The 144,179-nt window shown below is 44.0% G+C and overlaps 1 protein-coding gene, 1 long non-coding RNA gene and 1 pseudogene across 9 annotated transcripts; 2 read left to right on the plus strand and 1 right to left on the minus strand.

The window, feature by feature from the left end:
- The first annotated feature begins 19,021 nt into the window (after positions 1–19,021).
- LOC309664615 (alpha/beta hydrolase domain-containing protein 17B pseudogene) lies at positions 19,022–28,697 on the plus strand (annotated as a pseudogene). Its single transcript has one exon. The product of its transcript is annotated as an alpha/beta hydrolase domain-containing protein 17B pseudogene (transcript).
- Positions 28,698–36,861: 8,164 nt separating this feature from the next.
- Positions 36,862–53,031, minus strand: LOC309664616. The gene is made up of 2 exons (XR_014265963.1): positions 45,072–53,031; positions 36,862–38,799 (listed from the first exon to the last, which is right to left on the minus strand). It is a non-coding gene; the product is annotated as an uncharacterized lncRNA (long non-coding RNA).
- Positions 44,311–87,019, plus strand: SLC25A37 (solute carrier family 25 member 37). Of its 7 annotated transcripts, none has more exons than XM_082470125.1 (4): positions 44,311–44,662; positions 79,089–79,317; positions 81,338–81,394; positions 83,287–87,019. In XM_082470125.1, exons 1-4 carry the CDS (start codon positions 44,450–44,452, stop codon positions 83,805–83,807), a joined length of 1,020 nt encoding a protein of 339 aa, XP_082326251.1. In that variant the 5' UTR covers positions 44,311–44,449; the 3' UTR covers positions 83,808–87,019. The 7 variants fall into 7 exon arrangements, with proteins under 7 accessions (XP_082326251.1, XP_082326252.1, XP_082326253.1 ...); XM_082470126.1 differs by lacking the exon at positions 44,311–44,662 and adding an exon at positions 77,638–78,333; XM_082470127.1 differs by lacking the exons at positions 44,311–44,662; positions 79,089–79,317 and adding an exon at positions 79,390–80,516.
- Positions 87,020–144,179: the final 57,160 nt, after the last annotated feature.

Below are 144,179 nucleotides of genomic sequence, written 5' to 3' on the forward strand. Positions count from 1 at the left end.
ATTCACTCCTTGATCTAATTCTATTCTGGCTCCTCTGAACCCTCTTCTCAACCAGGCCCTGACTTTTGGGCTTCCGTGTTCATCTCTGCTTAGTCTAGTTTTAGCAAGAACTCTGCTGTGTCAGTTTAGCGACAATCCCCCATCCTTGATTTCTGAGCAAATTCCTTATCCCCCCCACACTCAATATCTTACCACCCTGGCCTGCCTTTAGCAAAAATTTTGTCGAGTTGGTTTAGCCAGAATCCCCCTTACCCCTGATGTTCCTTCTTAGTAATTTTCCATCCTCTGACCCTGCTCCTTGGCTATAAATCGCCACTTATTGTATTCAGAGTTGAGCCCAATCTCTCTCCCCCTCACTACAAAACCCCATTGTATTAGTCCCCCTTACATAAAGTCTGCCTTATCGCCTTTAACACGTATCATGAAAAAAAAATTAACAACCCTACAGTTCTATTAACACAGCCAGAAATCACTGCAGGTCTTGGGCAGCCATATTCAAGGCTGTCTCATTGAAGTACATGTAAATAGTGCCCCCTGGAGTTGTGCAACTTGATGGTTCCCTATATTATCACATTGTTGACCAGCACTAAGTGGGGGGAGTTAACTGCATTTTCAATTTTTTTTTTTCATAGACATGCTATTAGGTCATTTTTCCTCCTTTCTGTGTACAGTTTTTTCTTTCCTTTTTTTTTTTTTTTTTTTAATTTCTTGGATAGAAAGGAAATCTTCACACTTCTTCCTAGTAGGAGGAGTTTTAGTCCATCCTTGAGATCCATTGAATTTGGAATCTTGCTTTTGTCATTCAGCATATTAATTATACGTTACCTGAAATGTTTATAAGTCTGCTTTATCCACCGTCATCAAAACGTTGGGCAGGATAGAGTCAAGGGTAGAGACCTGTGACACACCAATAGAGACCTTCCCTCAGGCTGATATGAATAAAAGATCAATCCTCTTTAGGCATTCCTTAGCATTTTACCATCTCTTGTACACTTAGTTCTCAAATGTGCAAAAAACAAGAATGTTTCAGAATAAAAAACAATCCAGTTGATTCACATGTGGAAGCAGCATTGGACCCGAGGCTTTTAGGTTTTTAGGTTTTAGTTCTTATCTTTGGTACTTACTAGATCTATGAACTTGTATAACCCAGTCAAATTCTCTTGAATGCAGTGTACCTCATCTGTAAAATGGGGATTAAGTGATTTTGAATCTAGTTACAGGGTGCTGGATGAGTGACTCTCTTGAGGTACAATAGATCTCTCGAGTCTATACTTCTGTGACTCCCACTGGTATGGGGTCCTTCTCATGAATGTAGTGGCCTTTTAGCATCTGCTTTATTGTCATTTATAACAGTGAAGCATTGGGGGGAAATTCCCAATAGCCACCAATAAAGTATAGACTATGATATAGACACAATAGTCTGTTTAGAAAAATGGGCCATTTTGCAGTAATTAAAAATTATGTTTTAGAAGGATTCTTAAAGATGTGACGAAATAAGTGACAATAAGTGAAAAATATTATTTATATGTATAAAATGATCCCAGAACAATGTGGAAGGAAGCATAGGAAATTGTCAAAAGAGGTTATTTTGGATGTTAGGATTATTAATTATTTTTTCCATTCACTTTACTTAGCTCTACATTTTAACATTTTTATATGAGTATACATTACATATTTTGGAAGAATAAAACTAGAAAGCGTTTTGAGATACCTAATATATGTATAAAAAATCATAAATGTTTATGCCCTTTAACAATATGAATTCCATTTTGGGTATTCAGTCTAAGGAAATAATTTAAATTACAGAATATACTGCATACAAAGATGTTAATGTGATGTTTTTTATAATAGCGTAAAATTGGAAACAGTCTAACAATATAGGAATGATTAGTTAAGAACACATCATCTAACTGAAATCAAAGGCAGACTTTTTAAATTGTGTGTATAAAGTCTATAATAACAAAAGATTATGAAGTAATGTTCAGCGAGACAGTAGAATAAAATTATACTCTTATTACAACTATATTATTTTTTACAAGGCCAAAAATAATGCACTAATTATCTAGAATACAGGAGGTGATTGTTGCCAGCGGTGAGACTCAGGGTAATTGTAAATGTTATTCTGACTTTTATACGCTTTCCAAATATAAGCATTTATTATTTGTGTAAATAGTAAAAAAAAAAAAAAAAAAAGTATAATTATTTTAAAGTAAAAAGTAGCTGCTCTAGGGCAGGGAGACTGATGAGCTGAGCTTATCTCTTTCCGGGAGGCTCCCAGGGTTGGGTGGAGACAAGAATGATAATCTGCTGTCCTTATTCAGAGGGCCCCAGGCCTCCACCCCCAGGGCAGGGGCTCCCTGGCCCCAGTCGCTCGTTGTCAGATGGGACACATTCCCTCCCAGACAGGCGCAGCCTGGGCCCTGAAGGTCTCACCCTGGACGTGGGTCTCTCCTGTGGCTGCTTGAAATCCTCAGGGACATATGGAGGGGGCCTTCTATCACTGATTACCCGGCCTGCTCCAACCAGAAAAACCCTCACTTCCATCCCTGTCACCCTCTCCTCCTCCTACTCCATGGGGCACTTTTGGTAACGATGGTGATGCTGGTGGATGATAACATCTTACCAAGTCCCTCGGACACACCAGTCCTGTTATGCAGAGCCTTTCCGTGGAGCCTCACAATGAGGTCTGTACCACCTTGAGAGATACATTCAGTCATCCTCACTTTACAGATCAGGAGGTGTGGAGAGATTAAGCCATTTTCTCAAGCTCACACAGCTACTAAATGGCAGATCCATTTAGTGTTGACTATTCCCAGTTCGTGCTCTTACCTGCCATCTTGATGTAGGTTGAATGCCCAGCCTCTGCTCTAAGCCATACTGTCACCCCTCCTCCTGCAGGGGCCACCTCACTATTTCAGCTGGCGATGGCTTTCTTTTTGTGTTTGTGTTTGTTTTGTCTGACGCTCAATTCTTTTTAATTTTGGAGTTTCAAAGCAGAACCAAATTGTACTTATTAAAAACCAAGTTTCCCAAACCACATAAACAAGTGATTCTAAAAAGAAATTTTTCAATCAGCCATTTATGACATTTGCCTTTACTCTGTTTTTTATTTTTTGGCTTTCTTTTCTTATGTCCTTCTCCAAGCATCCTTCTTCCCCCAACTTCCTGAGATGTGAGGCAGCAATTTCAGTAACCTGTGTGTGTGTGTGTATCATAGGTTCCCATTACTGCCCTCCCCCAATGGCATTTATATGATGAAACTGAAGCTATATAGATAAAAGTCATAAGGCTCCAGTGCACAACCAAAATATAAACTCCTGAAGTTGCATAGATTTGTGGTTGCCTATGTAGGTGTCACATCATGGGTAAGAATGTGCCTGACTTTTCTCTGTATCAGCCTACAGTGCCCAGTACAGGGCCTGGCACCTCATGTGACTCAATAAAAGCTGTCTGGATAAATGAATGAAGGAAAGAACAAATGAATGTTTCCTATTGTTTTTCCAGCCACGCCACACGGCTTGAGGGATCGTAGTTCCCCCACCAGGGATAAAACCCGTGCCCCCTACAGTGGAAGTGATGAATCCTAGCCACTGGACCTCCAAGGAATTCCCAACAAATGGATGTTTTAATGACAGCACATATGGCTTCAGTTTCTTCATCTGCAAAACAATTATGATTTTATTCTCGTCTATGAGAATGAGAGCTCTGAAGCATGGGGAATAGATTGTATTCTAGCACCCAACAAACACACTGCCTGGCAGACAGGATATACGCAATAAAGGTGAGTTGGCTAAAGTGAATTCCCCCAGACTCCTAGTAGGGGTCTGAGAATGGCCGAAGCAAGGCCTAAACATGCCCTGCATATTTCTTAGAGAAGGACATTTTGCTGTTAAATGACGGAAATGGATTGTGTTATCTGCCACTTTTGCAGAGTCTGTGTGCAAATTATACGCCTGAGGCTATAGGAAGTGGTCCCCAAGAGTTGGAAGCATTCGGTGTCCTAGGGTGGCCCCAGGCCAGGCCCTCAGGGAGCTATAAGGGAAACCCGGCTCCTCCACTCCCCCTGGGCTTCAAGACTATAAAACTTGGTCAGACCCAGACCCAGCTTCCTTTGGAGAACTGAGGCTGGGACCACCCTGGGATTCTGCTACTCTTTACTGAGCACCTACTAAGGGTGAGGAACTGGGATGGGTTGCTGCTGCTTTTCAGGCAAAAGCCCCTTTAATTGCTTTAAGGAATCCAGGAGGGTAAAAGGACTGGAGGGGTTCCGACAGGGTTTCTCATTTCTCTGGGGGGGAGACTCGCCTGCCTTCCCGCCTGCCTGGAATCTACAGCTCTGAATATTCTTTCAAACAGCCTCCCTTTCCAGCTCCTTTTCCTCCTTCCCCTTCTCGTTTTCCCTCTTCCTTCCTCTCTCCGCAGCCTCCTTATCCACCGCAGGACCTACACAGAGTCACCCCTCAAACAGCATCTTTGAATCAAAAACTGCATGAGCCTCCTCCTTGCCCTCCCCTCCCCTCCCCTCCCCGTCCTCTTCCTGCCCCAAAGTCTCTCTCCCTCTCTCCCCTCCACACACACATTTCCCTTCTGCCACCTTCACCACCATCCAACACAGCAGCTTCCAGGAGCTGGTAGAGTCGTTATCTTATTTTGCTCCCATATCTGGGGATTCCTGAATGCTGCGGGCCACCAGGTGGGAGGAGGGCCCCCGGAAAGAGGACGGGTCCTCGGAATGGCTGGGTGGCCTGATGGCCAGCACACGGCCAAACCGTCAGAAGCTCCAACCACCCCCACCCCCGCCTTCTCTGAGGGGCAGTTTCCAGCAGGACTGCACTGATTCAATGGAAGGGCTTGATTTCCATCAGTCGGAGGATACACCCGTTTAATTTTAACCAAGCATACACCTGTTTAATTAAGAAGGGCTGCAGGGACTTCCCTGGTGGTCCAGGGGGTAAGACTCCACGCTCCCAGCGCAGGGGGCCCAGTTTCGATCCCTGGTCGGGGAACTAAGATCCCACACGCATGCCGCAACTAAGAAGCCCGCGTGCTGCAACTAAAAAAAAAGATCCCGCATGCCGCAACGAAGATCCTGTGTGCCGCAACTAAGACCCAGCGCAGTCTAAAGAAATAAATAAAAATAATTTTTAAAAAAAAAGAAAAAAGAAGGGCTGCACTGGCTGGAGATTGGAGGGCACACATTGGCGGGGGAGGTCCAGAGCTCTATTACCTGAGGCACAGCCGAGAACTCCCCTCCCAACTTCAGAACTCCCTGAAAGAAACTTTGAGGAGGGACAGCTGGCCATAACCACCTCCTGCAAGCGTACAGCATTGTACAGTTTACCAAGGCATCTTTGCAGACAGATACCTCACCTGACATTCACTGCAGCCACAGGGGAGAAGAAAGGTTGTTATTCCCATTTCACAGATGAGGAAACTGAGTCCCAGAAAAGAATCGAAGCTTGTATAAGACAGTGGTACAGTTGGAACTCAAACCCAAGTCTTCCGGATTCCAGAGCCAATTTCCTTACTCTTACTCGTTTCCCTCTTTAGTCTGTCTCCAATAAAATGGCAGATCTCTCTGGTTGGATAATTGTGTCACTGCTTAATTACCAGGTGACGCTTTTTCAGGGATAAGCAGGGGTTCACTGAGAACAGAATCACACTGTGATTACTCATAGGGTTGCCACATGGGAGAGGGCCCCATTTCAGGAATTGGAAGAAACACACGCACACCAACCTCACATGTCATCAGGGCCACGCTGCCGGAAACCATTCTCTGAGCTAACTTAGGCATTAGTCCCTACATTTTGACCCAAGAGATGAGATTTCCTCAAAAGTGCCTTGCAACCAACCCATCTCTCTGCCACCGATTTTCCAGAGTGAGAGAGGAATTCCGCCCCCGGCTTTGTCAGCATCCCTTCCATGTCCACCTAGTAGAGTGGCCCACACAGCTGTACGCTCGGCCTGTCTTGTTTCCATGGAGCCCAGCTGGGCCTCCGTGTGGCTCCCATTCTCCCAAGCATTTTGGTGGAGTTGGCAGCGAGTGACAGGCTGGGGTGCTGGAGGACCCGGCTGCCAGGGGAACGTCCATTTCTAGGAGGGGAAATCCCGTTGAGTGGGACCCCTGCCCTGGGTTGCACCCCTCTGTTTGCAGGCGAAGCCAGGTCAACACAGGTCAAGAGTTGTCTAGGAGGGTCATGGGCCGCTAAGGATGTGGGTGGAAGCAAGGAGGGGTGGCCCCACCCATTTTAGTGCAGGGGCTGGGATGCTCACAGATTAATTATAGGTGTATGAGCCTAAGGTCTTCCGAGCACTGGGACCTGGAGTTCTCTGTCTCTCCCCACTCCCCTCCCTTCTCTATCAGACTCACCGGAGCTTTCTACAGTCCTGTCAGGCTCCCCAGTCTCAGGAGCTGCAGCAAGGGACTGCTTTCCCTGTGCTTTGCCACGTCTTTCTATTACATTTGCATTGTTTCTGCACCTCCCCCGAGTGACCCTGCCTTTGCCCCTACCTAATTACGATGATAAGAACTGCAACAAAAATAAGCTAGTATCTATGGAGTGTATCAAACTTGTGAAACCTTATTAACTCTTCCAAGCACGTGGAGTAAGAATTATCATCTGCGTCTTCTGGTTGGAGAAATGGAGGCTTAGAAAAGTCAAGAAACTTGTCCACACCTTCACCCAGCTGGTGAGCGGCTCCCCAGAGCTCGTGCCTCAGCCACTCCTACCCACGAGGCCCAGCTTCGCAGTCTGGCTCACTCTTGACAACTTCTCCCCAACCAGCCCTGTGTTCCATCCGTCAGTCCTCCCAATCAGCAAGTGTCTACAAACCCCAATCCGGGCCTGGACCCCTGGAGGGACTCAAAAGGCAGGAAAGCCATAGCCCCTGCCCTGGAGTTACTGAGGAGACAGGACAAAAACACAGAGAAATTCACACACAACCCCTGGCTGACCCCTGCCAAGCCACTTCCCTTCTCTGAGCCTCGGTCTCCTTATCTGCAAAATGAGCGTGTTGCACCGGAAGGCTGCAGGTACACAATCCTACTCATCTCTGATCATCTGAGTGCACCCCACTTAATTAGAAGGTGGGGACACTGAGGCCCAGGGATTAGGGCCATCCCAGAAAAGAGCTGGAGCAAAGCCAGAAAAGAAAATCACAAGATTTGACCCTTAGAAGAAAATGGCTTTGTTATTAAGAATAGGACTAACACTCAAGAATGGTCCCAGTGGGGGCCAAGAGAGGGGAGATGGGGGCGCGCATTTACTGCTCCATCCTTTTGTATCTAACAAAGCCCGAGAGAGCGTCAGCCTGGTGTGGATTTCCCCTTAGTTCTTGGGCGCTCAAGGAAAAGTAAGCTGGTTGCTTCTGAGCCTTTCATTTCCAGGGTACCGCAGGGTGCCCGGAGAGCAGAAAGGCTCCAAATGAGGCATTTCTAAGCCTTTTTCTTAGGAGCAAGAAATGGTGTTTGAGTGTGGAGGAGTGACCGGGATGAGGCACCTCCAGGTTTGGAGATGAGGGGACTGACCCGAACCGGAGGAGGCTGCCTTTCCTTCAGGGCATCTGGGTTAGGATCACACACGGCTCGCAGCGTGGCTGCTTCCCCGGCCATCCTACAGCAGCGGTGGCAGAGCGAGAGTCAAACTCGTCTTTTCACTGCCCATCCAGCCCCGTCTTCAATGCCAGGGCATGACGCTCAGACTGCAATTATGGCTCCACAATCAGAAGTCCATCTTTGCTCCACCTCTGAAAGAAGGTCCCTATAAATCACAGTATAGACAAGGTGAGATAAGGACTGTAGTAGGCTGAATAATGGCTCCCCAAAGAGACCCATGCCCTAATCCCCGGAACCTATGGATGCTACTTTATAGGGGACTAGGGACTTGCAGGTGTGATCAGTGAAGGACCTTGAGATGGGGAGATTAGCCTGGATTATCCAGGTGGCCCTAAATATAATCACAAGGGTCCTTAAAGACAGAGGCAAGAAGGTAAAAGAGGAAGCAGGAGATATGAGGATGGGAGCAAGAGGGTGTGTGTGTAGGGGGGGAAGGGGTCAGGAGACGAACACAGGTAGCCTCCAGAAGCTCACCTGGAGGAAACATTCCGAAGCCTCCAGGACTCCTCCAGGTGAACATTTTGATTTTGGTCCAGTGAAACTGACTTCAGACTCCTGGTCTCCAGAACTCCAGTAAGAGAATCAATTTGGGTTGTTTTAAGCCACCAATATGTGGTGATTTGTTATAGCAGCCACAGGAAGCTTATACAAATGCTATTTACCCACTTTTGAGAATAAACTAAAGCATTGAAAATGTATCTTTTCAGATGTAAATAATTTATGGTAATTCATTGTAAACAGAAACCATGATTGCTTCTCTTGGCTGGTTCTTGGATATTTAGATTAAAAATCATTTTAAGTTAGTGGTTAAAGCCAAAACTATATCCAACCAGACTTGGCAATGCCTAACTTTATATTGGTGATATGGAACTTTTGTTTACGTATTTGAAAGTAAGTTTTAAAATCTCTGTATCAGACTTCTACTAATGTCTCCCCTCAAGGCATCTAGGAAGGAAGTATACTTTAGTATATAGGACACAAAGACTAATATACTAAGCAAGGAGGAAAGAATTAGCAAGTTAATTGCTCTTACTTGTGTGTTCACTTCCATCCTGGTGAAAATTACTTGTTCAGTTCTGTCTGGAATGGAGGTGTCTACTTAGAAATACGTATCTTTTTGGCAGTAATTTATCATATGCATGTTATAACTAGCTGATAATTCTAGATCTTATAACAAGGCAAACACACAAACCATTAGCTTTGGGACCAGGTGTGTAACTAAAAAGAAAATTCATGGTTTGCTAATATTATTCTCCGAGAAGGAGGTAGCATGTGGATTTCAGCTTTTCAGTATGTCTTGGATGTGTTTGTGCTTTTTGTGTAATTGTTATTCACAAAGATGATGTTTATCACACATATTATCCGACTGGAATTATCACCGACTGTACAAATTACTATCTGGAATAATGACTGTGTTGATTGTAATCCTTTTGCTGATGAACGTGGGCTTGAATAATATAATACAAAAATCTAATCAGCACAGGCTAAGGTGAAAGTCATGCCATAATAGGGAAGAAATTTTGTATCCTATTACAAGTTAATCAGTAAAGGAATGTTGCCTATAAGCTTACATTATACATAATGGCCCATCTCTGGGAACTCTGTCTCCCAGGTAATGAACATTAAGCTAAAATACCTTTGTTTAGCTCACAGGAAACATCCTGACCAGACCCACCAGCGAATGACTACAAGAAAGAAGAAACTAGCACATTCCCACCAAAGTCTGGCTGGAACCAGGACTTCCCCCCCCCCCCTTTTAGTATAGAAGAAGCCTGAATTCTAATTCGGAGAAGATGGTTCTTTGGGACACTCGTCCACCATCTTCTCCGTCTACTGGCTTTCCGAGTAAAGTCGCTATTCCTTGCCTCAACAACTTGTCTCTCAGTTTATTGTCCTATCCTGGGGTGCGCAGTACGAGCTTGGACTCAGTAACAATGCTATCATTAGGTATTAACCCGCTTGCTTTCCAAAGCAGCTAGTAAGTATTCACTGGTGCTCGCTGAATAGTGAGTTAAGGACATGGACCGTCACTGGATACTTAGAATGGTCTTTACCATTATTTCCTGGTGACAGGATTGTCAGCTTTGTGGACGCACCATGGTGGGGCTCAAAGAAGTATCATCTGCTCTACCCTCCAGAACAACCATAGCAACCTAAATATAAAACATAGAATATAAATCAACTACTTCTGTTCTAATAATTCTGACATGGAATTGGAAAAGCAGTTGGAGACGTCACTGAAGAGTAGATGTGAGGCTTGAACCAGACCTTAAAAGAGAGAAAGAAATGATCAAATGAGAGGTGGACATGTGGGGTGTATCTGAGGCCTGCAGTTGGATCCTGCCATAAACAGCTTGCATGCTGTTGAAGTAAATTTGGGGTCCCATTAAATATCTTCTTTTTTTTTATAAATTTATTTTTATTTCATTTATTTTTGGCTGCGTTGGGTCTTTGTTGCTGCGTGCAGGCTTTCTCCTGTTGCGGTGTGCGGGCTTCTCATTGCGGTGGCTTCTCTTGTCGCGGAGCACGGGCTCTAGAGTGCAGGCTCAGTAGTTGTGGCGCATGGGCTCAGTAGTTGTGGCGCACAGGCTCAGTTGCTCCACAGCATGTGGGATCTTCCCGGATCAGGGCTCGAACCCGTGTCCATTGCATTGGCAGGCGGATTCTTAACCACTGCGCCACCAGGGAAGCCCTAAATATCTTCTTTATGTTATCCTCAGGGTAGAATATATATAAACACTGCCAGATACTTTTTTTTAAAGGCCCAGCTGCTATCGCTTGCAGGTGGGCATAGATGTGCACACAGAATGCCCAGGTGTGGTGCTGAGCTGTCATCCTGCAACTCCTGCTTTCCAAGGCAGAGAAGCGCCACTACGGTGTGTTCTTTTACAGCCCAGACTGGTACTAACATACAGGGGGTACATTTTAGGATTTGGTCTCTGTGTTTTGTTTGGGGTTCGTGGTAATTTGGGATGAGTGTCCTCGTGGACTGTTTCACATGATATGGTTCAGAACCTGTTGTCTGACCTATCCTGGTCAGTTTCAGTCCAGGATGTGACTTCTGTCTCCCCCTCTGGATTGTGGCCCCCAGGACCACATCTCACTCTTCTGTTGCGTCCTCTTCCACACCTTGCCTGGTGCCAGGCCCAGAGGGATGCACCCTAAACCTGAATCAAATTGCCAAGCCAAACAGATGCCAGTGGAAGGATTTGGTGGGATTTAATAGCAACCTATGAACTTGGGACGCTAAGGAGTAAGGGAGAATGAGTCTTTCCTATTATTCACATTGTCAGAGTTGCTTTCCTTCCATATTCTTGCCTTGAAATCACTGCTAGAAACCTTTCTTGACTAAAACAGGTAAGTAACCACCTCCAAACAAGACAGGGGTTCTCTCTAAAGCTGCCAGAACCATATGTAGAGTTTTAATGGCAATAGGCCACTGAGACTTTTTTCTTCCATTCCACCTGGGGAAAAATCCCCCAAGCCCACTTTACTCTGAGGCCGATGGACAGATATGCGAAGGTCCACCTGGCAGTGTGGGCTGCTGGAGGGCGGACATGGCTACAGAGTGTCTCAGCTGACTGCACGGAAGACAGCCCAGGCCTGGCTCTCTCACCACACATAGGACCAGGACAGGTCTGCCCACCCAGCCTGAGCCTCCCTGTGTGGCATCGCCAAGCTGGGGGCTATTTCCTCCCCTGCAGACCTGGAAGCAGTGAGTCTGACAGTGACAGCAATCTGCCCTGACAATCGGGTCCGAACACAGGTGGGAAGACCGAATCCCCTGCCCCTTCCCGTGAGTACTGGGGCAGATGTGCAGCAGTGAGGCCCCTTCCAGAAGCAAGGACGCCTTCTTACCCCTTTGGTGACATTTGCCTCTTGTAGAAGGGGCACTGCCCTGGGAAGGGCACATGCCTTAGATCATATAGTCACAGGCAGTGGGGGACTCTTGGTCTGTGGCTCTAACCCACAGCTTTGCCCATTGGGCCACACCACCCCCCTACAGCCTGTCACCTGTGCTATCATCAGCTCCAACCGCTCTATCGAGAAAGTACTTCTCTCTCATTCTCCCTTTTCTTTTTTTGTTCCCTGTGTCTATTTGTTTTTGTTTGTTTCTTGTTTATTTTGTTCCAGGCACACTTGTTGGGGAAGTAGACCAGGGAGGCCCCAGATACCTGGGCTGGGTGGGCTGCTATCTCTGGTTGACACATCTGCCTGCAGGGCTCTCTCCTCCCTCACAGCTGGCAGCTGCCGCCACCGGGAGATGGCTGCGGCTTGGAATCTGCAGCGGCCCAGCTGAGGTCTGGCTCCCCGCCCCTGCAGATGGTGGAGATGACGCCTCTGGAGTGCCAAGCATCCCCCACGTCACCCCAACACACGCAGGGCCCTGCAGCCCATTTCTTCTCTCCTCCTGTGGTTTCCTCTTGCTGCTCTTTGGTCAAGAATGAGAGGAAAGACTCCGAGGCTGTACCCTGTTATTATGTGACAGTCATTCACATCCTCGAGCTCTAAGTCAGGGGTCAGGAATGAACCCGAACGTAGGCACCACTGGGGAGAACTGAGCACACCTGCTCTGGTTTGGGCAGGGCAGGTGGAGGTGGACGTGGAGCCCGAGAGCCTTCCCTTCCTCCTCCCGTGCCTCAGTTTCCCCATCTGAACCATCGTCTCCAAAACAACTTACTGCTCTCAGAGCAGAAAATTTGGAAGAACCTGAAACATTTAAAGAAAAAAATCACCCACAATTCTGCCATTAGTATCTTGCTGTTTTCATCTATCTTTTTTATATAACTGAATCACCCTGCCTATGCAATTATGGATCCTGTTTTTAAACAATAACCTTTCCATAATGAACAAGTCATACATGTTCATTATGGAACATTCGGAAAATTCAAACACAAAGAAGGAAAATGACTTTTTGTTGCTCCCTTGAGACATAACAAACAGTAATGTTTTGATGTTGTCTTTCTGGTCTTTTTAATAAGCATGATATACCAAAAGGAAAAATAACGCACAGTATTCATACTTTCCATACTTTTGGGCAACTTTTCCTTTTTCCCTTAACTCAGCATGAATAATTTTTATATTATTATATGTTCTTTTGCCTCATTTATGATGACAGAACATACAGATGTGCTATATTTTATTTAACCAATCTCTATTGTTAGTCCTTTGGTTTGGTTCCAATTTCTCCCCATCAATAACAGGGCTAATTGTAGCTAACTGTTTCCCCCAGTTCTGTATTAACACCTATGAACACCCCAGACCTGGCACCCTCATAGATTATGGGGAGATCGTGCCTGATAACATGTCTGAAACTACTTTGAGAAATATGTACATTGCTGCACATCTGTGAAGGGTTATTGTTTGTCAGTTAATTCAGGGAGTAGGTGGTGTTGGTGGAAATGGTACATGTATTAAACAAAGAATAATATTAAAATCAGACACTTAACATGGTACTTTCCATGTGTCAGGCACTGTTCCAAGAGCTTCACATTATTTTTAACGTGTTTAATTCTTAAAACAACCCTATGAGGTGAGTACTATTAATTAACCTAAATTTATTTTTTAACTTATTTTACTGAAGTATAGTTGATTTACAATGCTGTGTTAATTTCTGCTGTACAGCAAAGTGATTCAGATATATATAGATACAGATATTCTTTTCCATATTCTTCTCCATTATGGTTTATCAGAGGATAGTGAGTATAGTTCCCTGTGTAATACAGTAGGACCTTGTTGTTTCTCCATCCTATATATATAATAGTTTGCTAATCCCAAACTCCTACGCCATCCCTCCCCAACCCCACCCCCCCTTGGCAACCACAAGTCTGTTCTCTATGTCTGTGAGTCTGTTTCTGTTTCATAGATAAGTTCATTTGTGCCATATTTTAGATTCCACATATAAGTGATATCATATGATATTTGTCTTTCTCTTTCTGACTTACGTTACTTAGTACGATAATCTCTAGGTCCATCCATGTTGCTGCAAATGGCATTGTTTCATTCTTTTTATGGCTGAGTAGTATTCCATTGTATATATGGGCCACATCTTCTTTATTCACTCGTTGTCGATGGACATTTAGGCTGTTTCCACGTCTTGGCTATTGTAAACAGTGCTGCTATGAACATAGACGCTCATGTATCTTTTTGAATTATAGTTTTGTCTGGATATATGCCCAGGAGTGATGTTGTTGGATCATATGGCAACTCTATTTTTAGGTTTTTGTGGAAACTCCATGCTGTTCTCCATGGTGGCTGCATGAATTTACATTCCCACCAACAATGTAGGAAGATTCCTTTTTCTCCACACTCTCCCTAGCATTTGTTATTCGTGTTTTTTCATGATGGCCATTCTGACCAGTGTGCGGTGATCCCTCATTATAGTTTTGATTTTCAAAATCAAAATCTCTAATAATTAGAGACGTTGAGTATCTTTTCACGTGCCTGTTGTCCCTCTGAATGTCTTCTTTGGAGAAATATCTATTTAGGCCTTCTGCCCATTTTTCAATTGGGTTGTTTGTTTCTTTGTTGTTGAGTTGTATGAGCTTAATTAACTTGGCTTTTAGATGAGGACATTGAGGCACAGAGAGGTTGAGTGTCTTGCCCAAGGTCACAGAACTAGGAAGTGGTGGAGCTGGGATTCTAAGCCAGTCTGGCTTCCAAGTCTCTGCATGTAACCCTCTCTTAAGAAGCCAGTCCCCCTGAGTGTGGGCAACTGGGAAATGGGGGGTAGTGGTAGGGTAGGTATGAACTGTGATTTTAGTGCACCCATGGAGTCCCCCGTGATGGTAATAGGCACCTGACCCAGCATACCTTAAGGGAGCTCATCAGCCTTCAGGCTCTGCCTCAAAGATCAGAGCACTTGGATAACAGCACAGAAGTGATTATTCAAAACGAGATGTTATCTTTTAAGGGCCACTCTATATTTAGGAATAAAATGACGTGATGTGTTTTGTTTGCTTCGAAATAACGGCTGGCTGGGGGCAGGGTGGGAGGGGTGCATAATGAACAGATGGGGTGTAAGTAATGCAAAATCAGCTGTGAGTTGAATTTGTTGAAGCTGAGTGGTCTGACTGGTGGATCTATGGGGGCTCTCTCTTCTCTTGCATTTGCCGGAAATTTGCCATGCTAAAACATTTTTAAAACATCTCAAGTCATTAGATAGTTCATGAATGATCTTTGAGGGGATATTCCAACCCAGAGTGTAAAGGTTCAGAGTAGAACATAAAGACAAACACACCTCTTTACTGGGTTTCTTATTTATTATTATTTAAAAATAATTTCCTTCCTTCCTTCCTTCCTTCCTTCCTTCCTTCCTTCCTTCCTTCCTTCTTTCCTTCCTTCCTTCCTTCCTTCCTTCCTTCCTTCCTTCCTTCCTTCCTTCCTCCCTCCCTTACTTCCTTCTTTCCTTCCTTCCTTCCTGCTAAGGGGGTAAGGGAGGAGGGTGTGGGTTGTGTCCCCCTGCCCAGGGCTTAGAGTTCCTGAGGGAGAGACAGTTGAGCCCGGAGCCTGGAGAGCTCTCTTTTTCCTCACTCCCATCCTTCCCATCTGAGTGCCCTAGGACTCAGGACTGTACAAGGAGTCAGGACTCTACGTTTTGCAAAGGGAGACTTACTTTTCAGCTGGCTGAACCAAAGCAAGAAAGCACCTCTCTTTCAACACCATCTCTCATCCTTATATGGTGGCAACTTTTCCGACAAATCTGGCTGCTGTGTATTTTTTCAGTGACTTAATTTGCCAGGAAGGCTAGCAGTGTATGGTATGTACGTAATCTACTCCCAAATGGATTTTACATTATAAGAGATAGATTAATAGAAAACAAAGCCCCCCAAAGGTGAGGTGGGCAGGGCCTACGGACAATGAACCAGTGGAAGAAACATCTGTGCGCTCGGGAAGATCCTAGATCTCTTAGGATCACATGCTCATCTTCTACCAATGAAAGCTCAATGAGGTTCCACCCTCCCCCACTCCCTCGTCCTGCCTTCTCCCTCCCTTGAAAGAGAGTGTTTAGTTTCCGACTTAACTCACTATGGTCTATGCCAGGATTTAGGGCAAAACAGAAAACTGAGATCCGGAGCTCTGTAATTAGGCCTCCGCGTGGATTTCAAGCAGGGCCGATCTGTGAATATGCCTGAATTTTCCCGTCTGGAGGCAGCAGGAGAGGGCTGATCAGACGCGGCTAGTGAGGCCCCCAGTTTTCCTGATCTGCCCCCGCTGTTGTGGCATATGACCACAGCTCAAGAGCTGGGTCACCGCAGCCTCCTGCCCACGCCTGCGCAGTTGGCCTGGGGGTGCTGACAGCACTTCTCCGTAAGGGAGGGAAAGGGAAAGGTGAGCCGGGAGGAGGGCATGCCAGGAGTCAGGCTCTCTGTGGATTAGAGGAGCTGCCAGGAGGGCCCGATTGAGGCAGAGCCCAAGGGTACTAGGCGCAGAGTAATTGGGGTCCTGAGGTCCTGAGTTAATTTCCACTTTTCACAGACGGGCACACACGTTGGCATAGACAAGACAGAAATTTCAGCTGTCACTGTTCCCAACCAATCCTAAGAAGCAAGACTGAGAGGGGGCAAAAGCTCAATTTCTCAAAAGCTGTCTACTGCAGCAGAGACCTATGCCTGGAACAAGGCACCCCCCAAAGTGATGCATCTTGGGGTTTCTTCACTGATGGGCAGGCACTCACTTTTCCTGGGCACAGAAGTTTTCGTGGCACCCATAATTCCACAACCTGGATTCTTCCAGTTTTTACATGGAAAGGCCTTTTTTCCCCCTTATTCTTGGCTTTAAAGACTCCTCCCAAATTTCACCAGTCTGCTAGGAGTTCATTTTTACCGGTGAGATATGTCCTCTTGCTTATGTGAAAAGGACCAAAACTATTTCCTGATGACAAGGCCAAATAGCTGTAGCTTGAGTCTGTTATCTCAAACCTGAATGTAACCTGAGGTGCATTCATTTAAAAAAAAATGCCAAGTAAGGAATGAGGTTCTCCCAACTTACTGCACTGGTCAGATGCAACCTGGGGAATTATGTTAACTTCTGCATTTTACCTTTAAGAGAAATGTTGGCTATTTTATAATACTTCCAGAGGAGAGATCAAGAACTATGTCCCCAAAAGGACTGATCAGGAATGACAAGTCTGTGGAAGATAAAACTGAAGGGGACAGGAGAACCAGCTCCAAAGCAGTGAAGGCCAATGTTGGCTCAGAAGAGCAGAACCAGGGCAAAGGGTGGCGGAGGGGAATGCTGGGAGACAGATTTTGACTTTATAGCAGCCAGAGCCTTCTAATAATTAGGCTATTTAAACATGGGAAGGGCTCAGTGAGTTAGTGAGTCAAGGCCTAGTCAGGCAGTAGCCAAGCAGAGGCTGGCCAGCCACTCTTAGGAGAAGTGCTACAGGGGGATTCCTGCATTGGGCAGGAGATGAGCTCTAAGATTCTGTTATTTTGTAACTGTCTGAAATGTAGGTCCTATACATCATAAATTAGATTAGGGGATAGACTAAAAAATTTCAGCGGCTTCTTAAAAACATTTAGAGTTTTGTTTATAGAAATGAAAAATGAAAGTAAAAAAATGAAAACCATGGGTCATTTTTTTAGGCTCCTTTCAGCATTTTGATTTCATGTGTCTTTGTGTTCCTCTTAATTTCAGATCCTGTTTTCTTTCTTTTACTTCACCTATATGTCCTGATATTCTCTCTATCTCTCCTTTTACACAGAAGATTTTCATTTATTCCATGGGTGGTAGGTCTTTGGATCATACTGGAGGAATTTAAGGTCTGGTTATTTGGAAATGATTAGAGTAAAAAATCTATAATATCTCACCTAGCCTGGTGAGTGTTTCTTTGTATTTTTTTTCTCTTCTCCAACCACATCTTTTAGTCAAGACCACGTTTGGGTTTAAGAAAAATCATTAATGCTCATAATATTACGAATAAAGGAAAAGAAAGTAGAATTGTCAGAATGATTCCAGAGGAATACACATGCAAGTACAACCAAACTAATCTTGAAAAAAAAAAAAAAGAAAAGAAAGAAATAATGAGGACTTTCCATAAAACTAGAATTGCATACACCATAATTACAATAATTGACATAATACTGGGAAAATGACACTCATTGATTAAAACTGAAAAGTCCAGAAAGAGACTCAAATCAATATATAATGAAAGTCCCATTTAAAATCTGTAAGGAAAAAGGTGACTTTCATGAAATGATTAACTCTTTGGAAAAGAAGAGGGTCTCCCCAAATTTCATAAATAAAACCATGGAAGACACCTGAAACATTGTAAATCAACTATACTTCAATAAAAAAATAATAAAAAATAATAAAACCATGGAAGTACTGGGGAAAAGTATAGGTGAACATTTATATATTCTTTGGGGAAAAGACTCTTAAAAATAAAAAACACCCAAGAAAGTATCTGAAATAAAAAATATTGATACATCTAATTTTAAAATGTCTGTGCATCAAAACCACAATAAACCGTATAGGCAAATAGCAAAACAAAAAGGAAAGTATTAACAACATACATGAAAAAAAGTTAATGTCATAATATATAAAAAGCTCTTACTAATCAATAAGATTAGGAGGACTGTCTCAATGGAGGACAGAGCAAAGCACAAGAATAGTAAATCAACTCAGAAGAAACAAGTGTCCAATGAACATGTGGCAATTGAATCTTGGACTGATGGCAAATTAAAGCTATGAAATGCTATTTTTTTTTTTTTTTGTCTATCCATTGGACAACATACTTTTGTTTAATGTAAACATTTAACATTGACTTCAGTTTGGGAAGCAAGACATTCTCATATACTGATGTGTGTGAATTGATGCAACCTTTGGGACAGCATACTTGGCAATATATCTCAGAAACCTTGAAAATATTCAGTCCTCTTTGACAAAGGAAGTCCACTTAGAAGAATTTTTTTCTAAAGAAATCACTAGGGCTGTATGCTAAGGGTCAGCTGTAGGAATGTTTGTATCGAGCAGAAACTAGAACCAATCTAAATGTCTAATGGTCCAATAGTGATCATTTAATCAATGTTGACATGTCCTATGTAGCCATTAAAAATGTTGTAGAAGACAATAAATGCTGGAGAGGGTGTGGAGAAAAGGGGACCCTCCTACGCTGTTGGTGGGAATGTAAATTGGTGCAGCCACTATGGAGAATGGTATGGAGATTCCTCAAAAAACTGAAAGTAGAGTTGCCCTATGATCCAGCAATCCCACTCCTGGGCATATATCCGGACAAAGCTATAATTCAAAAAGATACATGCACCCTTATGTTCATAGTAGCACTATTCACAATAGCCAAGACATGGAAACAGCCTAAATGTCCAACGACAGATGAATGGATAAAGAAGACATGGTATATATATATATATATATATATATATATATATATATATATATATATATATATATATATACATATACACAATGGAATACTACTCAGCCATAAAAAAGAATGAAATAATGCCATTCGCAGCAACATGGATGGACCTAGAGATTATCATACTAAGTGAAGAAAGTCAGAAAGAGAAAGGCAAATATCATATGATATCAGTTATCTGCGGAATCTAAAATACAACACAAATGAACTTATCTATGAAACAGAAACACACAGACAACAAACTTGTGGTGGTCAAGGGGGAGGGGGGTGGGGGAGGGATGGAGTGGGAGTTTGGGATTAGCAGATGCAAGCTATTATATATAGGATGATAAATAACAAGGTTCTACTGTATAGCACAGGGAACTATATTCCACATACTATGGTAAGTCATAATGGAAAATAATATGAAAAAGAATGTATATATATATGCGTATAACTGAATCACTTTGCCATAGAGCAGAAATTAATACAACATTGTAAATTAACTATACTTCAATAAAATTTTTTTAAAGTGCTGTAAAAGAACATGGAAAGATGTTCATAGTGTATGTTTCTGTATATTTCTGTTGCTGTTGTTGAAATAACTGTCATTTATTTATTTTGTTCAAGTTGGTTTGTTTTTTAAAAAATGGTGTACACTTTGAGTAAAAGAAGCGAGATTTAGTCTGGAAGCTTAAAGGGCTGGAGCACAATTGTGGCTGCAGGGTGTCTTGGGTCTCAATCCATCCTCCTAGACACAACCGCAAAGCACTCAGCCTCTGGCCTGGAGAACTTCTGGCCACGCTCTGCGTTTTGCAAGCTCTGTGTTGGTGTTACTTGGTGCACCAGGGCTGGAAGAATGGACTAAGGGTGAAGTGGAGCCGCTGGCAGCCCTCTTGGGAACTCCTCCCTCTCAGGTGGCTTCTGTTCCATGCCCTCCAAGCCTGGAGCTGTGCAAGGCCCTGGATGGTTAATCAAGTCAAATCCAAGAGCTGTCTCACCCTCTAGTTTACAGTAAACATGCCTTCAGGCACAAGTGCCCAAGAGCTGGACAGTGATGCCAGAGCAGGCACTGGGGAGCCAGCATCTTTTAGGAGAGACTCTTTGTTTTCCCCTCTCTTCCCCTTCCCTCCTCACCCCTCCCCTCCTCAGCCCTTTCCTCTTCTCCCCCTCTTCCCCCTTCCTTCCCATCCCCCTCTATATCCTCCTTTAGGGATAGGCCTGAGGCTAGTACAATTTGGGAGAGGAGAATCTCTTTAAGAAAACAAGTACACAGTTATGAAATCAAATTCAAGTGCAGGAGGACCTTGAAAGGGTTCCTTCCAAGTGAGAGGCCTGAACTTAATCTTCATAGGCTTCATGGTAAATCTACCTTTAATCCTGAATCTGGTTTTTATTGTTTGCATGAATTTCCTTTTAGCTTGTATTATGTATGTTTTCCTAAACTACGTTAAATATTGTTTTACATATTTTAAGCTTTATGTAAATGGTATTCTCCATGAAATTTTTATACAGATTGTTTTTCTTTTTTTTTTTTTAAATTAATTAATTTATTTATTTTTGGCTGTGTTGGGTCTTCGTTCTGTGCGAGGGCTTTCTCTAGTTGTGGCAAGCAGGAGCCACTCTTCATCGCGGTGCGTGGGTCTCTCACTATCGCGGCCTCTCTTGTTGCGGAGCACAAGCTCCAGACGCTCAGGCTCAGTAGTTGTGGCTCACGGGCCCAGTTGCTCCGCGGCATGTGGGATCCTCCCAGACCAGGGCTCGAACCCGTGTCCCCTGCATTGGCAGGCAGATTCTCAACCACTGCGCCACCAGGGAAGCCCAGATTGTTTTTCTTACTCAACATTACATTTGGGAAATTTATCCATATTGATAAGCATAACTTTAGTTTCTTTTAATTGCTATATTCCATCACGTGACTCAGAATGTATCTACTCTCCTGCTGCAGTTTTTCAGTAAAAACAGCAGGTTATAAAACAAAAGCAGGTTGTAAACGCACGCACGCGCACACACACACATACACACACATACTGCAGAGCAAGTAAATCAGTGTCATTTTGTTGTAAGACTAGAATAGAACTAGGTCAAAAAAACATGATTTAAAAAAGAATCCAGAAATAATCCTAGAAAATTGGTATATGATACAGACAGCATTTCAATTCAGCAGGCAAAAATGGACTATTTAATAAATGGTATTGAGAGAATCGGCTATATGTAGACAAAATAAATAAAAACAAATCTCTACCTTACATGATACACAAAATTATAATTTAGATGAATTAAAAACCTGAAGCCTCAAAATACAAATTTTAAAGTATTAGGAAAAAAAGTATATGGAAATATCATTATGATCCCATGGAAAGGGGAACCCTAAATAAGTCATGGAAAGCAAAACTCATATAGTAAAACACTGAACAATTTAAATTAAATTAATGAATAAATATCATCTAAATTGTAAAATAAGGAACTGTATAATAAAAGATACCCTAACATAGAAAACAAACTTATGGTTACCAAAGGGGAAAGGCAGGGGAAGGGATAAATTAGGAGTTTGGGATTAAAATGTACATGCTACTATATATAAAATAGATAACCAACAAGGACCTACTGTACAGCGCAGGGAACTATATTCAATATCTTGTAATAACCTCTAATGGAAAAGAATCTGGAAAAATATATATATGTATAACTGAATCATTCTGCTGTACGTCTGAAACTAACACAACATTGTAAATCAACTATATTTCAATAAAAGTTTTTTAAAAAATACGAAAAAATTAAAAAAAAGATACCCCAAACAGCATGAAAGACAAGCTGAAGACTGGGAGAAAAATTTGCAACTTATGTAACAAAGAATGAGTATAACAGATATATGTGGGGAAAACAAACAAACAATCTCCCTTTAGAAAAATGAGCAAGGGATATGAATAGGCAATTCATAAAAGAGGAAAAACATGTAAGAAGACGCTCAAACACAGTTTTTATCAGGCAACTACTAATGAAAAAGTTGAAGAGATGCTGTTTTACACCTAATGTACTGGCCCCTTGGAAATGTCTGGTAGGTGAAGGGTCACTGAGACTGCTGGGAAGTGGGAACTTCTTGATTCCATTTTCATACTCCAAGATGATGCAGCCCCTTGAGAGGCAACGTGGGCATAACCCTGGATCCACAATTTCTTCTTGTAGGAATTTAGAATCTTGAAATATGGAAAAGACACATAAGACATTTACTGCAACATTGTTGGAGTTAGAGAAAAATTGTTAACAATCCTAAGTATCCACTAAAAGGAGAGGATAATAAGTAAAATATGGTATAGCCATACAATGGAATACTATTCAGCAGTTAAAACAAATTCACTTGATCAATATATTAACACGATTAGATTTCCAAAACACTGTTAAATCGCAAAATCATACTTATAGTATGATGCCTTACATGTAAACACAACACACAAATACATCAACATATTGTACGATTATAAGATTCTGGAAGGAAGCACACCAAACTCCCAAGAGTGGCTGGTCACTTGGACAGAAGGAAGGGTCTGGGATTTATGAGAGGTGGTCAATGAGAAATTTAGTTTTATATCTGATGCTCTAATTTTGTTTAAAAGGTGCATGTATTTATGTAGTTCTTGTTCAATTAAAATAATTTAAAAGATAAAAGATTAGAAGGATGTATGTTCACAGTGATAACACTTGGAATGAAATTATAAATTTTACTTTATTCTTTTTTCTTATCTGTGTTTCCTAAAATGTCCACAATGTTTGCCCATCACATTTGTAGTAAGAAACCAGATATTGGGAGAAGCCACTCCCGATCGCGTCTGGGTTTTTGAGAAGATTCTCTGTTGGTTCGGTGAAGGGGAGAGAAGATGAATAATCTTTCATTTAGTGAGCTATGTTGCCTCTTCTGCTGTCTACCTTGTCCAGGGAAAATTGCTTCAAAATTAGCATTTTTGCCACCTGATCCAACTTACATGCTGATGTGTGATGAAAGTGGAAGCCGCTGGACGTTACACCCATCAGAACGAGCAGACTGGCAATATTCTTCTAGAGAAAAAGATGCTATTGAGTGTTTCATGACTAGAACCAGTAAAGGCAACAGAATTGCCTGCATGTTTGTGCGTTGCTCACCCAATGCCAAGTACACTTTACCCTTTTCACACGGAAATGCTGTTGATCTTGGTCAGGTGAGCAGCTTTTACATAGGACTGGGATCACGGATTAAGTGTAATATATTCTCATATGATTATTCTGGATATGATGCAAGTTCTGGGAAACCAACAGAGAAGAACCTTTGTGCAGACATAAAAGCTGCTTGGCTTGCTCTTAGAACAAGACATGGCATTCACCCTGAAAATGTGATTATATATGGCCAAAGTATAGGGACAGTACCATCTGTGGGTCTCGCTGCTGGGTATTAGAGTGCTGCTATTATTCTTCATTCTCATTTGACCTCAGGAATGCGAGTCGCTTTTCCTGATACCAAGAAGATCTACTGTTTGGATGCATTCCCAAACATTGACAAAATCTCTAAGATTACCTCTCCAGTATTAATAATTCATGGGACTGGAGATGAAGTCATTGACTTTTCACATGACCTCGCATTGTTTGCGCGTTGCCAAAGACCTGTGGAGCCTCTGTGGGTTGAAGGGGCAGGTCACAATGATGTGGAACTTTATGGACAGTATCTTGAAAGATTGAAACAGTTTGTGTCACAGGAACTGGTAAATTTGTAAAATATTCTGAATATTTGCATACTGGGTTTTCTTTCTTGCTGAACTGCCCTCTTTGGTAAATAACATAAAACCTGAAGGTTTTGTTTGCAAATCATGTCAATTGCCTTCATAAATGTACAGGTAATGATTTGTTAACAGACTTAATGAAGGTTTTAATTACCAAACTAGAAACTGAAAATAACAGTTATCATGCAGTCAGGCCGTGTAATTTATATTTTTTCTGTGAATTTTTTTTTAAACATCAAGATGAGTACTGTATGAAATTTTAATTCTATAAGATCAAATGCTATGAAAGTATTGCCAAATGTTTTTGCATATCAGAAACAAATTTATAAATATTTTTAAAACATCTCAATGTACTAAATCTTATCCTGGTATACAAATGTAATATTCTTTCAATAAAAAGCTGTATATCTAAAACAATTCAAGTACTCAGAATAAACTGTATGAAAACATGCAAGTTCACTAAAGATGACCTAAACCCTGTTGTACAGGGATAGAGATTTAAAGGTTATTTTATTGTAAAATAAGTGAATTTTCTGTATTCCCTGGTTATCATACATTTTCTCCTTTAAAAAAAATGATGTAAGTCTTAATTTTTACGCCATTTGTTAATTTACCCACTAGTTACCTTGTAAATGAGAAGTCACAATAGCACTGAATTTTAACTAGTTTTGATTTATAAGTTTGGTACTGTGAGGCAACTACTTAAATTTTTCATTTTAGTAATTTAAAAGGCATTTAGAGATTCAAGAATAATTTTGTACGCAATGTTGTTTTAAATTTTGACTAATCTCGTAGAAATGCAATACTGTCACTATTAGAAAACCTGAAAGTCCATTACATGTTCTTTAAGACCACAAACAGACTGGCTATTTGATCCCTTTTCACTTTGACTATTTTTAAGAATAGGACCTCTTGTTTTGGATTACTATCTGAGAATTTCCTGGATCTACTCCTGGATGCAGGAGATAAGAAAACGTTTAATTCATAACTTTTATATTAACGAATGTAGTGAAAAAAATAAAGCTCACACAAAAACTAAGTTGCCTTTCCTTGAATGAATCCTGCTTGAATAAAACAACGAAAGAAAAATAAAAATAAAATTAACGGTATGCAGTCTAATTTGTAAATGAGTGAATATTACACACTGTGGAAATAATACACACTGTGGATATGTTTTAAGGCCTTATGTAGTTTTAATTGTTCTGCTTGTTCTGTGGTTATGTCTAAGACTATAGAGTATGATTCTCTTCAAAGTATATCAAGTATTGCGAATGCTTTGGTTCAGATGTGTCAAATTAACAGTAAAACAAAAATATGTCACTCAAAAAAAAAAAAACCAGTTATTCGTCAAGGATTGCTGGAAGTTCAAAAATTCTTTAAAAATTAAGAATATACCCTTATATTCTTTAAATATACACCTTTAAATATACCCTCCCTGTCCCACCCCCCAGCTTAAATACATAGCAATGTGTTTGGGAAGAGTGGCAGGTTTTATTGCAAAATTAGGCAATTCCCCAAAGTCTGGCAGTGTAGAAAAAGGTTCTGGGAATCGTTTAGCTTGGTTCAGGGGGTTCTAGGGAAAGGGCTCTTGTTTTTTACTCACCGATGTTCCATTAACCAGGACACTCCAGGGACCTGACTTAAGATTTACTGACAGTAAATATTTAACTACAGTTAAACTTAGCTACTGTCTGGGAATGAGTCTTCTCAGATAGCTGAGAGTTTTCATCTCTTTTACATTTTTACATTGTAATGATTTGGAGTAGAAGAATTTCTAGAATGTTTTACGTACTTTTCTGCCTTCTTAGACAGAACACAGAGTATCTAGTTTCAGCTTTCCCAACTTTGCTATTTCTAAAGGTTGCCACATGGCACATTCTCAGGAGCTGTCTATAGCAACACCCTCTTTCCTGCTAATGGCTTTAGAAGTTAACTTCTTGGAATTGTTTGTAAAATAATCAGTGTGCGGTGCTTGTGCTAAGAGGATTCCCTAAGATAAAAGAACACACAAACTTTGTGGCATCTATTTTGGCTGTTTCACACCCCCCCTTTTTTCCCCCCGCTTTCTGGTTTTCAGTAATGTTCTAAATTGCTGGCCTCAAGTCTGGAAGGTGGTACAGGTAGAAAAGAAAGAACAGCATTATTTATTGCAAAACTGTGATCTCTATCAATGTCAAAGCTTTTGCTAATGGCACAGAGCTCTTGCCACAGAACTGAGCTGCCAATGGATGAAATGTGTGAATGACCCTAAATTAAGACAGAAACCGTAACCTTATAGCAGTTATACAGTATCTACTAGAAGATTTTGTGGTTTTACACAAGAATTTCCCAAGATACAGCAGGTGATGATTAATGAAGCCTTTGTAAGTAACAGCCTTATACATGTGAGAAAAATGGGGGTCCAGGAGGGTTTGTATAGAGCTGGGTCTATAATCTCAGGCCTACTCTTTGCAAAACCAGAAGGGGGAAGGGAAGGGAGGGTATAAAACGTAGCCACGAAGCTCAAGTATCACAGATAAGGACTTTTCTTATGCATGTATCGCATTCTTCATTTTTCTTCCTATTGCAATAACCAGGCAGCAACGCAGAGGGGTGATGATTCACAACTACATTCCAAGGCTCTGAGTGCAGGAAGTTATGGCTCATTTGATGTTATCAGTTAGCTGGGGTGGGGGGTGACCAGATCTAATAAAAACACATAGGACAAAAGTTCTAAATTCCTTTCAGAAGGAGCGCTTTCACTCTAAGCATCGCAGGACCTGTGTAAATTGCCCCTGCAATGTGTCTACGTGAGATAAACTCACAGAAATACTGTAGAAGAGAGAGGGCCTGTTCATAAGTCTCAGCCAGGGCTACAATGTTCATCTCTAGCAGATGCAGAGCAGATGAGGGCTCCTAGTGAGTTGATATTGCAATGAAGATGTGAAGAGGATGGAGCCAAAAGCATAGGAGTCAGAGATAGACGGGTTGTCTCTTCGCTTCCCCATCTCTGTGTGCCTCAGTCTGTCTTCAATAAATGGGGAGGCTCACCCTTTCCCCTGCCTTACAAAAGTCCAGCCTTATAAAAGTCTAGCCTTAGAAGAGGCAAAAAATAAATGATGCCCATGGAAATGCTTAGAGTTATTTGGGGAGGAAGGAAGTTGTGTTAGATTGAAGTATAGTACTGTCTCTCCTGAGAGGCCTAATCCTCGTAAGGGAACAGGACAAAGCTCTGTGGTTTGTCAACTGATCCTCTTTAGGGTAAAGCTCAGTCTGAGGGTTGGTTCCCATTCTAGGAGATATGGAACACCCACAGCCTTGGGAGGGCATTGTGAATGTGCCTGAACTCCTAGAATATTGGTCCTGGAAAGGATCCGGAGATCACTTCCCTCATTCTATAGACACAGAAATGAAGGCCCAGAGAGGTGAAGGGGCTTCTCCGAGGTCACACAGCTACTCCCAAATCCAGGGCTTCAGTTAACAAGCCCAGAGTCCTTTTCACAGACCTTCTCAAAGTGGGGTCCTCTGAGATTGCATGTAGCAAAAGAGGACTGCAGAATCACCTGATGTGTATACTGGGGCGCCAGGGAGGTGGCGGTAGTGGTGAGGCGAGTTGTTCAAATGCAGATTCCTGGGTCCTACCCCAGACCTACTGAATCAGAATCTTTGGGATCAGTACCTGAGAATCTGTATTTTAGCATGAAGCTATTCTTATGCAGCCCTGCTTTATTTCAGCAACACCTTAAAGTGTTGCTTCTAAATGACCTATGTAGAGTGGCGACCCTTTATAAAGTCTCCTAGAGAATATGGAAAGAACACATGCTATTAGTTGCCACCAGACAATGCCATGCCCTCAATTAGCTACAAAGTATGACAGTCAGCCGCATGTCCTGTAGGCCACAGTCATACCCTTGAATGTTCTGAACGATCAAATCACATTTGGGAAACAAACGCAACTCATGTGGTCCGGTCCCTTTAAGAGCCTCTCTTCCCCTGGGCTCTGGAAAGGGTGTGCTCTCCTCGGCAGGTCACTCCCACTTTATCTTACTGTCCCCGCCACCTCTCTGAGACATCTCCCTTCATTCACGTGTCTCTGGCCTGAAAGCAGATGTTTTCTGATACAGGGCTGAACCCACCCCTCCCTTAATCAACCAAAAGTGCTCTGGCAAGTCCATAGGAGATAAATATAGCTGAGATCTTCCCTGTAGGAGCCTCTTGGGAGGTTAAATATGGTATGTGAACAAGTGATGGAATTGCTAGCAACTTCCACTTAATGCCCATAAAGGGCCCTTTGCACAAAGTCATCAACTGTGCCGGGCACTTCCAAGCAGAGTTAGTCTGAAAGGGAAAACCTCTGAACCCAGCTGGGTCCCTGGTTATTCCATAATGGCTTGAAGCTTAGGGAGGATTTGTCTCTTGGGTGCCCATGCACCCGATTGCTCCCTGTCTGCCTCCCAACAGGTCCTCACCTGGCTCCAGACGGCCCTGCTGGGGTTAGAGCCTTTGCAGCTTCCTCCTCTGCCCAGGCAGCACCAGCAAAGATGGAGCCAGATTTCAAGAGGGGCCCCATCAGGGAGAACCACTCACTAAAAGACAACCTTCACGGCAGCAAAAACCCAAGGTGGAGCAAAAGAGGACTGCAGAGCTTTCCTTCGGTCTGCATTTATTTTTTAAAAAAGGTAGTTTGGGGACTTCCCTGGTGGCGCAGTGGTTAAGAATCCGCCTGCCAATGCAGGGGACACGGGTTCGAGCCCTGGTCCAGGAAGATCCCACATGCCGCGGAGCAACTAAGCCCATGTGCCAAAACTACTGAGCCCGCGTGCCACAACTACTGAAGCCTGCACACCTAGAACCTGTGCTCCGCAACAAGAGAAGCCACTGCAATGAGAAGCACGCGCACCGCAACGAAGAGTAGCCTCTGCTCAACGCAACTAGAGAAAGCCCGCGCACAGCAACAAAGACCCGACACAGCCAAAAATAAATAAATAAATAAATAAATAAATAAATAAATTTATTTTTTTAAAAAGGTAGTTTTTAGGCTTAAAAGGAGAGGTAGGAAAGGACTGTTATTTGAATTTCTCTGCAATTTGCTTGAGAAAACAAAACCAGAGGTTCCAAGGAAGCAGGGGCCAGGTGTCCCCCAAACTCAGCTCAGCATCTAGCAGCTAAGACAGTGCTCAAAAATGATGTGTTAAATGAATAAGCCACTATCTGGGTGTGACCACTGGTGGTACGGCCACTTCTTGTTGAGTGTCATTCATTGACACCGTGGTGACTGAATCATGGTCCAGGGTAGACTTCTAGACTCAGAAACCCGCTTTTGTTGGCTCCTTGAGAGTATTTTGATTTCTCAGGGGCTGATTCGTATTTATCAGACTCCCAAGATTAATATGTGGAACTGGAATGTCAAGTTACCCAGGAATCACAGAGAGAAATAAATGTGCTGGGGCCTCACATGTCCCCTCTCTGTGTGGCAACCCTCCTGGAAACCAAAGGTGACCAGATGGTGACCTGGTGGGCAGAGAGCCAGAACCAGGGGAACTAGGAGAATCAGACGTTTCATGGTATCAAGATAAGTAACAGGGCTTTATACAGCCATCCAGCCAAAGGCACGGAAATACAGCCCTGCCATCAACACTCACGGCCCCTGTGTGTCCTGGCATCAGGCAGGCTGTCATAGGAGGGGCCATTGAGGCTTTGCAGAGGCTGCATCTTTCTTCATCTCTACACAGACAGGTGTCGCTGAGGTTTCCATCTGTGACTCTCCTTTTACTTCCAGATTTCAAGACCATTTCTGACCAGCCCATTCTTTTCCCCCCATCCTCCAGTTTTATGGAGATATAATTGACATAAACACTGTATGAGTGTAAGGTGTATGCATAATGACGTACATATGTTGTGAGAAGGTTACCACAATAAGTTTAGTTAACATTCATCACCTCATATGGTTACAAAACATTTTTTCCTCGTGATGAGGACTTTTAGGATCTATCTCTTAGCAACTTTCAAATATACCATACAGCAGTGTTAACTGTCGTCGTCATGTTGTACATCACATACCCAGGACTTATTTATCTCCTAACTGGAAGTTTGTACCTTTTGACCCCCTTCCTCCAATTCCCCCTCCCCCACCTCCAGGAACCACAAATCCGTTCTCTTTTTCTATGAGTTAGGTTTTTTTAGATTCCACATCTAAATGAGATCATACCGTATTTGTCTTTTTCTGTCTGTCTATTTCACTTAGCAGAATGCCTTCGATGTCCATTCTTTTTTTTTCTTTAATTGAAATATTGTGACTTTCAATCCATTATCAGTCAGATTTTAGGAACCTGGACATCCCCTTCTCTCTTTCAGGTGACAGCCCACCTCTGATGTACTGTGTGCAGACTTTCAACTTTAACACTCAGAAGAAAGCTAAATTTCCCTCATTGCCAAAGTGGTGAGGGTTATCGTTCTGTAGGCCCCCAAGTACTAACTGACAGCAATTATAAATCAGATTTCTAGACAGAAGATCAGTTTAGGGATTTTTGTTTTACCTTTTAACCCCTACCCTCCAGTGCCATGGGTATATTACAAAGAGCTTAGATGGATGATGGTGGAAACCTCCAATGTCAGCTAAGGAGGCCATCACTACTGAGGAATTCACTAGTGGGGACTCTCTGTACTGCCTGAGGAGCCTCTGGTATCATTTAGGAACAGAAATTTTCAGCCTGTGAGATCCAGCACGTGGCAACAGACAAAGCACCACCCAGAAGTCAAGAGGAACAGAAAACAGTAGAATCAGAAGGAAGTGACGATCAGAGAGCACATAGGACCATGGTCAGTGCTTGCAGGCACTTGATGTTCGTTGACTGACGGCCTGACAGACTGAATGAATACCTAAATAATCCCACCGCCTCATTACACAGAGGAGGAACCTGAAGCCACAGGGGAAGTTAATTTGCTGAGTCATACAGCTGAGCAATGGCACCTGGGCTTATAGGGGACCTGAGTCTCAGCTCTGTGCTCGTGTTATCACAATGATGGCAACTGGATAAATCAAGGAGAGCTGGGGTGGAGAGAAGGAAATAGGGAACCATAAAAGAGTAAAACGATTTAAAATACAGGCATACCTCGCTTTACTGAACTTTGCTTTATTATGTTTCTCAGATAACTGCGTTTTTTACGAATCGAACGTTTGTGGCAACCCTGCATTGTCAGATGATGGTTAGCATTTTTTAGTAATAAAGTATTTTTAAATGAAAGTGTGTACTTTTTTTTTGACCTAATGCTATTACATACTTAAAAGACTACAGCATAGTGTAAACATAACTTTTATTTTTATTTTTGTTAAATTTTTATTGGAGTATAGTTGATTTACAGTGTGTTAGTTTCAGGTGTACAGCAAAGTGAATCAGTTCTACATATACATATATCCACTCTTTTTTAGATTCTTTTCCCAAATAGGCCATTACAGAGTATTGAGTAGAGTTCCCTGTGCTATACAGTAGGTCCTTCTTGGTTATCTATCTTATATATAGTAGTGTGTATATGTTAATCCCAATCTCCCAATTTATCCCTCCCCCTGTAAACATAACTTTTATACGCACTAGGAAACCAAAAAAATTCATGTGACTCACTTTATTGCAATACTTGCTTTATTGCGGTAATCTGGAACGAAATCTGCAGTATGTCCAAAGTATTCTTGTAATTATGGAAGAGGAACCCACAGCATCAACCTCAAAGTTTGTCCCTGTCCTGCCTTCACACTCTTTCCTCCTTCCTCCCTTCCATCCAGCCCCTTCCTGGATGAGGCAGCATTTTTAACTTCCTCTTGCTTCCACCTTTAGGCTCTCCCCTCTATATCCCCTGGAGTCGACATGTATGCATCCCGTACTAAATAAAACCCTCACTAGATCCAGCTCCCTTCAAAACATGGCCTTGTTTCTCTTTACTTTTTACCATCCAGCTCCTTAAACAAAAGAAACTAGACGTGCATCGCCCAGTACGGTAGTCACTAAGCTTCATGAAGCACTTGAAGCGTGGCTGGTCGAAACTGAGATGTGCCATAAGTGTGAAGCATACACCAATTTCAAAGACAGTATGAAAGAAGAATGTAAAATATCTCATCATAATTATTTTGAATAAGTTGGAATAAACAAAATATATTATTAACATTAATTTTCCTCGTTTCTTTCAACATTTTTAATGTGGCAACCAGAAAATTTAAAATTACATTTGAGGCATGCTTTGTATTTCTATTGGGCAGTGCTGGTCTAGACTCTGCTTCAAAGCATTTAAAGACCATCTCGAACACAAAGTGCAATGTTCATAAAATTAAAATGGGTGTTGAGTCTATGGAAGAGGTTGTGTTCTCAAACCATCATTTTCAATAACCTTTTAAGTGAGGAAAAGCAGAGGTTGCGTGTGACATGGGAAATCATGATGGAATTAACGTGGTGACCCGCTTGTTAATCAGGGAAATTGACCCTGAAAGGATAGTAATGATACAGCTAATGTTGGTTCAGGCTTTATGCCTCTCATAGGACATCCTGGCCTTCTTAACATCCTCAGAAGCTGTTTGAGGATGTGCCTTCCTGAGGACAGCTTAGCACCTTCTGGGACCTAACAGGAATGCCCATGGGGGGCATTTGATGCCCCATGGTGGAGAAGGAAGAGTGCGGAGGCACTATGGAGTTGGTGGAAGACCTGGGCCCAGATGCTAGCTCAGTATGACCTCATATAAGTCACCAACCCTCTAGGTTTCCTCCTTGGTGCAATCTTTGTGCTGTAGCATAGTGCTTTCTCTGGAGTTCCCATCTTTCTGTTTTACACTTAGAACTGGGGAGGCCTTGAGGAAATGACTGGAGATCTTTAACCCTCCATTTACTGTTTGTAAGATGGAGACTAGGACAGTGCTGTCTTACAGAGTGATGGAGAGTCAACGAGATAATCCATGCCTAGTGGATGCCCAATAAACATTAAAAACAAATAAAAGCTTACAAACTGAAAGGGATCTTAAAGGTCACCCAGTCCAACTCCCACCCAAACTCAAGGATGCCCTTATATTTCCCCTGATATCTGGCCTCTCCTTGTTCACTGCCAATGGAGGGAACCTCACTGTCTCACAGGGCAGACCTTGTTTGTTTGTTTTTAAATTTTATTTTATTGTGATAAAATATACATAGCATAAATGTGACCATTTTAACCATTTTTAAGTGTACAGTTCTGTGGCATTAAGTACATTCACTTGTTGTTGTATAAACTTCCCACCATCCAGCTCCAGAACTTTTTCATTATTCCAAACAAAAACTGTACCTATTAAACAATAACCCCCCATTCCCCTGTCTCCCCAGACGCTGGTAACCACTGTTCTTTCTGTCTCTATGAATTTGACTACTCTAGGTATCTCAAGTAAGTGGAATCCTACAGGATTTGTCCTTTTGTGTCTGGTTTATTTCATTGAGCATGATGTCTTCAGGAGTCATCCACATGGTAGCATGTGTCAGAGCTTCTTTCCTTTTAAAGGCTGTATAATATTCTATTGTACGTGCACACAACCTTTTGTTTATCCATTCATCCGCTGATGGATGGTTTTGAAAGTCTCTACCATCAGTTCCTCCACCAAGTGAGCTGAATCATGCCTTCCTGTGACTTAAACCCATCTGCCCAGCTCTGCCCTTGGGCCAGAGCATCAGACTGGCCTCTTTCCCACAAGAATCCCTGGATGTGAACCACCAACTCCTCAAAGGCTAAGCAGTATTTCATAATTTCCAGACCCTTTGCCATTGTGGTTTAAATCTTTAGACCCACTTCAACTTGCTGATCTCCTGTTCAAAAGGAACCATCCTAAACTGAGTTGATTTGTATTGTACCCTGGGACTAACCTCCCTTATCTTGACCCTACTCACACAGCCTAAGAATGCATTGCCTTTTTTTTTGGCAGCCATATTTCACTGATACCTCTATTGAACACGTTTTATTGGGTGCCTCGTAAAGGTGAGGCAATTCAGTTAGCAGTTTAGAGCTTGAGCTCGGGGGCCAGACCTCCTAGGTCAGAATCTGAGATCCATCCCTTACTATGTGCCATTGGGCCTCAACTTCTCAGGGCCTTGTTTCCTTATCTATAAAATAATAATAATGGTAGAACCTGCCTCATTGGATGGCTGCGGAGGTTACATGAATTAGTGCCTGTCAAACATGAGAAGAAGGCGTGGCAATCAATAAATGTGCTATTTCTCTGCGCAGGGCACTGTGCCAGATGCTGGGGGCAGGCAGTCAGCCAGGCAGACCAGCTATGGGCTCTTTGTGGTTCCCAGTCTAGCGAAATGGTTGGACAAGCAAACCATTACATGACAACCAGAATTTATTCATGGGCAAACATGTAATTAAAAGATATGTTTTTAAGTAGAAAGAAACCCCAATTACACTACAGTGTATAAAGTCTTATGAGGAGAGGATTGCAGAGTGAGATGGGGGCACAGCAGGGGGGCACCTAACTCACCCTCACTTATTCGCTCAGTCATTCATTAAAAATAAATTTGTATTGGTGCAGCCACTATAGAGAACAGTATGGAGGTTCCTCAAAAAACTAAAAATAGAGTTGCCATATGATCCAGCAATCCCATTCCTGGGCATTTATCTGGACAAAACTATAATTTGGAAAGATACATGCACCTCTCTGTTCATAGCAGCACTATTTACAATAGCCAAGACATGGAAGCAACCTAAATGTCCATTGACAGAGGAATGGATAAAGAAGATGTAGTACGTATGTACAACGGAATACTACTCAGCCATAGAAAAAGAATGAGATAACGCCATTTGCAGCAACATGGATGGAACTAGAGATTATCATACTAAGTGAAGTAAGTCAGAAAGAGAAAGGCAAATACGGTATGATATCACTTATATGTGGAATCTAAAATATGACACAAATGAATTTATTTACGAAACAGAAACAGACTCACAGACATAGAGAACAGACTGGTGGCTGTTCAGGGGGAGGGAGAGTGGGGGAGGGATGGATTGGGAGTTTGGGATTAGCAGATGCAAACTATTATATATATGTATACCAGGAACTAACACAGCATTGTAAATCAACTATACATCAATAAAATAAATTGTTTTTAAAAAGTAAAAATAAATACTTACTGGGTCCCTACCAGTGTTAGGTACTATTGTTGATTCTGGGAAGTAGCTGTGAACAAAACAAAGATCTCTCTCCTGGGAAGCTTACATTCTACTGGTGGGAGATGGACAAAAGCATAATAAATACAAATACATAATAAAAATTAGATTGTACATTAATAACTACAACTCTACTGTCTATTAGAGGCAGAGCTGGCATGGTTCTTGATAGATCATATGTTCTATGTGAGCAACAATTAGGACTTTGGGATGAATCCAGGGGTTTTGGCTTGAACAACTAGAAGCAAACCTGTGAAGTCAGGATGGTTCCCAGAGGAAGTGGCATGTAACTGGGGACTGGAAGGACAAACAGCGGCCGTCCAAGTGAAGAGAGCCAGGAGAAACGTCCTGGGAGCTGGAGCTTGTCCCAAGCTGATGGGCAACTACAGCATCATGTGAAGTCTTACCAGTTTAGGAGGGCCTGTCCTGCCTTGCTTGTTCGTGAGGTTCAGGATTTAAGGGTACAATTTTATCAATATGTTTTTAGAGATTTAAAAAAACAACCTTGACTTGTAGCCTTCTGAAAAGCTACTCCTCCTAGTATTGCGTCTTCTAAGAGGTTGGTAAGTTTGCATTCCATGACTTTTTCCAGTAGTTGATTAAAAAAAATAGTTGAATTGAACTTGGTCAAGGACAGGGTACTATGTGACACCTCCCTTGCTGATATTCGCCCCATTAATCAACTTCCTTGGGTAGTACAGCTTACAAATCAATCCAACCATAAAATAATATTACATGGCCTGCATTTCTCCATCTAACTCTGTAATAACAGCCCTAATAATCAAATGAGATAAGATATGAGAAAGTGCTCGAAAACTTTCCAGAGTTCTACAAGTTGCCACTATTTAGTATGACTTGGCCACCAAACTTCTGGGAATGAAGAGACATGGAGATTAAGTTAGGACTCTGCTGTCACAGGACAGGTGATTAAAGGACAGAACAGCCTCTCTGTATTTCCACCTGTATAAATGTGCTACATTGTAATAACCTCACACCTGGGCAAGTGCACAGCCTTTTAAAAGAAACATGCTTTACTTGCACCAAACTGATCAGTTTTGAGAGATGGCTATAGCTCTTGAAGTGACTTTTGTGAATGTGAAGCAAATGGTGAGAATGTGAATTGGTCCTTTTTATGATAATATGGAAAGGAAATCTATTAACTGTAGCAAGTAGTGTTCATGTCCTGATTTTATATACTTGCATTTATCAAAACATTTTGATAAAAATGTTACAGACTTGCATTTTTGAAAAAGAAAAAAAAGAACACTTAAAAAGCAGAATTAACTGCTGTTTAAGAGACAGAAAATCTTTGGTGAACATCAGCATGCTATGAAAAATGTCCATGGCTACTGTAAGAGCAAACAAACATTTGCCAAACACTAACGGGGAAATGACATTTCTGAATACATAAACACATATACATATATAGAGTGCTATATATATTTTCTTTTTTAATCCTGTAATGTAGGAATTAATGTGCCCGTTTTATAATTGAGAAACTAGACTCAGAGATGCTAAGTAATTTTTCAAAGGACACACAGCTAGGTAGTGAGTAGTAATTCAGAACGTCTGAGTTCAAAGTTCACCTTTTCTGCTATGCTCTGCTTCCTCCTCAATCGATTAAACACATGCCTGTTGCTCTCCTGTTATGTGCAGGAATCTGTGCTAGGTTCTGGGCCTACAAAGGAGCATAAACCAGAGATTCTGCTCTCCAGGGCTTAAGGTCTAGATGGGGGACCAAGGTATGTTCTGAAACAAACTACAATACAAGGAAGTAAATTATAAATGTCAGGTGGGTGAGGTAGTACACACATCCTAGAGAAGTTCAGTGGAGAAAGATGTGTGTGGGCTGTCTGGGTCAGGGAAGGCTTCCTGGAGGAGGGGACATTTTATTTATTCATTTGCATTTATTCAGTTGTAGCCTACTCTGTGCCAGGCATGGTTCTAGCACGGGGACAGAGCTGTGAAGATGTGACACTCAGTGCCTGTTTCCTTGAAACTTACTCTGTGTGTGTGTGTGATAGAGACACACACAGAGAGAGAGAGTGCAAGAGGGAGAATAAACAAACAAACAAAGATAAATTAAGAAAGTAATGGGTGCTATACATTTTTTTAAAAAGTGATTGTGGTACTGGTTTAAATTGTTCTCTCTGAGGAAGTGACATTAGAGCTGGTACTTGCAAGACAAGAATCTATCCATGGACTTACATACACTACCAAATGTAAAACAGATAGCTCGTGGGAAGCAGCCGCATAGCACAGGGAGATCAGCTCGGTGCTGTGTGACCACCTAGAGGGGTGGGACAGGGAGGGCGGGAGGGAGATGCAAGAGGGAGGAGATATGGGGATATATGTATACGTATAGCTGATTCACTTTGTTATAAAGCAGAAACTAACACACCATTGTAAAGCAATTATACTCCAATAAAGATGTTAAAAAAAAAAAAAAAGAATCTATCCATGGAAGAGCGGGCACTGGACATTCCAGGCAGGGGGAATATCATCTCCATTCTCCTAAAGAGCTCCTCTTCTATGCTCAGCAGTCTATTGAGTTGTTGGAAATATGGCAGCTATGCTGCCTAGAGGATCACGATCAACACATTCTTTTTTTTTTTTTTTTTAAATTATTTATTTATTTTTGGCTGTGTTGGGTCTTCGTTTCTGTGCGAGGGCTTTCTCTAGTTGCGGCAAGCGGGGGCCACTCTTCATCGCGGTGCGCGGGCCTCTCACTATTGTGGCCTCTCTTGTTGCGGAGCACAGGCTCCAGACGCGCAGGCTCAGTAGTTGTGGCTCACGGGCCTAGTTGCTCCGTGGCATGTGGGATCCTCCCAGGCCAGGGCTCGAACCCGTGTCCCCTGCATTAGCAGGCAGATTCTCAACCACTGCACCACCAGGGAAGCCCTCAACACATTCTTAATGATGGTAAGGCTCAGGGTGAAACTCACCTGTGGCATCTGGCAAATGCGGCCGTGTGCTAATGTGCTATGTCAGGGGAACCCGGCCAGAGCGGAGCATTGATGACTATTGGTTTGTACACAGCAGGCATCTGAGATAAGACTAATGACAGCAATAAAGGAGTCTTATCAGCCTCTAGGGTTATTTCAAAGGTGGGTGAATTGAAAAAGTACTGAATGGAACACCTGGGTTTTTATCCCAGTTCTTCCACTTTCCACTTCTGTGTCTGTGGACAAGTTACTTTACCTCTTGGACCTCTTTGGTCACCTGTGAGATGGGATTATAGACTATATCATATTCTAGGTCTCTTCCACTTCTCAGGCTTTGCAACTCCGTGCTCCTGAGAAAAGTAGCACCCTGTTTTAGCATTTGTGACATGTATCAATACTTTGGAAGAAAAGAAAATGTCCCTTTTTTCTCTCTTCTCCACCGTCTGTGCTCAGAGCCTCAGGAGTTATGGTGCAACATGATTTAATTTCCTGGAGATCATGAACGTCTGCAGCATTTTAATATTATTATATAGGAATATGGAGCTCCTTTGAAGGAAACTCTTACTCCTGTAATAAATATTGATCATTTACTCAATTTACATCCTCAAAGAACTTGAGGCAACATAACTATAATAATAAATAGAAGGTTGGGAGAGGCAGGAAGGAGGCGTGAAAGAGTGACAGGGTTCAGCTCCCTTCCTGAGGATCAGAGAAGACTTCCTGGAAGGGGAGCCATCTGAGCTGAGAAATTAGTACCTTTGACAGGAGGGGCATGGAAAGCAAGGGTAGGCTATACGTAGGACGACCATATCCTAGTTTCCCCAGGACAGTCTCAGTTTCTACCTCTGTCCTGGTGTAATACTCACCAGTGTCCCTTGTCACTCTCAAAAAGCATCCCAGTTTGGATGATAAATTACACAGTCGCCGTAGCTATATGTGACACTCTCTCAGAGGCCTGAATCTCCCCATGGCTGACAGGATCTGAGAGAAGAAGAGAGAAGTCAGGAATGACTCTAAACTTGCCAGTCGGTTGCCTGGTAAGACAGAGGTAAGATACAGGAAAAAGTAGCATGAGAAGGAGTTGTCAACTAGGAGGAAAGATTATGAATTCAGTTTTAGATTGGAAAGATAGAGCTGGAAGGGAATTGGCACATCACTGGGTCCAACTCCTCTTTCTGAAGATAAAGGGACGGGGGCAAAGGATATGAGTCAGGACTGGAACCCGGGCTTCTCCCCCCACAGCCTGCAGCTCTAGCCTCTCAACCCCCCTGGCTTGAGCTCAACAGTTTTCCTCCAACATTCATGTCTGCTCGGAACCTGTGCCCTTATTTAGAAATATCTTTGCGAATATAATCAAGCTAAGATGAAGTCATCCTGGCGTAGCGTGGGCCTCTAATCCAATGACAGGTGCCAAGGAACGTCGAGGATTGCAGGGGAGCCGCCAGAAGCTAGGAAGAGGCAAGGAAGGATCCTCCCTTAGAGCCTTTGGAGGGGGCGTGGCCCTGCCAACACCTTGATCTTGAACTTCTAGCCTCCAGAGCCATGAGAGAATATACTGCTGTTGTTTCAAGCTGCCCGTTTGTGGTGTTTCGTGACGGCAGCCCTAGGACACTGCTCTACCATCTGAGCTTAGATGGAGCTGTCTGAGAGGCATGAGAAAATATGCGGCTGGAGTGCAGAGGAGTGGTCAGAACTGAAAACAGAGCCAGGGTTGGGAACGGGAACGTGGGAATGGAAGCGAGGACCAAAGGGAAGGGAAGAAAAGAGCTCTGAGGACAGACTGTCAGGAGGAAGGAGAGGCCGAGGAGGCAGAGGGTGCTGTCTGAAGGGCAGGAAGAGAGCGGAAGTGAGGGAGGAATTCCTGAGGAGGCGGGGTTGAGAGGTTCCCGCTAGGGGAGGCGGGCTGATCTGGCAGTGAGGTCATTGGTGACCTTTTCAAGAGCTCCTTTCGAAAAGTGCAGGAGTTAGAAACCACGGGAAGGCTTCAGGAGTGAGTGCCTCGTAAGGAGGGATGGCCAGGGGCGATCATTCTTTCTGGGGCTTCAGAATGGAGGAGAGAAATAGGGCAATAGCTTAAGACGTGGAACAGGGACGAGGGATTTTATTAGGCTATGGAGGATTGAGTATATTTGTGGAAAAAGGTGAGGAAAGGGAAAGATGACAGACGCAAGCTCTTTTGGTGAGTGGCTACGGATGGCCCAAGGTCACCCATGCAAACACACAGATGTGGCACACCGGCCCACAATTCAGCCAATGCTTTGCCTCCACTGGGGCCTCAGGGCTCCTCTGCTACCCATTCCGTCCACCCCTGGGGCCTTGAGACATCTGCTAGGTGATGGGTTCTTGAGTGAGAGTGGGAATGACCGCAGTGCAGAGACCCTGATGTGAGGAGGGTACGGCTGGCATCGTTGGGTCTCATCCGTGAAAGTGCAGGGGGCAGCTGCCACGGAGGATGGCACACGCATCCACAGGACAGGAGTCGGGGGCGGGGGGGGGGGGTGCTGTCGCACAGCAGGGGGGCCCAGCCCTATCACAAGGGACTCAGCAGCAGAGCCTGCAGCAGCGCAAGCCCGGCAGGCTTCTGGGAGGCAGAGCTGGGCAACACTCCTCTCTCAACCCGCTGATTAAACTGCCAGCTCTGACCCTCTCTTGTCACCACCTTTCATAAAAGGAAGTCCCGTAAACTGAGGCAGCTCTGAGTTCTCTGTGCCTGGTGGCTCGCCCCCCATCCCTTCCTTATTTGATGGGGGGCTCTGGAGGGAGGCTAGCTTTTGGCCTCCATTTCTTCTGTCTCAAGGGGAGACTCATCCCTAAGGATGAATCACAGATAAAGCTTTTAGGGAACACAGTGCTGTCCTTAGGAAAGTAAGGGGTTCCGGGATTACAGGGTCAGATGTGTAAATGAGGGAGACACCCTGCATGTCTAGAGGCCCGCGCAGCCCTTCCAACGTATATACTTGACTTAAAAATAATGGAGATGTGGAGGAGTGCACATTGTGAAAAACAAAGGCAAAATGCACACCCCACCTGGTACCCAGCACACGATGATCTAGGAGACATCACACCAGCTGCAGTCCCTCCATGGTCCGGGCCTCCCCTCTGTTAGAGGAATTCTGGGGCTCCAGGGGGAGACACAGCATTGGCTAAATTCTGGGTAGGGTGTTAATATATCTGTGTGTTGCATGGGTGGGCAGGTGGATGCCAGGGTTTAAGTAATTATTGTGAAAAAGGGAGGATTTTGGAGGAAGCCTGGACCTCTTAACTCTATACTCTTACTCTTTCTGTCCTCTTTCCTCCCAACACCCCCAAATTATATATACTTCACCATGAGCTTTTATTCTATTTTTTTCTGTATTTCATTCACCATGTGTTAAGTGGCAGTGCCCATGTTAAGCAGGTGAGGAAGCATGCCAACCAAAAGGGCCAGAGCCACATAGCTGGTAAATGGTGGAATCTGGGCTTGAACAGTTCCGTGACTCCAACTCAAATGCTCTTCCCCCTACACCCTCTGTAGCTTCCCGTTTCTAAGTGGAGATTGACTCCCAGTTGGGCTAAAGCAGCATGATGACATCTTCAGAACTTCAACATTCAGGAACTTTATGTAAGACTCGGCTGGAACCAGCAAATCATTCTGAGTCTCCTGGTTTACCCAACAGGGCAGGATCTCTGCTCTGCTCCTGGGTCCTTCCACTGCTGCCTCCTTGTTGGCAGTGTGGCCAAAGCACTGGGTTATGGTGTCTGGGATCTCACCCCTCCTTGCAAGCAGGCCTTCCTCAGAGGTCTAAGACCACGTCCGGCTGCTGTATTCTGACATCTAGGGAAGCCTCCTTCATTATGATGCCCATTTGCTACTATACAGAATATTGTTGGATGGGAAGGAGGAGCTGAAACCTAGGTGGGGTCTCCAGAGATGATTCTCAGACCCACACCTCCAAACTGGCTTCCCGAGGGAACCTCCGCCACATCCTCAAAGGTGAAGGCCACCTATGGAAGCTATGGTACTGCCACCATCCCTGCTGCCACTCCCACTGCCACAATTGCCTCTCAACATTCATGAACTTGGTGTCCAGACCCTGCAATGCTATTGTAACAGGGAAGCCACTGCCCACCCCAACTGCTCCTAACCCAAGAGTCTATGATTTCACTAGGCAGCGTATAACTTCAAAGCAGCAGGAAGGTGGTCTCTATCTGCCTTCCACTTCCCAGATCTCCCTAGTTCACCTAACTGGCAGAATATAAATTATATCTAGACTCCTAGTTGCAAAGGAGTCTGAGAAATGTGGTGTAAAATTTTCTGGTCACTACAGTACAAGGAGAAGTTTAAGATGGATGCTGAGGGCCAAACCACCATATATACCACATTTGGTGAGAAAAAATATTGAATATTCAAAATAAATATTCCAAGGTTTTCTAAATGCTTCTGGCTTAACGTTTGTTTAATGAAATTTTTAAAAAATCTTAGGTATCTGAAGATTATGGGCATGTTCACAAGTGCCAAGAGTCCTCTTAACCATCCACAAGCTTACTTTTCTCCACCAATATCACCATTGCAGAGTTCAGGGGGTTTCTCATCCGTTGGGAGATTAGATCCTAAAAAGAATGATCCATTTTCATTCTTTCCATTTTTTCAATTATAGAAACAATATACGCATTGTTTGTCTGAAAAATATAGTAAAAATACCTATAATCCTACATCACTATCACAATAACCACTTCACTCCTTTCCTATGCATATTCACATCTTTGTGAATGTAATGTTCATAGAATTTTGTTTTGTTTTTTCACATAACATTGCATCATAATTATTTCCCATGTCGTTGCGTAGCCACAATTTTAATGGCCCCATAATATTTCATGAATACAGGTATCGTAATTTGCTCAGCCAATGTTCTCTCGTTGAACATTTTGGTTGTTTCCAATTATTTATTACTATGAATAATGCTTTGAAGAGTGTCATGCATATTCAGACAGTTGTGTCACATTCCCTGAAGTGGGACGATGAGTTAATATGTACTGGTTAAAGGGTATCCATTTTTACATGAGTATCAACAGGTTTTGACCAACGTTTCTTCAAAATCACCTCTGGCAAAAGCAATTACTAAATTTTTCTCCAGCAATTACTAAATACAGAGCGTGTTTCTACCTAGCCCATCCTTAGCACTGGTCTCGGGAGCAACTTTTGGCAGCTACCAAAATTGGGGAAATGGTGCCCTTGGCCGTGAAGACTCTGTTGACATCGCTCACATCACTGAATCTCAAATCCCGGAGAGCTGCCTGGGTTGTTATGACCCAAATCTTGGGACCAGGGTGAGGCCAAAGAGGGTATGCAGCATCTTCAGGGTCTCCTGCACCTTTTCATATCTCAAGGCGCAGCTTTCCTGACCAGAGAAGCCCTCTTTGGATAAGGTGCAGTAAAAGTTGATCAGCTCCAGCTAAGTCTTAAGCCCAGAACATGCACATTTAGATGTGCAGATGCCATGCTTTCAGGGAGCCTTAGATAAACAGGCAGGTTACTCCCCTACTTTTTGATTCCTCCCCCTTCCCCCAGATGGAGAAAGACAATATTATTTAGGTTAAAATAAAACAGTCTGGGTTACACTTTATTTAAGAAGATAGCTTGGGATGAGTTTAAGATCTAGAAGACCAGAGTCTTTAAAGATAGGCAGATGCAATACTGCAAGATTTTACTCTCTTGGCCACTCTGCACCCTACTGTGAGACCAGGCTTCTAAAGCCCCTCCAGCCCCAGGAAAACGTGCTGAAGGCGCCTACTCAGAAGGGCTCCATCCTGGTGACTACTTATTGCCCAGTCCAGGGCAGGGTGGATTTAGCCCCTTGGTGAGAATAAGGAGGCACAAGTTTTGCTCTAGGTATTATGTGTTTTCAGTGAGAGAGAAAAATTCGAGTAAGTGGCCATTCTCCCCAACGAAGCAGCCTGGCATAGCATCTTGAGTTTTCACTTTGTCCCCTCCACGGGACGTGCTCTCGTGCTGCACAAAAGGAGGTGCACCCCTCACATCGCGCAGTGGGTCCTCAATTCTAGAACTCCACTCCACCCCCACGTGTGCCTCCACCCCTCCCCTCCTCCAGCCACCATAACTGCTCCATAAATGATGTTCGCAGCAACTTCCCCCCTCCAGGCCTGAGGAATGCCAAAGCTTGCTGAGCAATACTGTTTGCAAAATCCCGGGCTCTGGGGGCAGATTTTCCGCTGCTCCGAATCTCCCTCCAGCCTCAAGCATTGCCCAATCCCTACGGTCCGGCTGACCCCCCCCAGCGACTGCCCCCTGGTCTGCCCCAAACCAGGCAGCACCACCCCACCAGGAGGTAAGACAACTTCCCGGGACACCCCAACGTCTCCTTTCGCCCCCATCCGGTAGCTTGGAAATTTGCACTGGGCAGTGACGTCACACTGGGAGGCGGGTCCCCACTGTCCCGCACACCAATGGCGCGGCCGCGGCCGGCCTCTCCTTTCCCAGTGATTGGTGCCCCTCTGCTCCACCCCAGCCCGCCATGGCGTCAGGCGCCGCAGCACCCGGGAGGTGGTTCCCACTTTAAAGAAGTGAAGTTTTTCGTCCCCTCCCCCTCCCCGCCCGCCTCCTGCAGCCTCCCGCGCCCAGCGGAGCCGGCGGATGGAGCTACGCTGCGGCGGCGTAGGGAGCCAGGCTGGAGGGCGCAGGATGGATGGGGACAGCCGAGATGGCGGCGGCGGCGGCTGCAAGGACGCCGGGTCGGAGGACTATGAGAACCTGCCGACCAGCGTCTCCTTATCCATCCACATGACAGCCGGAGCGATGGCCGGGATCCTGGAGCACTCGGTCATGTACCCGGTAGACTCAGTGAAGGTGAGGCGCGAGGGGACTTTAGGGACGGAGCGAGCGGAGAGGAGAGCGCGCGCGCGTGCGTTTGCATCCCGCGCAGGAGCAGCCTGGATGCAGCTCTCCGAAACCGCGCTCTCCTCGGGGCCGCGGCGCCCCGGGTCTCCTGGGTCTCACCGGGAGCTGGCGCGCGCAGCCGGGGCGCCGGGGAGCGCGCTGCGCAGCTCCTTCCGCTGTGCGCCTGGGCCCTGGGGGCACCCCCCGCGCCCACGAGGGTGCCCCAGCCGGCGCCCCGCTCCGCCGCTCCCGCCGAGTTCCCTGCCCGGGCTGCTGGCGGCGCTGCGGCCGGCGAGGAGGAGTGGCGAGCGCCGCTGGCCTCGGTGGTGGCGGCGGGGTTCCCGAGGGAGGCGTCCGGTGCAGCTTTGCACAGTCTTACCACTGTCTGGCCACGCGATCGGAGAGTTTGCGGTCCCGGGTCGTTGCGGCTCCCGCTGGCGCGCCCGGTGTCCGAGCCGCGGCGAGTGGCGTCCGCCGGCCGGTGCCGGGTGGCCGAGGCTGCCCACACGTGCGCTGACCCCGAGGGACCCACCGCCGGGAGCGCTAACCACGCTCGCGCCGAGGAACGTGTCCCCGGTCCGGCCGGCCCGGCCACCCGCCCTCCGGCTGTCGAGCCGCTGAGAGGCAGTAAGACTTGCAGTGACATTTGCCTTCTTATTTTGTTGCAGGGAGGCGGGCAGGCAGGGAGAGCGTGTGCTATACAGCCTTTCTTACGGTTTGTGTAATAGACGTTCAGTTGGCCCGGTACTTCCCGGGTAGTTTTAAATGCATTTCTGTAAGGAGGCAACTTTAGCCAGGCGGATTTTGCCTGAGTTGCCCTCAGTCAGCCTGTTCAGGATACCGAATGGCTAGGGGACAGAGTGCTGAGGGCGAGTAATACTAGTATCGACACATTGCACTTTTGTGGGCAGAACTCATCTAAAACATACAGCAACCCTGGGGATTAACAGATGAAGAAACCGTGGCACAGAGAGGTGAACAGATTAGCCTGCCCGGGCTCATGAGCCACCTGTATCCTGCGACTTCAGCCCCAGTGTGCTTTGGGAGATTTGGGGACCTCTCCGGGTGGCAGTTATCTTGGAAGGCAGGCCCAGCAGAGTTCCCCAGCTAGCATCTGTATCTTGTTGCTGATGCTGGCCCCACGTGAGTGGTGTGAAGGCCAGAATGTCTAATGCAGAGGGTTTTCCCTGCCCTGGGCAGCTCTCAGAGCTGGCAGTCAGTGGCTGGACAGACACGGGTCCAGAGAGGAGGCCATGGGCATTGGCTGTAAGGTGAGCCCAAGTCTTATATTGTGCTGCTGGGACTGAGCCATCACCCCTTCTGTCCCTCCGGCATCCCAGTGGGGAATTAAGGGAATGGTCTTTGCCTGCCAGGGTTACAGAGGCCACAGGGAGATCTTGTCTCTTAGGTTTTCGAAGCTGCTCCAGGAAAGACCCTGGACAGATACCAGGTGGCATTTGTATAGGAAAGAATCCCTCACGTGTAATAAAATTCCCCATGTTTGAAGTTGTTGTCTCAGGTGCCTTGGACAGAGTGTGGGAAAGTTAGGAGCAGGGAGATGTTATTTGAGCAGGCACCAGACCCACTGGGTCGTGGAGATGAATGTCCCGTCAAGGACCTGTACCACTTCCGAGGCCCTTGGCCTCTGCTGTGAGTTTGGTTCAGGGCATCATTTTAGCTTATCTTTAGGATTAGGAACAGTCAGTCATGCCTTTTGAGCTCCCTGTGACACTCTGAAGAGGCATTAATCTCACGTGTTTAAATTTTGTGATCTGTGTTTAGTTTCCTCCCTGTCCCTCCTGCCCTGTGGATGCTGGTCTGTTTTTTTTTTAATTTATTTATTTATTTAATTTTATTTTTGGCTGTGTTGGGTCTTCGTTTCTGTGTGAGGGCTTTCTCTAGTTGCGGCAAGTGGGGGCCACTCTTCATCGCGGTGCGCGGGCCTCTCACTATCGTGGCCTCTCTTGTTGCAGAGCACACGCTCCAGATGCGCAGGCTCAGTAGTTGTGGCTCACGGGCCTAGCCGCTCCGTGGCATGTGGGATCCTCCCAGACTAGGGCTCGAACCCGTGTCCCCTGCATTGGCAGGCAGACTCTCAACCACTGCGCCACCAGGGAAGCCCAATGCTGGTCTGTTTTGATCCATTTGTCACTGTGTACTTAGCGTTACTTTCCCTAGCGGTTTTCACCTGTGGCCAGGTTAACGTGGTGTGTATGGTCGAAGGAGCTGGTCTCACCGTCCTAGGCAAGTCATTCTATGGGGCTTGACTGTAAAATGAAGGCTTGGGTTAACCAACCAGGAAGGTTTTCTAGGTTCTGCGATTATAATCCTAGCTCTGAATAACAACCCTTAGGGGTTCTTCTGGTTTTGAGCATGCAGGTTTGGCTTTAAAGCCCCTCTTGTTTTTTGGCTACAACTTTCTTGGATTACTCTTTTCATTTTGCAGCAGGGATAAAAGGCACAGAGTTAAGTGGTATGAGCCCCTCTGTGTGACCCCAGGGAGGCCGCGGCAGAGTGCCAACGTGTGCCAAGACCAGCATGGTTGTCTGTGTCCAACGTGAGATATGCTTCAGTCATGGAAATGCTCTACTTGGGGAGACCTTCACTGTGTTCTTCTTAAATATTTGGGAAGATGAAGACTGTGAGTAATTGAATCAGGAGCCCTGGGCTGGGGTTCAAGCCCGGCCCCTAACTTGTTTCATGCCTTAGGCACTGTTCTGTGCCTTAGTTTTGTCACTAGTAAAAGGGAGGCTGTGGACCAGTTCAGTATTTCCCATTTTTAACCTGTCCCCCTTTCTACAAACACAGAACACTCATTGTCCTTTTTACTTTCTTGAAATTTCAAATAAGCCAAATCAATGTAAATTGTATCTTGAAAGGGAAAAAAAAAAGTTTTCTTTGATTTTATAAGGCACACAGTTTTAACCTGTTCTTGTAAAGTTCACTGAGAGTGTTGGATGGGCCTGCTTTTTCCAGTTTTTCTCTCCTAGATAGTGTGAACCATGGTGCTCAGGGATGGTCACTTTCATTTCTGAGCCCAGCGAGCTGTTACGTTGGGTCATTAAGTGCAGATGGTCAGCCTTGCTAATGCTTCCCATTGTAACATTACATACATTTCCCCATGAAGTCCCATCCCCCCAACAATGTCACCTTAATGATCTGCATTTTTCAAACTGGGTGGTGACCCATTAGTGGGAGCAACATTTTTTTAAAATTAATTAATTAATTAATTCTTGTCTGCGTTGGGTCTTCGTTGCTGCGCACAGGCTTTCTCTAGTTGCGGTGAGCGGGGGATACTCTTCGTTGTGGTGTGCGGGCTTCTCACTGCGGTGGCTTCTCTTGTTGCGGAGCACTGGCTCTAGGCGTGCGGGCTTCAGTCGTTGCGGCACATGGGCTCAGTAGTTGTGGCTTGCGGGCTCTAGAGCGCAGGCTCAGTAGTTGTGGCGCACGGGCTTAGTTGCTCTGCAGCATGTGGGATCTTCGCGGACCAGGGCTCGAACCGGTGTCCCCTGCATTGGCAGGCGGATTCTTAACCACTGTGCCACCAGGGAAGTCCCGGGAGCAACATTTTTAAAAAGCCAGATTGGTGCGAGTACAAAGTACAGGCATGTGTGGCATGTGGTAAGGAGCAGGGTCGCTCCATGAAATTCTCCTTGGGTTGTGTGTGTGTGTGTTCCCTGAGTGGCTGTGTAAAGTGCACTTCTGGCTGGGGATTATGGGCAAAAACGTCTGAAAAACACTGAACCTCATAATCACTAGTGCCTCTCGAGCTCCAGCAGTCAACAGCCTGTGATTATTAAGTGGGTATTTGGAAGACTTTTGGCAACTTTTCTCCTCTTTCCTGTGTCTTCCTCTGTCGCTTGTCCCCGAGCTGGTGGCATATGAGTACTCACTCATCCATAAAGGGCCAGGCTGCTGGGACCCCGTAGTGGTCCCAGGGGAGGGAGCGAGGGGGCTCTGTAGGGCTCTCAGCAAAGGGTAGCCACGACTTGCTCCTTTCCAACTGGGGCTTTGCAGCCCCTCTACCGTGAGTCTCGCCCTGGTGCTCCAGAGGGGCCAGTGACGTGGTCGCCTAGACCAGCACTTGGGATGGATGTGAGAACCCCTGGTCGGGAGCGCTCAGGACTGTGGGGAGAATGCCAGGTGGGTGGAGGAGGAAATTCCAACCAGATTAGGCACACCGCTCGCAGACCATGCTGAGTCCTGCGGTGGCGGTGGCGAAAGCAGGGGCAGAAGGAAACAGGAAAGATTTGAAGCGAGGGAACTTCCGCTGACCCTTTCACAGCCCTTCTCTTGTTTTGCTTGTCAGGGAAACTCAGTCCTCAAGCTCTGCTGGGGGAAGCCCTCCTTCCCCGCCAGGGTGCAGCCGGATGGCAGGGCACTGACAGCCGGCCGAGTGGGTTAAGGCTCAGCCTTCTCTCTAGGAGCTGGTGGCTGCCGAGCCAGTTAGAAACCTCGCTTGGCCTTGGGGGTTTGTGTCGCTGGCCCTGCTGAGCTCTGCATTCCTCCACTTCTGGCTTTGCTCATCCTTCCTGGTCCCAGCAGCGCAAGCTGACTGCTAGGGTCCTCTGGGGAGCTGGGGGGCAGGGGGCGAAGGCAGCTGCCGGTGTCCCTCCCACCCACTCCAGTGCTTTCGAAACCAAGTACCTTCCAGTAGATGCCATTCTGCTTCGAAAGGGCGTGAAATCCCAAATTGCTTTCGTTCTTGCAACAAAATTATAGTGATCTTTCCTGTCTCCTAGAGATCCCGCCCCTCCCTTCTTTTCTGTCCTCCTTCAGCGGGAGGCGCTTTTCTAAAAGGTGGATTTCGGAGTGGCGTGGGGTCCAGCGAGGAGTCCTCTTGAACTTCTGTCGGGTTGTTTGTTTCATGAACACCCAGGCCGCGTGCTGATGCCCAGGGCTGGGGTCTGCTGGAGGATCTCAGGCGGTCCCAGATCAGCACTTGGCCCCCATGTGGCCACTTTCCTGCCGGCTGCTGGCCCCCTCTGCCCAGAAGTGGGGGAGGGTGAGGCTGGGGCAAAGGGCTTGGAGGGGAGCCCCTAGGATTATAGTTGGCAGCCAAGGCGGCCTCAGCTCTTTAACAGCGGGAGGCACTTGGGGCTAATTGGGGGGATTCAGTCACATTGTTTAAACCATACAGGGGTGTGCACATGGGGTAGGGGGTGTGCACATGGAACACGGGTGTGCACATGAAGTGGGGGGGGGCGTGTCATGTGGAAGGGAGGGCGTGGCTCTGTGGAGTAGGCCTTCCATAGTTTCCTGGTTTCTGCTGGGCACCTTTTAGCCATCTGTGGCCCTTCATTGAAGAGGGCTTTTGTCCCACCCCTCTTTGGGGCGGTGACCAATCTCCAGACTTGAGTCCCACTTTCCTTCTTTTACAGGCTTGGGTTCTGGACCTCTTCTGGCTTTCCCTGACCCACTGGATGAACTCGCTTGCTTGTGTTCAAGGAAGCCTTTGGTATTCCCTCTTGAACCCCAGAACTGGCTCTTTTCATATCTCCCCTGGTACCCAACCTTTCCATCTCAGAGAGTTTTTTTTTGTTTTTAATTTTCATTGAGTTCTGCTTCTCCCAAAGCCTGCCCTCCCCTCCTGGCCTCTACCTGGAATGTTTGCTGCCGCCGTTTTTCATAGGAGGCTTGCATCCGATCACTGTCTCTTTAACTGCAAAGCTGCCCTCAAGCTCCTTCTGAGCTGCAGTTTCTCACCCTCAGAGAACTATCTTGGGGCAATTCAGATCCCAGTCTTGGACTTACCGGTTGGGTGGGACACTTAGCTTTTCTGAGGTCTAGTTTCCTTATCTGTGAAATGCAGACACAAATTTTCTTCCTGCTTTTTCTCACCTGAACCAACTTTCCATTGCTTCCTTCTTCCCTTGTTTTCCCGTCGGAACCCATGGAAGTTCCCTGTAACAGGCTCCCTTACATCGTCACTGAGCTTTCCTTCCTCCTGCCGGTGCTGATGGAAATCCAACTCTTCTCCTGAGACCCCCCACTTCCCTGAAGCCTCTCAAGAAAAGATGGTTCCCATCGCCTCAAACCACATGCCTTGGGGCTGCTCCCCTCTCTCTGGCTGTTAATCACCCACCTTATCAACTGCTCCTTCCCCTTTGAGGCTCCCGCCATCCACTTCCACCAGTGTCCATCCCTCTTCTCTCCCTGTCCCCACTCACCTCCTACTCTGCTGGGATGGCAGGATGGGTAGGGGCAGGGGCCCTTCGGCCAGACTGCATGGACCAGGGCCTGCTTCCCACTTGGGTGTGACCTGGGGCAAGTTTCTTCATTCACCCCTCTGCCCAGTTTCCCCACCTGTAAAAAAAAAAGACAAGATGGTACTGATGTCCCAGGCGGCTGTGAGGGTTAAGTCCTTACAGCACTTATCAGAGCCTTCCGTGTATGCGTGTCCTCTAGGTGTGAGCTCTCAGCTTCATCGTGATCATCATCAATGACGCGATCCAGTCACTCTCCCTCGTGCTCTGGATGTTGGCGTCTGGCTCATAGACGGCTCCTCTACCCTGAATCCCATCATCGTCCTGAGACTGTCCCCTCTGGGCCACCACCCAACTAACACCCAAATCCCTCCATTCTTTACGTTGCTCAGGTCGAGGGCCGTTACCTCCACGGGGCCTTGTCCTGACCCAGAACCTTTCCGCCTCTGAAATCGTGCATTCAGACGTCTCATAGCCTGGCCACAGCTTTCTCATGGTCACACGGTGCTAGGGCTCCTGTCTCTTCTCTCTCTCCTCTCGGCGCATCCCTGGCTTCCTCAGCCCATCACTGCAGCCACTCCCGGGCCCGCAGTTTCTCTGCCTGTGGTTCTTCCAGCGCTGGCCTGCCCACACCTGATACCTAACAACCCACCAGCCGCTGGGCAGCCGAGCCCTTCGGGAGAAACCCACACTGCTGCCCCGTGTGCCAGGCCTCTGGGGCCCCCAGCCTGTCCTTTCCCGTGTTCCGGTCAGTCTGCTTTTGTCCTCCTCAGCAGCTGCTTCAGACCATCTTGCCTCTCAGACCCCCACCCCCCCCCCCACTTCTCTCAGCCTCAGTGTGGCATCTTGCTCCCTGATTATAGAGGAACCAGGACCCCAGTCAGACTCTCCTGCGACTGTCCTTCCAACTAGCCTGCCGTCCCCCGCCCCTCCCTCCTCCTATCGTAAGGTAAGAGGGTCCTTCCTTCCTCTAAGGGGAATCAGCGGGGGAAGGGTGACGTGTAGGGACCACCCCATACACCTGGGTTTGAATCCTGGCTCTCCACCTGGGCCACCTTACTTGGCCTCTCTAAGCTCAGTTTCCTTCTCTGCAGAGTGTGGATGTGAATCCCAAGACCTACCTTATAGGGTTGTTGAAAGAATTAAGTGGGGTGACGTACGTGAAGCTCTTGCTGCAGTGCCTGGCACCTAAGTTCTCAATAAAGGTCATGGGGGTAGTTATTTTGGTCAGCTGTCTCATGGGTAACCCGGTTCCAGTATCCTTAGCACACCACCACCCACCCCCGCCCCACCATTGGTCCCTTCTTAGGAGCATTTCTACGTCCAGTCCGTACTTCTCCCATCTTAAATAACGAACCAACCCCAGGCAGCTCACCTTGAGCCCACGTGCCCTTAAAATAACAAATGTTAGGGAAGGATGGTTGACATGCAGTCTCTCCCTCCTCCCCTTGTCACCCCCCAGGCCTCTGGGTTTTTGTGCCCGTCACTCTGCTGCAAGCCCACTAGGGTGCCAGCGATCTCCTGGCTAATAAATTCAGCCATCGTTTTCCTGGCCCCTCTGATGGCAGGCAGCCTGCTGGTCTTCCTCAGAATTCTGCCGTCTACCTTCTTTTCTTCCCTCGGGACACGTCTCCATTTCTGCCTGGGTCCTGATAACCCGCAGGTTGCATCTCTGTGTCTCTGGTCCAGACTCGCTAGGAGCTAGATAAACAGTTGCCTTGAAGACATGTCCATTTGGCTGCCTTGGTGTCCATCATGGACATCCTGCCCTCCCCTCTGGCCTGCCCTTTGGCCTGGGCCCCCTCCCTCAGAAAATTGGGGATGGTCTTCAGCTTGTCCCCCACCTCTGCCCCCCTCCCCCCTCTCCCCGTATGCTTCCAAGACCTGTCCGCTCCTGCATCTGTAATGCCTCTTAATTTGTTTTCTTCTCCCTCCTACTGCTTCTACCTTGGTTCAGGGGACTCAGCAGCTGGCGCCTTTACATTGCAGACTTCCCTGATCACAGAGTCACAGTTGAATAAGCCCTCCCCTCCACTCACCCACACTTCCCTATTGCCCGGCCCTGCTTTTTCTCCACAGCGTGTGTTACCTTATAACACACAATACTGTTAATTCATACTTTCTTTTTTTTTTTTTTTTTTTTTTAATTCATACTTCTTTACTTATTTATTTTTCTGGCCGCGCCACCCAGCTTGTGGGATCTTAGTTCCCTGACCAGGGATCGAACCTGTGCCCGCTGCAATGGAAATGCGGAGTCTCAACCACTGGACTGCCAAGGAATTCCCTCATATTTATTATTTACATTGTTTACTATTTTCTTCATATTTGTAATGTTATTTACATTGTTTATGGTCTCCCTTCATTGGAATGTCAGCTCCCAGCGGGCAGGAGTGTTTTACTCCTTTGTTCTCTGGTGTGTTCCCATTGCCAGAAACAGTACCCGGCACACAGTAGGTGCTCAGTTAAGTATTGATATTTGTTGAATGAATTCCCACAGATCCTTCCTAGCTAGTCCTGCACACTCCCAGTTTTCTCCCTTAAGTAAGGAAGAGTAGCAATACCTATCCTGCCCACCTTTCAGATCTACTTACTGGATCTTGGAAGAAAGTGCAGCTACGTTTTCAGTGAACACAGTTTAAAAAGCATGAAGCTCTCTGCAGGTGCCAGGCCATGGTATTTACTATCAAACCAGGATCGTGTTAAAGGGGTAAGGTTAGCTGATTGGAATGGAAAGCCCAGCCTGTTCTCCATGGTGCTGCAGAGCCTGCAAGGGGCCTGAGGGGGTAGAGGGGCAGCCCATTGTCTCAGTTCACATCCATTGGTGTCTCCTCGCACCTGACACTCCCCTAGCTGTCCCCGTTGCCTTCAGAATAAAACCTGGACTACCTCGCATGGCATGCAAAGACCTAGACCTTCTCCCCCCTCTGACTTAGCCACCGGGGATACGTAAAGGTTTTCCGTGACTCTTGGTTGAATGAATCAGTTGTTTTAAAAAAGATGTGGGGGAAAAAGTGCTTTAAAACCTGCTATGAAACAAATGCTAGTTTTTATTTTGTTTTGCTTAGCGTTGTTTGGAATCTCTACTGTATCTTGGTCACAAAGAGACTTTCTCAGCCCTTTTGCCTGTCCCTTTCTTGAGGTAGAGCCCATAAGCCTCAGTTAAACCCTGATGAGGCTATTAATTCATCTGGCCACCCACTTCATTCATTCCACACTTAACTGAGGGCCCCTCCTACCCCGGGCAACAAAAATAAGTCCTGACCCCTATTTCCAGAGCTTGCTCCCTATAATTAGACCCTGAGCTTAGGTGATGGGACCAGCTGGCTGCCTTTGAGGAGATGAATGGCCCAACTTGATATTTGCTTTCAGATGGGCATGAGGGCTGGGGTGTGGCGTCTGGAGGGCTCAGGCTGCCATCTTGAAGGTCTGGAGCCAGATGGGGAGTGTCACTGGGGTGTCTTTGCCTGGCATTCTTGCATTGGCTCCTGTCCCCGTGGGAGACACTGGCCCTCAGTTGTACTGTTCCTCCTTGCCCACCCACCCCCCACCATCCTCTTCCTCACCCCTGCGGTTGTTAGTCATTCTGGAAGCTGAAATTGGCTCACAGAAGGTACCTTTGAGAACCCCCTCGCTGTACCCTCCCAGTAATCCCAGACTGCCGGGAAGGGCCGTTGTCTGGTCACTAAGAGGTGTTTTGGTTTCACATTCGTGCTTTCTCTCTGAAGAGAAAACAAAACATGTTGAAATAGAGAGAAATCCCAGCAGCAGCTTGGTTGAAGCAAGAGTTGCATAACAGGTTTAGGAAATGTCTGGCCACCGTGGATCAGGTGGAGGGACTGCCGCTTCGTGTCATGGAGAGGACGTCCTCTGAGGCCCCCAGCCTCCAGATCCGTCACACACATCCTGCGAGAGACCCAGAAAGCCACGGTACCTGAGGTCTGGTGGCAAAAGCCCCTGATGGATCTCTCATTGTAGCGACAGCCTTTGTTCCCTGGAGATGCTGCCTTGGGCAGGGGCTGGGAAGAGGGGCGTGTCTGTCAGACTGGTGCTGGTGTTGAAGCCCCTAGAAAGGGCACTGAACTAGGAGGGGGTGGGGCTGGCCCATGAATTTAAGTCTCAGTCCTGCCATTCACCAGCTTTGAAACCTGGACGAGTTATTTCTCTGGGCCAGTGTCTCCTTGTCTCATAGACTGTTATTAGTCACCTAGACTAATATCATCTGTTTACCTACTTGACAGGGCTGTTGAGAAGCTCAGGTGGGATCATGTTTGCGGGCGGCTTTTGTAAACCTTGACAGGCCCAGCTAATGACAGATCGTATCAGAGGCAATATGCTTAATGATTAAGAGCCGTTCAAGTTAACAGCACGGGCTCTGGGGCTAGACTCCCTAGGCTGGTGCCTGGACAAGTTACTGAAAACTCTGTGCCTTATTTTTCTCATCTGTGAAATGGGGATAAAATAGTATGCACCTCAGCATGTTGCTATGAGAATTAATTATGATACACCTAGAATGTTAAGAATAGCGTCAGGGACATGGAAAGCACTCCCTTAATATTAGCTCGTAATATCATTTCTGAAAGTGTTATTTCTTGAATGCCTGGTTGTGCTTGTATGTTGCTATTGTAATTGTATATTGCAGTATTTTTGTATTGTTTCAACCTATATTCTGTCCCTTGGTCCTCTTAGCTCTCCTTTGAAGATAGGAAAAGGCATGTGCAGTTTCCCATTTCATAGATGAGAAAACTGAGCTTCAGAACAATAATATGCCCTGAAACTTGGGCCTCTTTCTGCTGTACCAGAGTTGAGGAAAGGAATCAGGTAGGAGCAAGCAAGTGAGGTGCTGGGGTGCAGACTCAGATGTTAATAATGGCAGAGCCCTTGAGCTGGGTTCTGAGAGGAGATGATGGGGCCTCAGCTGCATTCTTGGGAGGGAGGAATTGGAGTTGAGGGAGCACCAGCAGGAAATCAAAAGTGTGGCATGGAACACGGGGCTCTAACGTATAGGTAGGAGTTCCTGGGTCAACTACTCTAGTATGCAGGGCAAGCGGATGATGACAAATGGTTATTGCCATAGGATATTTTTGGCTCTGTCTGGCTTCTCTCTCTGGAGCAAGTTGCAGCTCTCATTTCAGCAGTGTGCCAACGTTGGACTCAATATAGTAATTTGAATTTGGACTGGCCTGAGTATTCCTTTCCAGAACACAGCCGGAAAATGACTTGTTGGGAAGAGCACTGCCTCATAGTTCCTCGGTCTGCTAGGGCTGCAGTTTTCTCATCTTAAATAGGGCAGAGTAACAATGCCTGTCGTGCCTCTGTTTCAGGTCTACTTAATACATCTAGTAAGAAAATACAGCCCGGTTTGCAGTGAACAAACCTTTATACCATTTGAAAAGTATAAAGCTCTCTGCAGGTGCCAGGTTGTGGTATTTATTATCAAACTGGGATCCTGTTAAAGGGGTAGGGTTAGCTCGTTGGAATGGAAAATACAGGCTCTGGTTCCAGCCACTGCAGGATTTGCTACAGCTGCATGGCCTTGGGCACTTAACCTCTCTCCTTACACACAGTGTCTCCCATCTGTTGAATAAAGACCAGGGTGGCCGGCTGCTGCCGCCTCTTTAGCTGGGTAATGACGAAGAGCCAATTAGACTCTGGGGCGTGCTCAGAAATACATTTAAAATTGATGATGTAGGACCAGTGACGAGCGGGGCCGCATACGGCTGGCTACCATGATTAAGGCCAGTGATTAAGGCCGACTTCAGGGAGTGAGGGCCCCGTTCATCTCCGTGGGGTTATCACCTTAGAGGCTCCATTTCACTTTTCAGGTGAGTCTGCCTCTTTGAGTGGCAGGCATGTGAGGCTGGGGACCAAGGAAGGTGGCTGGTCATCCTGAAGTGTGTCTCTGTGTATCTGCTGATGCTCTTACCTACCTTGGTCCCTCCCATCTCTGTTTGCCTTGGCTGTTCATGGCCACTGACCATGAAAAGTAAGAGGGGAAAGAGGTAGGACACAGATGCCTTTGTCTCGGGGTCCCTGGTCCTCCTTTCCTCGCACTGCCGACACGGAGGGTTTTGCTTGCTCATTGCTTTGCCCTGGGCCTGGCAGCCAGTGTGGAAGGTGGAGGTGGAGAGTGGGCGCTGGCAGCCTGCAGGAAGCTTGCTGGCTGGCTTGCTGGGGATGGGAACATGCAGGGCCCTGCCTCTGGCTTGCAGCGGGGTACTCTGCTCCCCTGGAATAGAGGCGGTCCCATGGGTGTCCTGGGGCTGTCTGCAGCCTGGATTAAAGGATTGGGTGGTTGGCAGATGATCAGATCTAAGAAGTCAGAGTGGAGAAACGGGGTCATTCATTCATTCATTCATTCATGCTGCACCGTCTCTTCCTTGAGGCACACAGGATCTTCCTTGTGGCATGCTGGATCTTTTAGTTGCAGCGTGCAGACTCTTAGTTGTGGCATGCAGGATTTAGTTCCCCGACCAGGGATCGAACCCAGGCCCCCTGCACTGGGAGTGCGGAGTCTTACCCACTGGGCTGCCGGGGAAGTCCCGGGAAACCTTTCTAAAGGAAAGAGAACGCTGGTGTGTGTGTACATGAGTGTGAGGGTGGAAGGACGAACCTGGGGTGTGTCATTGACTATAGAACCAAGTCTCCTTCCTCAGTCCCTGTTTCCACGGCTTGTTTGCTAAATGTTGCCTTGCATTAGCATGATTCATAGAAACATCTCTACCGAGAAAGAGTTAAAAGGCATTTGTAAAAGTGCAGCTTCATCCCCTGGACTTCACTGAATAACTAAATTAATTCAGGCGTGGGAGCATGTGGGTGTGACCACACGTGCTGGGCACTGGGAGCTGGGGGGCTCGACACCTCCGAGGTCGCCCCACAGCAGAGTCCCCTGTCTGCCAGGAGGACAGAGCTATCAATGAGTCATTTCCGGAGGGGGCGATGAGCCTCTTCTCATGGAAGGCGAACCTCAGGAGCAGTCAGGAAAGGGCCCCTCGAAGAAATAATGTCTCAGCATATCTGTATCTAGACTGAAGGAGAAGTAGATGTTAGAACAGGGCTGAACGATCCCCTGTCCCCTAGAATGTCATGGCCTGTCCCCAAGGTGCCCGGCCATCAGCAGGACACCTGTACCCCTCCCCTGACACTCTGGTTTTGGGCTTCTGCTCTGAGTCTTCTGATCACAGGATCAGCTGAGAAAGTTTCTGTGGTTTGGGGTCGCACTGGGGCCTCCACGTGGGACCTGCCCCGCATTCTGAAATTCTTCTTCTCTCCCCACCCTGTTCTGAAGTTTTAATCCACCGTTTGGCCTCCGAGTGACTGCCTGGTGGCATCCAGGAAGCCCAGCCTCGTCCCTGGATGAGAACTTTCACTGCAGAGCTGAGGACCAGAGGAGGGTGAAAACACACAAGAAGGGAGGAAAGCTGTCACGTCAAAGGCATTTCTGCTCATAATTGGTTCGTAATTGATGGGCGACATGACTGGCAAATGCCAGCTGGAGCAGCGGCCGGACAAGTGGCTAAAAATTAAATAGTCACGTGACTTGTCGAGGTTTAGGGTTTGCCTGAGTAACCTTTTCGGCCCAGGTCACAGTTTGTAGGGTGACCTGAGAGACATGACAAACAGTGTAGGTGACCACTTTGCTTTCTGAAGGACAGGGGTTGACCTGGAGCCCCATACAGGGCCCCCTGTTCTTGACACTCAGATTCCTGTCTCATTCCTTGTCGCTTTTTAAAGGCAGCTGAATAGCTGGACATTTTTTCCCTGCCCTCTCTTTCCTTTGAGCCCTTCTCTGTCCGGTGGATCCTCCTATAAATGCAGAGGGTTCAGTTCCCGGGGCTTATCCGTCAACCTCCAGTGATTCTGATAAAGGCTGGAAGCTGGGCTCTTGAGGGTTTTCCTCCTGGTGCCTGAACTAGTTCAGGTTTAGACAGAAGCTCCTGGATCTCACAGCTTCTAAAAACTGAGTCCTGTTTCTCCAAAACGCTGGTCCAGTGGACATGGGCAAGAACCAACCGACCCCAAGGCCAGCCCTCCCTTTCTGTGTCTGCGGATTCCCCTGGCACAGGAGGTCTTTGTTACTAAATCTTCTGGGTGTTTTGAAGGAGGACGTGTGTGGGCCTTTTTCAGTGTCGATAGACAATGCTGAACTGTTCCCCAGGAGAAACAGTCGGGATAGAAGCGAAGGATTGATCTGGTGGACGTTACGCCATAGAAAATGCCCTGTTGGGATAGGAGTTGTCAGTGAAAGGGTTAAAAATCTAAAATATGAAAGAGAGACTGGAGAGTTCTCTTTTAGTGTAATTGTGTTTAAAAATTGTTTTTCCTTAAATCATGGCTTCTCAGACAATCATTGAATTAATGAACGTGTATTTATGCCAGGAAGCGTGAAGCGTTAAATTTATTTCAAAAATGACTAAAGATTTATAGTTAGTCCTTAGAGCACTGAGAATATCGCCATCATTAAGTCAGACAGAGAAAGACATATATCATATGATGTCACTTACATGTGGAATCTAAAAAAATGACACAAATGAACTTATTTACAAAACAGAAACAGACTCATAGACGTAGAAAACAATCTCACGGTTACCAAAGGGGAAAGGGGGTGGGGGAGGGATAAATTAGGAGTTTGGGATTAACAGCTGCACACTGCTGTATATAAAACAGACAAACAACAAGGACCTACTATATAGCACAGGGAACTATATTCGATATCTTGTAATAATCTATAATGGAAAAGAATCTGAAAAAAAGAATTGTGTGTGTGTATATATATCTATCTATCTATCTGAATCACTTTGCTGTACACCTGAAACTAACACAAAGTTGTAAATCAACTATAGTTCAATTTTTAAAAATACATAAAGCAAGATGATTTAAATCAGCTTTAGAAATGACTTTTCATTGTAAAAACAATAGAATAACAATGAGGACTACATGGACAAATTGGAGTGACTCCTAGTTCCTTCTTTGCCTCCAAAAAAGTCTTTCAAGTTTCAGAAGGAGGTAGAGAAGGAGTTAACACTGCAGTTTGTCACAGTGGGGTCTGTGTGGGTACAGTTGTAAGTGGTTCTGTTTATCCTTGGAATTAGCACTGTTCCCTCCACAGGCGCCTGAGATTGGGCCAGCCAGTTGATGCTTCCCCTGACCTGGGGTAAGAATTCTCATTTTAACCTTCCCGTGAATGTCTCTTCCAAGGTTCTTTTGAATTTTCTGATAATCTAATCACAAGAAAGTTTCTGAAATTCTCTTTCAGACCCTAAAAAATGAAAGTTAACTACAAAGCTGGGCTTTTACTACAAGTTGCTTTTAAGTTGGAAACAGATTTCTGATCCTCTCTGAGTTTAAGAGACAGGAAGAAGCTTTGTCAACCCAGAACTTGAACGTGGAGGGCAGGGGATGAAATGAGGAGAAACAAGGCAAAACGGATCCTTTCTCTGGAAACACACACAGCAACATTTAATTTGCATTTCAGGGTGTTACAATTAGCTCCTGGTGACCAAAAGCCCACCAACTGAGTGACCCTGGGAAAACACTTCACTTAATCTGAGCCTCAGTTTCTTCATCTGTAGAATGGCAAGATGGAACTAAAACTATATGGTTTCTTAGGAAGCTTCCAGTTCTAAAATTTCTACTCCTTATTTGCATGGGCTCTATAACTCTGGGCACTGTCTTTTGACTTGGAATGCACTATAGACTTGCAAGCACTTCTACTTGAAGAAGGAAGCTAGGAAGACCAGCCCTGCCCACGGCCCCCAGCCCTGGAATTCTCCCAGGGCGAGAATGCCCAAGGAGGAAAAGAGCTAGATGCCCAACTACCATTTGGGGCCCCCGTTTCCCAGAGTACCTGCCGAGAAATGATCATTTATTTAAATTACTTGAAACCTCCAACTACAGCACTGAAAGACTGCGAACGATTCATTCACACAATTCCAGAAATGCTGGATGGCCACAGCCCCACCCTAGAATCAAGGAGAGCCCTGTAGCAGATGCTTCTGGAAGGCTCTGTTTATAGCTCTCTGAGTCCTTCCTGCCAAGGACCTTTCATGAGCTCACTACCAGGAAGCTGAGTCATCGAGGGGTCAGCCGGCACGGCCACGGTCACCCAGCATTGCCACATTGAGAGACTTGCTACAGCCATTCCCCGCACGGTGATGGGAACCCCATCGCTCCCCGTGGCTTGTGCTGAGGTCAGGACCAAAGAGACTGAAACGTCCCATGGAGGGTCAAAGGACTGTCCTCTTTTCAGGGCTCCACATGGGCTCTGTGCTGTGCTCCTGGTACCCAGCTGGCTGCAATGACAACACCTTTCTCGGGGCCTCTGTTCACATCCCACCTGCCACTACCCGTGCCCCCAGGTGGCCCCCTTCTCCCGTGCTTCACCTGCGTGGCTCCCTCCAGGCTTCCGGTCCCTTCTTCAAAGTCATTTCCAGAACCCCGCCCCAAATCTAAACTAGGTCCCCTGCCTTTACTGTCTCAGCATCTTCACCTTCTCCCTTGCTTCAGGACATTTAGAGTTTGGAATTTTTTATTTGTATGACTTAAAAAAAAAAAATATATATATTTATTTATTTATTTGGCTGCACCGGGTCTTTAGTTGCAGCACATGGGATCTTCGTGGGATCTTCATTGAGGCGTGCGGGATCTTTTTTTTGTTTTTTAGTTGCAACATGCAGGATCTTTAGTTGCGACATGTGGGCTCTTAGTTGCGGCATGCGGGATCTAGTTCCCTGATCAGGGATCGAACCCAGGCCCCCTGCATTGGAAGCGTGGAATTTTCACCACTGGACCACCAGGGAAGTCCCTATTTGTATGAGTTTTGGTTTGCTCTTCCCCTCCCCTACTAGACTGTAACCTCCTTTAAGGCAAGGACTCTCTGCCTGCCCCATCATCCCCAGCGCCCCTAGCAGCACCCTGTTTATGTCATAGGGAGAATTTGTTGGTAGAATGACCCTGTTTTACCAACGTGAGACTCCTGCGGTCTGGCCACTCACTCTCATCCCCGGCACCCATCTCCCTCTCTCCCCCTGGAAACCCTTCTCATCAGTTGACTTTGGTTTAAATCATACACTTGAGCTCTGTTTCCAGGATGAGGGTTTTCATCGGCATGAAATCTCACCCAGGACTGAAGGTTCCTGCCATTCTCTTAGGCAGCCAGGGAAACTTACAAATAGCTCCCCCAAAACTTAGGAAATAATTTGTACACGCAAAAAGTTGTAGTATACGTGCAAGTGGATTTTGGAGGCTGAAAGGCGAGTCTGCAGGATGTTACCTTTGGTGGCTTTCCCCTGAGACCCTTAGAACATCAAGCCTGGTGTTTCTGGTATTTTGTCATCTTTCTCTGTTATTGTCTGGTCTATGAAGAAAGTAGGAGAACATCCCCTCCAGCTGTGACCTGGCCCCGCCTATACGTAAATCACCCAGCATTTTGGAGATGATCTGACAGCAGCATTTGTGGGAAATCTGGCTTCGGGAACATCTGGGAAATTTACCCAGGGCCCATGCTTAGCCCTCTAGTGTTCCCTGAACTCTGGAGCCTGGCTGTCCTAGGGCTTATATCCTGGGCTCTTATCCTGTGTGTTAGACCCCAGAAAATGTGAGATGCATCACACTGTGGGACATAGATCCTCAGTAAGCAGATAGCTGTTTGGGGAGGAGAGTACATCTGGGGCTTAACGTGCCTGCTTTGTGTACGTCTGTGGATGAAATGCAGCGTACCTCTGAGTCCTTGACTGTCATTACGGAGTGTCAAAGCACAGTGCTGGGGCGCTGAGATCACAACAGATGAGGCTGCCCCTTCCTTCGTGTTTCTGTCAGACTTTAATGGGAGACAGGCATGCAGACGTATCACCTGATAAAATTATAAGTAGAGGAATGAGCCAGAGAAGGCTGGTGACAGGGCAGCTTTGAAAAGGCTTTTTTTCCTGTGGATAACAGGCTAATAGTGGGGCTTGCTTTAGAAGGTGTGGCTTCTCTGGAGGGCGTGGAAGCCAGTCTTGCAGAAGCTGGCAGGACCGCACTTGACTTGGGAACCGTGCACGGGACTTGCGAGGTGCCTGGCTCCCTGAGCCTGTCCAGGGTGGATCCAGGAGAGCTGTCACCCTCAGCTCCCTGGCTCTGATGGCAAGGTAGGGCCTTGGAAACACCGGCATCGTCACCCAGTCTCTCACATACAAACGTTTGGCTGGTTTTCGACAGCTACCTCCACGCCTGAGCAGGTGGGGTACTGCTTCCTGGCATGATCTCTTTTGGGCTGACACAGGCCAAGGGTGTATTAGACAGGGACACACTGCATCACTGGGGCCGGGGGCCAGCATGTGGAAAAGGGTGAGCGTCCCAGCTCTGCATCTTAAGCCCTTCTGCCTTACGTCAAAGCTTTGCCTTCCGTCCAAGAGCCCCTGGGCTGAACTTCCAGGTACTTCCTTCCAAGGCAGGCCCTGGAGCCAGGGATGTTGCTGTGTCCAGGCGATTATGCTGTGCGTTTGAGCCTCTGGTCGCCTTCACCAAAAACAGACAAGAAAAACAAAAATTGCTCTCCCAGCTGTGCAAAGAAACCTCAGGGAACCATTGAATTGTGACAGGATTTCAGACTATGATTTCAGAAATGCATATGGAGTGAGCTGTTGATTAGATTGAGGATTGTTTAAGAATTGTGGTTAAAATACACATAACATAAAACTTGCCATCTTACCCTTTTTTCAGTGTAAAGTTCGGTAGTGTGGTATATCGACATTATTGTATAATACAACCGTCACCACCATCCATCTCCAGAACTTTTCTCATCTTTGCAAACTGAAACTCTGTCCCCATTAAACAGCATCTCCCCATTGTCCCCAGTCCCCTAGCAACCACCATTCTACTTTCTGTCACTTTGCATTTGACTATTTCAGATACCTCATGTAAGTGGAATCATACAGTATTTGTCTTTTTGTGATCGGCTTATTTCACTTAGCTTAATGTCTTCAAGGTTCGTCCATGTTGTAGCATGTGTCAGAATTTCCTTCCTTGTTGAGGCTGAATAATATTCCGTTACATGGATAATAGCACCTTTTGTTTATTCATTCATCCATGGATAGACACTTGGGTTGCTTCCACCCCTTGGCTATCGTGACGAATGCTGCTGTGAACATGGGTGTACAGATATCTCTTTGGGACTCTGCTTTCAATTCTTTTGGATGTATACCCAGCAGTGGGATTGCTGGATCGTGTAATAATTCTATTTTTAATTTTTTTTGGAACTTCCGTACTGTTTTCCATAGGGGCTGCACCATTTTACATGCATACCAGCAACACACAAGGGTTCTAATCTCTGCTGGAAGTCTTTTTTTTTTTTTTTTTTTTAATACAGGTGTTTTTAAGCTGCGGGTAGTCCTAATACTTAGTAATGTCGATTTATCTCCCCCCCCAAATAAAACACTCCTCTCCCACACGTTTTGTTTTTTAAAAGACTCTTTACTGGTTTTATAGATTTAGAATGTTAGAGGCCAACAAGGGCCTCCTTAGAGATAATCTATTAACTCCATTTATTCATTGGACAAATATTTGCAATTGTAATAGACGGGTGAACAAAACGCAGGAAACCTTCCACCTCTCGGTTTACCTGCTGGTGGAAATTCATGTTGATGCCCAGCTAGGCAAACCGATTGCTAGGACTTCCTCAGGGATTTGGTAGCCAAGCTGGATGGGAGTTGAGGTCTTCTGACGCTTGGAACAGGGCTTTCTCTGTTCTGTCATGCTCACATTTAGGTGCACATCTTGGGGGGATCCCCCAGATTCCCCGTTTGGGAAAGTGAGACACACTTGGATTTATCCCCAGAATCCAAGGGACCTGAGAGCCGGCCCACATCCACAGGTGGAATGCGGGAGAGGGAGCAGACCCCATGTAGGGTGCCCTGTGCCCGGGCCTGTAGCTCCGTTTGGCTCCAGCTGGCTGTTTCCCTGCAGTTCCGAGGGTGGTGGGTCCCTGAGAGCTGGGGAGGGCCTTCACTACCCCTGTGGTGACTGCACGGGAATGGGTGCCAATCGGCCGTTTCAGGGAACCTTGGCACTCAATGGCTCTGCCTGGCCCTAGCCCTGGACTTAAGCACCAGGTAAAGGTCTCCAGAAGTGCCCTGAGCTCTTAGTGAACTTTCTGCAGCGCTGTCATCTGGACCCTTTGCACCAGTGTAAACTGACACTAGATTTTCCCCCCACCTCTCTAGCTCCCCTGATGGTTACATAATCAGGATTAATGTAAGCAGCCGGCTCCATTCATTTAGAAATGGGGTGCAGAGAAAGGTGACTGTGGAAGTGGGGTGGGTGGGAGGGATGGAGACCCTCAGGGGCTGTTTTGTGCAGATCCCTCACCTCCCTGGGCCTCAGTTTCTCTTCTGTTAAGGGGGTCAGCGAACTAAAGGGCTGCTGGGCAGTCCTGACAATCACTCAGGTCGTCTAGTCCAAATATGCAGTGATTGCAGGGGCCTTGCTGCCAACCAGGGTGGATCCTGGGGGCATCGTCCTCAAGGAAATGAGCGTCTTACGAAGGAATTAGAATAAAATGACATGACATCTTCCTAGGAATTTACTATTTATCTCCCCCTCACCCTCATAAAAAGAATTAATAGAAGCACCAGCAGCTGGATGCCAGACCCAAGGCAAAGGGCTTTGCATTCATTATTTCCTTTAATCGTCACAGAGGCTAGGAGGCGGCTGCTATGATGAGCCCCATTTCCAGGTAAGGAAGCAGGCTGGGAGAGATTAAGTATTTCGCGGAAGGTGCAAAGGTGCGCGAGAGGAAGCCGCAGAGCTGGGCTTTACGTCAAGTGAGGCCCCAGAGCCTGTTCAGCTGACTGTCGTGGGTCTGGAGTCCACTGGAAACTGGAGGGCCGCCTCCGGTTTGTCCAGCCTCTTTCTGGTCGGAGGGGATTGGAGTAGAGGTTCCATTCCTGTCCCTTCCTCCCAGGACCCTGAGCTCTGTTGTGTGGTTTATGGCCTATCCTATTCTGTAGTCTAATGATTCAGTCCAAACCTGTAATGAGATCCTTTGTGCCAAACAGCCATTTATGAGCAAGCAGGGAAAAATACCGTCACCTTCTAGGCAAGATTAAGCTAGTTTTGGTGGTAGTTCTTCATGATATTTCAAAGCGATTTGTATGAACACAGGTGGTAGTTTAGGGGTCATACTTGCTGGAGCCCTTCTACAAAATATTGCAGTGATGCTAACATTTACCGAGCACCTCCTCTACGGTGCTAGGTGGTCGATGTGCTTGTGTTTTCTCACTTATTCATCGCAGGAAGCACGTGAGGTAGGGGTTTTCACTGATGAGGGAACTGAAGGGCAGAGAATTTTAGTAACCTAATGTGTACAGCTCAAAAATAGTGACGTGGTTGAGGACGGGGCCATCTTTGTGTCCCCAGGTCCTAATAACGGCGTCTGGCATGTTGTAGGAGCTCAGTATGGGATGGTTGAGTGAATGGATGAACTTCAAACCCCAGGGACTGTCTGAGCATTGGGTGGGTGGGTGACTGAATGAGGTTTCTTTGCGATTCCATGATTGGGAGTTTTGGCAAAGTACGGTTGAAGGATGGTCAAGTGGGCGGGGTCCGGGAGTCGGAGTGCTGTCCAGTCTTAGTGCAGCGGTGACTAACTCTGGGAGCTTGGGCAAGTCATACAGCGGTTTCCTCATCAGCCAAGCAGAGTTGGGGGAGGGCTGGATGGGTGGGAAAACTCTGAAATCAAACAGAAGCCCAGAGGGAGGAGGAGCCCCTCCACCCCATGCAAAACAAAACAGATGTTGCTGGAGCTTGGACTGCTGAAGTAGGGAGCAAGGCTGTTGGGAGTCTGCTTCTCATGCATGCAGGAGATGCGCTGGTGCTCTGGGGTGGGGGACCTCGTGTGTTCCCTGGGCGCTTCCGTGTGGACCCTCGTATTAAGCTTGTTCTTCAATGCGGTTCTGTGATGCTTCAGCGAGTTTCCCCAGATGCCAGGAAAACAGAACACTTTGGAGAGTGAGGTGTTTCTCCAGTTCTGCCTCTGACGTCTTGTCCTTACTTGTAGGTGGGGTGTTTTTAAGCCAATGCCATAGGCAAAGCTGCTGAGTCAGGGGAGGCCCCGGGGAGGCCAGGTGAGTGAAATTCTGCCTTGAAAGCTGCCTGACCATTGGAGTATTCAGTCTCAGCCTTTGCATACTGATGGAGTGCCGGGGGTTTTCGTTGGTCAGGATGCCCTTCCTGCCCACAACCTGGGTGGGCAAGTGGTTCAAGCTCTTTTCCAGGACAGACAGACATGGGTTGGTATTGAACCGGGTTCTATTGCCCAGCTCTGTTTGAGCCCAGCGTCCAGGCTGACGGCCAGAGTTGGGAAACAGTGATGCTGTGTGACCTCCAGGGGACGGGTCTCCGACTGCCTCTAAGTACCACCTGGACATCGACACCCCCGCCCCCTCCCCAGGACCTGCATGGACTTAAGCAGCAAGGACTTAGGTGACTTTGACGCATCAGGGCTAAGGTGACTTTGACGCATCAGGGCTACTCCCTCTTTAAAAGGTCCGGCACAGGAGGTGGTGTACACGTGACTTGGCACAGTCATAGAAGCAGGGCACATCAGAGACCAGGGAGAAGCTGGAGGTCATAGGTGACCCTTCCAGTCTACCTTTTCATGAGAGGTCCTGTAGCCTGGTGGTTAAGGGCGCAGTCCTGGAGCCAGACCTTGTGGCTTCCGGTCCTGTCTGTACTCTGTGACCTTGGGGCAAGTTGCTTATCCCCTGGTGCCTCAGTTTCCTTGTTTGTAAAATGCGGATAGTTAGCTGCTCTCTAACTGTTTATTATAATTATTTTATTCATTATATTATATATAATACATTATTATTATAAATATTTTATTATATTTATTTATTTATTACATTTCTTTTGTGAGTATTGGCATTGGGGCTCAGAGAAGTAAGGCCATTTGCCTAAGGCCACGTAGTCCTTCATGCCAGACGTGGGGCTTGAACATAGGAGTCCAGCCCTGGCTCGTCTTACTGGAGCCAAGCAAGGTGGGTCAGAGTGACCAGTGGTCCAGGCTTCCCCTCCACCCATGCTCTCCCCGCCCTCTCTGTCTCCCAGTGAGGTCGCCAATCCCACCCATGACATTCCAACCCTGTTACCTGGAATCTTGGGAATCTGCCCACCTGTAGAGCAGAGATAATTTAATCCTTTGGGCGGGCCACCAACCAGGTACTCTGAGTGTGTCCTAGGTACCTGGGGCCTGAGCCAGGTACAGACTCTTTCATCCCTCCCTCCTGCTATAGAATTTTCTAGAGAAGGGGAGGAGTGAGCAGGTTTGGCTCCTGTGATAAAGGAATGTGGGAATGGCATCCTTGGAGCCACAGGCGAGGCCGTGAGCTGCTGCCTGTGGGTGGGAAGGCAGACTCCGTGGCTGTGCTGTTACAGTGACCTTGCAGCTTGGGAGCGAGCCGCCGGCCCGCAATGGGACCCCATGGGGAGGGCTTCTGTTGCACAGGCCTGGTCCCTCCTCCCAGATGCAGGAGATCCCAGCCTTCTTGCTTACCGTCTTGCTTACTTGTAGCTGCTTTGTCAAGTGTGGGCGTAACCATGGAGAACACTTGACTGTAAAGTAAATTCCAAACACCTTAGCAACCTATTCAGACAGGGCCTCCTGGAGTTCAGCCGCCCTCCCTCTCCATCCACACCTTACCGCATCCCCTGCACACACGCCCTCCAGCCAGACCCTCCTCCGTTTCCCAGACCCACCAGCACATTCACATCCTCCTCAGCCCAAATGTTCTCTTCCTTTCTCTGCTCTGTTTGCTTTTTTTTTTCAATCAAAGTCACGCGTGCACCTAGTCAAAAAGTGAAATAGTGTGGAAGGGACTGTAATGACAGCTCCATTTCTTGCCAATTGAAATACCGTCCCCCTTTCCAGGTGCAGCTCAAATGGCCCTCTTCTGCCACCCTTTCTGGGTTGGATATGCTCTGGGGTCTGTGGCCTGTGTCCAGGAGAAGTGGTGTTTGGTGCTGTGGCTTCTTCCCTGGGAGGCCGAGGAACTTGGTTTGGGTTGTCTTGGTGGAATATGTGTTTTCTACTGAATACATCGTGGAAGCTCTTCACTTAGTCCTTTTTTTAAAAAAAAAAAAAAAATTGAAGTATAGTTGATTTACAATACAATATTGTGTTAGTTTCAGGTGTACAGCAATATATATACATATTTATATATATTTTTTCAGATTCTTTTCCATTATATAGGTTATTACAAGATATTGAATATAGTTCCCTGGGCTATACAGTAGGTCCTTGTTGTTTATCTATTTGATATATAGTAGTGTGTATCTGTTAATCCCATACTGCTTATTTATCCCTCTTTTCCCCTTTCCCCTTTGGTAACCATAAGTTTGTTTTCTATGTCTGTGAGTCTGTTTCTGTTTTGCAAATAAATTCATTTGTACTATTTCTTAGATTCCACATATAAATGATGTCATCACTTAGTCCTTTTGTCCCTAGAAATAGCAATGCCCCCTAAGCACACCGTTAATGGGCCTGAAGGTTTCAGGATTGCGTCCGGAGAGCGTGAATGACAGATGGCAGGGATCCTTTGCAGTCCAGGCCCAAGACCACAGAGGCAGCAGGTAATCAGGAACGTCTGAGGGTGGCTGGTCTGATGAGAAGAGCAAATGTGACTTTTGTGAACATTGGACCCCATGGGAAATAAGTGAAAAGGCAGAGCGGGCTTGAAGGTTTGCTCTCCCATGTGTGAACCCACTTCCTCCCACCCTCCCCCAACATCGGGGCCACCTGAAAACCCTGGGAGGTCTGGGGCTTCCTGTAGGCGAGGCAGGGACATTGACGCAGGCCTGATTTAGCTGGAGGTGTGTTCCCACCCCTCTCATCTCTTTTCTGTTCACCTTTTCTGCCTGGTTTTCCAAGATCTGGCCCTTTGGCTGCTTTCATATAGGGGGTCCTCAACAGGGGCTTTCAGAATGCAAATGCCTGGTCCTCCCTGCACCACCCCACTGCCTGCTCCTGATGTACAGTCATTCTCCCAACAGACCCCCCTTTTTTGCGGGCGGGGAGAGGCAGGGACTGCTTTTGAGGACTCATTTTCTCTTGCTGGCTCCTAAATTTTCCCTTTGATTAAAAATCAGAGACACAGTATATTCTCCTTATGGATATACTTTTGCCAACTTGGGAGATGTAAAAAGACACGATTTGGAATTTTGAACCTGGGAATACACTTTGATGTGCCTCGGAGTGCTGCGAACGGCCCGGTTCCCCGTGGGGGATTTTCTGCATTGCTCCGTTCCTGGTTAATGTGGTGCGGGGGTGGATGCTGGATGCTGGCCTCGTGCCTCATTTTTCATGATTCCTGCACGTGCTTTCAAAGGGCCAGGGCGTGATTGTTGGAAGCACCATCAGGAGTCCATCCCCCGTCATGAGCACGACGAGGATGCAAGTTCTGTCTGAGTCAGGACGCTGGCCGTTTTGAACATAGAGTGCTGAAAGTTTTACTGTGCGTTGGCTCCCTTGATGTGGTTTGGGTTGCTTCGTCTGTTGCGTGTCCCTCCTAAGGATTCTGGAAGGTGCGATGAGGGCTTTCCAAGCCCTCGATGAGGCCTGTGGCTTTGCTCCGGAAGGCGATCCTTTCCCCGCAAAGCACTGTGCCAAGAAAAGCCTCTCCCTCCTGGCCTGCGTGTGCACCGGCTCTTGGGCGGCCGTGTCTCCTCTGGGCGGCTTTGCACGGGAGCTGCAGCATCGTCGCAGACAGACCCCGGTGCAGCTGCACACGGTGCCGTGGATGGGCTGCCAGGGGAGGCACGCATGGGTGGGTGGTGATGGGGTTTGGAAAATAGGGAGGGGGCTGGGGGCAGGCCCTGCAGTCCAGCCTAGGCATCTTACTGTGATTCAACTTAGTGATGTCCGTGCTCCTGGGAAACAGTTGGCAGATGGGAGGGAATTAAACTCAGCAACTTGACTTCTAATTCTGAAGCAGCCACTGGGCGGCAGATGCTAACATTGTTTGGCATCTTCCTAGCACTTTCTCGGTGCTTGAACCTTATTTCCTTTCTCTGGGAGGAAGGCTGGAGCAGAGATTCCTGGGCGACCTTCTGCAGCGCAGCCTTGGTCCCTCTGTGGGAGCCGTGTCAGCCCATCGTGCTGTGATGTTTGTTCATTCACACCGTGAACTGGGAGCCCCGTGCACGCCCCTCCCTGTCTCCCTCCCCATCACACCTGCCTCAGGGGAGGAGAGTGGCAAATGCATTTGAATGGATGGATGAGTAGATTTCACATTATCTTTTTCTGGTCTTGAAAGTGCCACTTGTCCTGGGAAGTTTGTTTGTTTTTTTTTATCTTATTACATGGTTTTTATTTTTGAGAAATTCGGAAGGAAAGATTGGGAATCCCCAGCCGTGTCCAGGTCAGGTGGGAGGACAGTGGCCAAGTGACGCTGCAGCGGCTGGGGCCAGGCTGGCTTGGCCTCTGCGGGATCCCCGGGGAGGTCCGAGGACTCCCTGCCAGACTCAGCTTGCCCTCTTCTTTCTGGTGGGCCCAGATCCTTGACTCCTTATCCATGTGCCCTTGGGCAAGTCCCTTTTCCATTCTGGGCTCCAGTTTCCCAGCAGAAAAGGCGGGTGCTAATAAGCTAGATGTGCTCTCTGCCCAGCCCTTGCAGCTCCTGTTATACGATCCTTCGAGCTTACCTGGGGCGGAACACACATTTTCCACTCCCTCCCCGCCCTCTCAGTGCGAGAGAACAGGCCAGGACTTCCCTGGTGGTCTAGTGGTTGAGACTCTGTGCTTCCACTGCAGGCGTGGCAAAAAAAAAAAGAGAAAAAGAAAGAGAGAGTATAGGCCTACAAGGTAGGCTTGTCCTGTTTTGTCTTCTTAGGGGAGAATTTGAGGAAGGGGCTTGACCCCTCCATTCTGGTCTTGCTGGCAGTTGATGGAGCTGGTTTAAGTGAGGTGGATGGAGTTAGAGTCTGTCATACAAAGTGAAGTAAGTCAGAAAGAGAAAAACAAATACCGTATGCTAACACAGATATATGGAATCTAAGGAAAAAAAAAAAAAGGTCATGAAGAACCTAGTGATAAGATGGGAATAAAGACACAGACCTACTAGAGAATGGACTTGAGGATATGGGGAGGGGGAAGGGTAAGCTGTGACGGAGTGAGAGAGTGGCATGGACATATATACACTACCAAATGTAAAATAGATAGCTAATGGGAAGCAACCGCATAGCACAGGGAGATCAGCTTGGTGCTTTGTGACCACCTAGAGGGGTGGGATAGGGAGGGTGGGAGGGAGATGCAAGAGGGAAGAGATATGGGAACATATGTATATGCATAACTGATTCACTTTGTTATAAAGCAGAAACTAACACACCGTTGTAAAGCAATTATACTCCAATAAAGATGTTAAAAAAAATAAAATAAAATTTGGATCCCTCCTGTAGAATTACTGTTCTAGAGCTGGGGGTGGGGGGGTAGGGTGGGGTGGGGGGGGATTGCTTAGGTGATGCAGTGAGTGGCAGAACCAGGCCAGAGACCCAGGTCTCCTGATCTTGGGGCCCATGCACCATCCTCCATCCCGTCCCTTTGAGAACAACGGCAGCTATGCGAGTTGATGTGGAGTAAAAGGCTCCATCACGTGCCACACAGGGCTTGTCCTGCTCATTTGTGCCCCGCACGGCCCCCCACCAGGCCTAGTCTTCCAGGCTGTTCCCTGCTGCCCATGCTCTGCAGGGGCTGCCCCGGGGGTCCCTCTGACTCCTAGAGCTGATCTCTGCACTTCCTGCTTCCAGGGTCCGTGCCATTGGCTGCAGCCGTGTTTTCTCAAGTGAGTTCTGCAAGGTGTAACCGATTATTCAGTGAGACGAGGCTTCCATTGCCAAAGACAAACCTTGAAGAAGTGCCTTGAAACAAAGCTCAACAGTCTGCTTTCCTGAAGGACTTCCCAGGGTCTTTATTGTGCTAATGTGCATTATGAATTTCCAAGAGGGGAGAATTAAAATGCAAAGAATGGGAATTTATTATAAACATGGGAGCTGGACAGCTAGGTAGGAACTGAAACTCAGGACATAAATGGCAGTTGGTGAAATTCTGTCTCCGTTTTCTTGTTTTTTTATTTTATTTTATTTTAATTTCTGCTCTTTCTCTGTGCATCTTCATTCATTCATTTTCTTTTCCTTCTCTCCACCCTCACACCTTTTTTTTTTCAATTGTGGTAAAATACACATCACATCAAATGTACCATCTTAACCATTTTTAAATGTCCTGTTAAGTGGCGTTAAGTATGTTTATATTGTTGTGCTACCATCACCACCATCCATCCACAAAACTCTACATCTTTTTTTTTTTTTAATTTTAAAAATTTTTTGTGGCCGCGTGGCTTACAGGATTTTAGTTCCCTGACCAGGCCCAGGGGTTGTGCCCCCTGCAGTGGAAGCACAGAGTCTTAACCACTGGACCGCCAGGGAAGTCCCAGAACTCTACATCTTGCAAACCCCAAATCCTACCCTTTAAACAATAACTCCCCATATCCGCTCCCCCCAGCTCCTGGCGACCATCATTCTCCTTTCTGTCTCTATGAATTAGAGGTCTCTAGGACCTCATATAAGTGGAATCATACACTATTTGTCTTTCTGTGATTGGCTTATTTCACTTAGCGTCATGTCCTCAGGGTTCACCCACGTCATAGCACAAGTCAGAATTTCCTTCTCTTTTAAGGTGAATAATATTCCACTGTGCGGGTGGACCACATTCTGCTTATCCATCTATCGATGGACACTTGGGTGGTTCCCACTCACCCCTAACTTTTTCTCCTTCTCTAGTCCACAGGTAGATAGAAAATGCCCAGCCCTCAGTTGTACATTTTATGGGCAGTGTCACAGAAAAAGAAAAACAAGAGACTGTATTGATTATCTGCTCTCCAGCCCTGGTCCCTGCAGCCTCACCCTCACCTGCCCACCTTCAGCTTCTCTCAGGCTCCCTTCTGAGGATGCTTTCATGACCTCACGTGATGGTACAGATGGGTCACTCCTGCTCCCTTTTCTGAGCTCCTTCTGACAATCCGTATCATTCTCCTCTTACTTCGTACTTTCCTTGTTTATTTCCTGTTGGTCTCCTGGCTCCCGACCCTGAGTGGGTGCCCCCTGCAGGCAGATTGGAGAAATGAAGGTGCTGCAGGACCAAGGAGCCGCTGGCCCCAAGCCTGGCCGTGGTGGTTGACGTGGGCTGAGAGGGGGCTTCCTGGGTCCTCAGCGCTCATGGACCACTTGCTTCTGTTCCGGGCGTGGGTCATTGAATATGGCTTGCCACTGAGTAGCCCACCTCCCCGAGGACAGAGAAGTCCACTGAAGTCCAGCTGTCCTTTTCCATAGGATGATCTATTTTGGTTCAAAATTTATTTATTCCAACTGCCTCACCCCTCATATAAAGAGGGGGGGAGGTGAGAAATCAACCCCAAATTTCCCTTGTAAGTCTCCGTGAGCCGGCTGACATGAGCAGCTTTGTAAGGCAGAGACCACCCGTGCCCTCCGCCCCCCGCCCTCTGTGCCTTCACGTATATAGTGGGCAGGTAGGTGGGGGGACGATTATCGTTGACTGCACTCCAAGCCAGGCATTTCCTGAAGTTACCTCACTCAGTCTGCCAACAGCTCTCTGGGGGATTTTCCCATACCCCAAGATTAAGGAACCTGCTTGAGGTCCCAGAGCTGAGATGATGCAGACCAGCGATGTCAGCCTGGCCGGCTCTAAAGCCTTGGCACCGTGTGCCCACTACTCCCTGCCTTTGCCTCTCCGCATACACCACCCTCCCAGCCAGCCCTCACCACTCCTCAAGTGACCAAAGGTGAATCGATTACTGCCGAGGCCGGGTGAAGGACGTCATTAGAAAGCGTTGGGGCCTAGAAGGGGCCTTTATTTAGCAGTTCTCTGCAAGTGTGAGTGAAGATCAGGGTCATCTGGGGAATTAAAAAAAAAAACTAAGCCAGACAGAGAAAGACAGATAATCATATGATATCACTTATATGTGAAATCTAATAATTTTTAACAAAAGATACCAATGAACTTATTTACAAAACAGTAATAGACCCACAGACATAGAAAAGTTACGGTTACCAAAGGGGAAAGGTGGGGTAAATTAAGAGTTTGGGAGTAACATATGCACACTACCGTGTATAAAATAGGTAACCAACAGGGACCTCCTGTATAACGCAGGGAACTACACCCAATATTTTATAATAAGGAAAATAAAATTCTTTTCTCTGTAAGGGAAAAGAATCTGAAAAAGAATATATATATATATTGATATAGATACACACATACATACACACATATATACATATATGTGTGTATGTGTGTGTATATATAGAGAGAGAACTGAATCACCTTGCTGTACACCTGAAACTAATATGACATTGTAAATCAACTATACTTCAATTAAAAAAAAAGTTTTGAATCCATATGTGTTGGGGTGGTGCCCAGACAGGTATTTTTAGGCATCTCCCGAGTGATTCTGATAATTAGCGCTGTTTTGATCCTCCCCTTTACTTTACAGTTGAGGGCACTGGGGACCAGAGAGGTGAGATGCCATGGCCAAGGCCGCTTGGCCCTGTCAGAGCCAGTGAGGGCCAGGATCCAGTGTCTCAGCCCCTCACTCCAGTCCTGTGTGTTTTCTTGCACTGCCACACCCCTGCTTGCAAGGGGCTGCTGGGACCGAGGAAGGCTGTCCTCCATAGGCTGGTCTTGCCACCCCAGGCCAGAAACCGGGAGGAGGCAGCACAGGCAGCTGCTGCAGACCTTCCCCAAGGCGGGTCTCTCCTCCGGGAATGGGCCTGGCAGGAGCCACTTCTTAGTGACAGGCCCCAGGTAGGCCCCCAGGGACAGGGTGCCTCTGCTCCTCTTGTGGCTCAGAGACTCACACTCTGGGCTTGAGAAATGCAGCCAAATGTGAACTTTTCATCAATAAGGAAAGCTCTAGATATAAAGGGTGCTGGGAGGGACAGGTAATTCCAGGAAAGCATGCTTATATTTAGGGGAGGTGAATAAGGGACATAGTACCGCTTCACCCTAGTCGGTATCCTAAGTTGCACGTGTGTTTGTTTGCGTATCCATTCATTCAACAAATATTTATTGGTCCCTCACTGTGAGTTAGACACTATAATAGGCATTGGAGATGTGCTGTGACTCAGACAGACACAGCCCCTGCTCCACAGAACTTAGAACGGTCTGGAAGGCCATGTACTAGAACCGTATTACTTAGCCTCTTGATGAATCCTTTATTGTTATTAACCGTAAGGATAGTAATAGACATTTAATTTTCTCACTCCTTCTCTCAAAAGAGGAAGCTGAAGCTTAGAGAGGTTAACTGCCTTGTCCAGGGTCACACCATAAGTGATGGAATCAGTTCTGTCTGATAGCAGAACTTGCCTTCTGGGCCACCTGGTTGTACCACCTCCTGCGTCAGGCTCCTGATTTTTATCAGGGGCAGTGATAAGAAAAAGCCAGGCGAAATATGAAGCTTCATTTGCTCTAAAGCTTGAGCAATTTCAAATATCCGTTAGAATTTAGTGCTAGAGAACCTCTGCCGTCCCTGGAGCACCAGTTTTGCCTCTTCCAAAGGGAGCACTTTGCATTTCGTATACTTTATTTTCTCTGGCCAGCAGTACACTTACAAGCAAAGCACAGGTTTTGTAGCCATGAGTCAGCGACCTTCCTGCTTGGCACACTCACCCACTTCTTCCTTTGGTCTTGTTTGCTTATAATGTGTCCTGCATTATCAAGTTGCCTAAAATCCTTTTGAAACGGGTTAGAATAGAAAACACTTAAGCAAAAAGGTACAGGGACACTGATCCTGTCCATTCCCCCCTGGGAATGTGGGACCCAAGTGTCTGGCGGCTTCCTCTGGCTGAGTCAGGGGGCATTTTCACCAGTCTGTGGTAGAAGAAAAGAGGGGAAAGTAGTACTTAACAAAGCTAAATTGAACTTAAAAACCAATTTTATAGTCAGAAGTAGTCTTTACTTTTTTTTTTTTTTTTTAAAGCATTAAAGGTGTCCTGGGACTTCCCTGGTGGTCCAGTGGTTAAGGCTCCACGTTTCCACTTCAGGAGGCATGGGTTCGATCCCTGGTCAAGGAACTAAGATTCCGTGTGCCGCACCGCAGGGCCAAAAAATAAAAAAAAGTTCTTTCTTTTACGAAATGATGATTATAATAAAGGGCAGTGGTGCTTGTTGCTTATATTGTTATTATTTTTATGTCCTTTCTTGGCAAAGTGAAAATTTGCCAACGGTGTGCCCATTTTCTGTGTGGTTTTACTAACCGGTAAAATCCTAAGTCTGAAAACCACCACTAATTTGGTTTTCATGCTGTTCCTCTGAGCCCTGGGGTTCCTGGTGGGGGGGGATTTCTGCCTTGAGGAGTGAGAGGAGGGCACAGAACTTTTTGTCCCATTTCCAGTCAGAGAAGCTCTTTTATTTTATATATTAGTTTCTTTATGGTCTTGTTTAGAGGTAAAAGGGTATTCCTACCAAAGTTTGGAGACCCTCTGATCTAGACTGTGTGTGTGTTGGGTGGAGGGGAGTGGAGGAGGGAATGCTGCTTTTGCAGGACTGAGCCAGTGTGGTACTTTTACCCACAAATATTTCTTATCTACTGTACTGGTCAGGGCTCTTCAGAGAAACAGAGCCAATAATGTGTATATGTTTGTGTGTGTGTGTGTGTGTGTGTGTGTGTGTGTGTGAGAGAGAGAGAGAGAGAGAGAGAGAATTGGTTCACATGATTGTGGAGACTGGCAAGTACAAAATCTGCAGGCCAGGCCAGCTGGAGACCCAGGGAAGAGTTGATGTTACAACCAAAGACTGGAGGCAGAATTCTTTCTTCCTCGGGGGACACTAGTTTTTTTTCCTCTTCAGGCCTTCACCTGATTAGACGAGGCCCACCCACACAGTGGAGGGTAGTCTGCTTTACTCAAAGTCTACTGACTTTAAATGGTAATCTCATCTATAAAATGCGTTCACAGCAACATGTAGACTAGTGTTTGGCCATAATTGGAGCCGGCATGGGTACCGTGGCCTTGCCGGGTTGTTGGCATATAAAATCCACCTTCACACCTACTCAAGTGCCTGGGGAGTGTGATGGGGATGACAGAGATGGGGAAAGTTGGTCTTTGCCTCCAGGGGGCAAGACTATACATAGGAAGAAATTAAGAACAAGACCATATATTTCAGTGCTAACTTGTATAGATGAAATGTAAAAAGTATTTACAGGAGATGAGGGGGTGGGGGATGGAGGATTCCAAGGAGATTTATGGTTGGGGCTGAATGGAGCTTTCACAACACAGAGGTCTCAGATAAGTGAGGGCACAGAAGACTTTAGAACCGGAGTGGGAACCCCTGGATAATAATGATGCTTCTATTTCAGGGGTCCCCACCCCCTGGGCCACACAGCAGGAGGTGAGCAGCAGGTGAGTGAGTGAAGTTCCATCTGTATTTACAGCCACTTCCCATCGCTCGCATTGCCGCCTGAGCTCCGCCTCCTGTCAGATAAGCAGTGGCATTAGATTCTCATAAGAGCGCGATCCTCTATGTGTGAACTGCACATGTGAGGGATCTAGGTTGCACGCTCCTTATGAGAATCTAATGCCTGATGATCTGAGGTGGAGCCGAGGCGGTCTCATCACCCCCAGATGAGACCATCAAGTTACAGGAAAACAAGCTCAGGGCTCCCACTGAGTCTGCATTATGGTGAGTTGTATAATTCTTTCATTATATATTACAATGTAATAATAATAGAAACAAAGTGCACAGTAAATGTGATGCCCTTGAATCATCCCGAAACCATCCCCCCCACCCCTCTACCCCCGATCCGTGGAAACTGGTCTCTGGTGCCAAATCCCGAGGCCCAGAGAGGTTAAGGGATTCATCAGAAGTCACACAGCTTGCCAGTGGCCGGGCAGGTGTTCCTACTCCAAATCCTGCCCCTCATCTTTTACCGCCTTTGCTGGGCATAATGAAATCCATGTGAACGTGTGTGTGTGTGTGTGTGTGTGTAGGGATGGGGGATTACTCCAGAAAGGAGAAGAATAAAAGTTTTCTTCACCCAGAAATCCTGTGAATCTATAAAAATGGCCTGTTTTTTTCTCACTCTCTCCCTGGGTCTTCCTTTCCCTCCTGACCAGCCTCATTAACCCCACTCTTTTCTTTTCTCACCCTCCCCCAGACACGAATGCAGAGTTTGAATCCAGATCCCAAAGCCCATTACACAAGTGTCTACGGAGCCCTCAAGAAAATCATACGGACTGAAGGCTTCTGGAGACCCTTGCGAGGCCTCAACGTGATGATGATGGGCGCAGGGCCGGCCCATGCCCTGTATTTTGCCTGCTACGAAAACATGAAAAGGACTTTAAATGCCGTTTTCCACCACCAAGGGAACAGCCACCTAGCCAATGGTATTTGCAAGCATTTGTCTGGAGTTAGAAAGGTCTCTCCTTCAACAGACCCTTCCCCAGGGTTCTCCTCCCTGTGACCCAGCAGCCTGATGCCTCATCTCCGCCACGCTTGCTCATGAATCAAGGACTCTAGATTTGTGTGTGCACACACACCCAAACACACGCACACACACACGCGCACGCGCTTTTTTTCATTCCCCTCCTTCGCTCTCTGAACCCCAGGGAGAATCAGTGACAGAGGTGTTTCATTGTTGAGTGGGTTTTTGCCTTTTTGCTTTAAAAAAAAAAAAAAAAAAAAATTCAAAAGCAATTAATGATAAGATCTAGGGGAGAAAAACAAAACAAAACAAAACAAAAAACCAAACAACCCTGAATAGAAACAAAACTTTTGAATGCTGGATTCCAAAAAAAAAAAAAAGTTATGTGGACAGCTTCTTTGAGACTATTTAAAAACTGGCCCAACAGGTCTCTACAACGTCAAGATCTAACTAAGCTTTAAAAGGTCAAGAAGTTTTATGGCTGACAAAGGATTTGCTCCTGCGCAGAGGACCTTTCCCACCTAAGCTTCTGGGGATTTGGGAATTTCGCCCCCATTCTCTTCCGTCTGTTGCATCTCTCTGCAAGCAAGGGCTGAAATCGTTTTCTTTTGCTGTTTTGAGGGAACCAGGAGGGTGGGGGGTGGCCTGAGCTGGCCGCAGGCAACTGTTATATAGGCTTGTCTTACTGGGCCCTGCCAAGTGGTTATTTTCGCCTCCTGTGGGTTTGGCTTTTGTTGGTTTCTGTTTGGGTTTGGAGTGAGACTCTGGCTAGTGGCATAAGGAGAACTTAACTTTAACAAATTTATTTTTCAGCAACAGAGAGGTAGATGTGACTGGCAACAACTTTCTACCCCTTCTCTTTTTTGTTCTACTCAGAACCAGAAAGCATCCCTCCCACCAGCAAACCCTGGTAATAATGACTCCAACCTGGCTGGTTTGCAGACATTGGTTTTGCTTTTTAAAAATCGGCCCCTAGTTGCATTTGTCCGGACCGTCACCAAGACCTGCACTCTTGATGCTGTCCTCAAGTTCGTGGCCTCAGGGCCCTCCTTTTGCTGAAACTGCCTTTTTAGCTCCTTGGTCTCTGAGCCCCTTGAAGGCGGTTTGAACGGAGCCCAGTTTATGTCAAGTTCTGCCCAGCACTGTTACTGCTTCACTGTGGTGTGTGCTTTGGTCGCGTTTTGACCTCTCTGGGGATGATCGTAAGCGTGTGGGAGGGAGGGAGGGAGGGGGATTTATATGCATTTCTGAAGCATTAGCCTGTGTCCCTCTTTCTTCCCACCTTTTAGCAGTTATCTTAATTACTGGGCAGTGTCACCCACAGAGGGAGGAAACCCAGAGCCAAAAGCAAAATTCCAGGCTGGAATCTGGCTTTTGAAGTTCCTGGTTCTTGAAGCCAGGCCAGAGGAGACCCTCAGATGGGCTCGGCCATTTCTGAGACACGTCATCACTTTGCAAACTCACCCTGGAAATCTGCCATATGCAGATCTCCCTGATGCCCTTTTCCCTTGGCCATTTGCTTTAAAAAATGCCTGGATTTTATTAAGGAATTTTCTTAAAGATTTCTCTTCTTTTTGCCCCCTCTCTGCTGTATACATGATATCATCCCCTTCCATTGCCCCCAGCTTAAAGGCAGAGTGGGTTAATCTGTAGGCAAAGGCCAGAGATGAGAGAGAATTAAAATCTCTATGGTGGAAAAAGCCACCAAGTGTGTTTTCTGGTAGCATCCAATGTTGGCAGGTCTAGCCTTTTCCTAGGGAAAATGAGGTTCTGCAGGATTGAAATGTGAGTAACGGTGCCTGTGTTACCTTCCTTATTTTTATCCAGTATTTTCCATGATCACTTTAGGGTTTTAAGACTCAATGCTCACCTGGGTGGAGTTGGTAGTGAGTTTTGCTTCTTAGAAAGCAAGGTCCAGGGTTCCAGGAACTTCCTCAGAACCCCTGGTCCCAGAGGGTAATTTTCTGGAGTTTGTTTTGCAGGGATAGCTGGGAGTATGGCCACCCTGCTCCACGATGCGGTAATGAATCCAGCAGAAGGTAATGTTTCATGGTCCCAGGGCGTGGCAGTAGGGGATGCGCAGAGGGGCAGGAGCAAAGTTGGGGGGTGGGGACAGAAGGTCGGGCAAGGGAACTCCTGGTCCCCAGTCAGAATAAGCAGGAGAATTCGTACCATGTTCTCAAAGGCCTCGAGAAGGCACGTGAGCATTTGAGCTCTGGGATTCCGGTTCGCTTAAACAGAGCTACTCAGGGTGTGATCCACAGACCAGTAACATCAGTGTCTCCTGGGAGCATGTTAAACATGGTGATTCTAAGGTTCCACCCCAGACCTACTAAACCAGAATCTCGGGGGGTAGAGACAGGATATCTGCTTAACAGGCTCTCCTGGCAATTCTTTTGTGTGCGTTTGCACTACTCTGAAACCTGTGTGTGCTCACATGCATACACATGTGCACACACACACACACCCCACTGGGCCCTTGTTAACCATTATCAACCATAGACGAATTTAGAAGGAACCTGTCAGAGGCCATTCATTAGGGCTTATGGGCTTATGTTCAATTTGCTTTTTTAAAAGAAATTTGAAATTATTATGGAAAATTTCAAACAGGCGAATGTAGGGAGAAGAGTATGGTGAACCCCGCATGTGTGTATCGCTCTACTTCATAAATTAATATTTGACCATTTTGTTGTAGCTGTCTCCTCCCACGTTACCTTCTCCTTTTTTTTCCTTTTGAATTTTGGGAGCATTATAAAGCAATTCTTAGCTGTGCAGACGAGTTCTGTCAGCTTTTTCAATATCCTCGCGTCCTCAGCCAACTTGGGTCTGAACAGCGAGGAGCTTTTGGACCCAGTGCTGGGCATACCTTCAGCTGGGTTATTCTCTGTGTGAGATGTAGGACTCTCTCCCTTTTCCTCCTCTCTCTGAAAATGGTCCCTTGCCAGAAGGGAGAATCAGAGGTTAAAAAGTGCAGCATTTTAAATCCTGTGTTATAAGTTTGTCTGGTTTTGTCTTTTAAGGTTACAATTTATTTTCTCTCAGCTGCCTCCCATGCCTTAGCAGATAGGAAACTTGTTCTGACTTTCAGGGATATATGGGTCAGATTGGGAGGTGGGCTGCTTTTTCTGTGTGTTTAAGGCAATTCATAGTCAATGAGCAGTAAGTTAGCCCATGTCAACCAGGCAAGAATTTTATTTCTATTTTTTTAAAGGAGAGAAAAATGAGGTTCAACTCCACCCTCTTCTCCTTGACATTATATCGTTTTAAGGACTTTATTTCTGTAAAAGTAAAGCACGCTGTATGTGTTTATCTTGCAATGCGTGGGGACAATTAAAATTCTAAGTATTTGCCCCATGTCCTTTGACCCACCAGTTACTTTTGTATTAATAAAGCCAGGGTCCTCACTGGAGTTTGCCATTGAACTTGGGCTGATATCATTCTAGTGTCTCTTCCAAGAGCACTGAGACCCAGAAGCTAAAAACACTGTCAGAGGTACAGACCACTGAGAATGAAGGACGGGACACGTGTCCAGTAGACGTACTGGGACGGAAGAGGGCAGAGGAGCCAGGAGCAGGGTCTAGATTCCTCAGCGTGCGTGAAGCCCGAGGCAGCTAGGGCCTGGGGGATCAGCTCGGGCAATCTCGTCTGAAGTGGCTGCCTGGTTTGGGGGCCACGTCAACCAAGAGTCAGGCGGGAGAAACGTCAGGAAACAGCCACCTCCTGGCCCTGGATCCCGGAGGCATGTGTCTATAAACGGAATGCCCTGGAGCTGGCCCTCGGTGGTTTCTCGGGCTGGGGCTGGGTGTGTGCTAGCTCCCCGTGCCCTGTTACCCATGTGTCTAAACTTGCTTGTTTCTCTTTATGGCTTGGCTTCCCATCTCACTCCGGCCTGGGGTGGGGCTAAGCCCAACCACCCGGGACCCGCCCACAGTTGTGAAGCAGCGCTTGCAGATGTACGACTCGCCGCACCGGTCGGCCCTCAGCTGCATCCGGACCGTGTTGGGGACGGAGGGCTTGGGGGCCTTCTACCGGAGTTACACCACGCAGCTGACCATGAACGTTCCATTCCAGTCTATCCACTTCATCACCTACGAGCTCCTGCAGGAGCAGATCAACCCGTACCGGGGCTACAACCCGCAGTCCCACATCATCTCAGGCGGGCTGGCCGGGGCCCTGGCTGCAGCCGCCACCACCCCTCTGGACGTTTGTAAAACCCTCCTCAACACTCAGGAGAACGTGGCCCTCCACCTGGCCAACGTCAGCGGCCGGCTGTCGGGCATGGCCAATGCCTTCCGGACGGTGTACCAGCTCAACGGCCTGCCCGGCTACTTCAAGGGCGTGCAGGCCCGCGTCATCTACCAGATGCCATCCACTGCCATCTCCTGGTCCGTCTATGAGTTCTTCAAGTACTTCCTCACCAAGCACAAGCTGGAGAATCGAACTCCATACTAAAGGAACGGGCTGTGGGAAGTGATGCCAGAATCTTTGATTGTGCAAAGGCTTTCCCTGACTGCTCCCCTTCCCCTGCCCTCACACCAAGATTATCAGGGCAGGGTGTTGGCAGGATCTGCTCCCTGACGCCTTAGAGAGAGGAGAGGATGGGACAGCCGCTTACGCGATGGCCGTCCGTCCGCAGGGATATCCCAGGTGGTAGAAAGTGTTGAAAGACTGGCAGGGGAGCGAGAAAGTGCTTTCTCTCTTCCTCCCCCCGCCCCCAAGAGCGATGTAGCTTTTCTGCTTCAGTATAGCATCTCCTCCCCTAGAATCGTACGTAGATCACCCAGGAGGGAAGAAAATGTGCAGTGACTGAAAACATTAAAGAGGAAAAAAAAAAATTATGTATATAGAAGTTCCAGTACACAGTATCAAATAGATGGATAATGTTTATCCTTTATTTTTCTATGTAGAAGTTTTTGGATTTGCGTGTGTGCCTCTGTGTGTGTACAAGCAAGTGTTACAGCTGGGAATATAAAGCTGTTTAAAAAAAAAAAAAAATAGCTGAATTCTTCCATCGGGTTAAGTCAAAAGGCACCAAAGTAATACATTGCTCCACGTGGTCCAAAATTGTGTTGAGCCCCCCCACCCCCAGATGGAAGTTCCACTTGAATGTAAAATAATAAATATAAGGTTTATATTTTGAATTTTCTTTTCATAGGGGAAAATGGTACGTTGAAAAAAAAGTCAAAATAATGATATAATACTTTTAGCTACTTTTTTTTTTTTTTTCTTAATCAGTCACCTTCTTGTGCCTTTTCCCTTTGTCTTTTCCTAGAAATTCCAGGACCAAAGAGCTGGCCCTGGGGCTTTTCCTCTTGCTGTGTGCTCGCCCGCGTGCACACACGTACTGGGCGTCAGCACAGCTCACACTGGAGCACAGTGGCCCCCAGTGGAATTAGGGTGGCTGGTCTTACACTTACTGAAACCATTTCCTTCCCTTGTGGGTGACGTGAATGTATGCCTCGCGGGGCCAGCACTTAAAAGCCCTTGAAATGCCAACGCTTAGCCACTTGTTGGGCGGGCAAGTGTGATAAATCCTACCTTGATCCTTGGACTTCATTCTCCAACAGTCTTTTAACCCAGGCACTTCAGGTATTCTTGTCTGTGTGTGTGTTTGACTAAATCTCCTGATCTCCTATGTTTCCCTGTGCAGTTTTAGGGGTTTTAAAAAACACAGCAAGCATATCTACGGCATTTGTCTGTACACCTGCCCATCACAAATTTCCCCCTTAAGAGCCTCTCACCACGCAGGGACAGGCCAGGCTCCCCAGCCCCGCAGCGCAAGGGACCCGGGCCCTCGTGCTCAGTCAGGATGCCTCTCGAACCATCTTCGGCCTTGCTTGGTCCGCGCCAGCTGAGAACACGATGCCTTGTTTCCTGAAATGGCCTATCTGAGCCAGATGATCCCTGAGAGCAAACGCAAGCCTGTTTCCTCCAGCCAAGCCCTCCCAGGCCTCTCTCCGAGGGAAGACCCAGTGGATTCATAGTTTCCTTTAGAGCTGTCTTTCAAAATGAGCAGGAAGCACGTGTGTGTTTTCATTCTGGCTGGCCTGGTCCTGACCTTGACCCTTTGCCCTTCGCCTTTCGGCCTTCGCCTTAGGCACGGTCCATGTTGTGCATTCTCACCGAGGCTCAGACCCGGCTTCTTTGGATGCCGTGACTCCTGGGATGAACTCAGGTGGTGCTGGGACTTCTGCATCTCAGAACCTCTGGGAGTAGTTTGCAGGTCAGGGACAGCAGAGACCCACGTCAGGCAGCTCCCACACGTGCCCCGATGAGCAGGGTCTTCTCCTGGGCTGGGGGGCGTGCCTGCTGACCTGTCCTACCTCGGAGTTAGCCCACCCCCCATCCCCCGGTGGAAATCAGTTGCAGCGAGCTTCCCCACTCAGGGATGCCAAAAGCCCACGGAGACCAAACTGCTGGGGGAAGTGTTGACATCTCTCTAAACATATACCCCGTCAGTGTTAACATTTTGCAAATGGAAGAAAATCTAGATCGAATTCTAAAATAATTATCCAACCACTCCTTTTTGTCCACTTCAGATACACCACGCTGCTGCAAAATATTCCTTATTTCTTATGGGATTTTGTTTTCGATGGTATTGAGGAAGGAAACGGCTCACTTCTCTGGGTGAACTCCTTTGGGTCAGGAGAGATAGAGTCTCCAGATTTCAGAGTCGGAAGGTCTGATCCCGGCTTTCCTTTCCCAGTGTGTAGGGATCGGCTGGGAAATGGGGGTGATGCCACCTGTCCTGCCTTCCCCACTGGGTCTTCCAGAGGCTGAACGAGCGATGTATCTGAAAGAGCTTTGAAAGTTGTGAGGCACTGAACAAATAGAAGTGGTCATGAATTTTGTGGGAGGTAACCACCGCCCCCCCCCCCCATCACCCTGAGCTCCAAAGCTTGTCTTGCTGCCCCATGCAGACTGCAGCCCAGTTGACTGTGACTTTGACTTGGCCAAGAACGAAATAGGAACATGTTCTCCCCATCCCCGACCCCTGGCGATGACCAACCCAACGTAGTCAGTCACGGCACAAACTTGGTCACTGGTGTCTTTGGTGTCGTTGGGGTGTCATCTGCCGCCCAGCAATGCCACTTGAGTACAATACTCAATAACAGTGACTTCTGTCCAGACCATGATTTGAGATCCAACCCCTCATACATCTGAGTTTTACTTTTTAGAATTAAAAAATTGATTTTTTTTTTCCCAAATGGGATAAATCTTCAATCCATGACTATTTTTTTCTTAACTTTGGATCGAAGCTCGCTAGATACTGGCCTGCGTCCTTTTGTGCGGTTTCTTTTTCTTTTACTTATTTTTTTAATACTGATGTCTTGTTCCAAGAGCTGTTCTCCCAAGTCCCCCCTAAGGCTGCACTGGCAACACGTTGTTATGCCATTAAGGTTTTATTTAACTTTATTTAAGGATGATTGTGCCTGTTCAATACAAATGTACTGCTGCTTCCCACCTGCGAGACGCACGATGTATGTTACCAGGGTGGGCCAGTGTCCTTTCTTAAATTTTGTAAATATCATGGTTTCTGCCTCTTGATTGTCACCAGTTCCTGGAAGAAGGGGAGAAATGTGTGTTTCCGTGTGGGGATATTTCTGATATGCTGCTACAGTTGTGACACTGGAGCTACAGAAAATAAAGCCTTGATCTTTGAAGTGTTGTGGGCTCTTTGGTGGGAATGTTGAAATAAGAGGGAAGTGGATGGAGGAAAGGAACCTAATTCGTGGGGCTTGTGCCTCCTGCAGGCTGGTGCATTAAGGACCAGGCTCTATGGCTTCGATGGAAAGTGCCCCTCAGCCCTCTTATCAAAATGGAAACAGATGGCCGCCTCGGCCAACCTAGGGATTGGTCACGTGAGATGATGGGGCAGGGCTGGGAGCCTCCATGGCTTTGCTCGCTCTGCTGGGGAGGGTGGCAGCTCTTCTATCCTTGTGGGACCATGAGTGTGAGAGGCTGCCGGTACCTGGGATGCCCAGCCCTGATGCCTGGCACGCTCATGCCTGTTTTCTCTCTCTCATCCCTTTATGGAGGCTTAATCAGGGTCCCTCTACACAGAAGACCCCGAGGGTGGCCAGAATCCACACATACTTCCTAAAGAGCACAGCTTAGACCAGGAACTAGACCTATTCTGGAGTTGAGAGTGGGGCTGGGGGGTCTCTGGCCCCTTTGAAAAGCCAGGGACAGCTCTTGACTCATCATAGTTTGGGAGGTCAGAGAGCCTGCTTTCAGCATAACCACCAAAGACTTTAGTAAGGGTGGGGAGTCAGGGTTGAGGTCAGGCTTGAGAACCAGCCATGGGCAGTGGTGCCAGGAGGTGGGCAGCGGTGCTGATCAGAAAGCGGAGAAGGCTGTAGGTAAACCTCCTGCTTTGCACTTTCACCAAAGGCCAGCACTGTGCTTCTCAAAGCTGCCTTGTGGCTTGTTGATTGCCTCCACTCCGGGCCGGGGGGCATCCAGTGTGTAGGTACCCATTCAGCAGATTTCTCTCCCTGCCCCATGGAGTCCACCTGCCGGCAAATCCAGAGCGCCTCCCACGAGCAGAGCACCGTGCCTGGCGCCCTGGGGACCAGAGCCAAGTGTCAGTGGGGTTCCCACCCTTTCAGGCCATACAGTCTAATAGAAAAATATAAGGGAAGACATCAAATCGAGACCCACAAAGATGGTAGTGGAGGCTGCTGTGGATGTAAAACAGTAACTCGATACCTTTCGACCAGGCTCCATGAGACACTTAATAGCCATCCAATCCCCAGCTCTGTCCCCACCAGTGGGGTGCCGTTCTGTCCTGCACCAGCTCCCTGGAGCTGACTGTGCGCATTTTTTCCCAGCTTCGAATTCGGTAGTGTCACATTGGTAGCTTGAAATCAGCAATGGTAGGGATGTTTACACCACAGAAATAGGCCGGTGCTATAAATCAGGGCTCTCTCTTTTTGAAGAGCCAGCTTACCTGTCCACCACTATCGGCACATAGCACAGGGCTTGGTGTGTGATATTCGCTGAAGTTTCACTGAGTGAAAGAGATGCTGGATGCAATTTTTGTCTTCGACCCGGGGTCCCCTCTAGTGCTGGAGCTCCTGGTTCCTCCTATGACAGAGACCGTCTTCATCACTTAGGAGTCCTTTCCAGCCCATGCACACTCTTTAAATTCCAGCCCAGAATAAGCCATGAAGGGAAGGCCTTCCCTTTCCTCCCGGGCCAAGCTCTCCATTCTGTTCCAGTTCCCACCTCTTCTGGGAGAGACTCCACTTCTGCCCGCTCGAGTGACCTAAATGCAACAGACACCACAGAGAAGAATATAAGAAGCCCAGGGTTGTCCAAGAGACAGACACGGCCCCTGGGGGGGTCTGTGGAGGGGGGCTAGTACTGCTTACAGAGAAATAAAGGCTTGGCTCTGGTCTAAGGCAGAATGCATGCATGGCCTAAGAGTAAAGAGTACCGTTCGGGAGAACAGCTGGGTTGAGTCGTAAGGGCCTTGTAGGAGAAACCCCGGTGCAGAGCTGCAAATATGAGCTTTGACTGTCATCTGACCTTGAATCAGTGGGTAATGGGGAGTCATTAAGGGTCTCTGAGTGGAGGACACCATGACTGGAGCTCAGCTTTAGGGAGAGTCATCTGGCGGAAGTAACAGGATGGAGTGGAGGTGGGATACCAAGGAGGCCGGGAGATGGTCGATTTGTGTCACAGTGAAGTTGCCCAGAAGAGGGGTGACTGAGGGAAAGGCGGGGGAGACTGGAACAGAATGAGTGTGGCTGATGAGAGTGTACAGTGGAGCTTGGGGTGTGGCTGCAGGGCAAGGTGAGCATGGGCTGGCTGAGGGCAGTGGCCGTGTCAGGAGGGAGACCTGGCTGGGAGGAGAAGCAGGTGGTGGAGGAAGTGCCTCGTCTCTAGAGCCATTGGGCTCCCCTCGGTCCTCCTCCTCCCTGGGCATGCTCAACATGAGCTGAGCTCTTGGCCAGAGCTGCCTCTTCACCCCCCACACCCTCTTGGTGTTGGTTCCCTGCCCTTCTTCAGGCCACACCCTGACTACCTTCTTTGTTGCTTTCCGGGCCTCCTAAGGATGACTGCTTGGGAAGGTTTTGCCTTTGGAACTCCTGACTCTCCACCCCTCTTGGTGCTGATCTGCCCTCACAGCTTCACCCGGCCCCCCTGGAAAGATGATTCCCAGATGTGGGAGATAGCGCTCCCACTTCTCTCCTGAGCTCCAGATCTAGGTGTTCAGGTGCTGGCTGGAGATCTCCCAGATCTCAACTACTGTTCTCCTAACCCCAAGAGACTTTGGCCCCTCCTGCCAGAGGCTTACCATGTTACTTACGTTATTACTCCCTTACCGTGCTACTCACTTACCCTGCTACTCACTTACCATGATACTCCCTTACCATGATACTCCCTTACCATGCTACTCCCTTACCATGCTACTCCCTTACCATGGTACTCCCTTACCATGATACTCCCTTACCATGATACTCCCTTACCATGGTACTCCCTTACCACGCTACTCCCTTACCATGCTACTCCCTTACCATGCTACTCCCTTACCATGCTACTCACCATGTTACTCGCTTGCTGAAAACCTTCCAGGGCTCCCCGGTGCTTATTGACTTTAAGAATAGGCTAACCTGCATATGCCAGTGCCAGATTTAGGGAATAAAGAGAAAGAGAACAGCTAATGGACATATAAGACCCTGAGGTCTAATCTCCTGAACAGGGCAGGGCAAGAACCGTGTGTCATTCTTACATTTAATAGTGAGGAGAGAAATGGGGACCAGGAGAGACTGGAGTGGTCAGAAAACTATGAAGATAGCCAAGAGGTGAGGTTTTATCGCAGGAGGAGGAGTCATCCATTCGACTTGGGTAGGTGTGATGTAAAAGCAGTGACAGTCATTTACAAATTCCCAGATTGTCTCTCCCTGCTCTTGCCCTCTTTGACCCTGGTTAGTCTCCCCTCCTCTTTACTCTTGCCTCTTCTGATTCCTTGCTAAATCCCACCTCCCGCAGGTTCAGCTGCTTGCCCTCCAAGCGCCATTCCTAATATACCTGACAGAATATTCCAGTAGCCACCTAAGACAATAATCAGGCAAGTAATCAGAAATGCCCATCCCAGGCTTGTTCACGAAAGTCAAATCTGGAAGCAAACTGGATATCTATCAAGAAGTTAAGTGATTTATAGAGCATCCGAGCTACCCTGGTGTTCTAGTGGGAACCAAGGAAGTTTCATCAGGAGTCCCGGGTCAGATACATTGTTTAAAACGTGGACTCCCCAATACATTTATAAAATTCGAGAATACTTCCAAACTTACTCATTTCTCTAGCCTTTCCTCCTAAAAGTAACCTTACTTTGGGGAACACGTAAGCCCCCTTTTGTGAAGGGGTGGTTATGCGATGGCATATCCACGGTTTAGAATTCCATTTTAGTTTCCTGTTGACATGGCTTCTTTAAGAAAATCTTTGCTCATGTTTTTATTTACACGTGGCAGTCGTGATCTTTCACTATCTATGGCAGGTGGTACAGCTGGGGAGAACCGCCAGCACCACTTTTGAGAGGACACAAGTGCCACCTTAGGAAGGATAGCCCAGCCTGTGCCCACTGTCATCTGAAAGTCCTATGTGAGAAGAAAAACTATAAAATCAAGATCATACTGGAGATGTTTGGGTCTCTGACCCAAGGCAGTTGAAGTCCAGGCATTGCCTTAGAGTTCTCGTGAATTTCTGTTATCAAGGACTTACTACTGAAATCACTTACTACAAAGCAGAACGCACGTGAAACCCAGAGCGACAGAGGCATTGTGGACACCTGGCTTCTTTGTCACTGTCACCCTGGCTTTTGGTGGCTTCCTTTAAGAGAACAGGTGGTTTAAAAAGAATAAATGAAGGAGTTCAGTCCCGGAGTCTGCCCAGCACCCTGCTTTCAGCCTTAGGTGTTGCTGTTGCCCGGGGTGGGTGGAGCGGGGCATGGGGGAAGCGGAGAAGTTTCACTACATCTACTGTTGTGACCTGGACATCAATGTGCACTTTAACATAGGAAGTTTGGAAGGCAAGAGAGAACAAAAGAGTTATAAAGCTGTTCTAGAAGACCCAGTGTTGAAGTTTTCAGGACTGTACCAAGAAACGTGTTCTGACCTCTATGTTACTTGCCAAGATTTTGCAGGAGGGAAGTCTCTCGCCTTGCCAGTGAGACCCTCCTACAAGGCATTTAGTATGAGATGGAACTGGAATGAATGGCTAAAGCTGCCTGTGAAATACCCTGACTGGCCCAGGATGCCCAAGTGGCCCTGACTATTTGGGATGTGTTGGGCCAGGAAAGGCAGTGTCTGTGGGAGGACCAACCGTTTCGCAGTTTGGAGAATATGGCATGTTTCGCCAGGGGATGCATGACTCGAAAGTCTGGCCTAACGTGGAAGCAGACGGATCAGAACCCACAAAAACTGCTGGCAGAACAAGCAGTGCTCTCTCAGAAGGTCAGGTGAGCAGCCTTGCCAAGTTACCTCTAACATCAACAGCAGATAAGCAAATAATGTTGGGTTTGATTTCCGGTTTCTGCAATGTGGAAGACTAAGATCAACTGAAAATCCTCCCACAACAAACAGCTAAAAGTATGAAGTAGCAGTAAAATAGGTAAAACAATTTAGGAAGGTAAGCCTTGCCAAAGATGAGTTTGCAGTCTACAATTACAAACCAATGAAAGCTAAAGTCAATAATCATAACAAACAACTGGAATATATCCACCAGAAATTCAGATAATGGAATATTGAAAATAAAAAAAAACTATTTAAAAATAAAACAATAATATAAAAACATAAAACATAAATCAAAGAATAAAACATAAAAAAGAGAAAGATTATTTACTACTATAGCTATATAATGAAACTTAATATTGGTTAGAGTAATTCTTCGTCTTTTTTTCTCCTTTCTTCAAACTCAAGTGTTTTTTTTTTTTTTAATAAATTTATTTATTTATTTTTGGCTGTGTTGGGTCTTCGTTGCTGCATGCAGGCTTTCTCCAGTTGTGGCGAGCGGGGGCTACTCTTGGTTGAGGCACGCGGGCTTCTCATTGCTGTGGCTTCTCTTGTTGCAGAGCACAGGCTCTAGGCGTGCAGGCTCAGTAGTTGCGGCACGTGGGCTCAGTAGTTGTGGCTTGCGGGCTCTAGAACGCAGACTCAGTAGTTGTGGTGCACAGGTCTAGTTGCTCTGCGGCATGTGGGATCCTCCCGGACCAGGGATTGAACCCATGTCCCCTGCTATGCCAGGTGGATTCTTAACCACTGCGCCACCAGGGAAGTCCAAACTCAAGTGGTTTTATAAGCCGGATTTACAAAGCTGCTGAGATCAATATGACCATGATATTAAAACTAGAGAAAGAAAGTGAAAGAAAGGAATATTACAGATGGTTCTCACTTATAAATATAGATGCAAAATTTCACCTAAAAATTAGCAAACTGAATCAAGCAATTAAAAAATACATCATGCCCAGGGACTTCCCTGGTGGTCCAGTGGTTAAGAATCCACTTTTCAATGCAGGGGACGCAGGTTTGACTGCTGGTGGGGGAACTAAGATCCCACATGCAGCGGGGCAACTAAGCCCGGGAGCAGCAACTAGAGAGAAGCCCACGCGCCGCAATGAAGAGCCCGCATGCCCCAACGAAAGATCCTGCGTGCTGCAACTAAGACCCAATGCAGCCAAAACTTAAATAAATAGATATAAAAAAATACATCATGCCGAAACAGGATTTAGTCCAAGAATGTAAGAACAGTTTAACACAGAATATCTATCAGTGTACATTATTACTGCATTATTGAGTGTTTCAGGGGTCCCCCAAGATGAGATGATGGAATCAGAAGCAGTTGTAATCACAGCTAAGATTTATTATAAACAACACAGCAAGAATATACAACTAGATGGTTCAGTAAAGGAAAAAGATATAGGTGAGGTCTGGAGAAATCAATACACAGGCTTCCTATGCTTCCCCTTCCCAGTCCAGGAAGAGACACACTTGAGTGTACTTCTTTCTCCAGGAAGAAAAATGAAGCCTTTTGGAAAAGCCCATTTGAGACTCAGAAATTAGGGTTTTTACTGGCGGTCTGGTCACACAGGCATTCTCTGTCCTCAAGTACCAAATTTCTAGCCTCCGAGAAAGAAATCAGGTGCTCACCATAAATCACAGTGTACAAACAACCTAGCCACAGTGAAACATCTATACCAGTTAGAGAATGTTTCAGCAGTCAAGTTCTCACACCTTAGCGGGAGGCCATCGTTGCAAGCAGGTCCTTTTAAAGATAGCAGCTTCAAGGCTGCTATGTTAACTATCTCCTGCACATTAAATTAAAGGAGAAAAATAACATATGGTCAAAAGAATCCCCAATGGTACCAACTTTTTGGTAAGTTTCAACAAACATTCATCATACAAAGTATTTTTAAAATAAAATAGGACTGTCTTAACCCGATATAAGAAATATACCAAGAACTGATAAGCAACATCTTACCAAATGGTTAAATGTAAGAAACATTCTCATAAAGTCAGGAACAAAACAAGAATGCTTCTACTACTGTTCCGATTAGACACTGTACCAGAGTTTCTTGTACTAGACAGTATAAGAAAACTGTATACGTAGAGCTAAGAAATAAAAATTATTTACAGATGAAAATCACATAGAAAAGTCAGAACTATTAGATAAACTGTTAAAATAATGAGTTGAGAAAAGTTGTTAGATACAAGATTAATATACAGAAATCAGTTATTATTCCAACATTCCTATTATTCCCTTTTTACCAATCTAAAAATACAGTCTTTAAAAGATATTTACACTAGCAACAAAGACTACATGAAATTTAGAAATAAACCAAACAGAAAAGGTATAGATCTTCATCCTGGAAATCCAGCAATATCACGCCTAGAGTTCTACACTAAAGAAACTCACTTTGGGCATAAGGCGATACATACAAGTATATTCACTTCAGCCTTGATAATAACACAAAAAATTGAGCTTGTTGGGCGAATAAATAATAAACTGATTTACTCATACACTGGGATACTAAACAACAGTTTAAATGAAAACATTTGAGCCATGTAGATTAACATGGATAAATCTCAGAGACAGAATTAAGTTTAAAAAAGCAAATTGAAATGAAGGAATGAGGGAAGTCTTTCCAAATATTTGTGATTTTTTTCATCTTTTTAAAAAAGTGTGAAACAAATAAGGCAAACTGTTAACATATGTTCAGTTTTGACAGTGAATACATGGATGTCTATTACATTATTCTGCATACTTTTGTTTCATAATAAAAATAAAAATTTAAATACATACATACATAATTTTAAAACTCAGACATTTAACTTGCCAGGACTGGGAAAACAATAAATCTATAGTCAACGAATGAAAAAAAAAAAGAATAAATGAAGAGTGGTCTTGGGAGCCTTTGCTCCTATTGTTTGTGGGTGTGTAGATATAGATTCTGGCTTCTGCTGAATAGTGAGAATATTCTCTTAGAGGATGCCTCTAGCTTGGGTTGACAGGTGACAAATATATATCTCAACATTCATATTTGGAGCTTCATGCAATCAGGTGAGTGAAATACTGCAGCAAATCTTCTCCCTTTGCCTGATTGTATCTGTGTAAAGTTTGGAATAAAATAATGTACAAATTTTAATGAAAATAATTATGGATACCCATATGCCATTTTTTTTCTGCAGTGCTGGGCTTCACAAAGTTTTAATGGGTGTCACTTTATAGAAACCACTTTTTAAATTGGAGTATAGTTGCTTTACAATGTGTTAGTTTCTGCTGCACAGCAAAGTGAATCAGTTATACGTATACATATATCCACTCTTTTTTAGATTTCCTTCCCATTTGGTCACCACAGATCATTGAGTAGAGTTCCCTGTGCTAAACAGTAAGTTCTCATTAGTTATCTATTTTATATATAGTAGTGTATATATGTCAATCCCAATCTCCCAATTCGTCCCACCCCTCTTTCCCCGCTTGTTAACCATAAGTTTGTTCTCTACATCTATGACTCTATTTCTGCTTTCCAATAAGTTCATCTGTACCATTTTTCTAGATTTCACATATAAGCAATACTATACGATATTTGTTTTTCTATTTCTGACTTACTTCACTCTGAATGACAATCTCTAGGTCCACCCAGGTCTCTGCAAATGACACTATTTTGTTCATTTTTATGGCTGAGTAATATTCCATTGTATATATGTACCACTTCTTCTTTATCCATTCCTCTGTCAATGGGCATTTAGGTTGCTTCCATGTCCTGGCTATTGTAAATAGCACTGCAATGAACATCAGGGTGCATGCATCCTTTAGAATTATGGTTTTCTCTGGATATATGCCTAGGAGTGGGATTGCTGGGTCATATGGTAGGTCTATTTTTAGTTTTTTAAGGAACCTTCATATTGTTCTCCATAGTGGCTGTACCAGTTTACATTCCCACCAACAGTGTAGGAGGGTTACGTTTTCTCCATACCCTCTCCAGCATTTATTATTTGTAGACTTTTTGGTGATGGCCATTCTGACTGGTGTGAGATGATAACCTCATTGTAGTTTTGATTTGCATTTCTCTAATAATTAACAATGCTGAGCATCTTTTCATGTTCCTCTTGGCTATCTGTATGTTTTCTTTGGAGAAATGTCTATTTAGATCTTCCTCCCATTTTTTGATTGGGTTATTTGTTTTTTTGATATTGAGCTGCATGAGCTGTTTGTATACTTTGGAGATTAATCCCTTGTCAGTTGCTTTGTTTGCTAATATTTTCTCCCATTCTGAGGGCTGTCTTTTTGTTTTGTTTATGGTTTCCTTTGCTGTGCAAAAGCTTTTAAGTTTAATTAGATCCCATTTGTTCATTTTTGTTTTTATTTTCATTACTCTGGGAGGTGGATCAAAAAAGATCTTGCTGTGATTTATGTCAAAGAGTGTTCTGCCTATGTTTTCCTCTAAGAGTTTTATAGTGTCTGGCTTTATATTTAGGTCTTTAATCCATTTTGAGTTTATTTTTGTGTATGGTGTTAGGGAGTGTTAGAATTTCATTCTTTTACATGTAGCTGTCCAGTTTTCCCAGCACCACTTATTGAAGAGACTGTTTTTTCTCCATTGTATATTCATGCCTCCTTTGTCATAGATTAGGTGACCATAGGTGTGTGGGTTTATCTCTGGGCTTTCTATCCTTTTCCATCGATCTATATTTCTGTTTTTGTGCCAGTACCATACTGTCTTGATTACTGTAGCTTTGTAGTATAGTCTGAAGTCAGGGACCCTGACTCCTCCAGCTCCGTTTTTCTTTCTCAAGATTGCTTTGGCTATTTGGGTTTTTTTTGTGTTTCCATATAAATTGTAAAATTTTTTGTTCTAATTCTGTGAAAAATGCCATTGGTAATTTGATAGGGATTGCATTGAATCTGTAGATGGCTTTTGGTAGAAACCACTTTCAGTAGTGAAAGTCCTTGACAACAGAAGTAGCTGGGGACTCAAAGCAATGTTCAAATTTCAACTGCCTTGGCCCAGGACTAGAAGAACATCACCAGCCTGGAAGCTGATAAGACCCAAGTGCTAGCAGCTTCCTTTGGTTCTTGCTTATTTTCTAGCAATTCCAGTGGTCTTTTCTATGGATTACTTTATGTCCATAATAATGAAACTCTATGGTCAGTTCACAGTCTTTAGGCAGGGGCCAGGGGCTGAGGGCCAATTGTATGTCTCCCTCTCATGTTTCCCCTCAAACTCATGATATGAATGAGATCTGGGTAAATTACACATTAAGAAGATTATGATTAATGACACTGAGATGATAACTGTACTGGGAAGAACAGCTGGGAACAAAGAGTGTTCTAGATGGAAATACTGGACCAAACCCTGATCCTGTTATTCATCATAGAGAAACTCCCTTCACACAGCATGGAACATGGGGTTCTAAGCCTCTTGGTGTTCCAGTGAGCTAGGGTTGCCAAGAGCACTCATTCGCAAATGTTCTTAGATTCCTACTGTCATGCTTCATTTGATCCTGCTTCCTATTTTGAAGAGATTATTTTTACTGATTTGACTTAGGTCAAAAATCTTTGTTTGTTGATGCTATCTTGTATTTCCACCTTGGCCTCTATAATTCTTTTGTTTCTAAGATCAGCAAGTTTCTAAAAGCCAAATTTGAAAAGCATATAATTACCTTATAGTGAATACTAATATGAGAATAATTTTTTTATTGTTAATATAATGAAGTAATTTATTTGCTCTGGTTAATTTTAACCATTAAACCATAGCAGACGGGTGCAGTCCAAAGGCCTGGACACTAGTCCTGGTGGTCATTAACTAGTGGGGTAAACTTGAGTGACCTTGGACATATCATTTAATCTCTCTGGTCTAGTTTCCTCATCTGGAAAATGAAAGGGTTGGGTCAGATGACCTGTAATAGTTACTCCAACTGCAATAGTCTATGCTCGTTTAATACAGGCTCAATCCAGTCTCTAAGTCTGTAATTAAAGTATGATTACATGCTTTTATATGAGATGAGAAGGAGAATCTTCACAGGCCTTTTAGCGTACCTGCCAAAAGGAATCATTCATTATCATTTTGCTTTACTGATATTTACTTCTCACTTCCTAAACTACTCTACAAATAAAATATAAAAATCCAGGAACTCAGTATAGGAAAATGATGCATGTAAATGTATCTCACATCCTTGTCTTTAACATGTTTTTAATTGCTACATCTCTATGCAATGGTAATTAAATAATTTGCCTATGTCATTCTAAATTCTGAGTGAGGACTGTTGTCTGTGTTGAACTCCAGGTCCAGTGCCTGAAACAAAATAGGTCACATTGAGAGCCTGCAGCTTGGGGAACGTGATCGCAGCAAGGCCCTCATTTTCACATTGTACATAATTATAGGAAGACACAATGAGGTTTTTCTGTGGCCTTTTAAAAAATTGTAGGGTCTGTATGTCTAAACTTTTAAAAAATACATACTTCAATTTTTAGAACAGTTTTTGGTTCACAGTAAAATTGAGGTACGGAGAGTTCCCATATACCTTCTGACCCTACACATGCATAGCCTCCTCCATTATCAACATCCCTGACCAGGGTGGTACATTTGTTACTATTGATGAACCTACAATGACACATCATAATCACTCAAAGATCATAGTTTACCTTGGGTTTCACTCTAGGTGTTGTACACTTTATGGGTTTGAACAAATGTGTAATGACATGTGTCCACCATTATAGTGTCATGCAGGGTCATTTCACTGCTCTAAAAATCCTATGTGCTCTGCTATTCATCCCTACTTCCTCCTAACCCCTGTAACCATTGATCGATTTGCTCTCTCCATAGTTCTGACTTTTCCAGAATGTCATATATTTGGAATCATACAGTATTTCATCTTTTCAGAGTGGCTTCTTTCACATAGTAATATGCATTTTAAGTTTCCTCTATGTCTTTTCATGGCTTGATGGCTCATTTCTTTTTAGCGCTGAATTATATTCCATTGCTTGGTTGTACCACAGTTTTTTTTTTTTAGTCCATTCACTTACTGAAGGACATCTTGGTTGCTTCCAAGTTTTGGCAATTATGAATAAAGCTGTTATAAACATCTATGTGCAGGTTTTTGTGAGGACATAGTTTTCAAGTCCTTTGGGTTGAAAGAAAAGTGATTACCGAATTATATGGTAAGATTATTTTAGTTTTGTAAGAAGCTGCCAAACTTTTCCAAAGTGGCTGTCCCATTTTGCATTCCTACTATTTTTGCATTCCCATCTCAAGCAACAATCATTGTTAATTGTTTTTAGCAAACTTCTGGAGTCCCACTGAGTTTGGAATGCCTTAGGGGTTAACCAGCACTGGATTTAGGGTGAGGTGACAACCAGCCCTGTAGATTAGAGTGGAGGAGGGGGGTGTTCAGGAGGCTTGTAAATGTCGTGTGTGTGTGTGTGTGTGTGTGTGTGTGTGTGTGTGTGTGTGTGTGTATTAAGAATTATGTCTGTAAGGATGTCATAAATTAGAGAAAAAAAGTGTTTTGAGGATTAATGTGTGAATACACTGTCTCCACGTGGATGGACTGTGTCACTTACTTATGGACACAATTCTATAGTAGTATTTGATTCTCAGAGCAATCACATTTTTTTTTTTTTTGCTGAATTTCTATTTCTTGCCACAAGGTGGCATCTAATTTTCATTAATATCCGAGACAAACTTCATCTCTCACCACTCAAACTGGAAACCCACATCTGTCTCAGCCTCTGGACTCTTAGAGTACCACAATTTTTTCAAATGGCAGCATTTCCAAAGGATATTGAGTTACCTTGGGTTCCTCTAGGAGTCTTGAACTAAACCTTTTGTATCTGTAAGTCAGATCTGTATCAAGGCATGTGCATGCATTTTAACTTTTTTAAATTGATAATTGTGCTGCAGATCCTTCATAGTTTGGGAACTTTTCCCATGTGTTTCTTTGCCTTACGCCCAAGACTGGAGGCATGAATTATTTTGACATATGCTTATTATATGCCACATGCTATTTTGCTTGGGAGTGAGAGAGTACAGAGAAGGCTTTACGCAAAGATCTGGGTTTCAAGCTGGGTCTACACAAGATATATGCATGAAACAACCCTGAAGGAAAATCTCCCAAGGCAAATTGGCTAAGTTGAAGACCATTTGTATGAGTAAGGTCTCTAGATCCATGAGGGAAGGGATCAAGTCTGATTGGGTTCACCATTGTGTTTCTAGCACCTTGCACAGTGCCTGCAGGGGTCATGACTCAGCTGAAAACTGTGGACTTTGGGGCCCTGAGACCTGGGTTCAAAAGCCCGCTTGCTAGCAGTAGGACCTTGGACAAGTCACTAAGATGGTTTGTGCTCTATTTTTCCTCTCAGTTGTGTGAGGATGATAATTAAAACCTCAAAAGACTGTTGTAAAGATTGAGTGAATAATATAAATGAAACCAACTGCCAGTGGGTGTTAGGGCCCTGAGTTTCTTCTCTTTTCAAAGATGTAAAATTATCTTGAGCTGGATGTCGCAAGGATTTGGCCCAGAGACACCATTCCCGTGTTCCCTCGTGCAAAACCGTTGTATCCATTAAGCACTATAGATTCAGTGCCTTAGGAGTACCAGCGTTGCAGGGAACCATGGGAATGTTTGGAAACCAAAAAGAAATGTATTGATTTCAAAATATGAAAAGAAAACTGAAAAATCAAAATTAATGAACATTTAATTAAATGTCTATTAAACATTATATCAGTGAGTTAACTGCTTCTAGCTCTTATATAGCCACGTAGAAGTTGCATTTAGCGTGGGACGTGAGTAAATTAAAACTTTTTGATTTGATGTGGGATGAAGACTTAGGGACACAGGCCTATAAAGTTCTTAAAACAGTTCCACTCCTGTGGCTGGTGCAGGCATGGAATCCTTAAGGGTGAGCTGGCTTGCCATGCCAGGTGAGGCAGGGCCTGGGGGTTTATCAGTCCTCCTGACCTGTTACTTTCCTTCAACAGCTAGATCAGATAGCATAGGGTGAGCCTGACAGAGGATGAAGAATGGATTGGAAAAAGGGTTCTGTGGATCCTTTCTCATTAGTGGATACTCTTTGGCTTCTCAGTAATAAGGAAATTAACAATTTACATTTGACTTATACTTTATTTTAAAAATCTAGCCGTATTCATTGATCTTTTCCAGTTGCAGTGAGAGCCCCAGAAAAAGGAAAACTCTTGCTGTATGTTGGTAATATGAGAGGACACTCATATTACAGTCTATTTCCTCTTATTTACTAAATGCATGCTTTATGTAAGAACATCCTTCCCTTAGGTTGAGTTATGGCACTACCTTCTCCTTCTGTAAAGGTGGGGAGGGCTGAATGAAGCTGGGAGATAAGCAGAAGCATCTGTATGCTATAGAAAGAGGAGGAAATGCTTCGTCAGGAGCTTGGAGCTCCCAGGACTGGTTTTGATACCCAGCAATTAAGTTCAAGCTTATGTCTCCCAGAGTCGCTGCATTAAAGCACAGGGAATTTTAGGAACCCAGGAGAGTGACTGCTAGACTGCTTAGACTGCTCACCTGACAAAACCTCCACTCTATGCCAATAAGGATTTAGTTGCCAGAGAAATTGGTGTGTGTGTGTGTGTGTGTGGCAAGAGGGGTGGATTAGCTTCTTTGCAAAAGGAGACTTCAGTTCGTAGAAGAAGCCACGCTGGTTTGCGTTATAGAGGATGCCTATATTCCTAGGCATCTATTATGCTCTGTGATTGATAATATTTGCATCCGTTGTTTTTCCAGGAAGTTACTGAGCAAAGTGAGGAACACCATCCTAGAAGGGCAAAGGCAGAGTTGTCTGTGATTTTTTGAAAGACTACTGAACCTGAAACACAGCTCAGGAAAGTGGGGCCTGAGGAAATGTGACCAGGATATGCAAACTGATGAGCAGAGCACCTGAGCTAACTGTGGAGGAGGAGGGAGCCAGAACACGGTGCACAAAGTTTACCTGGTTTGTTGAACAGGTGTCATCTCTGTCATACGTCACTAAGCACCAGGCTGAGACAAAGGCGACTTCCTCCTTCTCATGGTGTTGCTGTTTGCACTTGACATCAGGGCTGACAGGATGAGAGGAGGGATGTGGCCGTGATCCAGCTCAAAGGGGCTCAGGACCCAGTGACTTTTAGCTGTGAGCACAGTCTAAGAAAGGGCAAGTCCTGGTGCAACAAGGCACCCGAGCCCTGTCTCCTGGTGTCCTCTTCACTAAGGCAGAGAATGTGGGTTTCTCCAGTGGCCGGTCCTGGGGACTTGAACTGCCTGGGACTGCTCTGACTCTTTTTTTTTTTTCTTCCTGTCGTGGTATTGGAAAGGCTGTGAGAATAACTTAACCAACCTGCTCTTGATTAGAACTGCAGGGAAAAAAGGAATATCCTGGGAGATCATCACAGTTGCAGATTCACCTCACTTTAAGCAGATGATGAAATTCAAAACTCTGGTTTACATAGATAATAGTGCATATCAGATGCACTAAGTTTACCTCAAGAAAGAATGCACACTAAGATTCTTTTTAAAAGTAAGCCTGCTTGGTGAATTTTTAAATATTGAAATATACAAGAGTCCCATTTGCATTCAGCTTTTAGAAATATGTATGTTTACCTAAGGAAGGGACATGTGAAATTGAAGAAATAACAGACTGCTAAATTTTAAAAAAATATTTATAAATTTACATTGAGAATAATGAACTTGTTTGGTGTTCAGTTCTGAGTTTTGAGAAGTGTATAAAGTCATGTAATCACCACCATGATCAAGGTACAGAATATTTCCATCACTCCCCCAAATTCCCTTAAGCTGCCCTTTTATAGTCAAATTTTTCCTCAACCGCTGACCCTTGACAAACTGTTCTCCATCTGTATAGTTTTGCCTTTTGCAGAAGGTCATACAAATTGTAGACTATTTTCTATTGTGTGGATGTAACTCAGTTTGTTTATCCATTCACCAATTGAAGGATATTTGGATTGTTTCTAGTTTGGTGATTATGAATAAAACTGCTCTAAGCATCTGCATACAAGTTTTTGTATAAACATAAGTTTTCATTTCTCTAAGGTAAATATTTAGGAATGGGGTTGCTGGGTTATATGGTAAGTGTATGTTTATCTTTATAAGAAACTGCCAAATAGCTCTCTAAAATGGCTATATTGTTTGTATTCTTACCAGCAATGTATGAGAATTCCAGTGGCACTAAACAATATGAAACAATTTTTGCTCTTAATGATAACACATATTTTCAAGAACTTAAGACAAGAAAAATAGCCCATGGTTTTTATCCAGAGTTTTAGAATTTCTGTTGTTCTTTATCTTTCCTCATTCCTGAAGTTCTAAGTTTCCCTTTGGTATCATTTCCTTTTAGGCTGAAGAACATCCTTCAGCATTTCTTTTAGAGCAGATCTTCTGCTAACAAATTCTTACTTTTCCTTAATCTGAAAATGTCTTTTATTTGCCTTGAAGGTTATATTCAATGGGTTTAAAGTCTGAGTTGGCAGCTCTTTCAGATTGTTAGAGGTTCTGTTCCATTGTCTTCTGGTCTCCATGGTGCCTGATGAGAAATCTGCAGTTATTTGACTAATGTCTCTTGTATGTAATATATCATTTTTCTCTGGCTGTTTTCAAGATTTTTTTCTTACCATATGTTTTCTATCAATTTGGTTATGATTTGCTGGTTTTCATTGAGTTTCTCTTGATTGAGGTTCACTGATATTTTTGATTTGTAAATCTATATTTTCCACAAAATTTGGAAAGTTTTCACCCTTATTTCTTCAAATATTGTTTCTGTACCAATATCTCTCTTCTCATTTTGGGACTCCAATGACATGAATGTTAAACTTTTGATATCATCTCACAAGTTCCTAAAGCTAAATTTATTTGTTTGAAAATTTGTTTTTTCTCTCTTCTTCAGATTGGAAAATCACTATTGATCTACCTTCAGATTCACTCACTTTTTCCTTTGTCATCTTCATTCTGCTATTGAGTGAATTCTTTATTTCAGATATCATATCTTTTAGTTCTACACTAAAAAGTAGTTTCTTTTTCTCTGATGAGAATGTCTGTCTTTATATCCTTGTCAAAAGTATACATCCATATCTCATGGAGTGTGGTTATAATATTGCTTTAATGTCTCTGTCTGATCATTCCAATATCTAGGTATTCCCAGGGTTGGCATCTGCAAATTGCCTTTTCTTGAGCCTTGGCCATATTTTCCTCGTTGTTGGCATGTTGAGTAATTTTAGATTGTATCCTGAACACTTTGAATAGTATGTTGTGAAAGTCTGAGTCCTGTTAAAATCCTCTGGAGAATGTTTATTTACTTATTTTTTGTTTTAGCAGGCAATCAACCTGATTATGTTCAGACTGCAGGTTCAGTTTTACCTACTTAGGGGTGGTAGATCCAACATCAGTTTGATGAATCTATCCAGGCATGTGCCACTCAGAGTTTAGTCTGGGACTTAGTCAGTCTTTATATCATAGTTCATTACTCAAAGTCTTCACTATGCTTCTTTGGATCTGTTCCACATGTGTGCTGTTCAAAAGTGAGCTTGGGGTTTGTATTGGTTCCTACACACAATTATGGTGTCTGCTTCTCCAGCTCTCTTCTCTATAAAATTACCCCACCCCCCAATTTGATGCATTTCTTGTCTTGTTTCCTTTGACAAGAAATATAGGTTTTCTAAGAGTTTTCATATACCCCCATGTTGTCACACAGTTCCATGTGATGGGGCCTCCCTAGGGGCAAAGTGGCAAGTGAAAAGAAAGAAAAAATACTGAGAATTGTCCCCACCATTTTTGTGCTGATTTTAGGATCACAGGAGCTTTCTTCTCCAGTTTTATGTGTCCATACCACTGCTGTCACTGCAGTGGTGTAGAAAAGAGAGAAAAAATAGAGAAAACAGTGAAGTTTCTTCCACACTTTCTGGCTCATAAGGGCACTTTTACCTAGTCTTATGGCCAGAAAAAGGGAGTTTTGCTCAGAATTTTTGCTGACTGTACCTGCTGTGCAGTTCAGCAACTCAGCCTCTCCCCCTCGGGTCAAAGCCAGGAGATAAAGAAGAAAAACAAACAAAAAAAGACAAACAAAAAACTAAGAAACTCACTGTGATACTTGTCATTTAAGTCTGGGCTTCCCTTCCCAATCTACCTGCTATTCTTTATTTTCACAGAGCCCTAAGGTATTTGCTTTTTCTATTTAGTCTAGAATTTTTGTTGAAATCAGTGGAAGAGAGAGGCTATAGCGAGCACACTCCATTTTGGCTAGCAATGGAAATCTTCAGCTAAATTTTAACATGTGATGAAGAGCTTGTTCCTTGTCTGCTCTCTTGAATTGGGACCTCCTTAGAAGAATAATCAATTCCCATTGTAGCCACTTCTTCCCAGCTCCACACCTGCCTGTGCACCATGGACTCTGACACGGCTCCTTTCAAATACTTTGTACCCACGAATATGTCCATGCCTCACAGCCCTGTCATCCTTGGTCAGGTCCCAACTGGAAGCTTCCATGACCACCTTTCCTCACCAATGCTCTCATGCCCATAATGCTTGGAGCCTTCTCTACATGATCCAAACTTCTGCTGCTCCTTTCACTCCTAAACATTTCCATGTGCCCTTTAAAACACACTCCCTTAAGTTCCCAGCCTCTTCTCACGATGTTTCTTTTACCTTCTCATATTAACTAAAACTTGGTTCTTATCCTGAGGACACTTATTCTCCTGTAGTTCTCCCCAGAGGAAGTAGCTCATTCATTCATTTCCCTCCTCCACTTCACTATACACACTCTTTAAGAAGACAACCCTGGGGGGAGATCAGGAGAGGCAGGTGGGACCCCAGACCGGAGGATCAGGAGAGGAGAGGAGGGTGTTTGCCCTGCCCACTTGAGCCCAGGAAGCCTGCTAAGCTCCCAGGTGAGGTCCCCTGCCCTCTGAGACCAGGGGTGGGAGGCACACCTGGGCCCCTTCTGTTCCTTGAGCCTAAATCCCACCCCCACAGCCCCCAGGGCCTTTTCCAGCCCTGTGGGTCCTGAGCATTGGCCCCGCCCACCACCCAAATTTCACCCTTGCTTAGGCCATGCTCTCCACAGCCAAGGCCTTCCCCCCCACCTTTTTATTATTTTCTTTTTTTTCCTTTCCTTCTCCTCTTTTTTACTATTGTGGTACTGATGTACCTTCCAGTTGTTGATTCATCTATATTTTTATTTTTACATTCTTTCTAACATATCTGTTAGCTTCCTAGTCTAATTTTATTTTTTTACTTTGTTATTTTTCTCTCTCTCTCTTTTTTTTTTTTGCCACCCCATGCGGCTTGTGGGATCTTGAGCCCAGGGTTGGGGGGAAGCTCCCGCAGTGGGAGCTCTGAGTCCGAACCACTGAACTAACAGAGAACCTCAGACCCCAGGGAATATTCATTGGAGTGAGGTCTCACAGAGTTCCTCATCTTAGCACCAAGACCCAGCTCTACCCAATAGCCTATAAACTCCAGTGTTGGAAGCTTCAGGCCAAACAACCAGTAAAACAGGAACACAATCCCACTGATTAAAAAAAAAAAAAAAATGAGATGGGAAAAAAATATGTCACAGATGAAGGAGCAAGGTAAAAACCTACAAGACCAAATAAATGAAGAGGAAATAGGCAATCTACCTGAAAAAGAATTCAGAGTAATGATAGTAAAGATAATCCAGAATCTTGGAAATAGAATGGAAGTACGGATTGAGGAAACACAAGAAATGTTTAACAAACATTTCACAATATTGCATGCCTCTCCAAGCCTCCCACACTGTTGGTGGGAATGTAAATTGATACAACCACTATGGAAAACAGTATGGACGTTCCTTAAAAAACTAAAATTAGAACTACCATATGACCCAGCAATCCCACTGCTGGGTATATAGCCTGAGAAAACCATAATTCAAAAAGACACATGCACCATAATGTTCATTGCAGCACTATTTACAGTAGCCAGGACATGGAACCAACCTAGATGTCCATCAACAGATGAATGGATGAAGAAAATTTGCCACATATATACAATGGAATATTACTCAGCCATAAAAAGAAACAAAATTGAGTTATTTGTAGTGAGGTGGATGGACCTAGAATCTGTCATATAGAGTGAAGTAAGTCAGAAAGAGAAAAACAAATACCGTATGCTAATGCATATATATGGAATCTAAAAAAAAAAACAACAAAAAAAATGGTACTGATGAAGCTAGTTGCAGGGCAGGAATAAAGAGGTAGACATAGAGAATGGACTTGATGTCATGGGGTGGGAGGGTGAAGTGAGAGTAGCATCGACATATATACACTACTGAATATAAAATAGTTGGCTGGTGGGAAGACGCAGCATAGCACAGGGAGATCAGCTCGGTGCTTTGTGTCCACCTAGAGGGGTGGGATAAGGAGGATGGGAGGGAGGCTCAAGAGGGAGGGAATATGGGGACATGCGTATGCATATGGCTGATTTGCTCTGTCGTGAAACAGAAACTAACACGGTACCGTGAAGCAATTATACTCCAATAAAGATCTATTAAAAATAATTAAAAAAAGAAGACAATCTGCCTCCTAATCCACAGAGACATCATCTATCAGAAGAGAAGGACTTCAACTCCCTACCTTCCCATTTCCCACTTTTCTGAGCCGGTTTGTCCTTCCCTCTTGCCCCAGTGGAAACAGGGATTCCTCTCCCCTCCTGAGAGGAGAGGAACCAAACTGCCCCTTGGTTTGTGCACTAGATCTCATCTTTTTCCTCCTCAGTTCTAGCCAATGGAATAAAACAAAGGACAAAAGCAAGAGCAATAAATATTCTTTGAAAAGGAAACAAAATTACCACTATTAACAAAAATAATGTAAATATAGTGGCTTACCTATCAAAATCAGCTAAAAAGCCAAGAGAAAAATGAGCTAATTAAAATATGAAATTGTCCCCAAAGCACCAGTACTTAAAAGCCAGATCAATGTAACAGAATAGAGAGTCCACAAATAAACCCAAGTGTGAATAAAAATCTCATATATAATAAAGGCAGAAATTGCATACCAGGAGATAAGGGAAGAATCAGTCAATGAAAGGTGCTAGGTTACTTGGAAATTTTCATTAAAAAGGAAAAAATTAAATCATATCCCTACCTCACTCTCCATATGGTATACCAAAATAAATTCAGATGAATTAAATAATTCAATGTAAAAGAAGAAACCGAAAAATAACCTTAAAAAATCAGGGACTATTTTTCTGCAAAAGTTGAAAATACAAAGCAAAAGATGGATAGAGTTGACTACATAAAAATTTTTAATTCATGTATAAAAACCATACAGTATTGTTAGGCGTAAATGAGAACTCAGTGTTACCTTTGCAACTTTTCTGTAAACCTAAAATGATTCCAAAATAAGTAACAAAAATTCACACACATACACACACTCAGACACACAATATCTATCATAATTATGAATCTATATATCCTTTTCCACTTCTGGGAATTTATTTTCCAGATATACTTACACATGTACAAAGTGAACTTTGTGAGAAGTTTCTCCTGGTTCAATTCTTGCCAAGTTATTTGCAATAGCAAAATATTCTATACAACCTAAATTACAGTGATAAGGAACTACTTTAAAAATGATGGTATACTCATACAATCGAATACCATCCAACTGTTTAAATAATAAGAAAACTTCTGATATGGAAGGGTGTCAAAGACAATCATTTTTTAAGTAAAAAATTTTTAAGTTAAAAACAACACACAAAAATAAAACAAAAAATTAAACAAACACAACCCCCAAAAGAAGACAAAGCAAAGTTTTATAATATGTTACTTTTGGGTGAAAAGGGGAGGTGAGAATATTTATTTATCAATATATTGCTCATCTGTGCAAAAAGAAACTCTAGAAGGATACACAGAACACTAATAACATGGTGGTACAAGGATATAGGCAGCAATTGAACGATGAAGGACAGGAGTAAGAGGGTGACATTTTATGTATATAACTGAACTAAAAAGTTACGTATTTAATGTCTGCACCATGTGGTTGCAGTATCTATTTTAATAATTAAATGGAAAAATAAGCTCAAGTGTATCTAGAAGCAACCCGTCACCCAGAAAAATACGCCAGTGTGCCACCAACAATGTTAAAGACCAACAGAGCATGGCTCTAACGGCAGGTTCTCAGATATCTGGCACAGGCTCATGTGGAAGAAATGTTTTTAAGTCCTGGGACTTTCCCTTAATCCACAGAATCTCTGATCACATCAACACCCACTTACTCTGCCTTCCTGAAGGTTCTACTTTCACTTCGGCATCAGGCTAGTTATTCCAGGTGCCATCAGGACCAGAAACCCCAGGATGGGAAAAGCAACGAAATGCCTCTCCAAGCCTTGCTGATGAGCAGACCCACAACGAGCCAGCCGTCTACTTCTCTCTAAGAAGCCCCTCAAGACATGAGCAGTCATCTGGGATTTCCAGCTGTGCAGATATGAATGTGTCCTCCTTGTAAGCTCAGTAAGTCCAGTCATGTACACACACCTGTGTTTCCCAAGAACCACCATCTGGTGTTGGGTGTGTACAGTAGAGTCATCTTATTTGCAACAAAACAGTATTTCTCTCTTTTTTTTTTTTTGGCTACTTTGGGTCTTCATTGCCGCGCGTGGGCTTTCTCTAGTTGCGGCGAGCGGGAGCTACTCTTCGTTGCGGTGCGCGGGCTTCTCATTGTGGTGGCTTCTCTTGTTGCGGAGCATGGGCTCTAGGCGCTCAGGTTTCAGTAGTTGCAGCATGCAGGCTCAGTAGTTGCGGCATGTGGGCCCTAGAGCGCATGGGCTTCAGTAGCTGTGGTGCGCGGGCTTAGTTGCTCCGTGGCGTGTGGGATCTTCCCAGACCAGGGCTGGAACCTGTGTCCCCTGCAGTGGCAGGCAGATTCTCAACCACTGTGCCGCCAGGGTAGTCCCAAAGCAGTATTTCTTTGACTTAATGTTCTCCTCAAAACTTTGGGTATTCCAACCCCTCACACCTTCTTTCTGTCCTTTGGAGCTCCTGGGGTCTCATATGGGCTCAAGAATGTCCATCTGGATTTGCCCATCTTGTTCTCATCCTCAGTGGCCCTGACCTCATCAAGCAGTTTTGTTGTCTCTGTGATAATCCTGTCCCCAGAGTCCTGTGGTGACACTGGGGCTCTGGATCACAAGGAGCTACCTATGACCTCTGCGTTCTTGTGGCCTTGTTACACTTTCATTCTGTGCTCCAACAGGTGAAGGCAAGTGTGGAAACTGCCTTCTACCTTTACAACCTTGAACTAAGGGGACTGCAAAGCTCTGTGCTCTATGTGAACCCTGAGACTCTGGGCAACCCCAGGCCACCAGCATCAACCTCTAGAGACTAGTCAAGAGAACAATCCCAACGCGTGTCTTGCTGTATTTAAAACTACCCATCCCCCACTGTCAGCCATTTCCCCCAGAGAGTGCTGTGATCCTCACCTAAACATGCCCCAGCCCTGATGATTTCCATTTTTATCCGTTTGCCTGCCAGGTGAGTCAAAGGGAGACTTTCATTTTTTATTTTTATTTAAAATTTTTATTGGAGTATAGTTGATTTACAGTGTTGCATGAGTTTCAGGTGTACAGCAAAGTGAGTCAGTTATACATATACATATATCCACTCTTTTTTAGATTCTTTTCCCATATAGGCCATTACAGAGTATTGAGTAGAGTGTCCTGTGCTATACAGTAGGTCCTTATTAGTTATCTATTTTATATATAGTAGTGTGTACATGTCAATCTCAATCTCCCAATTTATCCCTCCCCACCCTTACCCCCTGGTAACCATAAGTTTGTTTTCTACATCTGTAACTCTATTTCTGTTTTGTAGATAAGTTCATTTGTACCCATTTTTTTAGATTCCACATATAAACGATATCATATGATATTTGTCTTTCTCTTTCTGACTTACTTCACTTAGTATGATAATCTCTAGGTCCATCCATGTTACTGCAAATGTCATTATTTCATTCTTTTTTTATGGCTGTGTAATATTCCATTGTATATATGTACCGCATCTTCTTTATCCATTCCTCTAGAAGGTTTAAGGGGCTTGCTCCTGACGACTGGAAGCCAGGCTCAGGGGTCATTGACCTGCTTCCCATGGGTGTCTCAACATCACTGGATTTACAGTGAGAGCCTTCTCTCTGTCTCTCCAGCACAGGCACACACACACACACTCACACACACAGCTGCAGCAGTTGTACACTTACGGAACTTGCAAAAATGCAAATAGCTTCTAATAGCATTTAGATACATTAACAGGTGCCATCACAAAAACCTGGAATATCTTTCTCTTTTTTTCCTCCTTACTGCTTATCTCTAGAAGCAGGGCTGAACTGAGACATGTGGGTGCCCAGAGCAGGCCCATTAATTGACATCCTGTTACACCATTATTCTTTAAATGTTTGTTTAACATTTATATTTATGGGAGAAGCTGACGGCTGACTGGGGGAAGATCAGAGAAGAGGAACACCGGGGGTGCCCCCATCCTCTTTTAACATCTTTAACATCAGCAGTTCCATTCTCACCACAACCTGTGCTCACCCAGCCCTGCCTTCTCAGAAGGAAGTTAGGTGGCCATGTGTTGTTATTTGAGCATGCACCTTTGGGGTTTCCTCCTCATAATTCATAAGAGTTTTACTTCCAATCACATCTAATACTACCCTGGAGAGAAGTATGGACATGCACATTTGTTTATATTTCTGATGATATTATAGTGCCTCTTATAATAGGCAATCCAGGCAGCCACCCAGATTTTCTTCTTCTTAATCTGGTCTTGATTCTACGTTATCTCTCTCCTGGGTATCAGGTTGTGTTTCTGTCTCCCTGCCGTGTATCAATACCTTACTTACATGGCACTTCCTTAGTGAAGACTTTCCCAGGAACCAAACTCCACAGCGACCTGTGCTCCTCTGAACTCACAGACTTTCACATGTATGGTAATTATGTTTTTCATTTGCCATCCAGCCATCTGTCTATCTGTTCAGCAAACAGCCATTGGATCCATGACTGCTGCTGGGCATTGGAGATAAGAATGGGACACTGTGTTTACCTTGAAGGGTCTTATAATCTACAATCTGTCTTAAACTGTTATTCATTTCTGTGGGTATATTTGATCGTTTTGGCTAAATTGTGTATTGAAATCACGGATCTTGTCTTTTGTTTATTTGACCAGTGTTGTAAGTTGGGTTCCTTGGAAGCAGATGCTGAAATGGTTAGTGTGAAGGAGATTTATTAGGCAGTGCTTTGGAGGGAAGGAAGCATGAGATTAGGCAGGGGGAGACAGCCAGGAGTGATGCAGTCCTAACAGAAGCCGTTGCCAACGCTGTGGAAAGTTCTGAAGCTGGGATGACCCTTCAGAGCTATTCTAAGTTGGAAATAACTGGTTTGGGGACATTTCGGACTTAACTTTTCAAATATCCATACCAAATGGACATCTGGTCCACTGACGCTCACTTCCTGATGGATTTAGGGTGGGATAAGAGTAGTCTGGAAGTGCTGTTTCATAGCCTCGGATTCACCCTGAGTCTACTTAACTTTACAGACACACCCTTGGGTAAATCTGCATGCATATCACTCAGCCTCCTCTCTGGGAATGCTCAGCTCTTGAGGAGCAGCTGCAGCCACAGCCCTGCATTCACATTTGAAAACTTGCCATGAACTCTGTGTTCAGCAGCTCAGAAAATCCACCTGTCAAATATGGGATGGACTCGGAATTAACTAATATTTTCTGCAATGGAATCTCTTAACATTATCCCTAATATCACTATAATCATCTTAAAAATGTCTCTACTCTTTGCCTTTTCAAATCATACTCATCCTTTGAGGCAGAACTAAAATGCACTTTAAATAAATAATATTGAGCATCTACTACGTGATAAGCACCAGCTGAACCCTGGGGAAAGGCAACTTTGAGAGAGGTGCCATCCCTGACTTCAGACCTAAAGACAAGGAGGGAGGGACATAAATGAGTACATAAATAATTAGAATACAAGAATTATATACATGGAATGACTGTGTAATTTATTGTCCTAATCTGGACATTTTTGATAGCAAAATGAGGGAACCATTAATGTACAAGCAGGAACATCAGGTATAAACTGGGACCATCCCAAGCAAACTGGAATATAGGGTCATCCTATTAATTAATAAAATGTCACAGGAACTTGGAAAACAGAGTATGAATTCAGACTGAGAAGATGGTGGAAAGCCTAATGAGAAGATGTAGCTTTTGAACCGGAATTTAAATAAATATGTTCATGGTTGTAAGATTGAGCCTTCCCAGGAGAGGGAACCCTGCAGGGATGTACGTGGTGAATTCCGGAGTACATATAAAGAATATTTCAGTGAGATCTGAATGCAAGGTGTAAGGTTGAGTACAGTGACAGGTGACTCAGGAATGTTGGGTCGGATCCTGATGATGTGGTGTTTTAAGTGTCTTACTAAGATGTTTGGGCTTAAAACGGTTGATAACAGGGAACCACCAAAAATTGTTGAGCATGGGGAGGAACTGATAAATAAGGTAGAAGACAACTTAGTGATCCTAAAGGCTGGAGTCAGAGAGGACAGTTAGAATATAGACCAATAGTCTAATTAAGGCCAGTGAGAATGGAAAGAGAGTGGAATTTTGACCTACGATAGAATAGAAGTCTTGGTTCAGTTGAATATGAAGGAAGAGAGGAGAGGTCTCTGGACCAGCTGCTGGCTTAGTGCTGCCATTACTTGAAGCAGTGAGCACTGGAGGAGCTTGCTGAGCCTGATGGAGGGATGAGCTAGTGAATTGTGCTTGGTGCTGGTGGGAGACTGAAGGTGACAGCCCAGCTGCCTCCATGGGGTTTCCGTGGGGACCCCACTGGGACCTACCCATTGGTGGCACGCTAAGAGCATTCAGTGAAGTCCAGTCCCAAGACACTGAAGTGGTTCCAGGGACCAGAGGCATGAGGATGAATAGGACAGGACTCTTGGGGGAACAGATCTCATTGTCGGGAGTTGCTGCCAGATCTTGGGCACTGCAGCTGAGGACAGCTGCACACAGGAGAATGGAGGAACCACTGTGATGGGCCACAGCTGACAGAGCTCCATGAAAAACAGCCAACAGAGACTGCTGAGGAAACATTCTTCATCTACCCCATCTGGGATCCTTCTGTCACCATGGCAGAGTTACCGAGGACATTCTCATTAAGGGCAGAAATGGTTGGATTTTTCTCATGCTCCATGCTGATGAGCAAGTAGATCTGGTGGATCAGAGGCCTAGGTACTGTGGGGGCCTGAGCCAGGCCTAATAGCCTACAGATGCCCTCACTCTCCCCAGCTAGTCTCTAAAATGACTGAAGGTGAGACTATGGCTATTCTATTTCTATATTACCGAGGGCAGAGCAGAGGCCTTGATATTTTTTGTTTAGACTGACTGCCACTGTATTAGTCCAAGAGCTATTGGGCTGACCAAAGTAACAACTAGTGGTCACTAGAGCCGAGGGCACAGCCCAGAGGTGATGCAATGGATGCTTTACCCTCTGAGGTGATGAAGAGCTGACCGGCTCCTGTCCTTCTGAATGAGACAGGACATCTCTAACCTCTTGGCTCCAGACACTGATATCTTCTTCATGTCAATATAAGAAGAAATTGTGGCCTACTGGCAAAGTGCCAATTAAGAACCAAAACTTGGTTTGGAGACCTTGTGTCTTAGTCAGCTCAGGCTGCCATAACAAAATACCATAGACTGGATGGCTTAAACAGAAAACATCTCTTTTCTTACACTTCTGGAGGCTGGGAAATCCAAGACCAAGGCAGATTCAGTTCCTGGTCAAGGTCCACTTTCTGGCTTTCAGATGGCCACCTTCTTGCTGTGTCCTCACATGGCAGGGAGAGAGGTGGCAGTGTGGAGGGGGATAGAGAGAGAGAGAGAGAGTGTGCCAGTGCACCAGAGTACCAGTCTCTCTTCCTCTTCTTATAAGGGCACTGACCACATCATGGGGGCCCCATCCTCATGACCTCATCTAAATCTAATTACCTCCCAAAGGCCCCACCTCCAGGTACAATCGCACTGGAGGTTAGGACTTCAGGATATGAATTTTTGGAGGACACAAACATTCAGTCCATAGCATATTGGAACTCCTTTTAGCCTTACATTATCACTTGCTGGAAGGAGCAAGGCAGTGGGGGTGATGGTGCTGGGGAGCATTATGGTTTCTTCTGTGTAATCTCTTCAAAAAAGAACTCTAAACCAAATCATCAGGATTAATCCCTATCTTAAGTATGTCTCTTAATTGCACCAGAAAACACTTTAAAATGGGCAAGACTTATCCCTGGAATGTACATTTTGGATTAAGATCAATTTTAGACATGTCATTTCTTTAGCTAAAGTGAAGGGAAAACAAGTTTTATTTGATCTTCCTTAAGATCTTTCCTCAGTGTCTTACTTCTTCTCCTGCCATCAAATTCTTACCTTGACTGAAAAGCCACGTTAAGTGCAAGGCAAATTCCTTACCTCTTTGTATAGAGATTAGCAGTCTCTGGGTGATGGAAGACTCAAGTGACTAGGTGCTGCCAGTTCTAGATGCTATGCTTTCTGGGTTTCAGTCCTTCATCTCTACAATTATAGGTTATCTTTACTGTTGAAAATCATGGGTACAAAATCTACTTGAAATTGGGAACAAATGTCCAAATTAAAGAGTGATAGGGACTATATCTTGAAGAATCAAACTAAAAATCTTAAAAATAAGTTTATATTATTTTGTATATAAAATATATATTTAAATTAAAACTGTGTTTTATTCTTAGAATGAACCAAGAATGACATAAATAGTCATTCTTTTTTGGAGTTTGTGATTTTTCTGTCAAAAGTATATACTGGCATAATACAGTGGCCTCCATTTCTTGTTTGAGTTTAATCCTACAATTACAAAGAGAATCATCTTTGGAAAAATATTCAAGAACTTCATTAATTTGTTCAAGGGCTTCTCTTAATTCAAGGATACTCAAACCATTCTTTATGGAGGTAACTTTTATGTCACCATCCTTGCAATTTTCTCTTCTTCCATTAACCATGGTATTTCTAGTTGCTCTTCATTTATCAACAGTTTTGCATGTGACTGAGCCATTCAATATCAACTTGATTGACTTTATCAATCCTTTCAGTAAAATTTTTGATTTTATTTTGCAAACAGTTGGCATTGTGTTGGTGTTTATAATGATCAGGGAAAGATTGGCCAACAAAGATGTTGACCCAAAGGGTGAAACTAAACACCAGCACTGAGTGAGGAGGGATGTTTGAGAGGGCACTAATTTTTAAGTGGAAAATCATTTAGTGGACATTTTCTGATTAAAACCACTTTTGCTTCCTTACATAGCCTACAGTGTAGTCCCCTGGATGATTCATATTGGGATAATGAGGATCCACTATAGGTCTTAGGATTTGAAACACATTATGGCCATACTTCTTACCTTGACATGGTTAAGACAAGGTGGGAGTTGTGTGAATAGCGGATTTTATTTGTTTTTTTAACCAAAAAAAGTATTAAATAATAAATATCATATGATATCGCTTATATGTGGAATCTAAAAAAAGGGTACAAATGAACTTATCTACAAAACAGAAATAGAGTTACGGATGTAGAAAACAAACTTACGGTTGCCAGGGGCAAGGAGGGGAGAGGGATAAACTGGGAGATTGGGATTGACATATACACAAGACCATATATAAAATAGATAACTAATAAGGACCTACCATATAGCACAGGGCACTCTACTCAATACTCTCTAATGACCTATGATGGGAAAAAATCTACAAAAAGAGTGGATACATGTATATGTAGAACTGATTCAGTTTTCTGTACAGCAGAAACTAACACAGCATTGTAGATCAACTATACTCCAATAAAAATTTTTTTAAAATAAATATTTAACATTTCTCTAAGATCTAACTATGAGCAATCTACTCCTACTTGAATGTAAACTCCCTGAGGTTTCCCCATCTTGATAAATCCAGAGGCAAGAACATGAACGTTCTTGACATAGGCAAGACATCCAACAAATGTTAGGTGAATGTTCACTAAGGTGGAAGCAGGAGGGAGGGGATTCTTCCACTGAATAGTTATGTTATCTTGATAATCTTTTAATTTCCCCAAATCTCAACTGTAATATGAAGAAAAAGAATGGAAAAATCTCAAAAACTCATGTACAGTTCTAAAATTCTGTGATTCCAGTTTATTCTAGGTATTTAGAGAAAATCACTTTTTACCAAATTTTCTAGAATCTCAGGGTAAGTCATAATTGTGATTTGGAAAAAAATCTTAGTGATATTAGTATGCCAGTGAAGTAGGCAACATTTGAGTGGAAATATGTTCATTTGTTTATTAATTTTTAAAACTTGAGTGATGAAAATAATTTTTAAGCTTCGTGGAATTTGATTTTCAAACTAGAACTGCGGGTGTAAATTAGAAGATCCTGATTCTTGTGCCTGGAGTGAAAAGCAGCCCCCTCCCCACCTCACAAAAAGAGAAGGCCACCTGGCATCGAGGTAGCAGCGCTTTTCATTGAGTGCGGAGATTTGATACATATCCTGCCAAATAAAGTGCACATTTAAAAAATTTCCCAGCACAAATATGCATGACTGCTTGCTTTTCTCAGGCTGCCGTTTGTTCTGGGAGAAAAGCGAGGACTTAACGTCCTCAAGGCTGGGGTGTGTTTTAGTATCTGCCCAAATGTTCAGGCCTAAAATAGAGTTTGTTTTGGCCATGACTCCGCAGAGGTGTCAAGCCATTTCTAAGCACGGGATAAATGGCAAGAAAGCTTTGCAAAACCTCTCATAACCCAGCTTGTCTGAAGGTTTGGTTGCATCACAGTTGATGGGCTAAGAATCCTTGTCTTCCACCTGGGTCAGTGGGTTTTACTGGTACCGAGAACATTTCCTCAATGCTGTTGTTCAACCAGCAGGTCGCTGGAATAGGGAGTTTTATTTTTTGGACATTTTCTCATACTTTGGTTATAGTATCCTGAAGCATGTTTGGAGGTAAAGATTCTACAGGCTCTACCTTCCCTCCTTTGTAAATGCTCCATTTAGCACTTGTTACACAGGGTTTCAACTAGTTTTATAGCTACTTCAGCTGTGTAGCTCTTGTCTCCTCCCACAGAGATTTATAACTCCTCCAGGGCAGGGTCTGAGTTTCCTATGTATGTACTGTACCCAAGTAGTATTTCTAAAGCATAAAGAAATAGTCTTGTCAGGGTGGGGGGAACATGGGTCATTTAAAGTTTTTCTTTAATTTTTCAAGATTAAAAATGTGCTTTTTTATTATATTTATACAAAGACAAATTAAATATATTAAATACTCTCATTGCGCCATAATGTTGGGTTAGATCACTTTGGCACCCTCTACCTCACTAACCCTACATTAGTTATGTAAGAGGTACACAACAGACTTGTTGAATTATCCCAGAATTTTACAGAAGAGTCAACCACAAATTAATTCTTTCCTTTCTCCATTCTAAAATGTTTTGATGTCAGAAAGCATCCAACGAAAATATTTTTTGGAAGTACTTGAATCCTTAATTCCCTAATTCATATTTCTTAAGGTATTTTTAAGCACCCAATTGCCTACAGGAAACTGTCAAAAATCATTACAAAGATATGTTCCACCATGACCGTAAAAACATGTGATCTAAGACAACTGCGTGATGTGAACATGAAAAGAGAAAAGAGAAAATAAAATATAAATGTTAAACCCAATCTGCAAACTCTTCATGTCAAATATGAATCAGAGATGAGAGAAATGTTTAGTGTAGGGAACACGAGCATTTTGAGAAGAGCATAAGGACAAAAGTCATGGGAGTTTGCAATTCACTCTTCATGGGACTCAAGAGAAGCCATCAGACCGAAAATCTTTGGGAATTTGTGTGATTTTAGAGATTATTTTAATTGTGTAAGGAGGAGGATTAGTAAGTTTTTTGGAGAAAAGGATGACAGTCCAAGCATATAATGAAGCTTTTTTAAAAAAAATATTTTATTGAAGTATAGTTGATTTACAATGCTGTGTTAATTTCTGCTGCACAGCAAAGCGATTCAGTTATACATATATAGATCCCTAAAATCAATAATAGTTTAAGTGCTTCTTGAACTGCACAAAACACTAACATCATTCATTCGACCGACATTAGTTGAGCACCAGCTATGTGTCAGGCTCTGTTTAGATGTTTGGGTCCTTTACCTAAACTACATCCATGTGAATGTGGTGCCATTAATCTCATGATACGTATGAAGGTGGCTATATGAGAGGCAAAGAAGTATATGACTTGGCCTTCCCCTTGAGAAGCTTCAGTCTAGTTGAGAACACAGAACATATGAAACAGCTGCTAAATAAAATATACTATAGTAAACATCAGCTTTCCAGAACTGTCGAAGGTTGAGTCATCCTGGAGAATCCATCCAGTTTTCGAGATATCTGAGAGGTTGTCCCTTAAAACATAAGATAGTAACATTAAAGAAAATTAGTAGTTGTACTTAGTTCCAATACAGTAGCTCCCTCAGGACCTGTTGAAGTATGTGTATAAGACAGTTTCTATATTAGAATCATCTGTATTTTATTGTACCTATGTTTTATGGTTTTTCTATCTCCCCCTTTGTAATTGGTTTGTCAACGTACCTTTTAATTTACTGATGACGAACTAGCAAAGGTTCGAGAACAAACTAATTAATTTTATTAGGTTTGGATGTAAAACACCCAACAAATTAACCCTAAGTAATGGGTTTCTTCTTTCAGGAAAATTCTCCAACCTTTGATTGGACTCCTGAGAGACCCTCCCCTATTCCTGTTTCAAAGCTTCTTATCCTATCCCTGATTTTATTCTAGAGAATTGAGAAATCAAGAGAACTGAGTGCTAGATGAATGAGGTATTATTGTATATTACATTTACTAAACTGAATAAAGTTGAGCATTAACATTTGACAGACATGGTTTTTGAAGTTATGAATAGGAAGCAGGTGAACAATCTTAAGCAATGGTGTGAGAGAAGAGTAGTTGTGTGGAAGCCTTTCCTCTGGAAGGTAAGGAATCATATTTATTGGCAATCATTTTAGGAGTTATCGATCCTCATTTGTTGAAGGATAATATTGAAGCCAAGAGAAGTTAAGCGATTTGTTCACTTCAAGTTCACACAGAACCAGTTGTAAAAAATCTGGTTGTTTGATCTTCCTCTTTCTTTTCTTTCTTTTTTTCTTTTTTTGGCCGTGCTGCACAACTTGTGGGATCTTAATTCCCCGACTAGGGATCAAACCGATGGTCCCTGCAGTGGAAGCGTGGAGTCCTAACCACTGGACTGCCAGGGAATTCTCTTGGTCGTTTGATCTTAAGTCCAGTTTTTGACATATTAATTGTCACGACAAATGAATAAACGTTTCTGTGTTGAACCTAAGAAAGTATATCCGGGGGCCCAGCCTCAAACATTTACTTACATGACAAAAGAAGGAAAAGAAGGAGAGAAACCCCATGACCCCAAACCAAAACCCCATTCCTCCCACTCTACTCAGGAGTCCATGCTTCACCTTCTCTTATGGACTCTCCAAGAAAATCAATGACTGACTCCCATTTCTGGTGGTGGCAGGCCAGGGCCTTTGGACCAACAATCCAGAGCTGACACTGTACTAAGAAATCACTAGGCTAAAGAAGGAATGGAAAGAGGAGGCTTAGAGAAACAAGGGGATTATGGAAGCTGCTTTTGCTATGAGGGCATTTGCTAATTTGAGCCAAAACAATTTAAATATCAGTTTTATTAAGGTATAATATACATATATTTTACATCTAGAATTTTATATAAATGGAATCATGCAGAATAGAGTCTATGTCTGACTTCTTTCATTAATGTGTTAATATGGTGAAATATATGGATTGATGTTCAAATGTTAAGCCAACATCACATTCCTGGGATGAACTACACTTGGTCCTTGTATATTTTTATCCTTATATTGATGGATTCAATTTGTTAATATTGATATTTTGTGAAGGATTTTGTATCTATGTCAATGAGGGATATTGGTATGCAGTTTCCTTCTAATGTAATGTCTTGTAATGTTCTTGTCTGGTTTTGACAACAAGGTAATGCTCGCCTCATAACATTTTGAATTAGGAAGTATTTTCTCCTCTTCTATTTTCTGGAAAAGTTTGTGTAGAATTGATTTTATTTCTTCCTTAAATTTTTGTAGAATTCAGTGAAATCCTCTGGGCTTGGAGTTTTCTTTGGGAAAAGGTTTCTGATAATGAATTACATTTATTTTAATAGAATTGAAGTTATTCATATTGTTATAAATGTTATTGTGTTAAGAGCTGGATTTTGTTATATTACTTTTAAGAGTACTGGACCTTAATTGAGCTTAACTTGAGGTTAAGTTACTTGTAGACCAACTTGATCTATTTGAGGCTTGCCTCCCTCCTTTTTTTTTTTTTTGAGGGTAGATTTTGTTCTAGGACAAAACTACTAAACTGCTTAAGCATGGTTCTTCTAAAGACTCTACCCCATGCTCAGTAGTGTGCTGGTAAATGTTTAACAACTGTTCTCCAAGAAAAAAATACACACCTGAGTTGTAGTGTTTGTTTACTTCTATTACAGCCAATTTCAATCTACCAATGTAACATCACACAGCTCTCAAAATTCCTGAAAACTTAACAAGCAGCCATCTCAAGCTTGTACAAGCCAGCGCCAGCACACCACCACCAATGAATGTCCCATATATTAGAAGGTCTCTCCACCCTGACTGGTCAAAATAAGAACTATTCTTAGCTTTGAGTAAGCTCCAGAAATTGCTTCACCTACTGCTTTCTGGTTGTTCTTTCTTTAGCTTCATGGAATTTCACTTCATACCTGTGCAGGTAAGCATTCAGCCAAAGACTCAAGTAGACACCTCTGCATATCCCCAGAGCAGTTTTGCTCTCTCTGTCTCTCTCTCTACAGCTCCTTTCTCTCCTGCACTCTTCCTCACAAATTCTGGTCACCTCACATTCCCCAAACTCCTAAACTTGATGAGAGCACCAGACTCTGTTTGGGTTCCCTCTTCTTTTGCTGTAGCTTGAAAACTGTCTACAGGCAGCAGGTTGGGGCGATCGTAGGGCTCACCTGGTTTATTTTGCCTCTCGGGGAATCAGTCCTAAGCTGACTGTTGTCCAATAACTGAAAAAATTGCTTCATATGTTTTGTCCAGTTTCCTAATTACTTTTGGTTGGAAGGCAATTTCTATAGCAGTTAATCCTCAATTGGGGCAAATTTAAACTTGTTATTGGCAGCCTCACTTAGGTAAGTAGTGAATTGATTACAGGCTACCAGGGAAGCATTACTATCCAGTTTTCTATTTTCCATTCATCTTCTTTCCTTCTGTCTCTGTCAGAGAAAATGATCTTCCTACATAAACTGTAAGAGGGATTAAAATTGAATTAGATGAGAAATATGAGGTATTGCAAGTCAATAATTGCACATCTTTTGGCCCTAAAAAAATTACATCGTGTGCCACATAGAGCATTATGCCTGAGATTTCCCAGCTGTTGTTACCAGTGACGTTTGAAGGGTTACAGACAATGAGAGTTGGTATCAGAAGTTTGGAGATGGACAACTGTGGTTCTAAATTTGAAATGGTGAGCAAAGTATGTTGATCAAATTCTAGACCAATGAGCTTGAGCTTGATCTTAGGAAAAGTTCTCGAATGAACTATTAGAGGAAGCATGTCTGAGAACCTCGAAAAGGAGTTAGCCATACTAGGCATCAGCTTGGATTCCAAAGAAAGTCATATCAAGCTGCACACGTGTACAGTGTCTGGCACCAGGTAGAAACTCAGAAGATGTTAATTAAATGAGTGAATAAATTACTGACTGAGTAAGCAAAGTCTTTTCTTTTGACAGATGACAAAACTAGTAGTTCAGGAACACACAGCAGAGAGTACAGCTGACTTTCAGCAAAACATAGGATAAAGTCTGCACAGTTCAGCTCAACTTGCGTTTATTGAGTGTCTACTGTGGGCCAGACATTCTGCCAGTTATTGCAGATGCAAACATGACTGGTACATGGTTCCTACAATTTAGATTTAGACTTAGACCTATAAACAGATAGTATCAATATGTTGTGACAAGTGATATGAGAGAAGGATGCAGAGGCTGCACTGGGAAGTCAGACAATGGATGAAGAAGAACAAGGCTCAGCTTCGGGGAGGTTACAGGAAGCTTCCTAGTCTTGAATGATGATGACACCGTCTGTGGCACCAACAGCATCAATGCTGCAAATACTCCCTCCAGTGTGGGTTCACTTTCGGCACTTTGCATTTTAAGTTTTATCATCCTGGGTAGGTTTCTCCTTCTATTTAGCTGCATTTGCCTTATCAAGTGGAGACTCCTCCCAGATTTTGGTATGGGACTGTCAGTCAGCGTGCATTTTCATTTTTCTATTCTCCTGAATCTCCTTGGATATTTAAAGCGAAACCTAAGGAGCCATAATTAGAGACTGTGTCCAAGTGAAAATTATTATTATATTAGGATGATAGTGCTTTCAAGGACTGGGTGTTCCCTTTATGGTTTTGGATGCTGTGTCAATACAGCATAAACAAGAGAATCTTACAAAAACCAAAACACAGTGATGAAAATAGTTTTACTACCAATGACCCCTTTTTTTTTTTTCTCCCTCTACAAGCCAGGTTTTAAGAGATATCTTATACATAAATTCTTTTTAATTAATAAAAATTAATTTGAGGTATGCCGTTGCCGAGTAGAGTTTCTGATTAGCATAAACTATCTGGTTCGAATTCATATAGTTCAGCTAAAAGCAAAAAGTCATAATAAGCATTTATCAAGAACTGACTGTGTGCCGGGGGCTAAGAGCCTTCCTTGCATCAAATCAGGTAAGCCTCACAACCATCATACGAAGTACACACTGTTGTCATCATTATTTCACTGATGAGGAAACCGAGGCTCAGAGAGATTGAATATACAGGACAAGACTCCACAGCTAGTGAGTTGTGGTGCTGCACTGAATTTCAGGCAGTCTGGCTTCAGACTCTAAACTCTTACACCTTTATAAAGCAGAGTTGACTCTTGAATTGGATCATGTGGTTACCCAAGTGTAAATGCATGATCTCCATTAGACTTTCTGAAATAATGAAAATAGCCCTTAGACATCCATTACTACCTTTGGAGACACCTAAACAGAAGCCTTCGCTCTAAAATTTAGATACTGATTAGTATCCTGAGCCTCGCCTTGAATGAATGGTGCATACTCTACAACATCTTTAGAATGGATCCTTACCGTCCAAAGAATGCTAAGACACAACGCTGACGTGGTAACTGGTAATACACAGAAACAGGGGCAGCCTTCCCCAGTGTGCTCATCACCTAACCAGAATTTTGTTTTAAAAGAACGGGGCTTATTTAAAAGAGAAACACCTCACCCAATGGTCTATTAATCTGCAAATATGTATTTAGGGACATTTGAAGTTGTTCTGTTTACCTAATCATCACTAATGGCTACTTTGGATCTATGACAGCTGAATGTGTAAATATGGCTCTTAGAACTTTCTCAAGGTATGATACTGGCCCAATAGACCATAACAGCTTCTTAAGAGAACAGGATTTCCTTGAAGCAAAATCTGAATATCAAACAGAGCTCAGAGCACTTTAGGAGTTTCTTAGTAGATCATTTTGAACTGCTCTCCTCGGAGCTAAATGTCAAAATTTACCAGGAAATTTGAGTCCCACTAAGATCTGAACATCAATAAACATGAAAGCCAAACATTGATTTTTAAAAAATGAGAACAGGGTCAGCACGATTCTTCATAGACAATAAATAGATAATAAGCAAGGAGACGTCATTTAAAAAGAGTTCGTGCAGCCAAACCAAATAGACTAGGTAGCAAAGTTAAGATAGTATTGATTACTAAATAATACACTAGAAATTGCCGATCTTATCCAGACGGAACCCAGACATTATTCCAATATATTATAGCAAATTGAGAAATGGTTAACTTGACTGGTGATGCTTCCCTCCTACACACTAGGGGAGCATCGGACCTAACACCATCCGAAGAATCGCTTTTTCTTCTCTGCTGTGCCTCTGGGGATGCAGCACAGCTTACGAGGCCCTGCTCAGATTCCGTATTAGTTGGACCTGCTTTAACCAAGTACCACAAACTGGGAGGCTTAAAACAACAGAAGTTTATTCTCTCACAGTTCTGGAGGCTAGAAATGAGAAATCAAGGAGCAGGGCTGTGTTCCCTCTGAAACCTGCAGGGGAGGAGACTTCCTTGCATCTTCCAGCTCCTGGTGTGGCCAGCAATCCTTGGCGTCCTTAGCTTGCAGTTGCATCACTCCAGTCTCTGCCTCTGTTGTCACATGGCCTTCTCTCCTTGTGTGTGTGTGTGTCAGCGGGTGTGTGTGTGTGTGTTCACATGACCTTCCCCTGACTGTGTCTCCCTCTGCCCTTCTTAAGAGGACACCAGTCATGTTGGATTAAGGACCCACCCTAATCCAGGATGACCTTAACTAATTACATCTGCAACGACCCTATTTCCAAATAAGGTCACGTGTGAGGTCCTGGGGGTTGGGACGTCAACATATCTTTTTGGGGGACACAATTCAACCCACAGTAGCCCCCATGTCTTCAATGAGACCATCCCAAATCACTCTCTGCTCTATGTTTGTACAGCTTGTGGGTCTATTGACTACTCATTTGTACCTGTACCACTCATCTGTTCCTATTATTATCTGTTATTATACGCTGCATGTCTTGTCTCCCTAATTTTATTGTAAACCCTTTGATTGGTAAATAATTCTTACTCAATCTTCTACCCACAAAGCACTTAAAACAGTGATTTGATAGCAGTAGCATCTTCTAATCTTAGAGCAACTTTATACTTTTCAAAACTCTTTCCCATACATTATCTAACATGGTTCTGCCAATATCCCTGTGCTGTGCATTGGATCGCTGCATTATCCTAATTTTATGTCCAAGGGAATTACGACACAGAGAGGGGAAGTGAGTCACGTGGCTTGAGCTATTCCCCGCCACCTTTTATTGAAAAATGTCTCCTCCCTCCCTTCATTCCCTGTAAATTGATTATTAATGAGTCAAGCGTCTCTCTGGGAAAAAATCCCTCCTTACTCTGAAGGCAAAGTGAGTGAGAGGAGAGGGAGGAAATGTGTATGAATACAAAGTCTGCCTTTTCCACTTGCACAAGAAGTTGGAAGAAAGTCACAAAGTCACCCAACCCTTCTGTTTTCATGAGCACTTCTCACCCTTTTTCTCCGGCATAACAGTGGAAAACCTCAACTTTTCTTAAACTTCTGACCCCGTCCCTTTATTCTCTCAGTTTAAGAAGATAGCTGGTCCTCCTTTGTTTTTTCTTTTAATAAAAAGTATCCGACGGTAACTCCTTCAGCATCTTTCCACCTACCTTACAAATGGCTAGAGGTGGGGAGGAGAGAAGAAAGGAGGTGGGTGTGATCCGGAACAGGAGTCAGTGGCCTCCTGACCAAGGGCCAGCTGGCCAGGGGTGCCACAGAGCTCTGCGTGCCCACGTACTGCACGTCCCCAGTCTCCAGACCCGGGGAGTGTGGGGGATGGAGATAGCTCCCCTCGGAGCAAGAAGAGGGCAGACAGAGGAGCCCTGGTTCAGGAAGAGGCTGTCATATTGTGAAAGCCTGCTGTGGACACCTGTTTCCATTGTCTTTTTCTCTTTCCTGGGACTCACAAAGGGGAGCTTGGAAAATCATAATCAGCTTAGAGAAGACAAAAGAGGTCCTCTCCGGTGTGAGGGCGAGGGTAGAGGAAGAGGGGAGACACACACACACACACACACACACACATACACACACACATGCAGAGAATAGAAAAAAAGAGATAATGAGAAAATTCTAAGTAAAAAAAGGAAACAGATTTCTCAAAGTGGTAAGCTGATAGTTCAAAGGTGAAATGCTCGCTACTCCAAATGGATGCACTGTAATTAGGCTTTTTGACTCTGAATTCTCTCTTTGATACTTTGGCCTCAAGACTTTCTATTTTAGGCTGGGCATCATCAGGCAGTAACCAGTAAAGAAGGTGATTTAATTTAAAAGAGAGAGACTGAGAGAAAAGTTAGATCAACAATGGAGCAATTTCAGTTTAAAGGCACTCCAAATTTAGAAGTACATTGTGTTTGCACAGATGAAGAGTGTGAGGAAAATTTGGGGGCAGGCTCTTTGGGACTGGGTGACGAGCTAAGTGGGTGGCTGAGGCCCTTCGAGGAAGGATAAAACCCTAACTAAAAAGACAAGTAGAAGAGCAAGATTTCATGCAGTGCAATTCCCTCTGCCCTGCGCACCCAACCCCTGCGCATGTGCGTGCTCTGCAATGCCCTCACGTAAACACACATGCACGCCAAGCTTCTCCAGCGTTCCTAGACCTGGGGTCCAGCTGGAATCTAAGCAGTGGAGCTCTGAGCAGGATTAGGGCAGGGGCAGCTCCACTGGTCTGGGTCAGACAAAAATCCCAGGATCCCCATTCAGAAGTGAACACAAAGTCTTTAAAAAGGTGCCACAAGTCTTGAGGCTCCTAGGAGCCTTAAAACTCTAAAATTAATGAGGCATTCAGGCCATGGGTTCTTGTGCTACTACGATAAAATAGATCAGAGATAATAAAAGGTTATTGGTCTGGAAAAGCCAGTAAAGGGCTGGAACCTAGGGGGCCAAAGTACAACCCCACTTTTTCTCTGAGTAAAGCGCTTTCCTCTGCATCTGTTTCCTCTTCTGAAAGTGAAATGTGTTCTCCTGTGCTTTTAGGTCAGTGCTTCTCGGACTCTAACGAGTATACACATCACCTGGGATATTGTTACTAGGCAGATGCTGACTGAATAGTTCTGGGGCAGGCCTTGAGATTCTGCACTTATAAAAAGATCCCAGGCAGCCAGTAGTCTACATGATACTTTTGCATGAATTAGAAAAATGTACCCTTCTCTGGGCAGCCCTGCAAGTGCCTTTGCGAAAAGAATCCTTTTCCCACATGATTCGGCTAGTGATAGGTAGGCTGGATTTCAGCCCGTGCACTCCTTTGGACAGTGCCTTTGAGCAGTGCACAAGCTGCCCAACTGTACATGGCAGTCCTGACCTCGTAGGCAGCTGTCTCCTGGACTACTGCTAAGATAGCCCTGCTCATGATCCATCAGAGATGGTCTGCTGCTCTCTCTCTCCTTAATGGCACAACTCAGCAAGCTCATCAAGTCGTACTTGCTAGCTCTCATTCTTGCATTGGAATACCTGTTTTTCTTCAGAGACTGCCAGAATGACAAGTGGGAATGAACCGATTCCTTTTCTACTTAAAGAAGAGAGTTTGGCTCCCAGTTCCTCACCCTCCAATGCACCCTTACTCAGCCTAGAGCTCTAAGTATGCGCCATATCATGGCTCCCCATCCACTGCTTCTGCTGGAGTCCTTGCATTTGGAATTTTATACCTCACGTCATGTATTAATCCAGGATTTAAACAATTAAGCTCCTATGCCTATTCTCGTACGTCATTATTATCTGGTTTGCTCAAATCTTTTGTTTCTCATCAAATATTACTCCTCATTTATAGGGAATCAGACATAAAGGCAAAGACCCAAGTACCTGAAATTTCACTAAGCTGTCTGTCTACCTTGGATGGCCGGATCCAGTACAGTGCTGGACTCGGAAAAGTTTTCCTAGCTCCACCTCTGCCCAGGCTGCCTTGTTCTGTCCTATTACTGGGGAGAAATTCAAAAATTTGTTTGTCTACCAGTGTTGCTGAATTCTCTTCTCTATAGGTGCTTAAGGTCAGGTGGGGAGAGCAATGGAACCAGTTAAGAGTGGCACCCCTGCAAAACTAAGCTCAGCTGTCCTGGGCTTTCTTCGAAGCATTTGGTGCTCGCTAGTCACGTACCTCCTGAAAAGAAACTTTTGGCCAAGGACAGAAAATTCTGGTTTCTCTAAGTAGCAGGTAAAGGGAGCAACAAAGTAGAATATAAAGATCTCTGGGCCAGTAATCTGGAGGTTCTGTTTCTGTTACCCAAGGCTGCCTGCCTGCCTTGATTTCTCTTGGTTAAATCTATACAATGAAGCAATAGAACTACATAATGTGGAAGATTCCTTCTAGTTTTTAAATTGTAAGCATCTGTGAAGTTTGGTGGCTTTTTCCTTTTTTTCTGTTATGAATTTAAAATAAGTCCTGCATGTTAAAAGACAATGGAATTAATTTGTAACATGTTGAGGTGTAGTTTTCCTAGGTCCCTCTCTGCCAGGTGGCCGTATCCCTTTACCGAAGGCATCACCCTATTAGAGCGCCTCTCCATCCAGCTCCCCTGGCTTCCAACACCTGCTCCCTCCATATTCTTTTTAGGTTTCTACTTGGGAAGAGCCACCCTGGCTGTTTCTGCTCCTTTACTAAACTTCAAATTACCCATCTTGAGAGTGCCACGGGCTTCCTGCCAGGACCATGACTTATACAGACCCCATTTATAAGACAAAGAGTCATTGACAGCTGCCAATGTTTGTAAGATTTTTGGTGCAAACAATTTTCTTAAAGCCAAATCTATTGTATTACCCGCACTGGATAGAGTTGGATAAAATATTTTATTTTTGCCTGGCATCTGTGAGGTAGAGTTTAGACAAGTTCAAGGCCATTTTTTCACACATTTGTTCTGCAAAGCAGTTACTTGGTCAACTGTAAGCTCTGGTTAGACTTCAATGGTCTAATACAAAAGGAGTAACATACAGGATCTCTTCGCACAATGTGTTTTCAAACTACTAGTGGAATCAAGACACTCACAAAAGAAAGAAAACGCAAGGCAATACATGAGATGTGGTTACAAAGCTGACTTGTTAAAAATTCTAGCACATAAAAGCTAGACGAGTCATCCAGTTTGGTTTTCCTGTCTATAGATGGAGTCCTAGAGCTTAACTAGTCTAGGGTTTGAATCAGAGGTAATACCTGAACCCATGTCTCCACCTTCCCGGGGTGGATCTGCTTCTCCACCTCACACTGCTTCCCCTTTAACAAATATTCCACTTACACTGGTGGTCTCATATCCCATGAGGTTTATCTAAGGAAGGATTATGGCTGATTGAAACTTTTTAAGAAATATACAAAAACTCATACAGTCAGGTCAGCTTCATATGTTATTTAAGAAAAATAGCAGTTGCCGTTACTTTGTAATCATAGGTGTGATGTATAATGTAAACAGGTGGATCAGAAACTAGAGAGAGAGGGTTGACTGTCTGCTGCCCCGGGGGGGAAATCACTCTGCCATAGCTCCTTGCCTGGAGGAAGCCTTCTTCTGGCTCCAGGGGCCATCCCCGTGGAGTGCTGGTGGTTATATGTCTCCGCATGGCCTCAGAACTGCAGCCACGCTCTGTGGATGCATCATCAAGGGAGATCTTCCTGTTCCCCATGGCGGCTTCAGAAATAAATGTGTCCCTCAGGACCAGCTGAGAGAGCTAGAGGGCAGAAGCAAAGACAAATGCCTTCCTGAAGGAAACACTCACCGCCAGATTTCCATCCTATTTTGTGGTGTTTTTTTCCTAATTAGCATCTCATTTTCTTCTGACACAGTCCTTCTCGGATCTTCAGAGAACTCCTGTTATGTCCTGGGAGAGTTGCCAAGACTCTTGGCCTTCCTTTCAGATTAACAACCCCAAAGACAACATCCAAGATCAAAGTGGCGTTCAGAGACCCCAGACGGCTCCGGGCGTGACTGGCACCAGCTGAGCTGGTGACGCTCAGCTCTTGGAGGACATTCTTTGACTGTGGCGCTTCCCTGCATTCACAGGTGGACAGCTTCTGCTGCCCTCCAACACCTCAGCAAGACGCCTTCGGGCTTTGCTCACGGGATCTAACTGTGAGACAAAGCATCAAAAAACAGTTGCTGGGTCCTTCTGAAAGAGGAGCTTCCTATCATTCATAAAATTGTGGAATTTTAGAGCAATATGATCATGCAGGGGTTGAAATCTCATTCTACAGAAAATTTAGGCTGGGATAGGCTAAGTCGGTGCACACAACTCACCTGTGTCTCTTGTTAAAATGCAGGTTCTGATTCATTGAATCTGGGTCAGGACCTGAGATTCTTCACTTCTAACAAGTTCCCAGATAAAGCCCAGGTTGCTGGTCAAGCACCAGACTCTAAGTAGCAAGGGGCTGTATTTCCTGCCTAAAGGCAAAGAAGTGGACAGAATTAGGACCAAAACCACATTTCCTGACTCTTATTCTACCTGGTTTTTCCCTCATGTAGTGAAACTTGGAGCCCTCCCTGCCCACACTTCTCCCCTCCTGCAAATAGGTACCTGAGCATAAAAAGGAGGGCAGCGGGAGGAGTAGAGAGAGAGAGAGAGAACAGCCTTGCAGTAACAGGAATGGCAGATAAGAACTCTCTATAGGGAAGTTTGAATAGGGAGGGGAGAAGAGAATACAAAGAGATAAGTATAGAATTATTGAGGTTAACGTCCTGGATTCAATGCCCATAAAGCCCAGCTAAGCTTACTTTGGTTCTGGCCCAGAAAATGATGCCTCCAACTTAACCAGTCATCTTGAGATTGTGTGATACTTACCCCAAAGAGGAGGATAAAAATAGATTCCCATCTAATTTTTTTAAAAAAGGGAATCACTGTTTTAAAGTTTAGAATAAGTATCTTAGAAAGATAAACCTGTGTTTATCTGTTTATCTGTTGGTCACAAATATGCACACAAAGTCCTATCAAAAAATATATATCTTCTTTATCCATTCATCTGTCGATGGACACTTAGGTTGCTTCCATGTCCTGGCTATTGTAAATAGTGCTGCAATGAACATTGTGATATATGACTTTTTTTGAATTATGGGTTTCTCAGGGTATATGCCCAGCAGTGGGATTGCTGGATCATATGGTAGTTCTATTTTTAGTTTTTTAAGGAACCTCCATACTGTTCTCCATAATGGCTGTATCAATTTCCATTCCCACCAACAGTGCAAGAGGGTTCCCTTTTTCTCCACACCCTCTCCAGCATTTATTGTTTGTAGATTTTTTGATGATGGCCAGTTTAAAAAAAAAAAAAAAAAAAAAAATATATATATATATATATATATATATATATATATATATATATATAAAGTAGAAAATGATGCACAAATTTCTACATGAAGTAGAATCTTGGAACTATCAGTGATTAATCATGATGCATATCCATAAAATGTGCTATGAAAATTGGAAAAATTATAACAAGAACATGTCCTTAGGAATTAAAAAATATTCAGTGGAAAGAGATGGAAAAAAAGATAGAGGATCAAGTCAGAGTGTCCAACATCAGACTGATAGGAATTTAAGAAAGTAAATAGAAAATAGAAGGAAGGACATAATCAAATTATTAAGAGAAGAAAAATTTCCAGAGCGAAAATGAAGTATGAGCCTTCAAAATGAAAAAATTCAGTATGTCCCCAGAGTTGAACAGGACATCTGACTAGAGACTGTCACCTGATGCACCACTGGACAATTTCAGAGCAAAAAGGATGAAGGAAAGATGGTGATAAATGGCTCATGACAAAAAAATGAGTGAAAAATCAGACTGGTATCAAAATTCTTATCTGCAATTTCTTGACACCAATAATAGATGCTAGAAGACAATGGGCCAAAGTACTTAAAATTCTGGGGAAAAATGTAATTGCTGTTGGGATTGTACACCTAGTCACACTATCAGTAAATGCAGGTGAAAAATTAAAATTATTTTCAGATGTAAGAAGACTTTCTGAGATAATTTCAATAGCAAAGGTCAAAGACAATTGAGTAATAAATCAAAGTGCTAAAGAAGAATAACTGTGAACATGTAGAATTCTACATTCAAACTACCACAAAGGGTCAGAGTCAAATATATTTTCAGAAAAACAAAGTGAGAGTGATTACCCCTCACAGAACCCTCTGAAAGAATTATTGAAAAGTGACCTTAGGAAAAATTAAAATTAATTGAGAAATAGGAAGTGTGTTTTAAGAAGAAATGATGAAAAAATGGTGTCATATGTGTACATATATAAGAATTGACTTCATTAGGATAATGGTGATTAATACAGGGGCTATAAAAGCAATCTGAAAATAAATAGACAATTGTAACTTTTAAAAGAGGGTGACAGTACGTGGAATTAAAGCACCCTAAAGTCCATGATCCTGCAATATATTAAAAAATGGCCTTGGGTCTCTGGCCAGTGCACCTGATGGGTCTTAACCAATCAGGTGCCAGAGGACAGGGGAATCCATTGGCCCAGACTATATAGGTGAGGTCTTAGCATATCACCACATGGGGCATCATTCTCTTCCCCACTACAGTCTTGTGTTATTTGTAGAATGAGGCAATTTTCATTTACTACTTTGCATGGTTATTCATCTCTTTAGTAGATAATTATGTCTTTTTTTTTTTTTAAACATCTTTATTGGAGTATAATTGCTTTACAATGGTGTGTTAGTTTCTGCTTTATAACAAAGTGAATCAGTTATACATATACATATGTTCCCATATCTCTTCCCTCTTGCATCTCCCTCCCTCCCACCCTCCCTAGATAATTATGTCTTGAAAAATACAGTTGTATTTCTGCTACCTAACTGAAGAGGGATAAAAACAGATGAAAAAAAAATTGATTTGTAACTATTTCCATTTTCCTTAACATGGAACAATAGACAAAATATGTGATTATAACATTGTAATCCAAAATGTGATAAATAAGATAAAAGGAGCAAAAATCACAACCAAATATGGTTTATCATAGAAGTGCTTGGATTGTTTAAGAGGGTTTTCAATGAAATTGACCATATTAGCATGTTTTTTTTTTTAAACAGTATGTTTAGTTTCATAGATTCTGAAAAAGCCTTTGGTTAAAATTTCACATCCCACGTGATGAAAACAAACACAAAATCAAAATAGTTTTTAACAAGCTATGATTAGAAAGTAATTTGATAAAAATATATTTACCAAAATGCCAAAGCAAACATTATAGCTAATGACGAGAAACAATAAAAATATTTCTGTATAATAAGTCATGAATATACTCAGTTATTGCTATCATTAACCGTTTTACTGGAGGTTCTAGCCAACTTAATAAGACAAGGAAAAAAGAAGGGAAAATAGACTGTAAATGAAAAAAACAAAATTGTCAATACAGACAGTATAATTGTCTACATAAAAAACTCGAGACTCCTATAAACTGTAGGAATTAATAGTAATTAATTATTAATTTTTTTGTTATTTCCATAACTTTATTAAAACCAGAAAATTAAATATAAATGAAAAAAATAGTGGAAAACAAGGACCTCTGTCAGCTTTAGTTACTGCAATATGCATTATTTGTAATTATAAATTATATAAATTATAAATTACATGTAACAAAATTATAACAAAAACTTTAGTTTTGAAAAACGTTTTATTCAAGAATTACATAATTTCAAATATCTTCCAAAATACAGTTTCCTAGATTGCTACAAAAGAAAGCAAATTCAACAAGAAATTTAAATCATTAAATATGTTTCACTAGTATATACATGCAGAATGCCAAGCAATTAATATTTAGCCCTGGAATGCGTACGATGTCTTTCATTTTTCCTTATTAAAGGCTCAATCCAGCACTTTGTATAGGCTATGTACAACAGGCAAAGTTCAGTGTTCATACGAGTTTGACATTAGCTGCCTCAATTTATAGCTGTGGTAGTTTGTCCACAGGGGTGTCAAATTTGAAGTTTGTAGGAAACAGATCTAGGGTCCAAGGATAGGTTAGTCTGTAGGACTGTCTGACTATAACATCAGCAACACCAGCAATATCTCCAATTTCTTTTTGGGTCCTTTTCTCAGCTGATGCCCGTGAGGCCATGTAAATGGTGGCTGCTGCCACAGATATCAGGCTCCTTCCAGGAACCAAGTCCAGCTCCACAGCTTTACAGGCTATATGTGTAGCTGCCATCTGTACTTGTCTAGGAAGACAAAGGTTGGAAAAAAACCTGGACGTGAAGTCCCCAGTTGTAATCAAATCCACACTGGTTTCTAAAGCTTTCAAAATAAGGTATTATTAATTATATGAAAATGAACAGCATTCTATATACCAGAAATATAGAGGTAGAAAAATGCAATTTGCAAAAAGATACCAAACACAACTGTAGCAAAATTAATAAGGTATCTGGAAATAAATTTAACAAAAGATGCTTAAAAATCTTATGCAAAAATGTATAAAATGTTATTGTAAGAGGTAAGTAAAACTCAAGAAATTAAAAAAAAAATAAGATAATTCTCTCCCAAATGCAAAACAATTTTAACCAAAGGTTCTGCTGTGTCCCTCAGAAAGATATGTTGAAATCCTAGCTTCCAGTACTTGTGAGCATGACTTTATTTGGAAACAGGGTCTTTGCAGATGTAATCAAGTTAAAATGAGGTCATACTGGGTTATGGCAGGCCCTAAATCCAATGATGGTGGTGATGGAAGCAGAGATTTGAGTGATATATGTGTGAGCCAAAGGATGCCAAGCACTGCTGGAAACCACAAGAAACTGGGAGAGAGGCATGGAACAGATTCTCCTCCCAGTCCCCCAGAGGGGACCAACTCTGTTGACATCCTAGTTGTTTAAGCCACCTAGTCTGTCAGGCTTTTTTTTTTTTTAACCACAGACCTAAGAAACTGTTACAGACGCCAACTCAGTTTTCTGCAAACTTGACAAACTGATCTTAAAATCCTACTGAAGAATAAAGGACCAAAAATAAATAAGAAGGAGGGAGAGGAGGAGTGCTTGTTCCATCAAATACAAGACTCATTGTAAAGCTATGGTCATTGAGACAGTTTTGATAGTGACACAGGGACATTGGTGTCGGCACAGTTTCTAGGATGGATGGCCTGGAAACAACCCATGAGTATGGGATTTGAAATATGACAGAGGCAGCATTACAAATCAGCAGAAAACAATGAACTACTCAATAAATGGGTAGTTTACCCATCTCATTTACCTACAGATACATCTTTAAAATATAATATTGAACAAGAAAGAAAGAGGTTGCCAAAGGAGATGGACAGTATGAAACTACTGGAAACTCAACTGAGGCTGGGATGGTCTAAAATGGCTCATTCACATATGTGGTACTTGGTGCTGGTTGATCTGGAGGGCCTCACTGAGATGATTGTCTCTGCTCCACTTGGTCTCTCATCCTCAAGTAGGTTGGACCAGCCTTCTTCACATGGCAGTCTCAAGGCAGCTTTCCAAGGGAGTGGGAGCTGCAAGGCCTCTTAAGGCTTAAGCTTGGAAGTCACATGGTGTCACCTCTGGCACATTTTATTGGTCATAGCAAGTCACAAAGCCATTGCAGGTTCAAGGGATGGAGAAGTAGCCTTCACCTCTTGATAGCAGGAGTGGCAGAGTCACATTGCAAAGAGGCATTGTATAAAAGAATGAAAGGAAATTGTACCCTTCTTGTGTAATCTCCCCAAATGTACATACTGAACTGATCTTCCCCTTAAAAATGTACACAGTCCATGGTTTCTCCACCTAAATTGATGGCACTTTGAGCTTTCTGGTTGTTCAAGTAGAAAACCTTGGATTCATCCCTGACTTCTCCTTTTCTCTCATATCCCACATCCTATCCATTATGAGATAATGTTGGCAGAATATTAGAAATCATCCAGTATCTGACAGCCCCCTGCTACCAGTCTGGTTGAGCCACCATTAACTCACTGAATGACTGGAATAGCTTCCTAACTGCTTACGTCTTCTCTTGCAAATTCCCTTAAAATACATTCAGTCAAGTTGCTTGTGGTAGGCTGAATAATGCCTCCCCAAAGAGGTCCACATCCTAATCCCTGAAACTGTAAATATATTATCTTATATGGCAAAAGAGACTTTGCAGATGTGATTAAAGATGCTGAGATGGACTATCCACGTGGGCCCAATGTAATCACAAGGGTACTTATAAGAGGGAGACAGTAGAACGAGAGCGAGAGAGAAGGCAACTTGATGGTGGAAGCAGAGAGAGGTGTGAGAATGCTACACCACTGGCTTTGAAGATGGAGGAAGCAGCCAAGCGATGACGACTGCCTCTAGAAGTAGAAAAGGCAACGAAACAGATTCTCCTTTCCAACCTCCAGAAGAAACCAACCCTGACCGCTTGACTTTACCCGAGAGAAATTAAAGTCAGAGGACTTCTGATCTCCAGAAATGTAGGATAACAAGTTTGAATTTTTTAAAGCCACTAACTTTGTGGTAATTTGTTACAGCAGCAATAGGAAACTAATATACATCACTCTTTTACTCAAAACCCCGACATAATCTGTAGTCATTCTCCACTCCTCAACCCTGTCCCAACATGCCATCCAGTACCTCCCTGGTCACACACTCTACTATTTTGCCTCTTTGTCACTTTACTTCAGCCTCAGGGGCCTCCGAGCTGTTCCACAAACTGCTAGACGTTTTCCTGTTCACAGTCTTGTTTGGTTCTTCCTTCTACCTGGATCACTCTTCTCCAACACGGTTTCTTGGCAAAACTGCCCATCCTACCCCAACATTCTCATTTATCTTGCTCAACATTTTCTTTTTTTTTGTACCACCTATCTTCGAACATGCTATATGGTTTATTTTTATATCATGTTTACTGTTTATTAGTGGTACCACCACCACTGCCTCACCCAAGGCTAGTAGGTAAGGAGGGGACTGTGTTTTAGTCACTGATGTACCCTAAACATCTAGAACAGTGTCTGAGACATAGTCATGACTCAATATATATTTGTTCATTGAATGAATACTTATTTTTAAAATTCTTGTAACTGAACATAAAGTAGATGCAAAATAATACATAGGTATAAATAGGTACATTGAATACCAGTGTATCCACAATCCAGCTCAAGAAAAAAATTACATAACCATTACCTTTGAAGTTCTGTGCGCCTCCCTGAATCATTTCCTATTTTCTCACCACTCAGAGGGGAATACTGCCATTTTCATTTTATCATTCCTTTGCTTGTCCTCACAGTTTTACCAAATACGTTAGCATCCCTAATCAATATATTGTTCAGATTTATGTTTATTTGATGTATATGTGTTATATATGCATATCATTACATAATGCTGTAGGCATTCTTTTTGGCTTTTTTCATTAATGTTAATTTCTCTTTTTTTAAAAATTGTGATAAGAACACTTGAAATCTATCCTCTTAATAGATTTTTAAATGTACAATACAGTATTATTAACTACAGGCACAACGTTGTACAGCAGATATCTGGAATTCATTCATTGTGTATAATTGAAACTTTACAACCCTTGATTAGCAGCTCGTTTCTCCCTCCCCAACCCCTGATAACCACTATCTTACTCTTGACTTGCTTTTCTTGCTTAACAGTATGTTCTTAAAGTTCAACCTTGTTCTGGCATATAACTGTAATTCACTTGCTTCTCTGCTATAAAGTACTTCACTATAAGAAGTTGCATAATGTTTTAATAAAAATAGTGTTGATGAAGACTTGTGTTATTTCTACTTTTTTGCTATTGCAGAAGTGCTACTGTGTCATTCTTTCATCTGTGTCCCCAGGGCTTGTGTGCAAGAGTTTTTCTAGGGTAACAGATCTAGGAGTGAAATTGCTGAGTCATATGGCTTGTACATCTTTAGCGTTACTGAGGATGCCAAACTGTTTTCTAAAGTAGCTGTACCAGTTTGCCCAACTCCCAGTGTTCTGGTTGCTCACATCTTTGTAGCAACTTGATGTTGAAAGAATTTAAATTTTTTGCCAGTCTTAAATGTGAGAGATCTCTTATCGCAGTTTAAATTCTCATTTCTCTAATTATTAGTGAGATTGATTATCTATTTTCTTATGTTTATTGGCTACTTGGCTTTTCTCTACCATGACATGCCTGTTTAAGTCTTTTGACCAGTTTTTTTTTGGATGATTTATGCTTTGTTTCAGTGTGCAGAAATTCTTTAAATATTCTTTATAAATATATATAATATATATAATATATATAATACCTTTTCTCAGTTTGTGGTTTTAATGATGTCTTTTAATTAATGGAAACTCTTAATTTTACTCTAGTCTTTTATAAAAGTTTGCAGTTTTTGTTTCTTGTTTAAGAAATCCTCTCCTATCCCTACATCATAAATATACTCTCCTACATGGACCTCTGAAAGTGTTATAGATTTGTCCTTCACATTTAAGTCTTGAACTTACCTGGAATTGATTTTTGTGAATTGTGTGAGATAGAGGTTGAATTTCAATTTTTCTATATGGCTATCCAATTTTCCCAGTACCATCCATTCCCCACTGATATGCAGGACCAGTTCTGTCATAAATTGTTTCCATTACTCTCTTCCCCTAGTCAATTTTTCTATCCACTGCCTTAATTATTATAGCTTTACATTAATTCTTGATATCCAGAGGCAAGTCCTTCTATTTTGTTCTTCTTCAAGAGCATGCTGGCTATTATTGGTCCTTTCCTCTTCCACTTACATTTTAGGATCATTTTGTCAAATTTGAAGATAGTTAACACTTTTATGCTATGAATTCTTTCTCTCCACAAATATAGTCTACCTCTCTATTAATGTAGGTCTCCTTTAGTATCTTTCAATAAGATTTTTATATTTTCTCTACAAAGAGATAGACATCTTTTATAGATTTATTCTTAGGTACATCTGTTTTTTAGGGCATTGTAAATGCTATCTCTTAAAAAGTTATATTTTCTCTGATGGCTGCTGATGTATAGAATGATAATTTGTTTCCCGGAGTCAAAATTCAACTCAAAGATTTGAGGTTATAATTGATTTTTAAGATAGACTTTATTTTTTAAAGCAGTTTTAGGTTCACAGCAAAATTGAATGGGAAGTATAGAGTTCCCGTACACCCCCGGCCCTCACACGTGCACAGCATCCCTCACTATCAACATCCCCCACCAGAGTGGTACATACGTTAAGTTAATGAACTTACACTGCCACATCATTATCACCAAATGTCCACAATTTACATTAGAGTTCACTCTTGGTCTTGTACATTCTATGGGTTTTGACAAATGTATAATGACACTTATCCATCATATAGTGTCCTACAGAGTAGTTTTACCACCCTTAAAGTCCTCTGTGCTCTGCCTATTCATCTCTCCTACCCTCTAACCTCTGGCAACCACAGAGCATTTTACCGTCTCCATAGTTTTGCCTCTTCCAGATTGTTGTATAGTTGTAACCATACCATATGTAGCCTTTCTACATTAACTTGTGTTTAAATTAGTAATATGCATGTAAAGCTCCTTCATGCCTTTTCATGGCTTGATAAATTATTCCTTTTTAGCACTGAAGAATATTCCATTGTGTGAATGTATTACACCACAGTTTATTTATCCATTCACCTATTGAAGGACATCTCAGTTGCTTCCAAGTTTTAGTAATTGTGGATAAAGCTGCTATAAATTATCACCTGTGTGGATGTCGAATTGATTATATTAATTCAAGTAATATAAGTAAATTAATTAAATTAATAACTTATTAAGTAATAAGTAAATTTATAATTAATTTGTTTATCATATTCTCTTAATGTCTTTTAGAGTTTGCAGTTTCTGTAGTTACAACTTTCTTTTTTTCTTTAATATTGTGGGGTTTTTTTTTTTTTTTTGCTTTCTCTCTTTTTTAGTGATTAATCTTGCCAGTGTTGTTAATTTTTTTAGTTTTTCCAAAGAAGCAAATTTTAGCATTATTGATCTTTTCTACTGGTGTTTGTATTCATTCATTTTTATCATTATTATGTCTTTCTTCTACTTCCTTTGGGTGTATTTGTTTTACTTTTTCTATATTCCAGACTAGAGATGGATTCTTAATCAATTTCAGCCTTTTCCCTAATATTTACTTTTAAAGTTATATACTTCTCTTTAAATATCAATCAGTAGTTACACTAATAAGTTTTGATATTTAATATTTTGTTATTGTTCCGTTCTTGCTACAGACTGAGTTGTGTCCTCCCCCACCCCCCATATGCTTACGTTGAAGCCCTAACTCCCAGTGTGACAGTATTTGGAGACGAGGCCTATCAGGAGGTAATTAAGGTCAAATGAAGTCATAAGGGTAGGGTGCTGATCTGATAGGATTAGTGTCCTTCTAAGAAGAAAGACTAGGGCTTCCCTGGTGGCGCAGTGGTTGAGAGTCTGCCTGCCGGTGCAGGGGACACGGGTTCGAGCCCTGGTCTAGGAGGATCCCACATGCCGCGAAGCAACTGGGCCCGTGAGCCACAACTACTGAGCCTGCGCGTCTGGAGCCTGTGCTCCGCAACAAGAGAGGCCGCGATAGTGAGAGGCCCGCGCACCGCGATGAAGAGTGACCCCCGCTTGCCACAACTAGAGAAAGTCCTCGCACAGAAACGAAGACCCAACACAGCCACAAATAAATAAATAAATAAATAAATTTAAAAAAAAAGAAGAAAGACTAGAGCAAGCTGCCCTCCTCACCTCTGCCATGTGAGGACACAGTGAGAAGGTGAAGAGAACTCTCACCGGAAACCGAATGCTGCCACACGTTGATCTTGGACTTTTCAGTTTCCAGACTGTGAAAAAATACACTTCTGTATTTTAAGCCATGGAGTCTGTAGTATTTTCTTATGGCAGCCTGAAGCAGATTAAAACAGTTTCAATATTTTCTAATTTCTATACTCATTTCTTTTTGGATCCATGAGATATTTAGAAATATGTTTTCTGATTTTCAAAACTGTGAAATGTTTCTAGTTTTCTTTTGTAATTTTTTCCACTTCATGTACTATTGTCAGTGATGCAAACCTTTTGAAATTTGCTGAGATTTACTTTATTTGTTTAGATTTACTTTTATATACATATAAAATTTACTTGTTGCTGTACAATTCTGAGTTTTGACAGAGGCATGCAGTCAAAAATCCGCCACAATGAGAATAAAGAACAATTCCAGAATCCTCCAAAATTCCCTCATGTTGCCCCTTTGTAGTCAGTCCCTCCCCTGACACTGTCCCCTAGGAGTCACTGAGCAGTTTTCTGTCCCTATAGTTTTTGCTATTTCCAGAATGTCATATAAATGGAATCATGCAAGGTGTAGCCTTTTGAGTCTGGGCTCTGTCATGTAGCATAATGCACTAAAGATTTATAGGAAAAGGTTTTAAAATATTTTATCAAGCACTTTGAGTTATGTTCAGAGGGAGGGCCTGTGAGGGTATGAAGGTCCACTGAGAATAGCCAGGTAAGGTCCTGCTACCCAGGTAATGATGCACCGCATACTCTAGAGATTTCTCTCTCATTCAGAGTCTATTATACTCAGTGTCTGCAGCATACGTCTTTTGTGCAAATTGTTTTTCATGTCAGTCTTGTCTTTCTAACTAGATGTTAAGTTGGTTGAGGTCAGGGCCATATTTTCTGCCAGAGTATTCTCAAAACACTACTTTTACTGAGTTAACTCTCTGCTTAATATTTTTCCGTGCATATTAATTGCTCACATGGTAAAAATTTGTGTTGAACTTAGTGGATGATTAAATTTTTAAAATTTCAGTGTATTTTTTTTTCTAAAGCAAAAATTTGAAATTGCCCTGATGGACCTAATAAACAGAAAATATTCGGGGACACTACAGTTTGAAAGTTGCTTGATTTTCCTTCCTTCATATTGCTTCTTGATTGACTTTCAGATGTTTATAATTAGAGCTTTATGCCTTTGGCACAAATCAAAGAGCTTTGTGTTGAGTTAAATGTATAAAGTCATTATGTCATTTATGTTATAGTAAATGAGTTTATCATATGTTTTTCTGAAGGAGAGTTTTGCCACAGGGATTATAAAGGAAGAAGTAAGCATAAGGACATGAGGAATCTGAAAACTTCTTCCTTCCCCCAAATAACTTGGATCAAAAGCATCAATCTGAGAGAATTTGGGAGAAAGGCCAAAAAAAGAGAGATAAAGAAAGGCAAATTCTCCCCGCCTCACAATGTTGCTGGGCTTGGGCTGGATTTTGTCCAAGACTATCTTGTTGACTCTCAGGTCCTACTCTACTGCCTCAGTTTACTCACAGAGAAGAACGAGATGTAAAACAGAGACCACGAGCCCGGGTTCATCAGCAGGACCAATCCGGGACAATTGGAAGGAAGTGTCTAGTGATTTGCGGGGAGGAGGTTGACTGGTTTAAAAGTGCACTGGCCTGGCTTGGGTAAGCCAAGCAAGTTTGCTCAGGAAGTGGCTAAGAGAGGATAAGTGGAGGAGATCATGATGACTTTGATTCAATGGGTCCAACCCTCTCACTTGGATATGCATACTTAGTAAAAGATGCCTTGCTGAGGGAAGCTCTGCCAGGTGCCGGAAGGCCTTGCCTTCCCCCTCCCTCCCTATCTTCTCTGGCCTTGGCAGTCTCCCACCGCCTTGTAGCTGAGGCAGACAAGCTGATGTACCCCTGTTGTTTCCTTGGTCATCACCGGTCTGCCAGCCCATCTTCTCTTGCATTTATGACTATGAGTTTGGAGTCAGAGAGGTTAGTTTCTAATTCTGGCTCCATTAATTGTTTATCTGATGATTGACTTTGGAAAATTATACGAACTCTCTAAGAATCAGTCTGTCTACAAAAATATGAGTAATAATGGCACTTTGTCTACCTAATGAAGTTACTGAGACCATTAAATCAAAAGATTCTTCCAAAATGTTCTACGCAATGTTTAGAACATAGACTGTATCATGTAAATGTTTGTTAAGAGTACTTTGTTCCTCTGTAGTCTTATCTATTCCTATACCTCTAAGCACAGGACACCGTGATCTTTAACTCTGGTTCCAGCCTTCCTCCAGAGAACCAGAGAACTGACTGCCCACTAGACATCTAGGCCATTCCAGTGTCACTTCAACTCAGTCTATCCCAAATTAACCTTCCAAATCTTCCTGACCTTCCCTTTATTTCGGGAGAAAACCTAGTGCTACTTTTGAGTCTAGAGGCATTTGCCCTGTTGCCCACATCCTATGAATTACTAAGTTCTGTCGATTTTTCATTGGCAATTCTGCTTTCATTCTTATATTCCGTTCCCTCTTCGTACTTTCACTGTCTCAGGCTGAGATCATGGCAACAGCCTCCCAACTGATTTTTCTTTCCTTGAGTCCTTCTCTCAGTTTATCTGCTTAGAAGCCAGCCCCAAAATATCTCCCTGAGGACTTTCCAAATTGCTCCAATTTCAAGAGATTAGTGCTTCATTTGAATCCCTGTGGTGTTTTTTGTCTGCTCCCCTAATTTGAGCACCTACTGTATTCCACTTTATCTTCTAGTTATCTCTTTCAGTGTAGGTTTTGGTCCCTAACCAAGCTGCAAACGGGTACTGAGTTACATCTCTCCCAGTACCTAGATCTCTGGCAAGCATTTAC

Source organism: Balaenoptera physalus (assembly GCF_965194825.1).
Source record: "Balaenoptera physalus genome assembly, chromosome: 7".
In the NCBI taxonomy this organism is placed as follows: domain Eukaryota; kingdom Metazoa; phylum Chordata; class Mammalia; order Artiodactyla; family Balaenopteridae; genus Balaenoptera; species Balaenoptera physalus.

Bases quoted from the DNA above. Each gene is read 5' to 3' on its own strand.
- SLC25A37 (XM_082470125.1), top strand. From the start codon at position 44,450: ATGGAGCTACGCTGCGGCGGCGTAGGGAGCCAGGCTGGAGGGCGCAGG. The intron at 79,318-81,337 runs GTATTTGCAAGC...TTTGTTTTGCAG, and splicing joins GAACAGCCACCTAGCCAATG to GGATAGCTGGGAGTATGGCC. The intron at 81,395-83,286 runs GTAATGTTTCAT...ACCCGCCCACAG, and splicing joins GGTAATGAATCCAGCAGAAG to TTGTGAAGCAGCGCTTGCAG.